Source organism: Dermacentor andersoni, chromosome 1 (genome assembly GCF_023375885.2).
Source record: "Dermacentor andersoni chromosome 1, qqDerAnde1_hic_scaffold, whole genome shotgun sequence".
Classification (NCBI taxonomy): domain Eukaryota; kingdom Metazoa; phylum Arthropoda; class Arachnida; order Ixodida; family Ixodidae; genus Dermacentor; species Dermacentor andersoni.
The window spans coordinates 291,614,275-291,758,453 of NC_092814.1; the positions used below are offsets into that span (position 1 = coordinate 291,614,275).

General features: G+C 47.4%; 3 protein-coding genes, 1 long non-coding RNA gene and 2 pseudogenes across 4 annotated transcripts; 3 read left to right on the forward strand and 3 right to left on the reverse strand.

Moving 5' to 3' along the window:
• Positions 1 to 12,017: 12,017 nt before the first annotated feature.
• Positions 12,018 to 14,250, forward strand: LOC129381099 (uncharacterized). Its single transcript, XR_011892284.1, has 2 exons — positions 12,018 to 13,410; positions 14,069 to 14,250. It is a non-coding gene; the product is annotated as an uncharacterized lncRNA (long non-coding RNA).
• An 8,170-nt stretch (positions 14,251 to 22,420) lies between these two features.
• LOC126548538 (cytochrome P450 4V2-like) lies at positions 22,421 to 80,466 on the forward strand. Its single transcript, XM_050196765.3, has 11 exons — positions 22,421 to 24,104; positions 25,039 to 25,151; positions 28,904 to 28,992; positions 29,745 to 29,935; positions 39,536 to 39,611; positions 60,838 to 60,964; positions 62,260 to 62,514; positions 68,149 to 68,322; positions 70,128 to 70,194; positions 71,972 to 72,151; positions 80,270 to 80,466. The coding sequence occupies exons 1-11, from the start codon at positions 23,858 to 23,860 to the stop codon at positions 80,443 to 80,445; spliced, it is 1,695 nt and encodes a 564-aa protein (XP_050052722.1). The 5' UTR covers positions 22,421 to 23,857; the 3' UTR covers positions 80,446 to 80,466.
• LOC126548652 (U2 spliceosomal RNA) lies at positions 32,318 to 32,497 on the reverse strand (annotated as a pseudogene).
• Positions 80,467 to 91,212: 10,746 nt separating the features above from the next.
• LOC126548345 (uncharacterized) lies at positions 91,213 to 91,866 on the reverse strand. Its single transcript, XM_050196488.1, has one exon. The coding sequence runs from the start codon at positions 91,864 to 91,866 to the stop codon at positions 91,213 to 91,215; it is 654 nt and encodes a 217-aa protein (XP_050052445.1).
• Positions 91,867 to 91,913: 47 nt separating this feature from the next.
• On the reverse strand, positions 91,914 to 92,770 carry LOC126548346 (uncharacterized; annotated as a pseudogene).
• A 7,659-nt stretch (positions 92,771 to 100,429) lies between these two features.
• On the forward strand, positions 100,430 to 118,105 carry LOC126548631 (NPC intracellular cholesterol transporter 2-like). The gene is made up of 4 exons (XM_050196879.3): positions 100,430 to 100,795; positions 106,676 to 106,774; positions 114,642 to 114,820; positions 118,005 to 118,105. The coding sequence occupies exons 1-4, from the start codon at positions 100,699 to 100,701 to the stop codon at positions 118,086 to 118,088; spliced, it is 459 nt and encodes a 152-aa protein (XP_050052836.1). The 5' UTR covers positions 100,430 to 100,698; the 3' UTR covers positions 118,089 to 118,105.
• The last annotated feature ends 26,074 nt before the right edge of the window (positions 118,106 to 144,179 follow it).

A 144,179-nucleotide genomic window follows, 5' to 3' on the forward strand; every position in this document is an offset into this window, starting at 1 on the left:
TTACTTCCAAATTTTCCAGGCAGCAAGGGTTAACCTTGTGTGAGTAGCCAACCTAGGTTATTACATATTTGGTTACAGCGGTAATGTACAGCTGGCGTTTGCAGGACGTGTTTCACAGGTCCTGCAGCGTCCCCTTGTAGGACTCCACGGTGGGTGGGTGGCGTTACTGCCGAAATTACAGTCTTTTATGGCTACTTCCTTCCCCCCACTACCTGGTCGCTCCCTGAAGAGGGGGCGCACCGATGATGTCTTCGAGTTTTTTGCCCGTCAAAAAGAAACTTTCCCCCGTTTTCATGTAATCCACTCTGAACAACCAGAAAAACCCATGCGAACAATCTCACTATTCCTCGTATGTAAGTCTCTCGCCCAAGTTTTTGGTACAGGTTGCAAAGCATCCAGGATGGCAAGCGGTGATCTCCTCTTGGATCTCCGCAACCAGAAACAGTATGAAAAGCTACCCAATCTAGTATCATTTGCGGACGCCAAAGTAACAGTAACTCCGCATAGTACTAAGAATACCACCGGTGGTGTAGTCTGATGATGATCTCTTGGAGCTGACTGAGGCTGAACTCCTGGAGGGCTTCAGTGAGCAGAACGACATCAACGTTAAACGAATTAAGATAAGGCGTGACAATAAGGAAATACAGACCAAGCACTTGATACTTACTTTTGGCACAAGTGTTCTGCCCGAGTCCATCGACGCCGGGTATATAAAGCTTCGTGTTCGGCCATACGTTCCTAATCCGCTGCGATCTTTCAAATGCCAGCGTTTGGGTCACAGTTCGCAGAGCTGCCGAGGCCACTAAACCTACGCGAAATGCAGTGCTCATGAGCACACCTCTGAATCTTGTGAAAACTCTCTCCACTGTGTAGACTGGGAGGGGGAGCACGCTGTATACTCGCGGTTGTGCCCATCCTGGAAGAAAGAAAAGGAAATTATTGCAATTAAAGTAAAAGAAAAATAAGTTTCAAGGAGGCACGCAGGCTGCTATCCTTCCTGCCAAAGAACACCTTTGCCGATGTGACGCATCAGGGGGCAGCGACACAACGGCTTTCGGCGGCTGTCCGACCCACAAGCAGTGAGTCGGCAGTTACGCCGCGCCTTCTGCTGACCCCTTCGGCTGGTGTTGCAGCTATCGCTGCTCCGCCACCCCAGCGGAAGGCGCCATCCACCTCCGGGCAGGTGGCCTCAAAGGTCTCGTATAACGTTTCGAGACCTTCACGTCCAACAAAGCGCTCGGAAGAGCGCATGTCCAGCGCCTCGCAAGAGGGGATGGACACAACAACCAACAAGACGGCGCCACCAGCGCCTACGGAGCGGCGAGGCTCTCTCGATCGCTCCAAGAAAAACAAAACTCGCGTCATGGTGCCTCCAAAGGCCCCGTGAACTAATTTTAATCTCTTAAACACACAGCACCCAACACATTTACCATAATAGAAACACAAATACTACAGTGGAATGTACGAGGACTTCTACATAACCTCGACGACATTAGAGAACTACTATACAATCATAATCCAAGGTTGCTGTGTGTTCAAGAGACACATCTGAAACCCACACAGACAAACTTTCTATGTCACTACATAATCTATCGCAAAGACTGCAACGAGGCTAATGCCTCCGGCGATGTTGCAATAGGTGCGGACAAGTCTGTAGCTTGTCAACAGATCGCCCTCCAGACGCGCCTTGCGGCAGTGTTAGTTCGGGCAATTCTTTTTAATAAACTGGTGAATGTGTGTTCTATATACATACCGCCTAACTATCGTCTGAGAAAAACCGATTTCTACAACCTAATTAATCAGCTTCCTCACCCCTACATAGTCGTGGGAGCTTTTAATGCCCACAACACGATGTGGGGAGATTTGCGATGCGACGCGAGAAGTCGACTGATTGCAAATTTTCTTCTGACCTCTAGTGCCTCCCTGCTTAATAAGAAGGAGCCGACGTATTACAGTGTCCAACACAACACATATTCAGCGATAGATCTAGCAATCGGTTCTTCTCTTCTGCTTCACCTAAAATGGTACGTGATCAATAAATTGTATAGAAGTGACCACTTTGCTGAAACTTTAAACCTGATAACTCTGCATGAGAACTCTCCGCATACTCCTCGATGGACATTAGCATCGCCGGATTGGGAGCATTTTAAAGAATCATCTTATTTACCACGAGATTTTATAAATGATATTACTATAGATGATGCTGTTGCATATTTTACCGCTTTTATTATTATACAGCCGAAAAGTTTATCCCGCAGACGAGTGGTTGTTCACTTACAAGACGTGTTGCCTGGTGGAACGAAGACTGTACACAGGCGCGAAAGAGACAGAACAAGGCATGGGACGTATTGCGCAGATGGCCTAATGCCGAAAATCTAATTTAGTTTAAACAAATTAAATCACAGCGGAGGCGGACACAACGTCAGGCAAACAGAGAAAGTTGGGTGACGTTCCTCTCCGGCATTAATTCATACACGCAGGAGGCAAAAGTGTGGAATGGCTTAAGAAAGCTAAAAGGGCAACAAATCCATCCGTTGCCTCTGGTGAACGACCAAGGAAATACCTTGCAAGACCAGGCAGACTCTCTTGGGGAACAATTTGAGCGTGTGTCGAGCTCAATCCACTATTCTCAATCTTTCCTGAGAGCGAGAGAGAGATAAGAATACAGGAAGGCAGGGATGTTAACCAGTCAATAGTCTGGTTGGCTACCCTACACTGGGAGAAGGGAGAAGGGGAAGAGAAAGAAGGGAGAGAGAAGGTGTAGGTACGTGTACGGATAGCACTTCAGTTAAAGTCGCTCGAGCAAACCAGAAGTTCTGAGAAAGCACAAAAGTGCCTTCACTGCCTTCTGAGCCGATGATCGGTCGGGACGGTGCTCTAATATTGTCTGTTCACTTAGAGGACGATCGTCTAGTTTCCTCAATGTGTCGGACAAATACTGTCTTTGTGCTTGAAATTGAGGACAATGGCACAATATGTGGTCAATGTTCTCCTCGCATGCGCAAACATCACATGCAGGACTATCAGCCATTCCAATTAGTGCTGAGTAGGCATTTGTGAAGGCCACTCCAAGCCATAACCGACACAGAAGAGACGCTTCACGCCGGTGCACACCGGCTGGAGGTCTGAGTTGAAGTGACGGGTTTAGTCTGTGCAGTCTTGTGCGCCTTGTATGTACGGTATTCCACTCTGCTAAGGAGATAGTGCTTGCCAGAATGCCAAGTTGTCTCGCGGCGTCGGTCCTTGAGAGCGGAATGGGGACGCAGCGGTCTTCTTGGTTTGACGTCCGAGCTGCCTTATCGGCGTCATCATTACCAATGATACCGCAATGACCTGGTATCCACTGAAAAGAGATTTCATGGCCTTTTTCTCTTAAGTGATGGACAAGTTCCGCGATTTCGCACGTGAGCTGATCGTGAGTTCCATGTCGGAGAAATTAATGCACACATTGCAAGGCCGGCTTTGAATCGCAGAAGACTGCCCATTTTCTAGGACTTTCAGTATTTATCACTTGAAGCGCGTCGCGGAGAGCCGCGAGCTCTTTCCTGAAATACAAAGAAGTAGAAGGACTTAAGCCATTCGTACGTAAATGCAGACAGCTCTTTCCTGAAATACAAAGAAGTAGAAGGACTTAAGCCATTCGTACGTAAATGCAGACACGACGAAGCGTATAACTGACCATTCAGTTTTGCCGAGTTGAGAGCTGCCTTGATCTCATGCAAAAGCACTGCACCGGGACCTGACCGAGTCATGCATGACATGATCAAAAACTTACAAACTGACACACAGATTACACTACTCGCACTCTTCAACACTATTTGGGCTGTCGGATACCTTCCACACACATGGAAAGAAGCTATTGTGGTCCCTGTTTTGAAGCAGAGGAAAGACCCATCCATGGCGGCAAGTTATCGCCCGTTAGCTCTTACAAGGTGCCTGTGTAGGCTTTTGGAAAAATGATTAATCGCAGACTTACACATTTCTTTGAACTCAACAATATACTTGATCCCTATCAGTGTGGCTTCAGAGAAGGGCGGTCGACAACAGATCATCTTGTGCGCATTGAATGATATATCCGCGATGCATTTGTACATTAACAGTTTTTCTTATCGATATTTCTCGATATGGAGAAGGCGTATGAGGCAACATGGCGTTACGGGATCTTGAGAGACTTGCCGGGAATGGGCATCTGTGGGAATATGCTGAAAATAATTGAAAGCTATTTGTTAAATCGTATCTTCCGCGTGAAAATCGGACACGTATTACCGCGACATTTTACACAAGAAGCTGGTCTACCCCAAGCAGGCGTGCTTAGTTGCACGCTCTTCACGCTTCGTCGTTCATTACCACCTGCCATTTTTTATTCCGTCCACGTGGGCTACATTCAAATCGGCTTAAAATCCTGTAACCTCGCAGTATGCGAGGGACGGGTACAGCAGGGCTTGAACAAGGTTTCCGAATGGGCAGAAAAAAACGGATTTAAAATCAACCCCAACAAAAGTTCTTGTGTTCATTTTACAAGAAAGAGAGGCATGGTTCCCGGTCCTTGTGGTCAACTGTGTGGACATCAAATACCTATCAACAAAGAACATATATTTTTAGGTATTATACTTGACTATACGCTCACTTTCATTCCACACATCAAATATCTTAAAGAAAATGTCTAAGGACAATGAACTTACTTAAAATTCTATCCCATACAACATGGGGTAGTGACAGGAAGTGTCTGATGAATGTTTATAAGAGCCTAATTCGATCACGATTGGACTATGGCGCCATCGTATATAACTATGCCACTCCGAGCGCACTAAAGATTCTAGATCCTGTCCACCATCTAGGTATCTGCGTAGCTACTGGCGCTTTCAGGACAAGCCCTAATGAAAGCTTATATGCAGAGTCAAATGAGTGGTCACTGCATGCTCAGAGAACTTACATCAGCCTCACATATTTTCTGAAAATGCACTCCAATCATCAACATCCATGTTTTAACACCGTTAGCGATATGACGTGTGCTACACTTTTCCATAATCGTCCCTCTATAAGACAGCCTTTCTCGCTGCGTGAGGGAGCTTGGTGATGAAAGGCATGTCCTACTCCTCGAGCTCGCTTAATGCATCCAACCAAGCTGTTACCACCTTGGGAATGGCAGGTGGTACAATGTGACATATCCTTTCTAGAAGTTACAAAGCACGCACCAGAGATCGAAACCCGAATGCATTTCCTAGAACTCCAGCACAAGCACTCCTGCATAGAGTTCTATACAGACGCTTCGAAGTCAAATGCCGGGGTGTCCTATGCAGCCGTCTGCCCATCCTTCTTGGAATCATCTGGAAACAAGTATCTTTACGGCCGAGGCCTACGCACTATTGTTCGCTGTGAAGCATATAAGAAAATCAAAACTTCTCAAAGCAGCTATATATACAGACTCCCTAAGCGTCGTGAAGGCCTTGATGTCACTCTATAAACACGAAAATCCAGTATTTAATGAACTCTATTCCATCTTGTGTAAAGCGTACATATCTAACCAGCATATCATTATATGCTGAGTGCCTGGCCATAGGGGCGTCGAGGTTAATGTTCTGGTGGACGAGATAGCCACGTCCATCGCATCTCAAGCTGTTAATCCTACCGCTGCAGTTCCTGTCACAGATCTAAAACCCTTATTACGAAGGAAACTGCGAAACCACTGGCAACGCGTGTGGGACGCAGAAATAAATAATAAACGGCACTGTATAAAGCCACAGTTAGGTTCTTGGCCCTCCGCAATAAAATCACAGCGAACAGATGTTCTATTCTGTCGTGTCAAAATAGGACACACCTTTGGCACTCATAATTTTCTACTTACTGGAAATGAACCTTCAATCTGTGGTAGATGCGGGGAGAGGCTGACCGTCCTCCACGTCCTCCTGGAGTGTCGGGAGGCCGAAGCTGAGAGAAAGAAATATTTTCCTCTGGCATACCGTTATTACATCCCTCTTCACCCGGCTATGTTTCTTGGCCAAGAACCGCTATTTAGCACCAAGGCAGTCCTCGGTTTCTTAAATGATGTTATCTTACATGTCATAGGTCCATTAAATTCGTAGAGCATCCGCTTTCCAGAGGATGCCTCTGCGATAATTGTTTTGCATAGCACATGCCTCCAGGCCTTTGCGTCTCAAGGACTCTAAGGAGGCAGTAGTGCTCTAGTCAATTTTACAATATTATATATTTTATACATATCGTATCATTCTTTTGAAATGCATCTTAATGTTCATAGTACACGTCATATGTCATCGCCATAATCTTATTATGCAGATTTTACGCACTTTAGACCGACTATTTTTAAGGCCCCTTTACAGCCACGTTACACCAACTTCATAGAACTCATAACTGCGAACTCATTACCACAGGCATGGCGCTCTTTGGCCATACTTGGCCCTTGCGCCATTAAACATCAAACATTCATTCATTCATTCATTCATTCATTCATTCAGGACCCGAAGGAAAAACGCAATTCGATCAAGCAACAACGCATCATGCTGTATTCAACTGTTCCAACTATTCCCATTCGACTGCCCAAAGGACTATCACATGGAGGGCTAGTATTCATTCGTATGACAAAAGCTAGCGCAGCCTTAATACAGAAGATGTACTCGTCAGGTGGCGAAGACGTGCGTGTCGGCGTGGTAAGCAACACGACTCGGCTGCCGTCAGCATCCCATGCCGGTCGTGCAACACGGGCGCCGGCCTTACAATGAAACAAATCGTGTGGAATCGCCCCAGTGTAGAAGCTATTCGGGCACGCTACCGTGCTAATGTGTCGTCGTACGAGGGCTGACTTTCATTCCCGCCGCAAGCCAATGGTACACCGATCCTGCAGTCCTAGCGGGATTCCGAGAGTAAAACAAAAATTCTCGCACGAGCATAACTCCACCACTTTTTCATATCCCCCTTTCTCCTAAAACAGATCAGCAAACCATTAACATGCACAATAAAGTTTTTTTCGAATTACCATTTCTTCGCCGTCTGCGACTATAAGTACGCAGGCGTTGTTCTTTGAATAAAATCGTCTACTCTCCATAATAAGTAACTTATGTCTCATTTACGCGAAGGAATGTGCCGTCTCTAAACGCGAAACAGTTAATGCGTGCGGATACCTATTATTTCACATGGTACGCTTACGCAATGGTAACCGCACTGAAGTTCCAGCGGGATACAGAAAATTGTCGCCATGAGATGCGAACTTCAACGGCACTGAACATGTTTGTTCATGTCGCTGCTTTAGCACCTTTGCGATGAAGTCACTTTTACGAGGAATTCCGCAATGGCCATCAGGTGGCACGCAGCGACATTGCTGCTAAGAACACGAGAACACATTTCAATCAAGTGTGCACGGGGCGATTATGCGCCATTCTTAGATGACACGCAAAACCAAGTTCTGTACCTGAGAGTGTCAATTCAGCCTTCGTGATATTTGTGACATAGTGGTATTTCCGAATCGCATTTCGAGGAAGACACCCTCCAAATATCGAATAGAATGTCGAATTTCCTCTCATTTCTCAGCAAGCTGAACTATGACGTTTACGCGGAATCTTTATGGTTAAAGAATCAGGCTTAGATGTGCTACATTCGACAGATGTGCGCAATTGCATTGGCCCCTAGGCGTCCGGACAACTGAAATGTTTCCAACCGAAACAACGGCTTTTAGTTATCTGGGTCGCCGTGACAACGACAGCAATGAAACATCAGAGCACGTCACACGATGCACGTACGGTGTGTTCATTGCAGGAAAGATGTGTGATACTATACAGCGCGGCAAAGTCTTCAAGGTACGCAAACGTGGTGAGACTTCCAAAATAATAAATGGATACATCAAATTCGAACATAGGATGCTCAACAGTGAGCCATTCTTATTGAATAACTGGGAATTATTGAGGGAAAACACGGGGAAGGCGGGAGGTGGAAATTCAAGACGATGAGCAAAACGAGAACAAGGTAAAAGCGGAAGCGAACGTTTCGACAAGTGGACTTGTCTTTTTCATGGACTTGTCTTGAAAAGTCTTGTCTTGCACAAGTGGACTTGTCTTAAAAAAGACAAGTCCACTTGTCGGAACGTTGGCTACCACTTTTACCTTGTTCTCGTTTTGCTCATCGTGGGAATTATTGAGAAATTTGAAATTATGCACCGGCTCCGTGCGTTCTCTTAGGCTACTGCATGGCTTGCAGCAGCTCCCTTGCAGCGGAATCATTCGGAACACTTCTCTTATTCATCGTTGTCTCTCCATCGAGTCGAAATTCAGTAAGCGTTGGTATCCATGATATTCGAGAGCAACTAACATTCGGCAATTCTCGAATCGGAGAGCGCGGACTTTTGTATTTGTATTAGAAAAGTTGGAATATTCGCTCCCTCCCCCACACCCCCCACACCGAAAGAGCGACGTCGTCCGCACCACGGTTTTCATAATGTGACAAAATTGGTCCGCCACCCCTTGTCCGCACACATGCCACTCGACAGCGCACGTATGCTGGCGCCGTCTAGCCACGCTTTGTTAAAGCCAGGCGTTCGTCGTGGTGCCACCAGGCAGCGCAAACGTATTAGCGCGCTTCTTTTTGAAATCACTTGAAGGCTGGTCGGTAGAGTTTCGTTCAAAAAAGGATAGAACGTGCTTGTCCGTGTGTTCTGTGCGTCTAGGTGTGTCTGAAGCGTGTTTTGAAATGTATTTAACGCACACAATATATAAAAAAATGTATCATAAAGTCAAACAAAGAGAACTAAGGTTGGGAAACATCAAATGATGCTCAGTTTTATGTTATGTAGGTCCATATGAATTATTAATCATTTGCCAAGAATGTTGCTGGAATCACGAAATATTTCAAAGGTCATGAACTAAGGGCGCTTACATGTGCTCGTTGTGGATGGACTTAAATTTATTTAAGCTTAGGAACATGCGTTCAAATACCATAGGTCACTGTTTATGCAGTTGATTTTATCATCTTATTGCGGACAATCCATTAAAATGAACAGTACTCTCATTCAGGAAACCTCGAGTGCATTTCAGAATATCAATATGACGAATGTACAATAAAGTACTTCGTGCAGGCAATACCCAGCCGGAAACGCTAAACTACGGTTTAGAAACATCTATACATAAACCAATGTCGGATAAATTTAGAAAGCAAAATATTAAATTTAGGGGGAGCTTCGAACTGTCATTATAAAAAAAAGATATACAATTTTGATCAAGCTATGTCTACCCGCAACAACGAGCTTAACTACTCATCAAAATAATAATGCAATTCTCCCCGCTATATATAGCAATTATAACTATGTTATCGTTTTTTTATATGTATTTCTTATAGTTAAACGATCTTTTTGCTGGCCCACGAGACATGAGAGAATTCAAAGTGCGAATCACAGAAAACAGCCAATTTTTCTTGCCCTATAGGCAGAAGCTGTTTAACTTAAGATTTGGTAAAATGCCCAGACGCTCGGCTGCAGAACGTGCTATTTCATTGAGGGATGGTAAATACAGACGTATAATAACTTGTCTTCCATGAACGGTATGTCAATATTATTTAACGCAGCCATTGACATTACCATATCAAGTATGTGTGGTGTACTGTCCTTTATCGCGTTATAGAAACATAACTGTTTTACATAGTTGTTATTTCAACTGAAAGCTATATGTCCGTTACAAAAGCCTACTTACTCGTTCCTAATTGGAATGTCCGACACACCGATTTGTGACTCGTGGAACTGTGAAGAGACGATCGAGCACGTGTTGTATTTTTCTAATCTCAATGACATCGAACGCGATGTTCTTCAGAGTGTGTTAAACCGACTAGACAGCAGACTTCATTCAAAGACTAAGATTTTCGGATTATGGCCCCACGCGTCCCAGGCTTACAAAGCGTCGCGGGCATTGTTACGATTCATGAAATCCACTGGCCCCAGTGACCGATTATAGGCGTGATATGACGGACAACATTCTTCTATCACTGTTCTTTCTTTTCATCCGTTAAATCCCTTCCTCCGTGTAGGGTAGGAAACCGGACGTGCGTCTGGTTCACCTCCCTACCTTTCATTCCTTATTTTTTCCTCCTCCTATATGTCCGCTGCGCTGCAAGTCTACATGGAGGGTAAGTAATGTCTGCACTCCAAGATCCGTGTTTTAGTAATAAAACTTAGTGCGTCCGAATTCTCATGCATGCGTGTGCGCACGCACGAGCGCGTTTGTGTGTGTGTGCCCCATCGTTTGTGGGTGTGTGTGCGTGCGAGTGTGCGCATGTGTGTGCGTGTGTATGTAGGTGTGGGTGTGCTTGTGCGTGTGTGTGTGAGTGTGCGTGCGAGTGTGTGCGTCAATGTATGTACGCGCGCGTTGCTCGTGCTTGCGTGTTGCGAGACACCACTGGGTAAATTGTCTTGACTGCGATATACGTTAAGAAGCATCTCAAAATGCTGCATTAATGGCATTGGTTATCATCAGCTGTTAAGGACTCTCACATTCTCAGCATTCTGCTCGCACGTGCAACTAAATAGACGACTTGGTTTTTTATTTCTAAGCATACTTCAGACTCGGGGGTCGCTGGATGTCAGTGTGCCAATGTCTGCCTACTCAGCCGTAGGACGTACATGTTGGTTTGATCTCTTGATAACGAACGCCGGTGCTCCACGGGTTGCGTTAGCCTAACAGTATGGAACAAACTTCAGCGCGCGTGTGTGTGGTTTACCGCCTGAGGCATTGTGAAGCATGAAAGCCGCACGACGCCAAGCAACTGGACTATGGTAATTCGAGAAACGCCTTCGAGAAATCCTTTTTATTGTTCTGTATCTGGCTCTTCAAGAAACACATGTTCCAAGTGGTGGTGTCAATATTGCGCAGCAGAATGGCCACTATAGTTAAAGACACAACGATACATAGTGATCGACATTGACACCTGATAAAGGATGGGGAAAGTTTAATTGTCATGATTAATTCAAATGCAGAAATACTAAAGTAAACGGTAATGAAAGTGGACGAAAAGACAACCTGCCGCCGATGCGAGCTGAAGCCACGTCTTCCGCATATTACGTATGCGGTGTTCTACCGATATTGGCTACCGCGGCGGTCGTCATGCCGTGCACTTTCTTGGTCCAATCTGTGTATGTGTTTAAGATTAGCGCTGGGAGTGTTAGCCAGCGCTGCTCGCAGCCATGGATGCAGACCTGGAATAATCCTTTCAACCGAAGGCGTCACATAGCACGTGGACTTGGGAGCAGGCAACTGGCCAATAAACCCTCGTATACATCATGTCATCCAAGCTACCAAATTCGAGGCCATCGCCACGCAACCAGCGATCAAGATAAGGGGGTTTGAGGGACTCGATATCTGTTAACCCCTTAGATGGTAGTGGTAACAACTTTATTCAGATCTCCCTTTTCTTCTAGCTCAATGTGTAGTCCCTTTTACACACGACGGCAATCGCGTGGAGCAGGAATTGCACTTCCCGCTGACGTTCCCTTAATTACTGAGTACCAGCGAAATATAGGAAGCAAATCAAAGAAGTTGAAGAATGCTACTTGCAGGAGTTTCAGCCTCTGCCCAGCACTACACTTTACTGAAAACATGTTATGTTAATGAGCCTCCGCGACGACTCAGTGTCTGTGGCCTTCTGCAGCTATGTGCGAGGTCGCTGGTACGATTCCCAAGAAGCGCGACCGCATTTCAGTTAGGGCGCAATGCAAAAAAAAAAAGGAAAGAGAAATACTCGTTTACAGTGTTTTTCACGCGCGTTAAGAAGCCCGTGGAGCCGAAATTAATCAGGAGCTGGCCACTACGGCGTATTTTATAGGCCGTGAGTTACTTTAGTAAGCTAGACCACATGATCTAACCTTATGAAATCTAAAACGCTAGCCAGAAGGCGGTCATACGTTCATACCACCTTCAGACACAGTAAGTGTTAAGCAAGCCAAATAAAATTGTCAGTTCAAGGACCGCTCTTCTCGACCGAATACACAAAGCGACGGTATTCACGTATCAGTGGTTTAGACTGGGTGCTGCTGATACTCCTATCCTCTATCTTATTTAAGATAGCCAGCTCATGCTGCAAATATAGGATAATCGTTATCATAAGCGCGTAGTTGTACTGCACACCACAACGCGGTTAAGGCTGCAAGGCGCGAGCCTGTAACACGAAAAGAGATTAGAATGTCATTTGTCGTTCCTTTGCTGCATCTTAACAGTAAGACCAGCCGTTTCAAAAATTGTTAAGTGTGCCCCAGTAAAAGCAGGAATCAAGATGACATACTTCTGGTAGTTCGCTCTTCAAGTTACACGCAAATCCTCGAATGCGTTTTCTTTTTTTTTTTTTAATCTTCAGCTTATTGTGTGGGTCCGAGCTGGTTGGAGGCAATGACGCCCTGCATTGATAGTGTTGTTGCAGCAGTACTTCAAGCAAAATGTGCATCCAGCGTTCTAGTTATGACGTTCGGCTCATCTTGTATCGTGATTTGTAACTAATCAAACTGAACCCACCCCGTTGGAAAGACAACTTCGCCAACGCCCATTAACACCCTGTATAAGCGGCGGGTTGCGGAAAGCATGTTGTTGGCTACTGCGTCTTCGTCGAATTCCGGTATGGCGTGCGTAAGTGGTTCGCTATGGTTTTATTGAAGGCTCCCGAAGACGCCTCCTGGCCACCAATCCCTGGGTAACGCTGTCATCGGGCTTTGTACTATGGAAACGAAGGTCGCGACTGCGGGATTCTTTGGAAGGCTATGGCAAAAACTGTTTCGCCGGGCGGAGGACGCGTACAGTTTCCGTCAGCCGCCAGCGACTCCCAGCGCGACGGCTTCGCCGACTCGGAACAATGGACTCGTCGAAGCGGTTGACATTACCGACACTGCGAGCCTAGCGGTCTTGCACGAACCTCGAGGATCCAACAGCAAGCGGCAGGAAGCCTCGACGGCTGACGCTGCTCCAACCACCTGCCCGACACCGTCCACTGTCGCCGCCGTCGCTGCTGCTGCTGCCCGGGCCACTCCTCTGCGACTGCTGTCGGAAAACAAGGGTGGCCAGCTGAGCAACAACGGCTGCTCGGTGTTGCCGTACTACTCGGTCAACACCGATCCGTTGGACGTGCAGCTCGTAATAGCGAATGGCGCTGCAAGCAACACCAGCGGCTTTGCGGCGTTCCTCGGTGGTATCGACACTGTCGGGGAAAACACTGCGGACGAGGAGCCTGACTTTGTAGGCGTATTTTGGCAGCGGCCATGTTCTGCGGATTACTGCGCGCAAGAACGACCGCGGTGCGTCATGGGCGTGCCCGTGCGATTGGACCCGGCGGTTGTGTGCGACTTGGACAGCGGGCCCTTTGACCGCTCGTGTAACCAAAGTGTGTTCTTCACGGCACCTTCAAAGTAGCCCGAAGACGTCACAGATAGTTCAGTATGTATGTAGTTTTTCTTTGTTGCCTTCGCATGCTGTTTGCAAGCAGGGGCTGATATGCAGATTATATCGGGCTGACGTGGGCCACGTTGCATAAACACAACCGACAAGGCAAAGCGTGAGCCGCTGCCGCGTGTGGTGGAAGGATTCCTTATTTATGACCTGCCTTACTTTCGTTGTTCATCGCTCTTATTCCTTGTGCTTGCCGGTAGACCCATAATCACACATGCGGCCTGACACTGTCGCACGATTTTATTTGCTTCAGTAATCTCCACCTTGATTGAGTGATTGTATACGGATGCCATAGGAGTAAAAATGAAAAGTGCGCCAACTGTGATTGCTTTATTGTATGCCTTGCAGATTTAAAAAGCAGTGTCTGGCGTTACATCCAGACGTAACCATAACGCGCTCTAAAGTTACATCCAGACGTGACTATAGCCATCGCTAGAGTTAAGTGCAGGCGAAGCGCGCAGATTACACCTGTAAGCTGCCATCGTTTGTCGCTGACGGCTATGCAGCCTTAAGTCACGTCCTCTCGCTGGGATATATATGGTGCCAGCTTACTGGTGTGATGTGCGCGCTCTGTCTGGATAATAGCATGTAGGAGAGACATGGTGAATCACCGCGAAGCGCTCGCGTGTTTTTTTTTTTTTTTTTCTCAGGAATCTGCTGCTGATGTTCGCAGTGTGTGCGCAGTACAAGAAACATCGCTGGAGTGGACGTCGTTATTGGACGCGTGCCCTTGCTTGCCCGAGTTTTGAATGTTTTTAGTCGCCTTAAATTTCTGTAATGCTTTGTATTTCGGAAAATATTCCTCCCATTTAATAAAGCAATATAAAAACCACTGAGTGTGGCGTAGTGGTTACGCCGTTACGCTCCCAGTACCGAATTGCGAGAATGGGAAGTTCTATTCCGCGTCAATTTTTTTGTTTGCAGAACTTTTGCTATCAGCCGCGAGTTGGTTCGCAATTGGCAAGGTCATTTGCGAATGCAAGTTGAATGCATGTCGGTTCGCAAAAAAATGTGAGGTTAGGCTAACTCGACAAATGGTTACGAGTTAACTGGTTACGTAACTCAACCGAGGGTCATAGTTCATAGACCGATGGACGTAACTCTAGCGAAGGTAATCGTCACGTGTGGGTGTAACGCCTATTCACATCATTAAAAGTACATAGCCCGGGGCTAGTGCTTCATTTACCTGTGTCATTTGCTAGAAACAAGAACGTGTGGACCATTACAGTATTTTGCATTTTACCTTACAAATTATCAGGGCAGGCATCAAACCAACCTTGCCAGTGCCACCATACCATGCATATGAGTCGGGGGAATTGAAATGATAAATTGGTAATACGAATCGAATTGTCCATATTTTCTTTATTAGTCATCGAATTCGTAAAACTACTTGAATGCGAAATATTTACGATAGGTGCGGCAATTGCAACCTTCAAGAAAACTATATACAAGTGACGACCGCATACTGACTGTTTACGACGTCTGCTGGTAAGCCTACGTGCCCATTTTTGTCTCTTTCGTTCCGAATATTTATGCTGCAGGTGTCATTATTGCTTAGCAAAATCACCGGTTCGTGAGCGAGCATTTGAGACGGCTATATTTTTGCGTGATAGCATGCAGCAACGAAATTAGCGAAGCCTCTTTTCTTTTATTGGCTGTCTCCTGATTTCCTATACTGCTTTTTGTCAATGGTCGTTGCTTCTGCGCACTGTACCACGTTTGTATCACTATATTGATATTAGACGTTCAACTATTGTGCGAGTGACAGTTCTATGCTAATCTACGATGAACCGAACTGTGCTTGTGTCTATGATATGTAGTTGGTTTATTTACTGTCGCTGCCATGCGATAGAACCAAATTTAATAACCTTTCAACATTATTGTTAATATTATTATTAGATATGGAAACATACAAACAAAGGAAACGGGGAGGGAGCAAGCTGACAAATGCCACCGAGAGTGGCACAACGCCTGCCTACTCTGTCGGGAGGAGGGAATGAAAAGAGAAGAAAATAGGAAACAAAGAAATAGGAAAGAAAGTAGGAAATAAATAACAAATACACGGACAAAAGAAAGTATGAACACAGAAGAAATGTCTATAAACGGGAGGCCAAATCAGTTTTCTGCATGAAAGTTAACAAGGCTCTGTGGGCCTGGTCGCCTTAAGCAGCACTCCCTCTCCGAAACAAGCAATCGTCAAGGGTCGTACACTTGAGTCCAGTCAGTCCATATACCATAATTAGCAGTGCACGTTGGGAAGTGTGTCGCAAAGCAGCCACCCACATTTCTTGTTGTGAACGATGTTACAAGTATTTAACGCATATGTTTGGTGTGTTTCTGCACCAAGGTGCGCTTACACTGTAGTCTCCCTCAAATATTTCCTATATCGACTTTTTTTATGGAAAATGAAATATTCGGTGTTGGATTCAAGGAAACTTTCTATGTTCCTTTCGAATATAAAAATATTCAATATTCCGTTATTCGTACATCCCTGCTATACTGCGTGGTGCTCAGAGTTGCACACAAAATATACGTACACAGAGCCAATATTCTCGCACCGCGAAAGCTTCATCAGTTTCAAAAGATGCTGAGAGTAACACGAACAGCTAGCTGTACTCTTCGTACAATGCGAGGAAGTGATTAATAATGAAAACAAACAAGAAAGTTCCCTACGCACTTCAAAAAAATTGTTGTTCTCTATATGCTTTAGGTATGACTTGCGTTTTGCACGCTGCAGTCTCGCACAATGGTAACATTCGCAGAGTGTAGAGCGATGCGTCACACTCTTATGCCCTGTCGGAAAGTTCCCGGTGGTATTACAAAAAGAACGCATGTCAACCACTGTATGTGCAGAAGTTGTTACATGCTGGCAACACGAACGAGCTGCCTCGAATTAGAGACACGGTGCTACGTCGTCGCAGGCGCAATCACAATTTGCAAATCTCGATTCTATAGCCTTGCATGCGCATTCAACTTTGTATGCTACGAAATTGTAGTGAGCCCGTGCTCAAACCTTTTCTTACGTAAGAGCTTTCTGTGAAGTCATCGGCTCGGCGTCCGTCTCGTTATCCCACCGATTGGTATGAGTGGTGAGCACCCGAGTTCCAGAAAATAGAGAAATGCGGTTATGTAAGAGAAGTTAAACACATTTCGGGTCCATTTCTTTTGGGATTCTACTGCGTTGTTCGTAAACCCTCTTCCCGGCTAAAATGGTAGAACGCGAGTGTTGTGGCATAGAATATGTTGACGTTTCAAATTGCACAGTGACGTATCACCTTACTTGAATTCCTAAACAGCATGTAGCTTTCACTTTCTTCCATGCGTTATTACAGGAAAGGCGTTCGTTCTCAGTACAGCATGTCGGCGTGAACAATTTTTCTGCCGCACCAGACAGGAGGGAATAAAAATGGCGACCATGAACATATATCATGGACTCTGGCCTTATATAGGAGATAGATGTCCTGATACATGCCCTGATATATGAGCTTCAAGGCGCACCTGGCTCCTGAGGCCAGTATTTGGAAGTTTAAGTAAAGGCGTTTATAGCTTCGCTAAGCCACGCTGGCTGCAGTTGTATATATCTAACACCACAAAGTGATTTAAGGATAGAACTAAGCCGACAGAGAAGTTGCTTAAATTCTCCACACCAACATTATAATGGCGAACATGGCGGGCAAAAGCAGCACATAGGTTGAACCTTTGCCGCACTTTACCTTGGTGCTACTTTGTTGCTAACGGATATAAGTATACAGTAGCACCGAGCTGGTAGATTTATATTGCAAGCAGATTCATATTGCAAGATACTAGATGGTCGCGCATGATCGACTGAAATTTTTATGCAAGGGGCAAGTCACGTTGAAGCGGTCGTGTTCGCAAGCTTGCAAAAGGTTGCTCACATCCAACCTGGAACATCAAAAGATCACAATTGTCCTTTGCGTAACAAAATACATGGTGCTCCACTACCTCTGGTGTACGTACTTCATCGTTAATAAAGGGAAAATCAGACATCCACCTGTTCGTAGCAATTGGTACAAACGTATGGCTTTGTAGCAATTGCTGTAGCAATGGCTTTGTAGCAATTGCTACGAACGGGTGGATGTCTGATTTTCCCTTTATTAATTACTTCTCTCCACCTTGCGGGTTTCCGCAGAACTATTACGTCATACTTCATCGTATACGTTGCTTAAATGCCTCGTTTACTTTTATTTTGTATAGAACGCTAGCGCATACGGGAGGACGAAACGCTCAGTGGCTGGATGAACATCGTTATTTGTCGTGACATTTGAGTGGCTGAGATTCTCGGATCGCGTCTCTTATCCTTGCGCCTGCAGCGCTGGCACTCTACGTGTTTATAGGAGCGGCTAGTACTTTTCTGAACAGGGGCTTGGTAAGACGTTGAAGTACCTGGGGAGGGCGAAACATGATGTTGTGCCCCTTGTCGACTGTCTGATGGAGGAGTAGTCTGATGTCTGCGACTAATTGCACGTGAGGTGCGTTTTTGCAAGGGGACAGCAGACGCTGCAGAAGTGGCTTCGAGTCACGAAAGATGGACCATGACTGTAATGATTTGTGACCAATAAACTCCAGAGCAGTGCGGATTGCTGCGAGTTCTGCAGCTGTCGATAATGTAATGTGAGACGTCTTGAATTTGATAATGACAGATATTGCGGGAATTACCACTGCTCCAGCTGAACTTTTGGAGGACACAAAACCATCCATGTAAACGTGGATGCCTTCTCTGTCCTTCTCATGTAGGAATGAAAGCACGCTTTGTTTGAGGGCTAACGATGATATCTCCGTTTTGTTTTTGATGCCGGTAATGACAAGAAGGGCCTGGAGTTGCTGCAGGCACCACAGCGGTAGAATTGGTCGTGCTTCAGGCGTGAAGTTTGACGATCAAGTTCCATGGTTGGCGGCAATAACCCTGCTAAACGCTGAACGAGGTCGAGCGGCAGGAAGAGAGGCGAGATAATGTCATGGAAGTCGGGCGAAGTGCCTGATGTGCATCCTTGACACGTCGGCTTGAATATAGGTATTGATGGGGTGGTCATGCGCGGTGGCTATTGTTGCTGCCGTGGATGCACACCTGGGAAGGCCAAGACATGTTCGCAGAGCTTGAGCTTGCACAGACTGGAGGGCACGGAGGTTGGTCTTACCGGTCCCACCCAGTACAGGCAAGCGATAACGTAGGAGACTCAGAAACAGTGCGTTATAGAGTTGGAGCATCGCACTCACAGACGCACCCCATGACTATCCTGCAAGGAACCTGAGCACATGGGTTATCATGACTATTTTCCTTTTTAGGTAGGAGACATGAAGACTCAAGGAGGGATCTGGATGTATTATCACTCCTAGAAAGCCGTGCGTCTTCTTGTAATTATTAAACTGTCCATTGATTCTGACAACGTACTGTCTCATTGCTTCGCGCGTGAAAGCGGCCATAAAGCACTTCTCGCAGGACCCGTCCAGACCTCGTGCTCGAAGATAACCTGATGTTATTATGGCTGCTTTTGGGAGTCTGGCGCGCACCTGGGGACGCGGCACTTCTGATGAACAAATGCATATATCGTCTGCATAGATTGACACACACGGATTGCGGAAGGGTAGGAACCAGTTCGATCAGCCCGAGGTTAAATAGAGTGGGGCTCAAGACTCCGCCTTGTGGTGCGGCACGGTAGGTGTTGTTTTGTCATGACGTGCCATCCTCTGTTTGCACAAAGAATGACCTGTCCTTCAAGTAGTGGAATATCCATCGTAAACCAAGGCCACCTGGCCGACATTGCCCACGGCGTCCAGGATGGCTTGATGGGTTACGTTGTCATAAGCGCCTTTGACGTCCAGTAACAACGCCGTCCACAGCCTCCTTAGGCTTTTTTCAAGCTGAACAGAGGAGACAAGGTCTATAACGTCTATAGAAGAGCTTCCGCGTTGAAAGCCTGTCATAGTGTCAGGGTATATCGTGTAGTGTTCTAGATACCAATCTAGACGTGTTAGCAACCTCCTCTCCGTCACCTTTCCTGGACAACTGGCCAGAACAATGGGACGATAAGACGCCACTTCTACGGGTGATTTGCCTGGTTGGAGCAGATGCACAAGGCACCTGGACTCCCATGCAGCAGGAACAACTCCTTCAAGTCATGAATTGTTGTACACGTCTCAAAGAGCATAGCGGGCTGTTTGACCTAGGTTACCACGAGGTGCGTATGTCAATCCGTCAGGCCCAGGCGCTGAGGACTGTCTGCACGCTGCCAACGCCGCTTGCAACTCCTCGATGGAAAACGGATTGTACATACGAGAATCCCGCGAGATTGGAACGTCATGGGGATCGTGTGCGGGGAACGAGGACGGTTGACCAGAAACCTTCAAACAGAAGTCCTCTGCTACGTCGAACTCTCGGCGACCTTGGTAGACAGCCAGGCATGTGAAGGGGTGGCATTGTTGCGGTGACGTTTGAAGACCGCGCACCATTCTCCATATATGTGACAGGGGTTTGTGTGGTTCAGGGAAATCACAGAAAGTCTTCCATCTTAAAAACTGCATGGAGTTGATCAGATGCTCCATCTTCTTCTGTATGCGTCTCGCCTTCCTTAGGTCGTAGATGGACTTGGTGCCCCTGTACCTCCGTTCCGCGCGACGACGAATTGCTCGAAGCCGCTCCAATTCTGCTTTGGATTCAGAAAATTTAGGACTAGGCCTAAAAACTCATGTGGCTTTTTGAGCACCATCGGTAATTAGCTCCTCATTGTTGCCAGGTAGACAGTGCGGTATCTTTTGGCAATTCTTCTTCATGAGCAACGTATATTTAGGCCAGTCGATGCGTTGAAGAGTTGTGGCAGAATGTGCAGTCTATTTTAACACATGTTTGAACGTGGTCACTACCATACGTTTCGTTGTCCGGAAAGCATTTCACGCTGGCACTGAAGAATCTTGAAAGAAAAGTTGTCCAAGCAGCTGCTGTATATCAATCCCCGCAGAAAAGTGAGACTGCCATCATTTAGGCAGCAGAGTTCATGGTCCGACGCGAAGGATAGTACACGTCTTCCTCGACAATCCATCTTTAAGCTTCCCCATAGCGGACGATACGCATTGAAATCACCGGTAATAATCTATGGTCATGGTGTCGCTGTTAAAATTTCACTTAGTATTGCATTGTCACATCGACTCGAAGGTGAAATGTAGGCATCTGGGAGCGTGAGTGCGACGCTCATGCATGTTATAGTCAAACATGCGTACTGACTGTCGTCATCAGGTTCGACTGTGTGTAAAACATAAGTGAAATCGCATCTGACATAAATGATGACTTTGCTGCGGTCGCTACAGGTGACAGACATGAAAGCTTCGTATCCTGATAGGCGGATGGCACTCTCTGTGTTTGGCTCACAAATGACGACGAGTGGAAATTTTTTCTTAAAAACAAAGGGACGAAAGTCCGAAATGAGGGATTTAAGGCCTATGGCATTCCATTGGAAGATAGGCGTTTCCTTGACTTCCTTAAGGAACGAGTGCAGAGGCGCAGCCATGGTGCTTCTCAAAACTCGACAGTACTGGTTTCAGGGCATCCAGTATTTGAAGCGCATCTCGAGCCCCCGGAGTGTGTATGGCTGTCAGTAGTACTCGTAGCGTGTTCAAAAGGACCCTTGTCATAGTGACAACTTGTTTGTCGTCGTCTTGGCTGCTGTCAGAAGGTGAAGCATGAGTCGGCGAGCGTGCTACGTCTTGCTGCTCCATGGGTTGGTCTAGCCGTGGCAACGGCGGCCACTTCTCGCATGAGGCAATGCTATTGGAGACTTTCTGCTTAGGATCCTCGCTGCTAATATTGCTGGTTGTATGTGGAAGTGTGTGGACTGTCAGTGCACGCAGAGCACCCTCAGCAATAGCAGTGGATTTTCTAGAACTCCGGCTATGTTAACGCCGACGTCGCACCTTAGCGGCAGCCTCCCAGTGCGACGAACTATCCCTGACCATTTACATCAAAACGTCAAACTCATTTTTCACATGTGGGAAATTCTTTGAAGATGCATCGTGAAAGCCTTGACAGTTGGCGCACTTTAGGTTTTCTGCACTACAGGCGTCGAAGCTGTGCGACCCAAAGCATCGTGAGCACACGGCAGCATTTGTGCAAACCGCACTAACGTGCCCTATTCTTTGACACTTCCGGCACTGTCGTGGCTTTGGCACAAAAGGAACAAACGTAAGAAGGGCCGAAGTCCTGTTGTTGACAGCCCTGTCTCCTTTTTTAACTGACTGACCCTGCCCCCCCCCCCCCCCCCCCGTCTCCCTTCTTTGTCGGCACTGCTGTGCTATCAAAATTTCCGTCTACCTCCCGCGAAACCTACCATCCCGCGAAAATGTCTGAACCTGAATTGTGGAGTGGCAACTCCAGAGTTCGGATGATACCGGAACTATTCCACATTTTTAAGAACTCGGAATAACATGTCAATGTAATGGGAATATAACTATGGTACCAAGTTGAGCAGATGGAACGGGTCTGCGATGAGAGCCCTAAATTTCGGAATGGAGTTGAAATGGAAGGAACACACAGTCCCGGACGTGCAAAATGCAGATTTTAAGAGGGACGATGGAACCGATAGATTTGCGAATTAGGCTAAACTAGACTTGGTCAATTTGTTACATTTCTCATTTTTACTCTATACGACTTTTCACTATCTACCTATAGGCGACTGCATTTGCCGCGGTAACTACAAAACGTGATATTATACACATTCTGCACTTCAAATCCCGCAGAGATATTTCCTCGTTACACTCGTGAGATGCATTTAAGGAGGAGGAAAAGAGATAAGAAGAAGGCAGGGAGGTGAACCAGAATAATGTCCGGTTGGCATTTAAAGGTAACAACTGACCCTTTACAGTTACAACGGTTAACTCTTAACTAAGTTAAATTGTTACGTTAGTTAATTCCTTAGTTTCAGTGGCCTCATTAACATTTAGTTAAAGAGTTTAGTTGCGAAGAATTATTAGATTTATTGTTTAATTATTGCCTTAGGCTGGGGGGTGTAACAATCTGTTTTTTTTTTCACTAAAGCGTGCGACAAAGAAAGCATTCCAGCATATGCTACGCTAATGTTCAGAAAATACTACAGCAAGCCAGCAGCCCTTACGAATCCATATTCTTAGGGGCAGTAGTTTACTCTTAAGCCCTATTGAACCGTGCGTTGAGTGTACGATAAATATACCACGCTGTTTCACAGTACATTATACATCTAAATCTAAAGATAACATGCCACTAACAAAAGAATTCTATGTGACGCTATTCTTTTTTTCTTTTTTTATAATATGCTTGCATTATGCCCGATCACACCTCCGGCTTCGTAACATGGTTTTTATTTCTAAATTTTCCTTCTGGCTGGCTTTTATGGTGTTTGTGTGTCCATAACTCCAGAATGCCATTTCTTTTTGGCAAGTCTGAACATTCGCAGGAACACCATGGGCAACTTTGAAAAGAGCATTCCATCGTCTCTGATGGAATCGACACTGATTGTATGTTTTGTTCTGTGTGAATGGCCTGTGAGAAGTGCGCGAAATGCAAAAAAAAAAAAGCCGGCACAGCCCACGATGAGTGTTCAAGAAAAAAAGAGTATGATTGCGTGTACGTTACCAGTACGACTGTGTGCACGAGCGGAAGATTTAGTGTTACGGAAACAGTCTGCTTTACGGAAAATATCCTCCGGCTGCAAGCAAACATTCCTCTTCTCTTTCACGCCAAAGAACAAATACCGCCAGTCATGTTTGCACTCTGTGCGCGCTTGGGGCGCTTCTGTGCACACACAGAGAGCGACCCGACTCGGTTCCTTCGGCGGGGATATGGTGGCTCACGTACCTTCATCTTCTTGCGCAGCACGCGACAACGGGAAACAATAAATCGTGCCGCAGCACCATCGGCTGCAATGTCCAACGTAATGTTCAAGTTTAGTTTGTTTTTCTCGTCTCAAACCATTCCTGACACCTAAACGGCCGCGTGACATTAGGCCGAGATTTAGCGCTGAAAGAGTTAAGGCGAAGAAAAGTAAACTGCGCAAGCCCGGCGAGAGAGCAAGCGTCGTCGTCGTCGTCGTGCCGTCAACGCGTATCGACGCCTCAGATGGGCCTCTATGCCCGTGTGTTGACCGTCACGCCGTCTTGCTCCATTATCCATTCTTCTCGTACCCTGCCGAGCAAGTTATGGCTGCCAAAAGCGGAACCGAGAAAGACAAACGAACCGAGACAGACAGAACCATTCGTCACCGTATGGCCCTGTGTCGTGTGGTATGCGTGAGCCGAAAGCAGTCTGCACGTTTATGTAGTATTGTAGTCCTAGGGCTCATTTCCCTATTCGGCTTCTTGGCGCGGCGCTACGGTGGCGATGAAGGCAGTGTGCTCCGGTGCGCCTCATCTTACCCGTGAGCCCGGGAAGCAGCCTGGGCAGCCGTTCTTTGGGAGCTATGTTGAATACGACAGCGTCGGTTCGAACCTATTCTCTTTGGATCTGGATGTCGTGTAGAGCCGTAGCGGCCCTGCTCGTCGCTTGCGGTGCAGCCAAGTTAATTTTATGGTGCTGGTACCAGTATCGGCTGCTCAGGGCGCTCGAAGAGATTCCTGGGCCAGGAGGCCGTTGGCCTCTGCTCTTCACGCCGCGTTACTTCTTGCACTCCCTGTCTACAAATCCTAGGCGAGCCGGGAGCACAGTGGGTGAGTGCCTTTTTCTTTTCGTTGTGCTTCGCTGCATGCTTTGAATGTCATGCGTATTTTTTGTAGTTGTAGTAGTCAAAACCCGTTTTTCTTTATCTTAGCTTTCGGCTAAATTATTTACGTGGCTTAAAGCGTGTTTCAGGCCTTTGGAATTTGACGTAGGGGACAATAATATTAGTTTTCTTTTATTGATTGGCATGGAAACTTGCCATAAGACTTCATGTGCTATCTGTCTGCTGTAGGGCCTGCAATGTTCTCTGATTTCTTCTGTTTGATTTTTTTTTATTATCCCATTCTGTATTGCGAGCAATGGTTGTCATATGGCTGATAAGTGCAGTGCGTCATGATTCGCTTTATCAAATGTGCAAAATGAAAAACAAAATAAAGGGAGGGTTGGCGTAATATGTAATTCATCTTGTCGATCCGGGCACCTCAATTGTTTATTAAATCACCAATTCACACAAGCGCAGCCTTTAGATCTGGGTTTACAGCGCCGTGCTTATAAAAAGATAGCCGGCTGTACTTTGAGGGGGTTTCTTTGGCTAGTGCAGCCCAGTGCAGCATGACTGGCTTCATTGAATTAGCAAAACTGAAACCAACTAGCGTTAGAGATGTGCAATATTTTCAACTCTAAAAGAAAGTTTGAAGGTGGACGAGAGGGTGACGTTCCAGAAGAACCACAAATTCTGGAACCAGTAGAAGCTTGCCTACGAGGTCAAATAAGTGCAAAAAAAGTAAATATCCGAACGTCCAACCGCCCGATGTGGACCATTTGGCCAGATTTCTACAAGTGAGCTGTTACAGGCGCTCATAGTGCCTCATAATGAAATCGTGGTTTTCGCACGTGAAACCCGAGAATATAATAATAATAAAACACGCATTCATCATGGGTGATCCAAAGACTCAGGTCAGGATTTTTTTTATAATTTTGCAGAGTTTTTCCAATGGATTCGGGGTTTGAGTGAAGTCCACCGGCCGAAAGGATTCTTCAAGATATATGCAGGGCTTAACCCAATAGTGTTCCTTTGCACGGCGGAGACAGCAGAGGTAAGTCGTTGGATGTTGTCCAAATAGAATAATAGTATAGTCTAAATCGAATAACTAAAGAATGACAGGTTGTTGTACAGCCGTGTAAAAGATGCGTTGAAATAATTCTGACTCGTTCTATTACTAAAAGTTCATTCCGTATAGCCCAAGTTCAATTCTACATTAGCTGAGTTTATTAGGTAGCGACAGATCTGTTTCTAATAAGCGCCATACAAGTCATACTTGAGATATAGTGATTGCGAATAAATATTCATTATCAGCATTTTTATCCCCCATCATGACATTGATCATAAGCATTAGTAGACTAAAAAATCCACAGAGCAACACTCACGTAGTCTGGTTAAGGTCCTTGAATTTCGTACGTCAAGGACTGGAGCACATAAAGCACCCGAAAATAGTGGTGGTTTCGGTGGTACAGCAGCGTTTCACCCGAATGAACATAAACGTAACGAACTGCAAATGTATTCGGGAATAAATTCAACGCAGAAACTCTATTCTGGACCTTTTGTTTGTCAGCGAGATCTTCAGTAAAGGAAGGGTCACAGTCGAGCCTGGTATTTCCGACCACAGGCTAGTATCCTTCCCGTGGACGACGACTGCTCGTAAACCTGTTAACACCATGAAGGAAAATTTAATCAGGGATTTCAACCATGCCGATGACGTCGCTATAATTGATTATTTAGACACTCATCTTATTACAGACTCTAACGAGTTTGAAGGATTGGGGGAACAGTTTAGAAAATTTGTTAAATATTGGATTGAGAATTTTATCCCTGCGAGAAAGAAGTTTAGGCGTGAAAAAAAAATTATGGATACACCGTGGCATCACCCAGCTTAAAAGAAAAGTTAAGAGGCTGAAGAAACAACAGAAGAAAGACGAATTACAAGTTGAAAGAGTAAAGCAAGAATTATTAACTACACTCAAGTGCGCTACGGATAAGTATTTTCCCCAAAATCTCAGTGAATTCATTAAAACCGACCCCCAAAAGTTTTGGCGTCATCTCAGGAACACTAAACAAGAGATAAAGAAAATAAACGCAGGCGTTTTAGCTTTATTGGATGCAGAATAAATCGCAAATGAATTCAATCACTATTTTCAAAGCGTCTTTGGAGAATATGAGGAGTTCAGGCCTCAAAGCTTGCACACTGACACAGCAGATCGGTTAGTAGTAACTTGCGAAGGTGTTAAAGCCATGCTGCTTAACCTTAATCCAAAAAACTCCACCGCGCCAGACGGCATTCCTAATGCGTTTTTGAGGTGGTGTGCTGAACAGATATCCGAATTTCTGACCAGTATATTCAAACTGTCCCTAGGTACAAGTAGGATACCAGATGACTGGCGGAACGCACGGGTTATACCTATTTATAAAAAGGGCGATCCATCATAAGTTACTAATTACAGGCCTGTTTCTATTACCAGTGCATCCTGCAAATTGTTAGAACATATGTCATTGTCAGCTACATACAGAGGTTCTTATCGGAACACGATGTCTTATCATTTCATCAGCATGGTTTTAGACAGGGTATGTCTACCGTTACGCAGCTTGTGTCAACAGTGCATGTTTTGTCCCATGAGGTAGACTTGTCAGGCCAGACTGATGTTCTTTTTATGTATTTCTGCAAAGCCTTCGACAAGGTTCCTTATAGAAAACTTCTGCTTAAATTGGAATCAACAGGGCTTCCAGCGTTTATCATTCAATGGACTGGTGCCTACCTCAAACATAGGCGACAGTTTGTTCAAGTCAGCAACTGTTCTTCAAGTGTTCTGAGTGTCACTTCAGGAGTTCCCCAAGGAAGTGTCTTGGGACCCCTGTTATTTTTTATTTATATAAATGATTTGGTTGATGTGGTTGCGGATGACGTGTCTCTTAGATTGTTTGCGGATGACTGTGCAGTGTTTAAGACAATTTCTTGCAATAAGGATCATCACTTGTTGCAGCAAACTATTGATGCGATTGAGGAATTATGTACGCAGTGGGGCATGACACTTAATAAGGAAAAGACTGTGCTTATGCATGTTACAAAGAAAAAAATCCAAGTACTGTTCCCTATATGATGCAAAACACCTTCATTTTTGAAGTTAATAAGTATAAATATATCGGCGTAACTCTTTATAGTAACGTGTCCTGGTCTAACCACATTTGTGACGCTTCCACATCAGCCCTAAAAAGTTATGGTTTTTGAAGAGAAAACTCGCGTCAGCGCCTATAAATGTCAAACTTCTAGCTTAAAGCAGTTACGTTAGGTCCATATTGGAATACGCTTCAATATGGGACCCTTTCACTAAAAAAGATGTCAGCCAACCCGAACGGGTTCAGCGTAAGGCAGTCAGATTCATTTATGGAAAATACCGACGGCAAGATTCTCCCTCTACTATAATGAAACAAAATAATATCCAAACGTTGCAAGCACGCAGAAAAGTTAATCGCATCATGTTTCTTCACAATTGCTTTTCTGGGAAAACCCAATTTACGTTACCATCTTGCATCCAGCGTGTGTCTACGAGGAGAACACGCCACACGCATGATTTTTCTCTAGCGCCGTTGTTTGCTAGAACAAATTTATATAAGCACAGTTTTTTTCCCACAAACAGTATGAGAATCGAATTGTCTTCCCCAAAGTATTTTTCTGTCCGCGGATTTCGCAAAGGAACTAGACCATTTGCCTTTCCATTGGTAGTCCTTGCATTCAAGTGATGACATTGTTGTACTTGTACCTTTTTTTGTGCGTGTAATCACTGTCCTGCTTGGATTTCATTATTTTGTACTGTGGCCCCTCCAGCATGGGCCTGCTTGGCCTGCAGTATTCTCTAAAAAAATATGTGTAGGAGGGGGGGGGGAGGGCAAGCACAGCTCGGCTGAGCGGTACCTCTTCTTGAGGCCGAAGGCCTCTTGCGAAGTTTGTATGAGGTAACAATACACGAGTCTACGGAGATCGTCCAAGTTTGAAAGAATTCTTGAAGAAATTACTACATCAATTGTAATGCTTCAGCAGTCTTATCTAGCTCATCAGCACAGATTTCAGTCCGTGCTATAAGAGCGCTTTTGAGACGACGAGGAAGACGTTGTTTGTCGGAACCATACATATTGCCCGAGGTTAGTTCGTATTCATCACTCTTGGTTTCGCTCGGTTTTGCTCACTTCCCAAGTATTTTCAATACAGCCCTCCTACGCGAATGCTGCAGCGTGATTAGTATACGGCGCCCTGTTTAAAAAATATCATCACGTTGTAGTGACGGCAAATAATCAAACACTGAGAAGAACGTGAATTAAGAATTTGACTCTTCTTTTGGGCGAACTTGTTCCCAGAAATGCAAGCAACACTCAAAGCACCATAATAGCAGTGAACACAGTCGTCGGCCATCGAAAATTTAGTCACAGCTCAAGTAAATCCGTTATCTATACCTGCATCACATACATCGCCGGCAATGTTCACACATGCTCACTTACATTCGAGAATGTACAACAGCATTCGCGTCACGTGGACAATCTGATTACGCAAGAGTTTTTTTGGCTACAGAATCCGCGACAACATTAACGATGTTCCCATACAGCACACGCGTCCTGTGCCGAGCGACGAATCAATAACACCGACAATTTGGCGAAAAACAATCATCGCCATCAAAACACTCCAAAGAATGTACACGTGATAATACGCGGTAGAGCGTTGCATTTTTTTTTAATTCCACATGCGCACATGAATTTGGAATTTTCATCCCTTAGAATTTCATGCGTATGCAAATGTGATTGCAGCCACTGCTTTCAAGTACATCCAACCTCAAGAAGTCCGTTATCTACGACAATATGCACCCGTGGCTAGGTTCGGGAGGCCTGCTGACCAGGTAAGTCTCTGGCGAGATGCAGAAGATCCTTGTTTTTCCTCGTACTTTATCTTATTTTGTATCAATTTTTTAAGAATCAATGTAATTAGTTACTTCGTACTTCATATTTTCGTTGCTTTCTGTTGCCGTATTTGATTGAGTTAGAACTTGGTCTATATTTATTGTATAATTTCTATAGCTTCTATTACCCCTCCTGCTAGAACCCGAAGCACGGCGCATAAAAATATAATTGAAGATGAAGCTACCAGGTACATGAAGTGAAGAGAAAGCCATTTGTTTACATACAAAACTAACCTTCGCGCGCATTCTTCGTTGATATCAGTAACATGCTATTATGCCATATAAGTGCGTCGAAGAAAGATTGTTGTCTTTTTGTTGTTTTTCGGTGAAATTGGCCTATCACAATATCTCTGAATCAAGTTATAATGTTAACTTTCCTTGTTTGTTTTTTCATGAAAGCTTTAGGACACGGCAACGACCCTTCACAAAACCGCGGCGTACAATACAGCAAATGCTGAAGACGAAAACAGTTCCAAGCTAGCAAACAGCGTGTCCTATCATTAAAAAGTTTTATGTTCGGGAGAGACAAGCGGAGTGACCACTCAAGGACCGAAAGCCTTCTTGGATTTATCTGAGACCCAAGCGGGCGCTAGCGTATGCAGGCGCAACGCGAGCCTCTTTCCTTTTGTGCCTCCTAATCTAGAACTGTATGGTACGCAGAAGTAATTGCGTTGCGCGACGTCTCCACGCAGCTATGGAGCCCGCTGGCGGCAGCACCGGAAGCTCCTCACGCCGGCGTTTCACTTTCGGGTGCTGGACAATTTCCTGCCCATTATTAACGACCAAGGCGACCGGCTTGTTCAGGAACTAAGCCAGCTGGCGAACGAGACCTACGTCAACCTGTTCCCTACGCTCTCAAGGTGCGCCCTGGCCACAATCTGCGGTGAGGCTCTTTAAGTGAGTAGACTAAGTGCATACGCGTTGCGAACGCTGCCAGACATATCAGCGCCCTGACGGCGCCACATCCACTCGGACAACGCACTTAAACACTACAAGGATTCTCTCAAAGAAGTTTGCCAAAATCGCACCGAACGATGGAAGACACTGCATGGCTAATCGTGCGCTGGTGCACCATTCGCACGAGGAATAGCATTTTTTTTTTCAAAGAAGGCTAGGCGTCAGTCGCAGCAACGGGGTTTGATATTACTTTTGAAGCTTTCGTATCGTGTATAGGAATGAAGCAGGACGGGGCGTGTATTCTGTAGCCCCACTTTAGTGAGGTAACGCGTGCACATATGGGCTCATACACACCTAGTGAACACACTACATGCGTCCAATCACTGCATTCACCCATAGAAACGAGTGTAAGAGTTGCATTTTTATCGCACTTGTCTAAAGGTTGCTTTCATGCACTGAGCAAATAAATAAGTAATCCGGACATGAAATGGGTAAAATGTCCTCCCCCCGAAGGTACTACAAAGCTACAAAAGGAAGCCCATGCGTGCTTCTCAAAGGAAGCTTCGCAGTTGAGTAAAAGTAAATTCTGACCCGGTTTTCCTCAACTACGAAGACGTCGTTCTGAGAAACACGTGTCGGCTTCCTTTATAGCTTTTTGCTACATTCTAGTGGATGACAGTTTTTCTTTCATGAATCTTTATCCACCTCGCGGGATTCCACAGGACTTATTTGCCACAATCGAGATAAATGTACACTCTGCTTGCTGTGTTACTCAAGGACAAGTCTCGTCAAACTTTTGTTGCTATTTCTCTGCGTCCAACTCTGTGTTGCGACATTGAAATAAACCTAAAACCTAAACACACGTATATTGAGAAAGTTGTATACCAGGCGAGTATACCGGGTTCATATATTGAATACCGGATGCTGTAAATCCTACGGATATTTCCGCTTGAAGACGAGGCCCGGTTCTAATGAAGGTGTTTTGTGAGCTCATCACTGATTTTATTTTTACTTTATCTGCGTGCGCAATTTTGCCATGTTTCTTGTATGAATTAGAGAAGGAATTCTATTCCAGAGAGTATATCTTGCCCGGTCTGCAAACACGCCGAGCGTCGCCACATGTGGCACTTCAAGGGCCCCTCACCAGAGTCCGCGTGCACGCTTTCTTATAGTCATCATCATCATCATCACCATCATCATCATCATCAGCCTGGCTACGCCCACTGCAGGGCAAAGGCCTCTCCCAAACTTCTCCAAATACCCCGGTCATGTGCTAATTGTGGCCATGTTTTCCCTGCAAACTTCTTAATCTCATTCGCCCACCTAACTTTCTGCCACCCCCTGCTACGCTTCTCTTCTCTTGGAATCCAGTGAGTAACCCTTAATGACCATCGGTTATCTTCCCTCCTCATTACATGTCCTGCCCATGCCCATTTCTTTTTCTTGATTGTAAACAGGCCTGGAGTGCGGCCTGATCCCGGTGGCCATAACTCGTAACGCACTCCCTCACCAGAGCAGGATTGGCCACCCTGGTGCAGCACTTGGCGACAACCTCCTTCTTATAGTACTATATGTGAAACTGTAAAGTGATGTCCAACTCGAGAATCCTAAAGCGAAGCTTCTTTTGGGTGCCTACTAACCCGCGATTTGGCATGTCGTCGTCGGCTTCCAAATGAAAACTGTCGTTCACTAAAAAACAAAGCAAATTGCTTGACCGATGTTTCGTTTCGAGGGCGATTACCCCAGTGCCAGCCCTATGGGCTGCCCACCAGCAACTAGCATACGCATAACTTGTTGATACGCATAGTAACAAGTTATTTATAAAGAGAGAGGGCGCTCTTCTGGCCGACAATCAAGGTGGAAGGTTTATGCCTGAAAAAGAAGTCCATGCAGACGCTCTGTCATTCATTCTGAGCCAAATATACTGAATCCCCATTCTACAGTGCGCTTCGGCTATAGTAACCGTTATTTCTGAACTTTCTCGTTGAAGTGGCGCTGGAGGCACCTGTCAGCATGTCGCCTCAACACCTTTTAAAGCTGAAGAAAACTTCCCCTTAATTGCTCTGCAAGCTCCGTCATGGCGGTTCCGGCTACGCGATCATCGCCAAAATCCACTATGCATTCTGACACGCCGTTTTGCCTTGCCATCTCCTCAATGCTTTGCCTACACCGAATAATTGCCCAAACTGCATGAGATAAGCGCTGAACATGAAGAAACTTTGTTCCATGAAAATTCATGTGCCTCTGCGTCTAAAGGGCGCTGCGAGTTTCCACACCATCTTATTTTACAGCGAAGCTGTATATGGCTATGTTCTGGGAAAAAAAAATACGTGCGTTTATCGAGCCGTGTATATCGAGAATTTCTCCCCATACGTGGGCCAATCCCAAAAATAGTGCAATACTGGGCCGACCCGCGGCGGAGGTGACGCAGGCTTTAAGCACTCCGGCAGCTTGCAAAAATTGGTCTAATATCTTATGTCCAAATACAACCCGTATCAGATATTAAGCTGATAAGAACAGATACTACACATTGACGCGCGTCGGCCGTGCCTACGTTCGCACCACCCTCTCTTTGTCGGAGTTCCAATCGCTTGCGTATCTCCTTCCACTCTCCAGTGGTAGCGGTCCTCTAAGCGTGCTGCTGGCCAGGACCACGAGGTGGAAAGAAATGCGAACCGTCCATGTATTCCCGATCCAGCAAACTTGGAACGTTTCACCGGAGCCACGCCAGGTTTCAGAGGAAGTTTGCAGGGAACCAATTTTGTGTGGTGTCTGTCGTGTATGACCGCTTGAGGTTTTTGATGGACCTCACAACCATTACTGCACTGCGGGACGTCGACCAACGCACGATCGCCTTGGCTACGTTTGAGCAGTGTGTGCTGTTGTGGTCGCACCGCTGGCACGAGTTGTTGGGGTCTCGGTGCTGACGCCCGTTATTGCCAATGGGTCGCAAGCCCCAAGGGTAGCGTTGGCCTGGCGGCCTGGGGCACTGGAAGCATCCGAAGGTCCCGGCAAAGCAAGAGAAGACTGGTAACAGAACAACTTGTTTATTCTAACATAGCAAAAGAGCGGCCGGTCAGGTCGACCGAAGTGGAGAGACGGGAGAGCACGTAACTCAACAGTACAAATCGGAGCCTCTCTCCTGGCGTCCGGGGGCAGCTGCTCTTATACTCTCGGCGCCGCGGTCCAAAAGGGAAGGTCACGGGATGAAGGTCACGGGATGAAGGTCACGGGACGGCGGAGCATGAGCCCACGACGGCGCGCACGGTCGAGCCGAGAGACCTGCTGAACCGAGTGTAGTGACGCATCGCCAACCTTCACTTGGGGAGCTCCGCTCCCCGGCTGCCGCGCTTTGACAAGCGTGGGCACACACACACACACGCACACACGAAGACACGTGGCACTGAAACACGCCTGGACACGCTTGGCGGGTAGGCGTTGCGGCGGCGTCGAACGGGCCAAAATGTCCGCCGCTTTGAACAAAGCCCCGGCGTCCGTTGCATCCGCGCCGGCATTACCGCGCGTTGTAGGCGAAACGTAACAGACCGCCCCGCCGGGGGAAGGAGATCCCGATGGTCAGGGGACTGCATCCGCTGTCCGGAGGGATGTCGCTCGATGATGCTCATAACCGAAGTCGGGCGTCCGTTGGCGTTTCTTGAGCGCAGCGCACAGAGAAGGCCTCGTTCTCACGTTCAGGTTCACACAGGACACTGCAAAGTGACTTCGGGAGAGTTGACATTTTTGTTCTCGTTTCCGGCAAGCGTTAGAACTACGCCGAAAGTCAACCGCTCCGTCAGCAAGCACGGCACAACCCTCACTAAGCCCTGCCAGGCTCTTTCCCCTGTTATACTGCTGCCTAGTTCCTTACAGTAGTTTAGCAGCACTCAGAACGCGTCCACAAATCAGAAAATTGCACTAGAAAGCACATCATCACTTTGAAACACTACACAAAAGCAATAGGTTAAAAATCCTGCCTCAGGAAGAAAAACATCAGTAACAAGCAATTTTGAGGCTGATTCCCACGTTAGGGGCTTCGACTTAAGCCATCGGCGTTACCGTTGAGACTCCCCTTTTTGTAACGCACCTCAAAGGAATATTGTTGCAAAGCGAGGCTCCAGCGCAGGAGGCGGCCATTTTTGGGAGAGATGGTCTGCAGCCATTGGAGAGGGCAGTGATCCGTTTCAATGATAAACCTCGAGCCGGCTAGGTAACATGACAATTTCTGAACGGCCCACACGATACACGCACACTCTTTCTCGGTGGCGCTATACGCCTGCTCACGACTGGTCAGCTTACGACTAGCATACAGGACGGGGTGTTCTACTTCTCCATTTTCCCGTTGGCACAGTACAACGCCCATGCCTCGCTCACTAGCATCACACTGAACAACGAACCCTTTTGTGTAGTCGGGCGATCGTAGCACAGGCTGGCTTGTTAGGGCGCTCTTTAGGGCGCTAAGAGCTCTTTCCTTCGTCTCATCCCAGACGACTGTTTGCGGCTCTGTCTTTCTTAGAGCATCCGTCAAGGGAGACGCGATATCAGAGTACCTGGGGATGTACCTCTGATAGTAGCCGGCGACACCTAAGAACGACCGAATATCGGTCTTCGTGCGCGGTTGCGGGAAGTCTCGCACAGCGGCCACCTTTATTTCAGAGGGGCGGCGACGACCCCGACCAATCACGTGTCCGAGGTAGACAACCTCGGCCTGTGCTAACTGGCACTTGGGAGCCTTGACTGTCAAGCCCGCATCGCGCAGGCGGGTTAGCACTGCCCGCAAGTGCGCCATATGCTCAGGCCAGGATGCGGAGAATATCGCTACGTCGTCTAGATACGGTAAAGCGAATTCTTGCTGTCCCCGCAACACTTTATCCATGAGGCTTGAAAAGCAGTATGGCGCGTTCTTCAAACCAAAACTCAAAACTTTAGGACGGAATGTCCCCATTGGTGAAATGAACGCCGCATACCTACTAGCCTCTTCTGTAAGTGGAACCTGCCAATAACCCCTGACAAGATCTAGGGTGGAAATAAACTGAGCGCTACTCACTCTCTCAAGGCGCTCCTCGATGTTAGGGATCGGATAAATTTGATCCTTAGTGATGGAATTAAGCCTGCGGTAGTCGACGCAAGGACGAGGTTCCTTGCCCGGTACCTCAACTAAAATCAAAGGGGAGGTATAATCACTCTCACCCGCTTCAATAACACCGAGCTGTAGCATTTTCTTTACCTCAGCCTCCATAATATCGCTCTGGCGGGGTGACACCCGGTACGCCTTGGATCGTACTGGCTCTGGGGAGGTAAGTTCTATGTCATGAGTAAGGACAGAAGTCCTACCAGGCCTCTCAGAGAACAGACCTTGAAACTCTTGTAAGAGCTGGTGTAGTTCGGTTTTCTGCTCAGGCGACAGCGATGCTTTACTTATTAAGTCACTAATGACTTGATCGGTGTCTTTCCTGTTCGTCACTGAGCCTAGTCCCGGAAGCTCGACTAACTTTCCCGCATCGGGAATTTCCTCTCCAGTATCTGGTGCCTTTCACGCTACAGGCTCAATTTTATCCCGTTCGGGCGTGCTCTGAATACCAGCTTGCTGCGCCTCTGACCCTTTCTCATCGTTCAACAACGTCGGCCCCGCAACTACCGCCTTTGCAGCGAGCTCCCGAACCTTCGATCTGGTTAAGGCCTGAACGCTAGCCTCACCAAACAAAAGCCCCTTCTCGCGCAGGAGGTGATCGGACCTGTTCGAAAATAGGTACGGGTACTGGGGGGGCAGCATAGATGACACTGCGGCCTCCGTCTCAAGTGCTCCGAAAGGTCCTTCAATAAGCACTTTTGCTACCGGCAGACACACGCTATGAGCTTCCACTGCTTGCTTGATCCATGCGCACTCGCCCGTGAACATATCGGGTTCTACGTAAGAGGGATGAACTACATCCATCGTAGCTGCGGTATCGCGAAGCACTCGGCACTCTTTCCCGTTCACGAGGAGGTCTCGCATGTAAGGCTCGAGAAGCTTGATGTTCTCGTCAGTGCTGCCTAATGAAAAAAACACGACTTTTGGTTTTGTTTCTGGGCACTGCGCCGAAAAGTGACCCGGCTTCTGGCACGTATAACACAGGCGCGCTTGCCTCGCCTCGAACCGCTTTCTGCGTTCGGCTTCGGCTGCCGCCGTCTCCTTACGTTCGGTCGGACACTGCGCCGAAAAGTGACCCGGCTTCTGGCACGTATAACAAACGCGCGCTTGCCTCATCTCGAACCGCTTTCTGCGTTCGGTTTCGGTTGCCGCCGTCTCCGTACGTTCGGTCGGACTGCTTTCACTCGCATCCGCACTACGTGTATCCCCCTTTGCTCTCATGGGCGTGAACTTTGGCCTCTCAAACTTGGAGCCAAATTCACCCTTTTGACCGTCCTTAGCTCCACGAGCCCGACGCGTCACAAACTCCTCGGCTAACTCAGCGGCTCTAGCCACCGTACTAACGTCTGGCCTATCCAAGACCCAGTACCGCACGTTCTCAGGTAACCGACTATAAAACTGTTCTAGCCCGAAACACTGCAGAACTTTCTCGTGGTCACCAAACGCTTTCTCTTCTTTGAGCCACTCCTGCATGTTTGACATAAGCCTGTACGCAAACTCTGTATATGACTCACTTCTGCCTTTCTCATTTTCCCGAAACTTCCGACGGAACGCCTCCGCTGACAGCCGGTACTTTTTTAGCAGACTCGATTTCACTTTGTCGAAATCCTCTGCCTCCTCTCTCTCCAAGCGAGCGACTACGTCGGCCGCCTCGCCGGGTAGCAAAGTGAGCAAGCGCTGTGGCCACGTTTCCCGAGAGAACCCCTGCTTCTCGCACGTTCGCTCAAAGTTAACCAGGAACAAACCAATGTCCTCTTCAAGCTTAAACGGCCGCATCAGGTCAGTCATTTTGAACAATACTCGTTCTCCTGCACCGTGTGCCTGACTTCCATTACGAGCGCGTTCCATCTCTAACTCGAGACGCTTCATTTCCAATGCGTGTTGACGGTCGCGCTCTTCTTTTTCTTTCTCTTTTTGTTCTTTTAGTTCGCGGTCCTGTTTCTCTTTTTGCTCTTTAAGTTCGCGCTCCTGTCTTTTTGCCGTCTCCCTCTCCTCAATGGTCTCAAGGCATTCCGACAGCTCGTCATCCTCAGCTTCTAACTCAAGAATAGCCCTTAGCAGTTCTGGTTTTCTGAGTTTGTCTGAGACATCCAGACCCAACTCTCTTGCAAGCTCCAGCAATTTCGGTTTGCGCAACGACTTCAAATCCATGGCTGCTCTGAATGCTGCTTTCTCTACTGCCTACTATTGTCTTGCCGCAAACTAACCCGGTAGCAACGACAACCACAATTACCAGCTCTGTTTCTAACACTAACAAAAGCCTGGCAAAACTCAGAAGAAGAAAGTCCCGCACTCACCAAACCTCGCAGCCAAGAATTCCGCGCAGTCGTTCCGCTGCAGGCAACCAGTCATCACACAGGGCTCGTTGCACTGCTCCCGGATGGTCGTTGTGCTGCTCAGCATACAGTCAACCGCATCTCTTCGCTGCTGGCCTCCGTTGTCGCGATCTCACCGCTGGCACCAGATGTTGTGGTCGCACCGCTGGCACGAGTTGTTGGGGTCTCGGTGCTGACGCCCGTTATTGCCAATGGGTCGCAAGCCCCAAGGGTAGCGTTGGCCTGGCGGCCTGGGGCACTGGAAGCATCCGAAGGTCCCGGCAAAGCAAGAGAAGACTGGTAACAGAACAACTTGTTTATTCTAACATAGCAAAAGAGCGGCCGGTCAGGTCGACCGAAGTGGAGAGATGGGAGAGCACGTAACTCAACAGTACAAATCGGAGCCTCTCTCCTGGCGTCCGGGGGCAGCTGCTCTTATACTCTCGGCGCCGCGGTCCAAAAGGGAAGGTCACGGGATGAAGGTCACGGGACGGCGGAGCATGAGCCCACGACGGCGCGCACGGTCGAGCCGAGAGACCTGCTGAACCGAGTGTAGTGACGCATCGCCAACCTTCACTTGGGGAGCTCCGCTCCCCGGCTGCCGCGCTTTGACAAGCGTGGGCACACACACACACACGCACACACGAAGACACGTGGCACTGAAACACGCCTGGACACGCTTGGCGGGTAGGCGTTGCGGCGGCGTCGAACGGGCCAAAATGTCCGCCGCTTTGAACAAAGCCCCGGCGTCCGTTGCATCCGCGCCGGCATTACCGCGCGTTGTAGGCGAAACGTAACAGTGCCCTTGCAGTGCGGTGAGATGCATGTCTGTTCTACGTGCCGGGATTCGTTAGTAAAAGGCAAAGTGGCGCGTTTTGCAACGTTTTGCAACAATACATGGGTATGTATACTACCCTATGCCACATTATCTTCCGTGGCTCCACATCGTGGTGGAGCGACTAGTCCCGCCTCGCCTTCCATTTATGTGCATACGGCGTTTGACGCACGGCAATGGACAGTTCGCCATTAAGGGGCCCACATACACAACTTCGCTGATCCTCCACCTTCACAGAGTGGAATGGCGCTGAATTTTTTATGTTAATCTTTTTGCCCGGCAGTGCTTTAAGCTTGAGATTCCAAATTCCTCATTATGTAGAAAAAAAAAGAAGTGTCTGCTGCTGGCTATGGGATAATGGGACACGTCGATAGCACTAATCCATCTCCCCTCGGAATGCGTCTACTGTCATGGGCTTCACGACTACCTACCTGCTCCAATTAATGACAAAAACGAGCACTAGGATTCACAAAAACAAACACAGCGCGTCTGTCTTCTTTTATGTACACTCGACTTTCGCACTGGGCTGACTGTTGCCATGAATTACCAACTTTTCCGTGGTTCAACACTTGGCTGCTTCGATTAATATTAACACGGCCCTTGTCATCACCCTGAGAAGCTATAACCCATTTATCTGTGTCCCAATTATCTGTATAACCCAATTATCTGTGTGAAATTATATGTGTCGCAACAACGGTAACGTGCTGATTTACAGTGCTAGCGAATAATGTGTGAGGCGTCATCGCTTTTATAAACCAGCCTCGCTGGAGCCTAAGGACACTACATCTTGTCATGACTCGACATCCGTTAATTGTGGCCGTGTTGAACTCTCTAGCAGAATACCTACAGTAGGCCCCCTATTCTCGCGGTCATAGTAGCTTTTGTGCTGCTGATCCTTATGCAAAGTGAACTTAATGAACAAGTACTTGTGATGACAATTTCATTCAGAATAATGCATTGTTCTACGAAGCGGTGTACCTAGAGGTGTCCACGAGGCTTGCAATGTGCGCTTGTTGGTAATGCATCTTCAAGGGGGTGTACCGTGGCGTATTAAAAGACGGGATAAAACAAGCGCTGTGTGTGTCCCTGTGTGTCTTCTTTTGTACCGTCTTTTAATCGCGCTACTGTACACCCTCTAGAGGTGTTGCCGCAAAATGGCGACCCGATTTATATCGCTTTCATGTACACACAGTGGTGAAAAAAAAGCATTTTTCACTGCACACAAGTGGTTCAGAGGCACAAAATTCGAGGATGAGAATGCTGTACGTGAATATTTTTTGTCAGTATGTTTTCTCTTCCTTGCCACAGAAACAGCCATGGGGCTCAAGGTTCACTCCCAGGAAAGTACTAGTGCAGTCTCCGAGTACGAAAGAGATCTTGAAACGTGAGTAGTGCACAAAGCTGCTTTTATATTTTTCTACTGTAATAAAGAGGGGCGGGGCACCTGCCGTGGTTGTTTAGTGGCTATGGTGTTGGGCTGCTAAGCACGAGGTCGCGGAATCGAATCCCGGCCACGGCGGCCGCATTTCGATGGGGGCGAATTGCGAAAACACCCGTGGTACTTAGATTTAGGTGCACGTTAAAGGACCCCAGCAGGTCCAAATTTCCGGAGTCCTCCACTACGGCGTGCCTCATAATCAGCAAGTTGTTTTGACATGTAAAACCCCATAATTTATTTTTTATGGAGGGGGGGGGGGGGGGAATGTGGCCATGTTGCAGTTAATACAATCATGGTGTCTGTGCCGAAGTGAATCAGCAAACGAGCAGTCATTCGTGCACACCCAATCATGTCTTCTTTTCGAGACCCGTCAAGGTAGCTTAGCGGTCAAGACGAAATGCTGAGCTTGCGGACGCGGGTTCGATCCTAGACATGGCCGTCGCATTTCGATGGTGGCGAAATTTAAAAGCACGCGTGTACTTAAATTTACGTGCACGTTAAAGAACCCCAGGTGGTCCAAATTAATCTGGAGTCTCGCACTATGGCGTGCCTCATAATGAGATTGTGGTTCTGGCACGTAAAGCGCCAGAATTTATTCGCGTGATTTGTTTCTCCCTTTCAGTTCAAGCGCATACATCTTAGTTCTCGCAGTGAATTATATATCGTCATTGAAAGAATAAAATTATATGTGGCTTATTATTAGGTAATGGAGGTCTAATTATTATGTGCTGACGAATAAATTTTAGATCCTGGATTCATGATGTTGCTAAGAAGAGGCGCAAAATTACCTGCAAAATTAACACTGCAGCTCTGCAAGTTTACCAATATATAGATAAACCACAGGAAAGCGACAAGATGATTTCATTTTTCCATGTTTCCAGTTTCCCCGATAGCAACAGATTTGAGGACAGTACGTACATCTCAAACCTTACTTTTTAAATGATCTAAGTAACTTTACATTCTTCCAATCTTTCGCTATCTCAGCGATAACGGTGGTGCGCCGGCGTCCGAGCCAATGACGACGACGAGAAGAATGTAAAACGAAACTGATCGTGAATAAGAATATGATACTTGGTAAACGCACTGCTCAGGTAAAGAGCCTACAAGTGTGCCTATACGTTGCAGTACTCGTACGTACATATTGCGCTCAGTTACACGTTGCGTAAAAGCAACCGAGTAGGTCGAGCCGTAACCGTAGTGCGCGAAGGAGTTCCTTCGGTTCTACCGTAAATAGGGCACCGTACTGCAAAAATGGGACGCAATACTATAACGATTAGGAAAGCCAACTGTTCAAGTGCTTGTTCAGAATAGTTTCATTTCCTTTTCACGTGAGAATCGCGCTTTCGCTAATTAAAGCGCAATTCTGACCAATCGCGCGAAGGCAGGTGAAAAGACGAAAGCGCGATTCTTACCAATCACGCGATAGCAAGCGAATGGTTCGCGTTCTTCGCCAGCCTGCTAGCTCGGGCAGACAGCGCCACTTGATGGATGCCTTACGAATCTGTAAACGCAGTTTACTTCTTTCACTGTCTGATGATACTGCGAATGTTGGCGGCGGCTCAAACTCTGGAAGGTGGGTGTGTCACCTAACAAGGCGACTTGAGGGTTCTGCGGGAGTAAAGGAAGAAGCGTCACACATTCACCGCGCAGCACGATACGCTCCGCGGGACGCGTGCATTTACGAAAGAACATGTCGCAGTTTCGCCCGAAAGGCGATGCATCGATTGCGAGAGCAAATTAGTAGACAGCTGTATGAAGTGAGGATAGTAGTTTTGTAATCTTGTAAACGTTCGCTTACTGACTAAATTAACCATGATGGTATCACGCGTGCAGAAGCAAACATGAACACATGTCGCTCGATGAGCGCGGGCACTCGCTGTCAAAACGCTGGTGTGAGCAAGCGCGGCAGCAGCAGCGAGCGAAGTGACCTGCGAGCGGTCTATCGCTTCAACGCAACAGCGGCTAGAACACAGCGCACACAAAGGTACGTGACCGCGCGCGACTGCTGGCGGAGTCGAAGCCGCCCCCTTCCCCGCTCTCCTTCTTATATGGCGCGCGAGATTGAGCCGCGATCACGGAGGAAGGAAACTAAGGAGAGGCCCTACCCCCTCCGCGCGATAGGAGAAAAGTGTGGCGGAAATGACGTAGTAGGTTCTCATTTTTTGCTGCTTTTTTATTTTTTTTTTTGTATGGCCACGCCTTTTGGGCCACAATGGCGGCGTTGTTATGGTTTTGAGCGCTCACACGTGTTGCTCTGGTAGGTTTCGGGCCGTGGCAAAGGCGCTGAGTGGGCGGGTTTGCGTTAGTCACCGTGTCTTCTTGCGCTGTGTTACCTGCACCGTGCTCTGCCAGATGTTGCGCGAGCGCGCGACACCAAGCGCAGCGCGGCGTGGTTTCGCGAAAGATGTAAACAAGAGAGGAGGGTGGCCCAAAAGGCGGAGCATCGCCATGAGCAACGCCAAATTCCGGCTTCACTTTCGCTTCACAAAGAGTGACGTCAGGGCCTCTCCTTAGTTTCCTTCCTCCGTGGCCGCGATCTTCAGTTCCCCTTGCGCCCGGTCACGCAATGCGCAGTGGCTGCCGGAGCGCTACGCCGCCACCCCCCTCCCGCCCTTCCACTCCCCCACGGCCTTTCGCGCGATGGAAGACGCAGCGTCTCCACTCCGCTTCCTACCTTCGCGCGCGCCAGATTGAGCCGCGATGGTCAGCTACCCTCGCGTGCCTTCATTCGCACACACAGCACACGACTCGCGGCGACGCCCTTGGACTTTATGCGGAACATCCCGGCGACGGCAAAAATGGGCCTGGAGTGTCCATATAATTGCTATCGCAATAAAACAGGTCATCGCTGTTCGTGGACGCGGGACGTACGCGCGAATGCATTGACACTCTTAATGGGTGGCTCCGACAAAACGTGCGAATGGAGATAACACGGAGCTCTTCATAAAAGGCAGTAAACGAGTGAATTTCATACGATTTTGATTGAAATAATCTCAGTCGCGATTTCGCACGCAACCATTCTTCTTTATTATGTATTCTGTCCCTTCCTTTTAGTGCTCGTAGCATAACCCCGTATCCCAGTAGTGTGAAATTAAGCCATATTGAGCATTGTTCGTTTCTTTTAGGAAGCATGCGATGTAAAAAAGCAATAATTTAATAAATTGTGTGAAAATGCGAAAACACCCGTGTATTTAGATTTAGGAGGACGTTAAAGAACTCCAGGTGGCCGACATTTCCGGAGTCCTCCATTACGGCGTGCCTCATAATCTGAAAGTAGTTTTGGCACGTAAAACCCCATACCTTAATAAATTCTGAGATTTTACTTGCCACAACCGCAATCTGATTAAGAAGCACGCCATGGTGGGGGACTCCGGGTTAATTTTGACTGCCTGGGGTTCAGGTGAACCTAATGCACGAGCACGAGCACGCCACAATGTAAAAAAAATTATGTACGTTGCATTATCGAATTGTATAAAAGCACACCAACGGCACTCAAATCGCGTAGGTCAGCGCCTGCAAAGCAGTGAGGCCTTATAAACAGTGCGCGCTAGCTGGAAAACTTTGTGACAGCCGAATACTTTCTGTCACAGAAAAAAAAAAAGCTATGCCGCCGTAACCAATAAACTTACTAGCAATTATAATTGCCTTGTAGGCTCATAAAGTGGCACCAGACCCAGTAGCTCATTGGCTATGGCTTCGCACCGCTGAGTTCGAGGTCGTGGGTTCGATCCCGGCCGCGGTGGCCGCATTCCAATGGCGGTGGAATATAAGAACGCTCGTCTACCTTGCATTCAGTGCACATACAACCAGGTAAACACCCCGTGGTCAAAACTAATTTGAAGTCGCCCACTACGGCGTGCCTCATCATGAGATCATGGTTTTAGCATGTAAAACCTGAGAATTCTATTTTTTATAGAGTTGGCTATAATATTTATCTAGTTCCAAAAGCTTAGAAGTGCAACGAAATATGAAGTTATGATAGCATAGCTTCCTACCTGATAGCTTCATTTTTCAGGCGCAATCCTGGCCCGTCCACACAGTATTTTATACAAACTTGGGTCATAGAGAAAGGATTCAGCAAGCGCGAACACTCCCATAGAGCCCAGCGGCCGAATTGACTGCCGACATTAATACCTGAACCACACTTCCGATTTCTGTTTCTGGCCCGCGCATTTTGAACGCTAGCTGGAACGCGTCACGCCGGCTGCGCTGATCGGCGCGGCATTTTTTTTTCTTTTTTTGCTTCTATACTGCTCAACCACGCGCGGTCTTGGTGCGGAATCGTTTTATTATTAAGTAAAAATTTTTGTGAACAATCTTTACAAGCGTCCATCGAATATACATGTGCCATGCACAATTTCATAAAGAAGACGTAAGACGCCTTGTGAAATGAGGAAGTGTTTATTTTACTCTATATAGATGCTCGTTCCGGGCTTTTTGTGCATTTGTCCAACGTTGTGGCACCAGGTAAGCAGCAGTAGTTCACGTACGAAGCGCCACCGGACGACGTCAGCTGAAAAACGTTAATTACAAGCATGTGTCATTTTGCTTTTAACACCTTATAGGAATAATGCGTGTAGAGGCAAAACGTGCGAAAGTGGCGAGTGGGCGGTATTACAAACAAATGCAATTCGCTTTTACATACATGGCGTAGAATATACATGACTTGTCCCAAGCAATGCCGCACGCACCATATCATGAAATCATCCGATTCCCATGTATTCCCTCATTCCCGTGCCTTATTTCCTGCACTTTAAGAGCACAAATACACAGAGGTGGCCACAACACAAGCCCCCAACCAGACCATGCCGGACGCTCGCAGAATTCCTTCTACTCACGCTCAAGACAAATGTTTGGATGCGAAGCCTATTTTCAGTCGTTCAGAAGACGAATTTTCGAGTTACAAGTTCCTGGTGTTTTATCTCCTTGGCGTTATCTTTTGCGCGTTCTGCCGGCGCAAGCAACACACTCCCGTGCTATCACTCTTCGCAATCGCTCGTTGCGTTTTCGACAAGCGTGAGTACCGAAAGAAGGTATATGTTGTTGCGGGGCCATGAAAACCGTCACAAACTTGTCCCACTAAGATTCAGTACACGCCAAACTAACTTTGTCACCACGGCCGAGCTGCTTTACGCTGCGTCACAACAGGCGCGGCGAGTGTGCCTCAAAATTATCACAATATGAACGAATTACAATAATGCTCAGGGTCGGAGAAAGCGTCACAAACTTGTCCCAGTAAGGTTCTATACACGTGAAACTAACTGCGTCACACGGCCTAACTGTTTCTCGTTAACTGCGGGACAACACCAGGCGCGGCGAGCGCGCCCCAAAACTACCGAAATTAGTTACAATAATGTGGGACTCACAGAAAGCGTCGCAAACGTCTCCCAGTACGAGTCATTAACTCAATTTAACTGTGCCAGGACGGCTGAGCTGTTTATCGCTAACTGCGTCGCAAGTCTAGGTTCCGTTCCGTAAGCCTAATTGCTTGAAATGCGTCGCAGACCTCCAAACAAATTTTCTCACCTTGCCGTCGTCCAATAGTGCAGTGGTGACGCGCGAAGTGCAGAACAAACGCCACAACTTGCCGGGAGCTCAACAAACGAGGCTAAATCCCAAAAAATTGGGGTGAAAAAACAGGCAGACGGCTTGCTGAACAGGCCAACGCTCACATGCCCAGCCGGCCTCGCTCGCTTTGGCGGCGTGTCTGATGCATGACGCATGCATCTGGCGCGTCATTGGCCTGTCGCTAGCTAACGCAAGTAAAGTGGCAAAGTATAACTTTATTTATAAGCAGAGATCTTTAGTTTTTGCCAGAAAATAATAAAAAAATAAGACAATGTCTGTTAACTTCATTTCACATTCTTGTTTTTTTTTTCTTTTTTTAATGCACGCGGCAGCAAACAGCCGACATTAATACAAGCGGGACGTATTTCATGTTGCCAGTTTTCGCGGAGTGTTCCCTCTTGTCGAATTTCTTTCTCTATGCTTAGTTCACCCAATCTTATTGTACAGGCAAAAGAAAAGAAAGTGTGACCAACACTCTAAGAACAGTTTACACCCTTTGGCTTGCCCCTTCTGCCACACAAAGATAATCGTCATCTGCCTTGATGCGTTTCCTTTCTTTATCGCTGCGAGCCCGGAACTTTCCAGTAACGAACGGCACGCGCGTTATCAGCATAGAACAGTTTACACCCTTTGGAGTGCCCCTTCTGATAACGCGCGTGCCGTTCGTCACTGGAAAGTTCCGGGCTTGCAGCGATAAAGAAAGGAAACGCATCAAGGCAGATGACGATTATTTTTGTGTGGCAGAAGGGGCAAGCCAAAGGGTGTAAACTGTTCTTAGAGTGAAGGACAAGCATGCTTGCTCGCCGCTGGCGGTGGGGAACTTTAACTCTGCGAGTGTGATTTTAGCATTGTCAGTGTCAGAAAAGCTCCAGGATTGATTTGTGATTTCTTTTTCTATGATGTTCAAATCGAAGAACCGGGTGTTATGGAGCCGCTTTGTATCTGCTCAAAAATACAGCCTAAGTTATTCTGTGTTAATTCACTAAACGGCTGAACTATGTTTAGCAAACCCCCACGGTTCGGCTTGTTGGCACGTTCAGTTGGACATTACACGTGTGACAGGTGGACCCAAATTCCGAGCAGTGAGTTAACAATACCTTTAGGGGTAGGCTAGCGAAAACCTAGGTGGGGCATGAAACATACTCAGGAAGTATTCAGTGGCTACAGTGGCGCCCAATGAATATCCTGTGGCGATCAGCTCCCATGACGTGGGCATATTTCCCAAGTGCACACGTGGCACCAGTGGCACAATAAACTAACAGAAATTTTCGAACAAAAGTAAATCGCGTCAGAAAACGCGCAAAATACAATGTATACATGAGCTGAAGGCCGGATAGCCTTAGCTTCTAATTTGGCCTTAATTAAGAAAACACAATTCTGTCATAAGCAAACTGTAAGACAAAGTCTCTTGGACGACAGCAATTCACTTTTGCGCCTAGAAATGTCCAGGTAAAGTATTCTTGAGACGTCCTTGATGGAAAATTCGAAGTTGGATGTCCTATTTGTCTCCAAAACGGTGCACGGATATGGGGACACGATTTGTATGTCCCACAGACGAAGTGTTTAACTGGATACATGTCAGGTGACCAACAGTTATCAAGAATCCGCCTTTTTGGATCGCACCAAAGGCTTCGGGAGGGTGGATATTCTGTACAAGGACGACCGTAGAGTTGGCCGCCCGTCAATGTCACATATAGCTGCAAATATGGAACGTGTGATGTAATGCATGCATGAAAATTGCTGTGTTGCTGTGCGCATATATCCGAAGATCTGAAATCGAACAGGAGTGCGTGTCGCCACATCTTTAACAAATATTTATGGAAACGGAAACTGAATATGAGAGCAATACCTCGCACACTAATAGACCAATAGAAAAACGTCAAGCTAAGGTTTAACGTTTGGAAAGCACCAGAAGTGATCCGACGTTTGTGTTAAGCATCACTGCCGGAGATAAAAGTTGGTGCTGCTAGTATGACCAGTATGACCCTCGGTGGTGGTGGTGGTGGTGGTGATGTTGAAGCAGGCGGGGTTAGCCTGGCATACATAGCCGGCAATTGTTCCGCCAGATCCTCCTTCGAGTTGAGATCAGGGGGTGTGTCACCAGGTGTCGATGAGCCCCGTGTCTCGCAGGAAGGCTATCAGCAGTCGTTGCACTCTCTTCCTGAATGCCGCGGGCCCTCCGGGGAAAACAACGTCTTCAAAGGTCCTGTGCGTGAGACCGCTTTTTTGCAGGTTGTCGACCAACGCTTTTCTTTCTGTGTCAAACTGTGGGCATAGCCAAATGAAATGTTCGATGTCACCAATGTCACCACAGAAAACACAGAGTGGGGAAGCGAGAAGCCCAGTCTTGAATAACCAAGCTGGGGTGTATGCGGAGTCGGTCCTGATGCGGTATAAAAGCGTCGCTTGTTCGCGTGTAAATCCATGAGTCACACAGGATTCGTGTGGATTCTTGTGCATCTGTCTAAAGTGAAGGCGGATTGCATCCTTAGGGTTCTGAAAAGCTTTTGGAGCTTTCACTTTTGGGACACATGTCAGCGCTAGGCGTGCAAGGGCGTCAGCTTCCTCGTTTCCATCAATTCCTACGTGTGATGGAATCCACTGAAACGTTATGTTAAATCCTTTGCTCGTTAGGTCGTCAATCAGTGCCAGAGACTGCCTTGTAAATTTCTCTAGAGGTAGGCCCCGATGTAATCTTTGTAATGCTGACTTGCAATCCGTCAGCACCACGACATCTCGTGCAGAAAAGGCACGTAGTTTCCGCAAAGCCGCGGTGATTGCGGCACTTTCTACTGTTGTAGAGGAAACTACGCGATCCAGTCGGCCAGACCATGACACATCAAGGGATGGTATGCAGAATGCCGCTGCACAGCTATCTGTTTGTGCGCACACCGAACCGTCTGTGTACACTTGTAGATGGCTTTGAAACACAGCGCTCAAGTGGTCCAGCACAATAAACTTGGCTTCGGCAGTTGAAATGGTGCGTTTCGTCGGTAGGTGGGGTACATTGAGGCTGCAGGTAACATCCGGAAAAGACCATGGCGGGTCAAGGCGACTTCGTTTAGGCCATTCCAATCCTAAAAATCGGAAGGTGTTCAGCGCCGAATGGAAATGTGAGCGAGTTCTTGATCTTAGCCGCCGGAGAAGCGCCGTGCCTGCGCGTGACTCGCCCAGCCTTAATAGCTGCGTCAGCAAGGCCTGAGATGCCAAGAGGCGGAGTGGAAGAGACTCTGCCTCATTAGTGACTTTCTTGTTTGAAGCCGCCGTTGGAACTCCCATCGCCAAGCGAAGTCCCTTTCTGTGCACTGCCTCCAAGCGCTCGAATTGACTCGATGACGGTGATATCAGAGGGAGCTGATAGAGAATGCGGCTTGTTATCAGTGCAGCGTTCAGTTTAAGCATGGATATAGGATTGTTTCCCCAACGTACACCTGCCAATCGACGAAGTGCGTTGATTTTTTGCACTGATGCAGCCACAACACTTTCGACCGCACCACGCCATAGTAGCTTGTTGTCGATGGTGACGCCCAGGAATCGAACATGAGTTGCACGAAGAATTGAATGCCCTCTAATATTCAGCGTCAGACGTGTTGACTTGCGTCTTACTCCCGAGAAAAGCATGAAGGCTGATTTTTCTGCTGATAAGGATAGGCCAAGCGTCGATAAGTGGCGGTCGATAGTGGAGATTGCGGCCTGGGCTATCCGGGCCAAACGTTTGTGTTGGTACCCCGAGATCCAAATGCAGATGTCATCTGCGTAGATGGACATTCTAACTGCCGTCCGACCTACTTTCAGGGCATCTGGAAGGCTGGCCATGGCAACGTTAAAAAGCAAGGGGGATAGGACACTTCCTTGTGAGACGCCGAGGGAAATGCGTCGCTTGACACTCATTATAATTCCCAGCTTCACTTGTACACATCGATCACTGAGAAATTCATGGACGAATCGAAGAGCATTTCCCGAGACGCCCATGGCTCGGAGTCCGTTGATGATGCCTGTATGAAGCACACAGTCGTATGCCTTGGCAACGTCCATAAAGATGGCGAGTGTGGAAAGGCCGTCTACGCGATGGTGCTCGATATGGCTTAGTAGATCCAAGACACTGTCCTGGGCACTCAACCGTGGACGAAATCCGGTCATACATGATGGCAGTCTATTTCCTTGCTCAAGATACCATGTTAACCTCGTACATATTAGTCTTTCCATCAACTTTGATACGCATGTTGTTAGCGATACTGGCCGATATGAGGTGAGGTTTGCAGGATCCTTTCCGGACTTGAGCACTGGCACCACCCATGCTGTCTTCCACGCTTCTGGGATCTCTCCAGTGCTCCAGACGTGATTAAATATGCCCAGAAGTGCTCGTTTTCGTTCATATGGCAGATTTGTCAGCATCTGATTGCTGATCGAATCGGGACCCACAGCACAGCGTCTTCTTAATTTGCTAAGCGCCAAATCCAACTTACGAAAGGTGAACGGCGTATCCATGGTATGGAATGCTTCAGATAACAGAGTGTTCGATACTCCTGCTGATCTGCCAGATGTGTATACGTCTGTAAAATCTTCTGCAAGGGTTTGCAAATCTTTTCCTTGCTTTAAAGCAAGCGCTTCGAATGGCCTGTGTAGGCGAATCTTTCCGGATAGGCTATTCATTACTCCCCATATCCTTGTCATGGGAGTAAACGCCGATAAACTCTCACAGAAAGCAGCCCATTGAACTCGTCTTAATCTTTTTGTGTGACGACGGATGACAGCGTTTATCCTGTTGTATTCAGTTTTCGCAGATGGATTTCCCGTTTTTCTCATTAGTTTTCGCTCCGCTCTCCTACGCGCTGCGCAGAGGTTCTTTAGTTTCAAATCAGGAGTAGGGAAATGATCTGGCAGTTTCAACATTGAGGTAGCCACTCTTTTGCTCCGCAGCATATCTGCGAACAGCTCACCAGGGGATTCGTCCAACGCTTCTCTGTATGTGTCCCAGCGGGTCACAGCACAGAATTGTCGCCCAGCAGTGTGAAATCCGGTGATGTTGGTGAAGATCGGAAAGTGGTCACTGCCCATCCTGTCTGGGGCCGTTGTTGACGATACGACAAGGTCTGTAGAATGGATCATGAGGTCTATGGCACTCCATGAATCTGGTGGTCTGAAGAAAGTCGGTTTGCCATCGTTCGCGATACACAAGTCAGCAGCTTCCGCGGCTGTGACTAGTTCCTTGCCTCGGGAATCTGCAGTCTTATCTCCCCAAAGCGAATGACGTGCGTTAAAGTCCCCACAGATTATTATAGGAGAGGGGCAACGAATGCAAATGTCCTTTATGAATGCCTCCATGGAGACCTTCCTGCGCGGACTTATATACACCGACACCACACTGAGTTTTCGTTTTCCTAGGCACACTTGCACAGCGGCGACTTCCAAGAAGGTAGAACAAAGGTCTTGCACTGGTAAGGTGACGTGAGGTATTTCTCGCCTGATGTATATCATCGCACTTCCATTTGCAAATGATGGTATACTCGGATTTCCATGTCTGATATACCCTGGGATCGTCCTTCCATTTGGGAGACCGGCCTCCGAGAGGGCTAGAATTGGTATAGGTATGTCTCGAAGGAAAAGGCTGAGTTCAGAAAGACGCTGTAGAATACCGGCGCAGTTCCATTGCATTATTAAGGGCACTTTTAGACGATGAAATTGACCAAGTGGGCGAAACATTGCCATTATGCTACTGAGTGTATGTGGAAGTAGAGCAGAGTATTACTGACTCAAGAGCCAGCACTGCTTCCAGCATATCCTTCGTTGAACTAGCAGGCACCTTCGCGACGTGGGAACGTAGTGCCGTGAACAAAGCGCGTATCACATGCTGGCAGTTTTCCTGCTGACTGTTGCCAAGTGGTACTTGAGGACGGTTTACTGCGGCCGCATAGGTGCGCTTTTCGGACTCTTTTCGAACAGGTTTTTCAGCCGCTGTGACCGTTTGCGTTGACTGAATAACTTCGTTTATCGGTGTGAGACGCGGGAAATGAGATGCGTACTCTGTTTCCAAACCAGTTAGTTGTGGCGCTCTGGACGTCTTCTTCGTGTTCGATGGTGCGCTTGCACTCTTTGGACCCAGAACAAACATCTTATTTCTTCGCTGAGCAGCTGTCCGCGCCGGGCATCGACCGTAGCTAGCAGGATGGTCACCGCCGCAATTTGCACACACAAAGTTGTCTTTACTTGCACACGTCTTAAAGTCATGAGGTCCCCCACAGCGCTTGCACCTCTGTTCCCCACGACAGTACTTAGCGATATGTCCGAAGCGCTGACACTTAAAACAGCGTGGTGGTGTCTCCACGTAGTCGACAAGCTCGTGTCTGGTGAAACCAAGGTTGATCTTCTCCGGGCGTTCAGAATTTGGAGCAAATGTGAGAACCACCGAGTTAGTGCGCCTTGACTCCCATTCAGATGACGAGGTTTGGACCCGACGGATGATTCTTCTTGCATGGAATACTCCCTGAGGTCTCAGGTAGGTGAGCAGCTCCTCATCCGAGTACCATTTAGGGACTCCTCTAACAATGCACGTGTTTTTCATATAACTGTGTGGGACACGGGCAGATATGACTATGCCACCGATATTCTTGGTCTCTAGAAGGACGTTGGCTTGTCCTTCTGTCTCTACATTTAAGAGCAGTGCTCCCTGTGCTGTGAAGTGGCTCTTCACTGGTGCTCCACCGAGAATCGTTTCAAGCTGAGAATACAGGACAATAGGGTTTACTTGCCTTAAATCATCTCTTTCGGGTGTTGCAGTGATTAACACTGGAATGCCCTTCGCCCTGTCTTTACGATGGCGCACAATTCGGAAACCACCCTCGTCCATGTCTAGGTCTGAAGCGTTCGCTACGTTGTCGTCATCGATGATAGTTGACTCGTCTTCAGATTCACCAGTGTCTTGTCGCTTGCAGTCAGGCTGGCTTGTACAAACCAGCTGGCGTTTCTGACCCGGTGTCAGCCCTTGGGAGGTCATGGCGGGGTGCTCGTCGGTGCCAGCTTGGTTCCTTCTAGCACCTTGTGAGGCGGCGGGTGGCGCAGCACCCGTCGGTCTCCGATACGGAAGGTACCTTTTCGAGTCGACAGACGTCTTGAACCGTTCTGATTAGTAATATGACCAGAAAATAACGATAAATGTAGGCAGAGCTACTCAGACAGGCTAGCAGCAGGTTCTTCGTCTTCTTCGTCTTCCAGTATGACCCTCAAACGAAGCGATAAAGAGCTCAACTGCGAGGTCATGGTTCATCTTCCACTAAACAAGCGAAGCGACAACCATTAAAAACGAAGACATTGTTGATCGTATTCTGTGATGCTATGAAGTTTGTGCGCCATGCGTATCTGCTGTACGTCAAACAATAGACGAAAAACGTCTAGGTTGACGTGCCAGAACGCTTGCGCCATGCGATTCAGCGAGCTTGTTCTGGTTTTTCGTCATCTGGACAGTGGTAAACCGCACACTGCTTGGTAAGCCTAGTAATATCTGGCCAAATACCATATGCCTGATCTACCACATCCTCATTTCACCGGACCTGCCTCCGTGTGATTTGTTTTTGTTTTTCGCCCTCTTGTGAAATGGCTGCTGGAAAGGGAGCGCCATTAAGATATGGCAACACTCCAAAGTGCTGTGACAAGTGTTCTAAACAGCACCGCGGATGAAGCGTTCTCTGCTTCCTTTCATTCCCTCGAGACACGTTTGCAATGGTACTTAGAGAGCAGAGAGGACTACTTTCTAAGAGGACTATATTGTACGTTGTATAAACCCTTCTTTTACGATCTCAGTCTGGGAAAATTTCTGACAGAGGTCGTATTAAAGAAATGTTGCAAGACATTTTTAAGTGCTGCTTAGAACTTCGGAAACACTTGTTAGGAACACATAAGTCAGCCGTCTGTAAGTGTGAGAAAATCATAATTCATTCATAAATTTCGGTCCTCACGAAGCAGCGCTGGGACTAAGAGAGAGACCACAAAGAGGAGGGCTCCGAAAAAATTCGGACTATCTGGGATTCCTTAACATGCGCCTCGGTCTAAGTACGCGAGCGTTCTTGCATTTCAGTCCTATCGAAGTGCGCCCGCCGCGGCCGGGAAGTATGGTGAAATCAGAAACGCGCTTAGTTCGTAACTTTCCTAAGGCGTCATACACATGAGTAAGCAGCAAGAACGTACTCGAGGCCTTTCATTTTTTTTTACAGAATCGCACTAAAAACCAAGCAAAAAAAAAGATCAAGCAGAGGCAAGAAAAGCACCGTTTTATCATGTGCCTCTTTCATGTTAAATATGTGGTGACAATTTTCAAACATAGAGACCAGCAAAGGCAGCAAGTCTCGTATACCAGGAAAAAAGAAAGAACAGGAGCGAAGAGCATGAGTCAGCTCAACACTCGGCCCTTGCAAACAGTGACCAAATGCACTTTGCTCTAAATAATTTATAAACACTCATAACTCATTTTTACGCCAGACATAGCTACAGTTTTAATTCGAACTTCCTGCATAGACTTTTAATGTAACTAAACTTCTAATCACAATCCTGAATCATATGGTGCAAATTTTTAAGGTGTTTGGGATGAATTAATGAATGAACCGTGAAATGAGAGTGAACACATGTTTAAGCGACATGTGATGCGCACGGATTTCGAGGAACGAACATTGTTAAGAAAATGAAGTTGTGTGGTAGCAGCGTTTGCGAGAATTGGCAGCTATTAAGTCAGAAGTCTCCCTCTAATTTCCACAGGGGAAAGATTAACTTTATTTACGAAACTGGCCCGGGACAACATGCAAGAGGCGCCAGGCTACTCTTACTTGCTCGAGATTCCGGTAGCATACGCGTATTCTGTTCTGACTGTATACCTTGCATTCTCTGAATGTGGCCAGTGCAGACAAGCCCCGTATGTAATTTGAGTAATTTGCGACGCGACGTGCCGGCAGCAGTAATACCAAAAACGACGCGCTTTATGATTAAAAATAGGCATGCGAAATGAAGCTCCGCGATGAATTTGACCAAAGTTGTTACCTGTACAAGTTGGAGAGGAAAGTGGAGATTGAATTAGTCATTCAGTTTTGAAAAGTGCGAGATATTCCAATCAACAAACAACATATAATGTAACAATGAACTAATACACACTGTTTAAGACGACCGTCGTCCGTGAATACATCTGTGCTCTCTTGTAAAGTAAATTAATGACTCTGTGTTCTAGTGGTAATTGCTGTCTTTTTTTTTCTTTTTGGTTATCAAAACCTACCACCTCTCCATACACTGTGAGTTTCAAAGAAAATTAGGAAAAACTGGTATCTGCACTGCACGTCACTTAGAGTGTTGGCTAAGGGTATATGGACAGCTTGAAAGTAACTACTGACTACGTAACAACCTTGCGATCTTCTTACTGCTTTAAGCACATGGCCGGACGCAGCTGACCTTTAGTCTTCTCCAAGCCTTATCTACTCCATATTGTCACATTCCGCTCACTGGCACCGCTAATTTTCATTGTTATAGTTGCAGCTAACAGCTCTAGGCTGTCGCCAGCTTCGGTGTGAAAAAAAAAAATGCGCTCGCAATGTTCTTATTTCCGGGTGCGTTGGTCACTATGAATTCTTCCTGCGTAAGCTTTTATACAAAAGTAGACGTTTTAATGAAGCTCACCGTTTCAACACCTTCGTAGTGTATAATATGTCGTACGGGAAGTCTAGTGAGCTAAAAGATAAGGTTGGTGTAAGCAGATTTTCTGCTGTTTATCTTCCCCGAGTGTCCTTTGTGAGGATTATAATCAACGCATCACCAGTGCGCACGTCGCATATCAGTGTTCATGAACAGTCGTGCAGTAAATCTCGGCTTCCCCCCGTCCACCCTCGCCCCCCCCCCCCCCCCCCCCCCATATCATACAATTCTCCCTGTTCTTCGCGCTCGCAGTGTTGACGTATAAATGGGAAGTAGAAGGGGACGTTAACATGGCGTTAGCGTGCATCACAACAAATGTAGCGTAGCCTCTGTGGCTGACCTTAACGTCCGCCAACGATGAACGTAAAGTTGCGCTTTCACGGCGCATTGCTGACGCACTACGCGCGTTAAATATGAGGACCCGAATCTCCAGCTTCAGTCATGAGGTTTTGACGGGCGCTTTTGAGTGCGCGTCCGATGTGTCTTTCCGCGTAATTCAAAGCGGCTTCGGTATACAGAGGTTGCGCAACAGGATTCCCCCAACGTGGGTAAAGCTCGCAAACGGAGAGAATGGCAACGCTCCAAATTAACGAAAAAAAAAAAAGAGCATAGCCGGCACGAAACGAGTGAAAAAAGAAAGGAAGACCAAATGGCCGCTCGGCGCATTAAACCTCTTTCTCTTTCTCTTTCTCTCTCTCTCTATGTCAAGCAGTAACGCGTACTCAGCCCGTTTCCAGCAGTTCGTTCTCTGTGCCAACATTCCTAAGGTCGCTCGTTAAACCGGGGTAAGCCACTACGCACGCTCTAATGACGCTGGTTCAGCTGTCCACACTCGTCCATTGTTCACGACGCCGTCCACGCAGACAACAATGGCGAACGGAACCGACGCGTGCCGCGGGTCACGTACCGGCAGAGCCTGCCTGCTGTGGTCACGGCCGATCCTCGCGTTCCGACTCGCCTTGCATGTGCGTTCAACGCCGCCGCGAACATTGTCGCGTCGCTTGAAGCGACAGTCGCAAGTATTCTAGCGATAATATTACTTTACATCTAAGGTGTACGAATAGCGAAACTCTTGATTCGAATCGGTTAGGAATGTTTTATTCTGAAAAGTGAATGGCCGAGCGGTGCTGCTAAATGAAAGGGAGAAGCTCGTTTTCATTTTCCAGCAATATGTTTCATCTTTTCAAAGCTCAGTGAATGTGCTTGCATAGAGATGAAGGTGGAGGGCAAAATATGATAAAAGTCAGCAGCGCGTCGATCAGTGCACTTGCGGGACCGACTTGGAGCAACGCGACATGTAACCACGTTATGCCATGTCGACCACCACAACGTGAAACTCGGAACAAAATACTAAATGAGACGTAAGCAAGCGCTGAACCTACAAATAAATATCATTGAACTGCAACACATTTTTTACATGCTTTATTCACTGACGTAGTACAACGAGACAGTGAATCGAAAAAAGGAAAGCCTGAGGAATAAGCAACCGAAACTAACAAAAAATTATAATGAACAGCCTGACCCAATGAATTAACTACCGCACCCTTAAAAGATGATCGAGCTCATGGTGGACAACGATAAAGGTCGTGCGCTCACACAACGATCATCATGGCTCAAGATTTCCGTAGCCTCAAATATTTCGCATATTGCCTACTTGCTATTTCTTCCAATGATGCTTATCGCTTTTAATTGCGGTTCGCATCGCCGCAGTGAAAGGAAGGCTGGAAACCCCGATGAATGTTTACAAGCGTTTAATTGGTCATGGTATGGAATCCAGGAAACCAAAAGGCGCATCTTATTCTAATTTAGCATTTTTTACAGGCCCAATAATTCTATAAGGATGTGCATAGTTGCATGCATCTTTAGAAAAAAAGAAACGTGAAGGGCAGATTAAAATAACAGTAATTAGTCTCAACAGAAGTAAGGCCTAAGTCTGGGCCTCTTTGGTAGACCCAGGCTTCCTGACCCCGCACATTCTCTTTTTTCCAACAGTTGTGGGAAAGCTCCCAGCTGTCAAAGTATTATGTACTTAGAAGTGGGCGTGGCGAGTCACTCATGCAAAAGTGTGTTTATTCGAGAGATAGGCTCCACAGGTTGGTTGTTCAGGTTGTACAGAATGTACAGGTTGGTTAGTCAACACGGAAAATGGCACGCTGGCAGAACACGCGACAGCTGAGGGTTGCAGGTTTTCTTCTAAGAATGGCGACATACAAAGCGCTAAGAAAGCGCTGCTGATGTTTCTGGAACTTTTCTCCGGCGTATGAAAATACTGTGCTCTGAGAGAACCTCATCACTAGCCCGTCTAGCAAGTATCGCGTCCACTGAGCACTATCGAAAACGTGCGGCTCATCTCCGGTGACAAACATAAGAAGTGATTCAATCACTGAAATCGGTAAACACTAGTATATAGCCCTACATTACGTTCTAAGTCTGAAACCAACTATGCAAAAATTCCTTGTTAAAGTGCACTTCATTTACCAGACTTAGTCACTACATGGAAGAGGCACGATACAAATATTGCGATAAATAACTGCCTAATGATGAAAGACATTGATAGCCCAATAAACAAATCTGCGCCACCTATAATGTGTGCGCTTGTTTCGGGTATTTCTTTATTACTATTACTCTAAATGAACATCGACAATCACTGCTCATTACTATTTTCTATGGATATAAAATCTTATACTGCTCTACAAAAGCAGACAGAACAAGGTATTCTACGTCCACAACAGTTTGTTAAAATTCTAGTTTGTTTCTTATGAATTAACTTGGCAGTGGTAAATCCCAAGTAGCAATTTTCCTTTTAGGGGGTATGACTCAAATTGTAGTTAAGTTGTAGTGTAATTATCCGGCAAGCGCTGCGGAATCCGCCTCTCTAGTAACATTTACGGGAATCACTGAGGAAAACACCCGGACTTACCCTCGAAGTTAAAAAGAAAAACCACTGAACGCCACAAACTGGCCTGCGCCTCCTCGCGTGTTTATGCCCTTCTGCCCCGTCACTGCTGCTAATTAGCAGCTACGTCCCAAGTCAAAAACGAAGAATACCAACACCCGTAGAGGGTATACGTACCTGCGCTAAGAATTTATGCGCGTGCTACACCGAAGGAGCACACAGTCTGTCTAAAATAGAATGAGTGAATGAATGAAAGTTTTATTTTGAAGAAGGGGAGGGCTCTCGGCCGCTGTTGGGTAAGAAAACTAGTTATTGCCCGCCCGCATACATATATCATGGTGCTGGAGCAACCTGGCAGAAGCTGAATTAAGGGGGCTCGTTAAGTTCTTTTCTGCGCGAAGATTTGAGTCCAAGTGGCCAGTACAGATCCTCGAGCGACAAGCTTGGCCTCAAAATTTCCTCGCAAATCTCGGGTACTGAGGAACACGGCAATGTGAAGAAGCTTCACGACTCATTTCATTCCAGAACACGGCTTTTTTCGTATATGGGGAGCTATATAAGTCGAATATATTGATGCTTGTGGGGTACAATTAGCGCTTCAAAACGACAGTTCATGCGTATGAAAGAAGTTCGCCTACGACACTTGATGCGTGGTGGAGGCGTTGTGCGGAAGTCCATGGAAATCACTAAAATAGTCTACCACGCAAAATGCAGGAATGATGCAAAAAGAGATTGGACACATCGTAGTGTCCTAGCATATTACCCATTTTTCTTCCCATACAGATCGCGGTACGTTACTTCGTCAATATGAACCCACGAGTCCACAACAAAGTACGCCCGCGAAATCTCAAAGGACTTCGAGTTGCCAGAGCGGAGACACTCGTCATCAGCGTGTTTTGTACTAACGTTCCATAAAGAACTCGTTCGAAAAAATAGTGCCCCGAAACTATTCACTTTGTAAAACTAATCTCTCGCTCTCTCTTGCTTGTGTCAATGAGGAGCGTCAGCGTCAAGCCTTGATAAAAACACTGCAGCCAGTAGCTTTAATGTTGCCACACGTCACCACGGCATGTGGCAATATGAAATTTTATTTAAATTTAATGTTCCCAGGATGCTGAAATAAAGCTGGCCAGAATAATGCGCGAGTACGACACTACGCAACTAAACATGTTACGCCACCTTACGTTATTTCAGTATGACATTACGAACAGCCTAAAGGAATGAGCATGCGGTTTTAGATGTTTTTAATAATGTTCAAGGCAATTAGCTGTTGGGAGAGAGAGAGAGGATAATCTATTTAAATGATGGCTCTAGGCCTATTTGAAGAAGTGGGTAAAGGGGAAGGGAGCTGAAGATGCCAAATTTTGCAGACTTTGCACTCGAATCTCCACATTACGTGAGCTGAGTGTCTCACTGACGTTAGCTTGTAGTCGGACCCAGTCCTTAAACGATGTCACCTCCTTAGGCCGGTACATATCCCTGAATGTCTTGAGTGCTTCACATGAAGTGTCGTCGCTGGCGACGGTGGTGCTAAAAGCGCTTGTTGTCATATTACTGAAACGTCTTAAGTCTTCGCGGATTTGCCGTGTAGCAGCAGCGCAACTCCTTCGAGTTCTGCAGCGTTTGAGGATTTAGAAGCCCTTAGACGCAATAGCTGTTGTAAAGTGTCGCTGTAAGCGGGATTACATATTTACTATACGCTATTATACGGTTTACACGGCACCAAGCCGATTTACGATTTCTATGTGGCTGACATGCAGAAAACACCGAGTCTTGTCGATTTTAGGGGCACCATACCTTTGCGTAATGCTTCTTTTTCTTTCTCTCTCTCTCTTATTCCCTCCTCTGTTCGCTCGTACTGAGCATACGTGTCTTATCCCTCTGTCTTCTTTCATTGTTCGGACACTGGGCTGCTCTGCTTCTGCGTTGCCTGTTTTCGCAATCTTGCTGCATGCTCTTGTACCATCACAATCAATGCGCATTCCCTCTCTTGTACGAAATAGATAATACACTCATGAGGCATATAGCGTACTACGTTTACCTTCGGATGTGGCTTACAATTGCGTGCCGTTTGCTCAACGTAGCAATGCCGGTGCTGTGACGGGGCGATAGAGGCGCCGCATAGCAAACCCAGACAAAAATAACCTATTAATGGTAAAAATATTTATCTTTTTGGAGAATTCCGCTTCCCGCAATTAGCCAGAGTAGCACTTTTTTTTCGCAATAAAACAAATATTTTATCATTTGTTCCCCTCGGATACATTAAGCGCAGTTGGGTAGCCAACCGGGCTCAGTCCTGGTTAATCTTTTTCCTCCTCTATCACGCTGATGCAGGCGTGCACAGCACACAAATATATATATAGTGACACAAGTGGGCGCTTGTCCGGATTCGAGGGTACGCGTGTAAAATGCACGGATGCTGCTTGGCAGCCTATGTAACACCTGCGCAAAAATATACAACTTAACGGGCTGTAAAGTAGCCTGCTACTGCTCCCACTTCTCGTAAGCATAGAAATTTTCAGACCACGCCACAGACGCACTCTTTGTCAGCTTTATACAAACTAGAGTCATCACTTTCAAAATCGCTGTTTATCACCGTTCCGGTTCACGATGTATACGAGCAACGGTCTCTCTCGGGAGACGTCAAAATAACGCCATTTAAGGCGATGTGGCTAAGCCACTTCATGGAGGACAATTTGATTACAATCGACACGCCTTCATCAAAACGAGAATTTGCCGACGTGGAGAGAAGCGCATGTGGCGTCTTAGTTGTGGCTCGCCACGTGGCCAAAGAGCACCGGCCTGGCGCTCTTTGGCCACACTTGGCCCTTGCGCCAAACACCACATTCATCAAAGAGCTGATAAGATTGCGCGCTCGACGCTGTTCATCAGCAGAAATGTTTACTGACTCCTGAACTTTGGAGCCACGTTATTGAACGAGTCGACGTCTACCAAAGGAAGCGGGTAGCGTGATGAGCAAGCAGTGCGGGGCGGCCTGCATCTTTTTCTTATTTTTTTTTTTGATGTCATGATCCATTGCAGCGCCATCAAGCTTTTCATGAAGAGAGTATTGCAGCCGTGGACTTGGATCGACGCGGTGTACTGGGCAACAGCGAGAGGCGTCCTGTTCGGCAAAGTTGTCAAGAGGCTACACTGCTTCACAACCAAGGTGAAGTAAGGCCAGGTGTAGAACATACAGGACACTTGTGCTGTGGCGTGCGTGTGCTTTTTCGAGCGAAACATTTTTGGTTGTAGATGCAGACAACTGAAACACCTGTGGGGCGGCGCCGTCTCACCACCGCGAGCGCGTTTGCGTTGACGCGTCTGCATTGTCGTTTGCTTTTCGCAAGCCCTTTCCTGGAGAAGCAGTAGACTTTAACGGCTGCTAGCTGCTCATTAATGTTTGCATTGCTGTCACGACATTTAACGACACGTCAGTAATCCATAGTCTTCCTTTGCAGTGCCAGCAAAGCTGCAGTCATGGCTAACAAGATTTTCTACGACTATCGAGAGCGCAGTCCCGCAGCAGAACGATGGAAACACAACTCGCTTGAGGTGGAATCCCTCCGCTAAGATAGAAACGAGCGCTGGCATCGAGGATGAAACACGTCCTTGGGACGTTTATAGCCAGCGAAAGACATAGAGATCACTCTTAGAATACTGCACCAATACATTTCGAAATACCGACTAGCCAGATCATGGTCGTTTTGCAAATTGTGTTCTTTCGGATACTATCTAAACAGAAAGGGAGATAAACGAACCGTGCTCGAATGCTTTTCTTTCTGTTTTTATTGTAAATGAGAAAGATTATCATAAGTACCTCAGCTATCTGCTTCTTTCGGAGTAAAAAGCTAACTATAGTTAGCTTTTTACACGAAATTTTCCTTTGGCTGTTCAAAGCAGCATGAATTTTAAATAAGTAGTCATCTTGCGTGAAGTCAAGCAATGAAAGCAGTAGGACTCTCGAGTGCATTCGTCACCCTTTTTATAAGATCAAAAGGTGAAGATAAGAAAAAAAACGTTCATGGCTCATTATAGAACGTCGCCTTGATAGAAGGTGGCTTGCATTGTAAGGCACCAACACCATAAGAGAAAATATTTCGCAGTTGAGATAATTGGGACATGCCTGAGCACCGATGTGATAGAAGTGTAAAAAAAAAAGAAAAATAGAACACGCAGGAAATCACATTAAGGAAGGACACACACTTTCATTGTTCGACATCACAAGAGTCGGAACTCTGTCTCAGTTCGTCACAGAAAGAGCGAATCAAAACCTCCACAGAAAAGCTGCAGCAAAAGAAGCGCCGGAATATGTGGCGATTGTCAGCCATGATGTTACGAAAGGCCCCAGGCAGAGATTGAGCAACAGTTTTCTGACAAGCACGTGTGGCCAAGAAATAAAAAAAAAGAGTCGTTGGTCTGACTCTACCCACGGCATGGCCTTCTTCTTCCTGCACAAAACAGGTGATCGTTGAGCGTCAGAAAGCCGAGGCAACCAGGCGCTCAGCGGCGAGGGCCGAGGCGGAGGAGGATTTCCTTGATACCGGTGGTTCTCGTGGCAAGGCGCCGACGGTGCCGCCAGCTCCTGGTACCGAGGGTACAGTCATCGGAACTGGTGCCGAGCGACCAGCATTCCTGGACCTGCTGTCGCACTACTACCGCAAGGGCATCTTTAGCGTCGAAGATATGAGGCAGGAGGTGGACACCTTCATGTTCGCGGTGAGCGCCTGGAATGAGAGAGAGACGGAGCAAGGTTCGGCAATCTTGAACAATTGTTTTCACATGCGGCGAAAACTGAAGCATGGCAATCAATGAATTTCAGTGAAAACTGATTTCTTATTTAGTACTGAGAAACGCACTCACGTACGCAGGCACGCACACACACACACGCACACACGCACGCACGCACAGGCACACGCAAATCACGCACCGGCTTTGTAAAAGCAGTCGTTGGTATAGTAGGATATAACTTTAAAAAAAAACAGCAGTTGGCAACCAACGCACATGGACCGCGCGGGGTTGTTTCTTCACCCGTGAATCACAGAAGCAAAGAAAATTGTCGTCAAGCGACCATTTCAAAATGGCGTCGTGCTTAATACCTCCGGAGCGTGTGCTGTTCTTGAAGTTATTTCATCGGCGGAAGCAATGAGGTGTGCAACAGACATGGACAAAATGCATCGGGTCTGAGCATTGCACTCTTGAAAAGTCCGTGGAGCAGTTAATTTCACTGCTGACTCAGTTTTACTCGTGAAATTTCACTGCCAACTGAAGTGAAACTCGACAATAAGTAGTTGCATTGAAGCAGGCATTTTATTTCAGTTCAATAAATGATTAGGCTTTCGCCGTTCCACTATAATAGACAAGTGAAAACATGTAAAATTAGGCGCTTATAATTTTATTTTTATGGCTACTGTCTTATTTAGGTAACATGGAAAGTTTGAAGTACGAACTATTTGGAACCTCGCGGAGGACAGTGGCTGGCGGTTATTATAGGGTGCGTGCGGGGCTTCACTGCAGACTTAAGTTGTATCCGACTATAGTTCACATCCTTATTTAGTTGGGTAGTGTTCAACTGACGAAAATTCTGAAAACGTACGCTTAGCAAGTGGACCCAAAAATGTATTCTTGGAGCAGTTCATTTTTCATGGCTTGTAACCGGCACCAGAGAACATCTCTACGCAAGGACATATCAGGGTCATCACAAGGCTAACAGCTGAAAGCTTAGTTATCAGTCACGCATAATAAATGCTGGCCGACAAACACTGAACCGAACATACACATCAGCGCAAGGGTACACAAAAAAAGAGGATACGCAAAAACAATTGTGGGACCCGCCGTGGTCCCGTAGTGGCATTGGCGTTGATTGCGCTGCTAAGCCAGAGGGCGCGGGATTGAATCCTGGGGGGCTATAACGTAAATCTATTCCAAACTGTTTCCATCCCATTTATGCAATCGGCACTCCACGAGTGGCCAAAAATATTTCAAGCTACCCGCACTTCGCCTCTCTGCCACACGACTTCACGAAAACCGCAAGAAACTCGCCATCTGATATGACGCGTACGCACTGATTATGCATTAGTAAACCGAACAAAATAAGAATAGTTATTTCATTCCACACCTGTTTGGCCATCAGCCCACCGCTATTAGTTCAAAAGCTTTCGGGTTGCGCCCACTTCACCTTTCTGTCACGCGACGTCCCAAAACTACGACAACTCATCTCGTCAAAGTGACGTGCACGCATTAAACATGCGTTAATATGACGAACAAAACTAGGCTTTTTTTTTTTTCGAAATAGGCGGGAAGTACTCCGTTCCGAGCGTAATAGATGTGTGGCCACCGATCGCTCTTTCACTGGTTACTCGGAACTGCCAGGAAGAACGAATTTATTTGCGTGTAAGAAAACTTTTCACGTAGAAGTATAACGTTTCCAAAGCCTTTCGACACGTGTACGACATCGCTCTTCGAATTCTTCACTGAGGATCCATTATAGCAACATTTTTAACCTTCCGTAGCATGCCGCCGCGATTATCCACAAGCCACCGCAAGCTCAGCAAGCGGAAGCGGGTTATTCACAGACGCCGGCACCTGCCTCCTCATCCGGTTATCTATATTCACTGCGATAGTTTGGCCCTAGCGGAACCCTCTCTAGTTCTGTACGCTCCCCGCCTCTTGGTAGCTAATCCAATAAGAAATACCTGTCAAGGTAGGCAATATTGGCTTTAAGATAAAATAGCTCCTCTAAACGGGGAGAACGTCTGATTGGGCGTTTCAAAGAGCGCTGCGTGTCACCACCCAATCCTTGCATCGATGGGTACGTAAATTTGACGTAAGGAAATTGCAATAAAAGCAGATTGCAATAGTTTTTCGTTATAGAACCCCTGGCCACGGCGGCCGCATTTCGGTTCGGGCCAGATGCAAGAACGCCTGCGTACAGTGCAGGATGCACGTGAACGAACCCCAGGTGGTCAAATTTAATCCGGAGTCCCCCACATAGACATGCTTCATAATTATACCATGATTCTGGGACGTAAACACCCTTGAGTGCGTAAATTTTGTTGCGTTTCCTTAAGCAATATTCCTCAGTGTGTAAGGTGTTTTGTTCGCCGAAGGGGACAAGTGTGATGCTGCAGCACCGCACATTGCTATAAAGAGATGTAGACATTGAGTCTGCCTAAAGAATAAATTGATACAGAAAATTCGTTTATGTACCTAACAGCGAGCCGTTCTTTTCGAATGCGTGCAAATTTTTAGCTATCTATCCCTTGTGTTCATTAAGGAACTGGTGCCCCTGAGCGGCAATCGTGCCTCACCTGTGGCAGACCATTCGGAACAGTGCCCACTTCCCTCGGTCTCTCTGTCTCTCTCTCCCTCGATAACCCGAATAAGTGTTATCTCTTATATTCGAAAGAAACGAATATCGACAATTTCAAATAGTGAATTCATGAATAGAATAAGAACAAAACAGCAGAGAGGATTGGATTATATTCGAAATTCGAATAATTCACAAGTAGAAATAAATAAACGATAACAAAGTAACGTCTAAACATGGAGGAAAGAAACAAAATGGGAGAGGGCCTGATGTCATGTTTTTTAAAGCCAGAAATGAAGCCATGTAGGTGTGCCATCTCTGTTTTCGCCTCCAATCAGCTCGCCGGAATAGATAGGCGCGAGCTTTGAACTTGCATTGCTACGAGCCGCCGGAAGTGTGTGCTGCTGACGCGCATCAGAACAAAGCCTACGAAACTTTTGTAACAGTTTTAGTGAAGCACACGTGCTCCTGGGCTTTTCCGTGGCACGTTGAATAAGACGACGAAGACCCGCGCCCTATATAATTACTTGAGTGTTGCTGGCTAACACACTCATAGACCCTAAACTCAACTTTCGAGCTTACACGCCACGCTTGTCAGTTGTCAGCTAAGCCAAGTCAGCTTGTCTCGCGAACAGGATGTGCTGCGAGAAAGACACAAGCCGAAAAAAAATCTTATCTCACTTTTCAGAAGCCGAGAGCAGCAGCGAGAGCTTCAGGAACGCGGTTGCTACGACAACGTTGACGTTTGGGGCACGAGCCCCAGTGCCCCTTTGCGAAAAACAGCACGTGACTTCCGCCACACTTTCTCCAACGCGTCCGTGCTGGCCTTGGCAGCCCCGTCGCTTTCCTTCCTCCGTGCTTCTGAACATCTACGCTGGCAATGTATAGTCGGCAGGTGCGCATACTTGTTGCAAGAAACTAGCGTTCTGCACGGATACGAGTATGATCGGCTGACCAGATAAAGTATTGAACTTAAAATTAAAAGTAACAAAACTCTGAGGTTTTGCGAGCCAAAATTACGATCTGATTATCCGGCTCGCTGTAGGTGGCCACGACGGGTTATGTTTCACCACCTGGGCCTCCCTTTCATCCAGTATACTTCGCGACTCATGTGACTGGCCCTCGCGTGCGGCGTCTCTTCGGTCAGGTTTGGCGGAAATTATCAAAGAAACGAAACAAGATGGAAGACGCAAAACTGACGTGAGTCTCCCTGGAAGACAAAGTGCATACTACGGGGTAAATTTTCAAAATGTATTTTCTCGAGATAATGCTCAAAGCCTTAAAAAGCTGCAAGGAACGCAGCGCCCGCCGTATTTAACAACACTTTGCATCTTCACACCGCTTTGTTTATGTATATGCAGATTGCCTATATCTGGCTGGTTGAAAACTCACTGCCTGTTCTGGCGTCAGAGTGTGGGACCCTGTGCCTATAATTAAAAAATATCACGCGTCATTGTCGCGTCTCCACTAAGGCACCCAAGTTTCCAAAATGAATGCGATAAGGTGCCACATTTGCTGACGGATACATTGAGGCAACATTTCATTTGAAGTCTTCTCATCCTTAAAGGATGAGAAGATTCATTTAAAGGCATGCTTAGATTTCTTAATCTAGCAGTTGATTGGTGTAAGCTATCAAGCTTGTAACTGATGAAACTGCAAATTCAGAATTGATTTATCTGCCAAAAGTATCGGGAAGAAAGCTTGTTCTACTTTAGAAAAAAGAAAACGCGAAAGACGAACTGACTACGTTAGCATTATTGCTGGTGGGCCTTGCATGGCGCTACACAAGGCCCGCGCTCTTCGCCGTTCAGCACGCTTTCAGTGAATCGTCCAGTATGTAAATTAAAGCCGATAGGAAAGTTAATATTATACTGCTGCAATCGGCAGTGCACGCTTCACGCAGACGACAAATTACTCTGCTGGAATGCAACTTACACGTGTCAGTCGTCACTCTTTGCATGGAAAGCGGATTACATGCCTGTATGAAATCAACCCATGAAATCCCTGTAGCTTAGCTTGGTTGCACCGCGGTAACTCGGTTACTATGGCGATGCGCTGCTTTGGCATTGCGCAGTTTCGATCCCGCCTATATATACGACGGCCTCATTCCCCTGCGGAGCCAAATGCAAAAACGCTTGTGCATTTAGATTTACGTACACCGTTAAAGAATTCCATGCGCACATTCCGAATAGGCGTTCTATTGTTTAAAGACTGCACGACTGTCAGATATTACGGGAAGCTGTTTTTTAACTGCGGTGCCCTTGAGCCGCCGTTCGAAAGGCACGTGTCGACTCGTCTGGCGAGGCTTGGCTAAGGATGCCCTCCTGGCCGATATTTTCCTGCAAGTGGCTGGAACAGAAATACGAAGTTAAGTCGTGTGTCAAGTTGTCTCTGCGCGCCGCAGCCACTTAGCGAGAGAAAAAGAAAAGCAAGAAAAACTAGGACAACAAGCTACTGCTAATTGTCATTGCTATTCAGAATCGGCCGAACCATACTGAATACGTCAAAATTACTGCCATCGGAAACATCGCAATTATGACGCAATTTCAAATTAATACGGGGTGTTTTTAGGGTGTACCGTATGCACAAGTTTTACATATCGCCTGTGGCTAATAGCGCAGTGTGATGCCTTGAGGTAATTGGACATTGGAGATGGACATTACTTACTCGAGAAATTGAAAGGCATAATATATGAATTCAAAAAAAAATTTCTAACTAGCTATACTTATGGCACATATTGCGCTTTACGAATTGCAGCCGGTGAGTTCGCAAGGCGCATCTACATGCAACGTATTTTCAGGATGACGCCAGTTTCGACAGATTATTTTCCATTGTGTGCGGCGAAATAAATTAGCGTTCCAGTTCCTTTTGTGCTCCAATGTATTAAATGGTCCTCCCTTGAGAAATTATGTTTAGAAACAGTGAATTTTGAGCACAAGTTGGACAGTGCATTTATCGAAACCGGTGCATACCATACACGCTACACAAGAAGAAAAAAAAAACAAGGAAGAGAAGCTTCACACTCTCAATAACGTTCATTTCAGGGTCACGACACATCGGCTCAGACGCTTACGTGGACTCTCTTCGCGCTTGCCATCAACCCTGGAGTTCAGCGAAGGGTGCACGACGAATTAGACCGAGTCTTCGGAAAGCGGGCAGCGAGCAACATCACGAAAAGCCACGTTGCCAAACTGACTTATCTCGACCGTGTCTTGAAGGTGCGTTGAATCACGGCAACTCGCTCGCATCGCTGGAAAAACGTGTGTGAAAGGTGTCACTGTACAGTAGCTCTGATTTTATCGCGCTTCATGTATACTTTCGTCACAAAAAATATGTTTATTGTATTGGACGGAGACCTAACTGCACAAATAAAGAGACTGAACATCACGGGCACTTAAACTGTTCGTTGGCTTTGTTTTCGAAGTTTGCGCCCTATAAGTTAGAAAGGAAGAATGGTAGTAAGTAATAAGCAATCGTGATGAAAGAGGAGGAACGGCGGCCGCATTCCGATGGGAGCGAAATGCAAAAAAACAAAAACACCCGTGTTTAGTGCATTGGGTGCGCGTTAAAGAATCCTAGGTGGTCCAAATAGATCTGGAGTCCCCCACTATGGCGTGCTTCTTAATCATATGATGGTTTTCCCACCTATAATCCCAAAATACAAAAATAAAATAAAGGAAGATGACGGGAGGCGACGTATCTGCCTTTCACGCTAAGGAGTGTGTGGCTCAGAATAGGGCTGAGGAAAAGGGGACACCACTATTGTTCCTGAACAGCTCCGCAGTGAACCATGCCAAGTTTAGCCTGCTGAATAAAAAAAAAGCCTGTCATCCCCTACGTATGTTGGGATGAACACAGACAGAAAATCGTTGGCGTCGTGTCTCAGAGCTGATGACACAGAGCTACGTGGTGACCGTCAATTAATAATAAAAAATATGAGACAACATACACGGTAAGGTGTTGTAGGCGACGTAAATCGCCTTCAATATTTGTAAGGTAAATAAGGCAGGAGGTCCTCGTGCAGTGAACAACTATTGAATAAAAGGTTGCACGAATACGACAATCTTATACTTCTCATAACATCCACGAGAAAGATATTGGTAATACATTAACAGCCCTAAAATTGGCGGGCAATGCAAATGAACGTCCTACTGTGATGAAAAGAAAGTTCTTTCTTCTGCACATGTTACCACGACATCTTGACTTATAAGAACACGAAACGTCTTTGTGCAAGTTGTCAAGTTACGTTCTCCTAAAGCGCGAAGAACTTGCATCACAATGTGTCCAACATATCGGAAAGAGTCACCCGAAGATGGAAACACTAAAACAAGAGGCCCTCTCCAAAACAACGTCTTTATTATTATTTTTGCTATGCCAAAAGATAACTTCAGGGTGGTAGAGATGCTCGATCGCGAAACAAGAGCACGAGAGAAACTCACGCCAAACGTCATCAGTAAATGGCGGAACGCCAGAGCCAGTTGCCCTCGTGTTAAGCTCGCCAAGATGACAGATTTGGAATGCTGCATATAAACATGCCGAGACATGGTTCAGCTCAGCAGGCAGTGCACCGTCCCGTCCACCAATTTAATTCTTCTATAGCAGCTGTCGGTGTTCAGTGCCAAGACCAAAGTGAACATTATCGGGTATCTCTGGTAGCTCGCCAGCGAGGCACGTATCCCTCTCTTTACGCAACACAATTTCCATCCATGTAGACGCAGACTGCTTTCTACCACATATTGAGTGAACGACGGGCGCTCACTGCATATGCTTTCGTGAACAACTGCACCGCACTGATCCTATGAGGCTGTCGTCGGCGCTTTTCTGCTCAAAGTGTGCGAGTTTGATATCTCGGTATTCAAATGGAGAAAGTTATTTTCTGGAATTTTCCGTGTTGGGTGTGCGAACTGATTTTGTGGCTTGTAGTAAAACCAGTAAAACAGCGCATTATATATTTTTTTTCTTTTGTTCTGCAGTACATGTGTGTTGCTGCTTGTTTTTTACACTCTTTGTTTCTCTTTTTCAGGAAACGATGCGTATTTTCACTATTGTCCCTTGGGTCGGAAGATCGTTGACTGAGCCGCTAAAGATTGGTACCTCAAGTGTTCGCTTTCTTCTTCTGTTCTGCGCTCTCATCCTATGTTTGCATGGAGTAATTGCTTTTGCACCATAGAAACCTCGGAGTGCTGATTCAAGAGCAAGGAACGAGTTTCAAATTGCACCAGGAATTGTTTGCTGGACGCCGCTGTGCCTCTTGCACGAAGCAAGCGAAATCCATTCTTTCTCTGTGCTGATACTAATTCATCCGTCGAATGTCCTGCATTCCTCACCACACAAAATGATAAGGATGTCATTTCTCTTGCTGTGATACGTACGTGCTAGTTAGTTTTTCTCTCTGTCAATACCTGTAATTACTGTATTAAGTAGTACTCGTGTTTGTTTTTCCATGTTTACCTCTGTGAAGGAACCGATGCATTTCTCATTTATATACCGGCTGTTTCTACGAAGAATTTAGGTATTTTAAAAAAAAAATAGCCGTGTGGAAATAAAGCCCCGGTTCCTTCGGCACCACTGACGGTATGTCGGTGGTGCCCAGCGCGGAGTGACAGGTGATAGGCGATAATGTGCTGCTAATTAAGAAACTTAATAAGTTGCCTTTAGAACTTTAAGTTTAAGCGGGATCATTGCAATTGGGAAATGGAAGCGAGCTTCTGCATAATCCATGTCAACTGTTGGACCTGGCAAAAATGCGATTACCCGCGGAACTGTGGCACGATGAATTTAGGTTGTCAGAACGCGTGAAACCGAAACTGGGAGGCTGCGGTGAGCGCAAAGCCGCGCCCCTCGAGGCGACGTTCTGCTTACGTCACCCAGCAGCGGGCACCCAGCCAACAACCAGCGAGTTGCGCAGCGAGGAACCTGCAGCCGCAGCTTGCTGGCTGCCCGTTGCTGGGTGGCGTAAGCAGAACGTCGCCTCGAGGGGCGCGGCTTTGCGCTCACCGCAGCCTCCCAGTTTCGGTTTCACGCGTTCTGACAACCTAAATTCGTCGTGCCACAGTTCCGCGGGTAATCGCATTTTTGCCAGGTCCAACAGTTGACATGGATTATGCGGAAGCTCGCTTCCATTTCCCAGTTGCAATGATCCCGCTGGAACTAAAGGTCCAATATTTAATTACTGAATTGCTAATTAGTGACTAAATACCACGTATCACCCGTCACCTCGTGATCGGCATTGCTGACGGCATATCTCCGAAGGAACCGTCCTTTTATTTCAAAATGGATGATTTTAAATTGTACCGAACGCCTTCGAAGAAAAGCCATGTATAACAGCCATGCTAGCTTTCACGTCTTGGTTATTTTCCTCATGTCGAAAGGGAGGTATCGGTCCGTGCGAGATTTAAAGCAGTAATTTATACATAACTTCAGCACCAGGTGCCTATAAACCCTGGCGCCTATAAAGTGCTCACGTATATGTTAAATCGAATGCTCATAGATCTAAATAAAAATCATCAAAGCGTTAAAACTAGCGCGGCCGTTACCTCCTTTTAAATTAAGCACATGGCTGTTGCCTTCACACATGAAAATGTGCGCCTTTGCATAAGTTAGCGCGGAAAAAGTGTAGGCAGAGGAATATGAGCGTTAAGCGTCGTTTCGTTGTCCTTTGAGGAACTTTTTTTACTTAATATTTTGTCTTTAGAATTTAAGCTGTGAAACTTGCAAGCACACACGGACAAGAGATTTGGGAAGTTTCACAGTGCATCCCGAGGATGCCTTTCTACACCGGCTAGGTCCTTGCTAAGCCTTTCCCCTTGATGCGCTCTTCTCTCGTTTTCCCGCCTTTCTTGCTCATGCATAATTTCCTGCCCGTAGGGAACTGCACCATTCCCGAGGGGTGCACATGTTACGTGTTCACTTACGGCATCCATCGTGACCCTACTCACTACACTGACCCTGAGGTGTTCGACCCGGACCGCTTCCTGCCTGAAAAGTGCAGCCGCAACCATCCTTTCGCCTTCGTGCCCTTCTCGGCAGGTCCTCGAAACTGCATAGGTCAGTCCAAAGTCGTGGCCTATAGGTTAAGTACGCCAGTTGTCTACGGTGGTCACAGAAATTGCAACGTGTGCGTTGTGCCTGCATAACTAGTTTGGACACTAGTATACCTTCTTGCTTCGCGGCATAACGTTAGCGAGCGCACCCGCATTGGAGGCGCAGTGGCTTTGGCGTTGAGCTGCTAAGCCCGACGGAGCGGGATGGAATCCCGCCCGCGGTGACCGCATTCGGATGGGAGCGAAATGCGAAGACGCCCCTGTACCGTGCATCGGGAGTATGTTAAAGAACCCCAGGTGAACAAAATTAACTCGGAGTCCCCCACTACGGCATGCCTCGTACTCACTTCGGGGTTTGGGCACGTAAAACCCCAGGATAATTTGTAAAAAAAAAAAAAAAAATTACGTCCCTGCTCAGTGAGCCGCCGCTTCTTGGCTTCCACTTCATCGGAAGTTAGAATGTGCCTCGGTCCCCATGGCCACGCACCCACTACTAAACCCTCACTAACACTACACGCGTAGGCGTGGTTCTTGGTGATTCCGTGACCTACTAGGCAAAGAAACGGCGACGAACGCCAAACTCCGAGTAGGAGGCACAAAAAGGATTCGCTCTAAAACATTTCGGTCTTCATACCCCTTTTGTCGCAGTGACATATCCTTTCTGCGCGAGTGGAAAAGAATTGGGCCGCACCCAGATGCACATAGTAAGTTGCTCATGCCCAGCGGCGAAGTTCTATGTTCGGGCACACACCCAGGGCTCAAGTTTGCTACTCGGCAAGACAGCAGCCCGCACACACCGAGTAGCCCGATTCGGTCATACTTATCCAGAAATATATCGGGCGAGGAAATTACTACGAACGTCAAACCCAAGGGAAGAGCCAAAGAAAGCTTCACAATAAAAACACGCCTTCTAAAAAATGTTTCGATGAATAAAATATAGCGCTCGGTTCTCATCGCGGTCTAACAAGTCGCGGACACATTTAATGCTTGGTTGAGTCGAGGAATAAACGAAACAAGCACTGAGACTGTGTTTTTATATGAAACAGCATGAATTCGAACTACGAAACAGCTCACGATGTGGTGTTCATGCCAGTTCACAGCGTTTCCTAAAACGACCGTAACGGCTATCGGGTTCCCACTGCCACATTTCTCATGATGACCTGCACATAAAGCGGGCCTGGTGGCACAGTTCTGTTCCACAGATCGTAAAACCAATACACAAAACAATGCCAACGGTACTTAGTGTTTCAAGCAGGTGCCCCCGAAAAAATTAATTAAACATACTTTATTTGTATGCACTCAATGATATATTGTAATCACTGTTACGCCGGGGGTGTACGTCGATACTAAGTTTCCAAGTAAGTTTCTTGAAACTACAGTCATAAGCGACGCAGCATTTGCCAAGAAAAACACATGTTCTGTTTAGTACACGTACTTGCAGCATCAGTAGGCATGCTGGTGCAGCTTTCATCAAATGCATCATCCAGCTGCACTCATACTTGTGCATAAGCGGACACATGCGTGTTTTATCACATCCTTTCAGTGGGTAGGTAATTTTCTATGTAAAGCACCTCTCATTTTTAAACTTAATAACCGAAATTCTTAGTTTCGGTGCACGTCTGTTAGACAGCTCAATTTACTACTATATCGTACGTTTTCGTGTATACGCGCACTCAAGGCACTGCGCTCCAAGCTGAATTACTACTGCACTACTCATTATCGTATGTATTAGGCCCTCTTGCAGCTTCGTTTTACATTTCAAGGTTGTAGATATTCTGCGATAAGGCTCTATCAACCGCCTCCTTCGACCTTGCTTATGCTCAACGAAAGAGAACAAAAACGAAAGCAGTGCGTCGAATCCACTGCCAGCCGCTCTTATGGCAAACTTCCAAGAATAACCTCCGTGAACGTTATGCGCGTACCAGCTTTATCCCGAATGTTTCCAGAGAAGTTGTCATACCGTAGTCTTTCCTGTTTAAAAAAAAAAGCCTGCGTCCTTTTATTTATCGCGTGGTCGTGGGTTTCGCAAAGGGGGTTCCCGCGTCCTGCTTCGCCCATTTGTGACCTTGATGTTTTGCCGACGTTGTGAACGGCGTTGTTGTGTTTGTTGTTTAGCATCGTCATACAAATGGGAAGGTAGTCTTCTATCAATACAGCCTGCTATACCCAAGGCAGAATTAAGAAATGGAGGCTACCACTTTCCCCATATAACACGCACGTACACACATATACCACCGGATGCACGAAGATACCATGTTTAAAAACGAACGCTCACAATGTAAACAAGATAAAAATATAAAACTGAACAGATGAAGCGTTCCACATGCACTCGCGTTAAGTAACATAAGTTAATGCCACCTCTGCTAGAAAACACTATTATACGTGCGCACACGAATGTCAGATTGTGCATGGAACGTACAGTAGAACTGTTTTTTTGCCGCAATTGAACACTCACAAAAGGAAGACACATAAGGACAACACAGGCGGCACTTCTGATTTATTTTGGGCTGTGACCCAAGAATATATATATACATACACGCATGCGCTGGCTGTTCACAGATCTACGTTACCCAGCGGTCAAACAATCTAGTTTCTGATTTATAGAGCACGATAGATGTATCACTAATGCAATTTGTTCCTTTCTTTTTTATATAGTAGGCTTCCATCAGCTCACGTGCTGTTTGAAATCTACTTCTGCCAAGAATCCTAATCTTAGAAAACCGTGGTTTGCGCATGCAGGCCATGAAGTGCGCAGGCAAATGTGACACGCCATCTTTCATTAGATTTAGTTCGTGTTCCCTGGCTCGTTCATTTATGCAGCGTCCAGTCTGTCCTATATAGGATTTGCCGCACTCAAGGGGAATTTCGTACACCACGCCTGTAGCACATCTCCCGTAGGACGTGCTATGCTTCTTGCCACAGCCTTGCGAACCGGTCTCCTCGCATGTGGTTTTCGAACAGAGTCGACCCAGTTTGACGGGGGCAGAAAAGGCAATGGGTATACCATACCGGCCTGCCACCTTCTTGAAGTTATGGGAAACCTTATGAACATAAGGAATCTCTGCAGGTCTTACGGTTCTGGCTCTTTCTTCCTCCCTTGTAGCGCTGGTACCTTTAACTTTCCGTAAAGGCTTTCGGTGACTGAGGTCACGAACGAGTCAGGGAACCGTGCATCTTTCAGTCGCTTAATCTGATTATTGAACGAGGCCTGCATCGTGTGTACACGATTTTTCGAGGGCAGACTCCAGGGAGAGCATAGCAATTCCACGCTTCACAATTTTGGAATGGCATGAATTATACGGTAGCAACCCTTTCCTTGGCACGTGGGAAATATTGCCAACAAGCTTGTCCATCATGAAAGGTTAATCTTAAATCTGAAAATTGCAGGGTGTTACGCTGTGGCACTTCATGCGTAAACGAAGGCCCTTTGCCATTGTCCCTAAAAATGTTTAAAATATCATCGCAGCGCTTCAATGAGCCTTGTCTGTTAAAAAGGATTAAAAAGTCGTCCATGTATCTGAAAACATTTAAAATGTTAAAAGTGCTGTCCCTTTTAAAACATTTTAAAAGTTTTCGCATACATGGACGACTTTTAATCCTTTTTAACAGACAAGGCTCATTGAAGCGCTGCGATGATATTTTAAACATTTTTAGGGACAATGGCAAAGGGCTTTCGTTTACGCATGAAGTGCCACAGCGTAACACCCTGCAATTTTTAGATTTAAGATTAACCTTTCATGATGGACAAGCTTGTTGGCAATATTTCCCACGTGCCAAGGAAAGGGTTGCTACCGTATAATTCATGCCATTCCAAAATTGTGAACCGTGGAATTGCTATGCTCTGCCTGGAGTCTGCCTTCGAAAAATCGTGTACACACACGATGCAGGCCTCGTTCAATAATCAGATTAAGCGACTGAAAGATGCACGGTTCCCTGACTCGTTGGTGACCTCAGTCACCGAAAGCCTTTTACGGAAAGTTAAAGGTACCAGCGCTACAAGGGAGGAAGAAAGAGCCAGAACCGTAAGACCTGCAGAGATTCCTTATGTTCATAAGGTTTCCCATAACCTCAAGAAGGTGGCAGGCCGGTATGGTGTACACATTGCCTTTTCTGCCCCCGTCAAACTGGGTCGACTCTGTTCGAAAACCACACGCGAGGAGACCGGTTCACAAGGCTGTGACAAGAAGCATAGCACGTCCTACGGGAGATGTGCTACAGGCGTGGTGTACGAAATTCCCCTTGAGTGCGGCAAGTCCTATATAGGACAGACTGGACGCTGCATAAATGAACGAGCCAGGGAACACGAACTAAATCTAATGAAAGATGGCGTGTCACATTTGCCTGCGCACTTCATGGCCTGCATGCGCAAACCACGGTTTTCTAAGATTAGGATTCTTGGCAGAAGTAGATTTCAAACAGCACGTGAGCTGATGGAAGCCTACTATATAAAAAAAAAAGGAACAAATTGCATTAGCGATACATCTATCGTGCTCTATAAATCAGAAACTAGATTGTTTGACCGCTGGGTAACGTAGATCTGTGAACAGCCAGCGCATGCGTGTATGTATATATATATATTCTTGGGTCACAGCCCAAAATAAATCAGTTGAAAGTGCCGCCTGTGTTGTCTTTATGAGTCTTCCTTTTGTGAGTGTTCAATTTCGGCAAAAAACATGTCTTTTAGCAAGCACCAACTAGGCCAACAAGCAGTTCTGTTGTACTAATATGAGTCATACGACCTCCTCATACGTACGGCCACCTGTTGTATGAATTGCAATAATTGTGATTTTTCGACGCCCACATAACTGACCACACTTACTCCCATTCCCTACTGCGCGAATATGTTGTCTTCTGCTGAAGATGCATGGCCATCAAGTAACATTTGCCACTGTCGAGGCAGATTTTCTTCCGTAGTTTTCTTAAATAAAGCTCAATTTCCTACCTAAGGGCTGTTAGCACCTACTATATAAATCAATAATTTTTTGTGAACTACGAACAGTTTGCACAGCAAGTATCATTATTCAGGATTGGAAACTACTGAGGCCACACGCGTCTTCGAGTTGGTAGCTTCATATTTACAGATTCCGTATCACCTATCGCTATCTAGAAATGGCGCTTATTTTTGTACTAGCTTCAAACGTTCCATGTTTAAGCTATTCATAATTACATAGACACCTTTTCCAGAGACGATGGAACAAGTGCGAAAGTGTCCGGTTTATTCCTATCTTGGCATCAGGTGCAATCTGTTGGCACAAACAGAATGCACGGGTAGTAAAGTAGTCAACTAATAACATCACCGAAAGGAAAGCGTCTCATTCAGCTCAGCGTTCAGCAGCCTCATCTTCACGCTCGCTACATGACTCCCAAGCTTGTTTCTGCACTACTTTGTGTTGAAACTGCCCTTAGTGGCAGTGGTGTTCATTGCATTCTGAACACACGGCACAGCGATGGCTCCGTGGCTATGCAGTTTAGCCACGAAGTCGACGATTCGATCACCGGTCACAGCGGCAGTTTTCCGATCAGGGCAGAATGCAAAAAAGCTCATGTATCATGCCTTTAGTAAACGGTAAATAACCGCATGTCGTCAAAATTAGCCCGGGCCCTCCACGGGCGCATCTCTCATACCCTCCGTGCTCCTTTGTGTCATTAAACTCCATCATTCCTTCATTCATAAATAAATAAATAAATTAGTCTTTTGAAGATTATGCGAACTTCCATGACTTCACGTGGGAGGGCACTGTATGTTTCTGAGGCTGATTGATGTCTGCTGCGATGAACAGGTACCAGCAGTGTGTCCTACACAACGATGTTTTCAAAAGCACGTTCCTTTACATTTCCAGCCCATATACATACAGGTACCTTGTATTGGTAGTCAACGCGTTCTTTCAGCCGTATTGAGTAACAGCGTCAGATATGTAGGTCGGCTGTTCCACGGCGCCTATTAACCATCCCGAACGCCTAAACGACCCCCCCCCCCCCCCCCCTTTCGTCTCAACTCAGCTGCAGTTTTAACGCATAGCGCATTACGTGCTGCTCTTCATATTTACTTTTTTATTGTTTTGAAAGCTCGGTACCATGTTTTAGACACTTAGGGTCCTCACTTGACAATTCGCACTAAGTGACTTAAAGGGCCTCTCAGCAGGTCTGCCCATTTTTGAGCTGACAAGCGCAGTGCATACAATGTGCGCTAATGCTCGTGTCTGCTAAGTATACATCGCTACGCGCTACGAAAATAGCTGTAATTTCAAACCCAATGCCACTTGTGCATCTCCTCGCGGGCGCCGCGCTCGCAACCGGAAAGTGACGTCAATCGAGCGAGTGCGCTACACAAATCTCCGTGCTGTGACGTCACTCTCAGTGGCACATGGCTTCCAGAATTATATATGGCAACAACTGTGATTTGTGTAATCTGTTGATTCATTAGACTAATTACAGTTTATAGAAATAATGAAACACACGAACCTAATGTCTACGTGTTTTTGTTTTACTTCTCACAGTAACTTCCGTTTCGTCTGCTTGCTCCCACTTCGTTCAGTCACACGCGCAGACACCGAAACTGTGTCATTTTTCTACCGTGTTCCAGCGCGCGATTATGCTCTGTGCTCCGCTTGCGTCTGCCTCTGTGTTCCCCTAGCACTGACTTTACCGTTAGTCAGGTGTTCTCGTCCACAGCGCGCAAAGTCGTGCGCTACGCGAAACGAGACAAATGCAACAACTCGCGCGCGACACCGTTGCGGAAGTGCGCCACGAAGGAAAAAACAAAAAAACAAAGCGAGGAAACGTATGCATCACGCGATCTTCCAGCTCCGGTATGGGAGAACACAGGGAAGGAATTTCGCTTGCGGAGGCTAGACGGGGCAAGTTGAGAAAGCGTTTATGTTGGCGGTGACGCTCGCCTCCTGAAATCATGGGTTCTCGGCACTGAAATATTTCTATCTCACCTATTAATGAACTAATTTGAAAAATTGTTGTTGTAGAACGTTTGCTATGCGGCACGTAACAGCTTCCAACGTATAACCAAAATTTGCCATGTGGCGTGGGGAGGGGTCCTTTAAACAACGCGTTGTTTGTGCATTCTCGTTCTGTTTTTCCGAGCGTGAAAGTTGCCCACGAATACACGCAAAGTGTCTCGAGCGGCCAGTCGCGCTGCAATTTTGCGCGCATTTGCGGGCTTCTTTCACGCTCGGAAAACCATCTACGTAGCACGTATTTCGCGACAGAAAGCTGTATCGGGAGTTTCTAACGTCGCTCTACAATTTTCTCATTGACATTTTTCATCTAACTATAATATTTGGGAAGTTCATTAATTAGGATTAATTTTCTAATTAGGCAGAATTAGAAAATAGTTTGAGTATCTCTAAGCGACGGCAAACTATATTACCTCTGTTCTGTCCAGCTACGTGGAATTTGCATATTTTTAGCTCCGGCTAAAGTTACCTAATACCCCTTATATAATATTGGAAATGCTGCCCACTCAGTTACACTAGTGCACTGTGGTGAAGTTTGACAGATAGCCGAAGGGGCAATGTCCAATATACCTGGACATGTATGTGCCGAAATCATGATATGATTATAAGTGCACCGTAGTGGGAGACTACCAATTAATTTTTCCCACCTGGAGTTCTTTAACATGCACCTAAATCTAAATATATGAGCGCTTTTGCATTTAGTCGGCATTGAAATGCGGCCTACGCGGCCGGGATCGAACCCCCGACCTAGAACTCAGTAGCGCCGCCTTATAAGCACTGGACTAACCCGACGGGTACGAATCGCGATAAACAGTTACTTAATAAATCAAGCAGAAAATGTGAGACACAAGCACGAGCAATAAATGAAGAATAAAAACTGCGTTTCTCATAACTGCGTTGTAAAAATTTAAATGTCCAACTCATATTGGAACCAGATTAATACGAAGCAGTTTGTGATGCTGAAGTCGCGGCACACTACAGTCGTATAACATTACTACACAATTATCGTTGCTATAATCAATCGCTAGATTACATTGTTAAAAAGACCAAAGCAAACCATCATTACACTTGCTTAACATATTTATGGTTCAGGAACCACAATATATGAAGTGTCAGTGTGTTACTCAGTGTCTTATTCTTGAATGAATTCGTAGGCCAGAAGTTCGCCATGTTGGAGCTGAAAGTGCTGTTGGCGAAGGTGCTCACCAACTTCAGCGTGTCCAGCTGCAACCACCGAGACGACCTGCTGTTCGATGCCGACATCCTGCTGCGAACCAAAAGGCCAATCAGGATACGGCTGCAGCCACGGCATGACACTGGCTGTAAATAAAAACTCCTGTTTCAAAAATAACATGCACGGATAGCGTTACTTACCCACCGTGGTTGCTTAGTGGCTTTGGCACTACTCTGCTAAGCACGAGGCCGCGGATCGAATCCCGGCCGCGGCGGCTGCATCTAAATGTGGGTGAAATGCGAAAATTTCCGTGTACCGTGCATTGGATGCACGTTAAAGAACCCCAGCTGGCCAGAATTATTTCTGAGGCCCCCCATTATGGCGTGCCTCATAATCTGATTGTGGATTTGGCATCTAAAACCGCATAATTAAATTTTTATTAGCGTTACTTACGGAGAAGACAAACTTCGCGGGGTTCCTTCTGGGTGGAAGCTGGTACGTTAGCACCATGCGATAGATTAAGTGGCGCCGCAGAACATTTACTACGACAGAAACAAGCTGTTCATTCAACGCTCTTCGTATACATGTGTGTCTGCCTACTTTCCTAGCTGGGTAATGCTACGTCGCCGCTATAATGGTTCCTCAGTGTAGTGTAGCCGATCGGGCTAAGCCTGAATAACAGGTTTCAAGTTCATTGTTTCCCGTGGCAATACAGGAAAAGGGACTTCAGAATGAAAAAAGTGACAGAGATGGCGCGAAGGTGCTTCGATACACAGCAATAAAAACGGAAAATGGCAGCGCAGCACATGTGTACATGTGTACCAGCACCCATATTAGTGATAAAAAAAAAGTGCCCTGCCACTCTGTGATGAAGGATGACCAGCGAAGCTGTGTACGTCGGCCCCTTAACGGCGAACGGCACCTCCGCCGCGGGTCGGCCCGGCATTGCACTATCTTCGGGATTGGTGCACGTATGGGGAGTTTTGTGCCTACACACGAACACGATCCTGGGGGATCTAGCCCTCAACAGCTTCGCTGTAAAAAATAAAGCAATTGGAGATTGGTATTTCTGTGCACATTCTACGATTAAGGCCACAAATCCACAACTTATTTAGAGAGAAAAATAACACAGACAGTTTGTAGAGTCAAAAAAGATACTTATTTCAGCATGAAATCTGCGTGATTTGATTTGACGAGAAAGAGATAAAAGGAAACCCACACCATGGCATTGCTACCACTAAAGAAACGTGACAGCTTTTCTCTTATCACTTCTCTTTCTTTCTCCCAACTATCTCCGACAATCTTAACTTTTAAACCTTCTCTAGAAGGCACCACCGCCGCTTGGTGGAAGTATGAGGCACAATGAACAAGCGTGCGCATCAAATAATCTGATTTTTACAGATACCATCGTTTAGGCCATCTGGTCCGCGGCTGACGTCGTGGACACTGAAGACCCTCATTCCCCTTCTATAGCTTCCGCAGTCTGTCGAGAAGAAGAGTGTCTCAAGTTTAAACTTCTCATGTGCGCAAGTTTGGAGTAACAGTAGACCAATGTATAGGGCAAATAGATTGCCCTTAAAGCAACCTGAAAACAGTACAGTGCTGTCGCATTCAGTCTTGTATGCGTTCAAGTAATACCAAAACTGCTGATATATTCGGGACTTTTCTTTTTCGGCACAGTAAGTGAAGCATCCTTTTCGCTAAACAATGTTTATATTGTTACGAGCCACCAACTTCGACTAACGAAGAAAACGACGATCACCGGGACTATATTATTCGTCTATTTGATGCCCGGTCACGATATCAATACCTGAGCCAAATATTATACACCTGCACGCAGAAATGAACCTGTAATTAGCAAAAATAGAAAACAAAAACCAACCACCATCTGCCCTTTCATTCAAGTTCTCGAAATAAGCCCCAGTTTTCTTTACTCTGACGCACCTATGCACACTACGGATGTTGACTGGATTTCTTTAGAGGTCACGACTAAGGAGTGCCTCCGACAGTATCGAAGACAGAGAAATTTAATGGCTGTAAGGCGGTGGCAACAATTTGAAGCGGAGATCATTAACATCGTGCTCATACGATGGCCTCAGAGATTGGATGGCGTGAAGGACCGATATCAGAGGCCACGCATATATTAAAGATCAACGGGATGATGGATGGAGCAACACGGCCATCGCTATTCGAGCTAACTAAGCGGCCCGCTTCGTGTGCAATTAGAATGGCGAAAAGGAGGGGAAAGCCACGATGTGGCACAGCAGCCGTTTGATTGCCGGGTAACTTCGCTCGCGCTAGGTGCATTCAAAAACTTCCTGTTGCAAAAGATTCGCGAGGAGATGCCCTTCAGTCACAGATGCATTTCACAGCCTCCTTAAAACGCGTTACATGGCTCTCTTCACAATCGGAGAGTTCGCCACCTATGCAAATTTCATTGTAAGCGACGGTGGGAGAGAACAAAACCTAGTTGAGGCTTGTTGCTATTCTACTTCGTTCTGATCCACAGTAAACTTACAACAGTACGAAATGACGAGGACGAAAAGGCTAAAGTGAGCACATGTGTGTGTCACCTTCTCGTCCTCGTCATTTTGGCATTTATGTGCTGTGAAACAAAACCTAGCGTGAGATTCCATAATGGGATGGCTATCAGGACCTCCGCAACCTCTTTATCTTGGTTCATCCAGAATCTGCAAAAAAAAAAAAAAAGAAACTCAAGCATAATGCTGTTTCTTTATTTTAGCGTGACAAACACTACTGAGTGCAAAAAACTTTTGTTTCTGTGAATGCCTATTTAATCTGCCCCTTTTTTATTGACGTCATGCACTCTCTGTTCTTTATTCCTTCGTGAGTCCTTCCAATATTAGAGTACTGAATGTTCCTTGCTCTTCGCTTATTGATGAACTTCAAAAGTTCAGCCAATCTGAACTGATCTCTAAGTCTTTTCTACTCTGACGAAGTTTTCGTCATAGGTTCGTAGTTGTACATGTGAGCTTGCCCGTTTACTTTCCGAGCACCTATCCTCAACCTGTAGTTTTTGTGCTTAGCACCTTCACTCATTTTCTATTTCACATCTTCGTCCTGTGACTGCCCGGAATGCTCCACGTTTTTTTTAGTCGCCCAGTATACTTGGGAAGTTATTTTTTTTATGTTCATCACTGCTTCACACCGTCCTATCTCTGAGGCCATCGTTTCGGCACGATGCTATTGATCTTCGCTTCGAAACGCAGAAAGCGCCTTACCAGTCATGCGAGTTCTCAACTTTCGATTCTGCCGGGGGTACTTCTTAGTCGTAACCTCTGAAGAAAGCAACCTACTCAATTCCTCCACAGTTTCCCTTTGATACGTTTTTAGTTAGAAGATTAGTAGCATACCAGTGAGTGCTATTAGATTTGCTAATTGCCTCTGAACTAACCAATTAACCTAGAAAGTAAAAAAAAAGACCGAGCTAACTAGAAAGGGGTCCGGGCTGCGACTCTGCGTGAGAGCAAGGAGGAACAGACATCCAAGAAGAAGGGAAGGAAAGAACTATGGAAGGTACATAAACCAGAGCATATCCAAAACGCAATGCTGCAATGTAAATGACGCGATGCTTGTTCTAGTTAGCCAGGTGGGAGCAGCAGCAGTAGCGTATGACACGCGCACGGCCTCGTCGCCTGCAGCGTTTAGCTTTTTGTGTTAGGAAGACGAAGGTAATGTGTGATGCTTGTCGAGGGTAGAATTGTGATCCACAGAGAAGTATGACAAATATTTAAATGTATTTAATGTTTCAATACCCATTGTTTCACTGTAGAACATTTTCATTCTGACGTATTTGCCAAAACTGCAGGAACAGACCCAGTCGCCCAAGAATGGGTACAGACTAAATGTAAAAAAACATTGTGTATCATGCGTTAATACATCTAACGCCCTGAATATCACGCGCTATTCCATTAAGACGTCTGTGTGCTTTAAAGATACCTATTATCCGACATTATATGCGCAGGTTTTATATGATGGCGCACTGTACTGTGGCCACTCTGCTAACATCTTTTGTGTTTACAGTGGTCATCTGTCCAGTATCCCTAGCCCGGTATACAGCACTTGCTTCTATACTTCCATCTGTCCCCCACCCGACCTGTATAGTGTAACAAGCCGGATTTTATGTTCTCGCTGACCTCCCTGCCTTTCTTTTTTTTTTCTCTCTCTCCACATTGTAACGTTGGCAAATACAGAACGTGTGCACAATTTTCTCACCACAGCCGTATAGTTGTCACAGATTGGGCTGTCTTCATTTCCATAAGAAATGGATATGACCTTGTGATATTTTTAGCTATACATAGCCGCTGACGAGATGCCATATAGAGGTGTTTTCTGATAAATTTTTTTTTACACAATGGCAGTCCAGAGGGAAGACAGAGCTGTAAGTTAGGGGTTTCTAAGTGTGGGCGTGTGCTCATAAAAGGGAATGAATTTCACCAGGCTAATCTATGACCGCGAGCCGTTCGGCGAAGTCGGGCCTTTGTATCCGTTCTTGAGAGAGAAGTCCAAACCGATGTCGATAATTTCGCCTTCAGGTCAATACATTATTGTTGATGTGAAGATGTCAGCGTCATCTCAATGTCAGTACAGAACTCTCGAACATTCTCCGTATTCCTGCAAAGTCACATGCGGGTCAGACATCTATTCCTCCAGCCCTGAACTTTGGAACCTTGTCGGTCATGTGGGCGCTTACCGTGGCGCACATTTTAGATGAACGCCTTTCGTTGCATCTTTTTCTAGTGACAGCTTCGCTATAAAATATTCCCCTAAATATGCGTAACCTTTAGCAGACGACGCACCTTACGCAGGACATATAACCTGATCAACCATCTCTATCATAGCACTTTGACGTCTGCCCGATCCTTTATTTTCTGCAAACGATAACTAAAACCGCGGCGACGTTAAGTTGCGGCTTGGGCATCTTTGTTATGGGCTGCCTCATGTGCGTGTCATCGCTTTGACATAAACAGGGGCGCGAATCCCACACCCAGATAATAGACAATCAACAAAAACTCATGCCCAAGCCCGAATGGACATCTGTGTGGCATCGCCGGGAGACGTCGTGAGCGTTGCGCGACGCATAAACAAGCAGCCATGGAGGCAATGACGCACCTTTGGGCACCGGTTTTTACGCCGTTCATTCAAGCGTGTTCGCTAGGTTTTCCGCTGTGCAGCAAGTGGGTTGTTGTTGATGATAATGATGATGATTTATTGAGATCCCCTTCGAAACTGGGCGGTGACAGATAGTCCCATAGCCTGCTTGATTTAATCAGACTTGCTATGCATTTATTTGATTCTACCATTTTTGTGAACAACAGGTTGCTAGCGTACATACCCGGCACCTATCGGTACATGTTAAAGCAGATGTCGCCGGTACAGCTGCATGAATTTATGCAGTGCTTTAGTAGCTGCGGGAATGGCTTCAAAGTAGTGCTGGGCGAATATGCGAAGTTTCGACTACGATTCAAATGCTAGAAACTAAGTAATCGTACTCGAATCGAAACTAACCGGTACTTACGAATATTCCAAACTAACCAAATATATTTCGGAACAACCGAACTGTAAAGTCTGATTACTCCCAGTAATGTGGAAAGTAGAGCGAGTTGCTGAATACTCATTGTAGCATGTGGGTCAAAACAACGCACGTTTGCTGGCCATACAGTCAGTGATCGGGAAAGCCCTTGCTCTATAGCTACACTTTGGGACACTCACAAGTCCTAAAAAGTGGCACAGCTTTTTCACGTCTGCGGGCGGCCTTAGCTAAGTCTTATGCGGAAAAAAATAAGTTTCAGCCAACAAGTTATCAGCCTAAAGAATCCAGGATACGAAAAACATGTGCTGCGTACATCAGCCTATAAGTTGGTTTGATATGTGTGCAATGGCTTTCAGAGAGAGTATAATAAAAAAAAAAGAGAATGACATCAGGACAAAAATTGTGTCAGCACCATATGCGCGCGAAATTGCGCGCATATATTATTGATCGGAGTATGTGCAGAATATTTCGCTTATGTATCTTTTTTTGTTCGCTTATGTTCGCCTATTCATGCACTGCGTTATTCATGTACTGTAATAATTGCCGAAATGCTGCTATTGACTTGTTTTTTTGTGCTATATGCATTATTGCAATATTCATATATTGTACTAATTGTTGAACAGCTGCTTTTGACCCACCCTGTAACGGCCGACAGGCCAACAATATGAGTAAATAAAAAAAGACCTAAAAAAACATGGGTAGCAGGTACGTACTAGAAGTTTCTTTTTCAGCACCTAACAAGTTCGGTGAAAAATGTGCCGGCCTGGATCGTAGAGCTTCGTAAACAATAAAAGTAAATAGATTTAAGTACACGCTAAAGCATACGCTAGAGTATCTCAAGCGTATAACGTCCGTTGTATGCTGTTTGCCCCAACTTGTGGAAAAGTATACATCAGCCAAACGGGTTGGCGTGTAAACACAAGACTTTTGGAACACAAAACATCACTAGGGGGAAACATTCATTCCCATATTAAGGGGCATTGTTCGCAATGTGACTGCTAGTCGCTTTTCAGTGACACTACAGCTCTTTCTCACCATAAAGATCAGCTGACCAGGGAAGTAGCAGAAGCTACCCACATTAACAAAAGAAAACAGTGTTGTATCAGTCAGCCATCTATTCTACTAAGCCATCGTGAGGTCACCTTTTTGGAAGAGTACAAGAAAGAACTTGTCAAAGATAAAAATAAATGTATTTGGTTTGCAACGCTAGAGAGAGAGAAACAGGTTTAATGATAAGCTAGAGATGTTGGCCTGGCGTTTCGCCTGACATGCTACACCAGGTGCTGGGTGATGATTATGATATAGGTGGTGGTGGTGTTGCAGCAGGCGGGGTTAGCCTGCTGGCATACATAGCGGGCAATTGTTCCGCGTGAGCCTCCTGATACTGTCACTATGTGGTCACCAGGTGTCGAAGAGCCCAGTTTCTCGCGTGAAGGCAATCAGCAGTCCTTGCACTCTCTTCCTGAAAGCCGCGGGCCCTCCGGGGAAAACGACGTCTTCAAAGGTCCTTTGTGAAAGGCTATTCTTGTGCACGATGTCGACCATCGCTTTTCTTTCTGTGTCGAACTACGGGCATAGCCAAATGAAATGTTCGACGTCGCCGATATCACCAAAGAAGGCACAAAGCGGAGAAATGCATCGTGCAGTGTTGAATGACCAAGCCGGGGTGGGGTGTACGCGAAGTCGGTTCGGATGCGGTACAACAGCGTTACTTCTTCCCGAGTAATTCCATGGTTCACGCAGACTAGGTACGGAGTCTGGTGGCTCATCCTAAACTGAATGCGAATTACCTCCTTTGAGTTCTGAAAAATCTTTGGTGCTCTTACTTTTGGGACACATATCAGTGCTAGGCGTGCAAGAGCGTCATTTTTTAATTTCCTTCAATTCCTACGTGGGACGGGATTCATTGAAGTTGCCCGTTAAATCCCTTGCTCATTAGAAGTTTGATCAGTGCCCGAGATTGCCTTGTAAACTCTCCAGGTAGGCCGCGGTGTAATCGTTGTAACGCTGACTTTGTGTCCTTCAGCACCTCAACGCCACGTGCGGAATAGGCGCGGTTTTCGCAATGCCACGGTAATTGCGGCACTTTCTACTGTTGTAGACCAAACTACGTGATCCAGGCGGCCAGACCATGACGCATCAAGGGAGGGTATGCAGAATGCCGCTGCGCAGCTATCTGTTCGTGCACACACTGACCCGTCTGCGTCACTTGTAGGTGGCTTTGAAAGGCTATGCTCAAGTGCTCTACCACAAGAAACTTTGCTTTGGCAGTTGAAATGGTGCGTTTCGGCGGTAGGTGGGGTACACTGAGGCTGCAGGTAACGTCCGAAGAAAGACCACGGCGGGTCTAGGCGACTCCAGAAGAGCTTGAGTTTGGCCTAGTTGGTGTTTACTGCATATCATATTGACCGCAACTAAACAGGGCGACCGCGGAAGAGAACACAATATACTACCGTCCGTGTCGAATACCACCCTTGTCGTTTTTGTGTTCTCTTCCGCTGTCCCCGTCATGCGTATTTGCGGTCAATATGATATGCTAGGCGAATCCGTTTAGGTTGTAGAGCCGTGGTAAACGAGACGGACACACGTCTTTTCGGTAAAAAGGTCTAGTTTATTCTGTCAAAAGAGAGAATTGAGGGGGCGCGCGCAGCGCGCCGGAAGTGGCGAGGGCTTTAGAGAGAGAGAGAGGAGAAAAGAGGGAAAATGAGCATAGAGAAGTGCGGTGCGCTGACCTAGTGCGAAAGGAAAGCAGTAAACAAAGTAATCAGAAAAGGGTGCTCGCGCACGACGTGGGGGCACAGTGAGTCGGATCATGTGTCCGTGTGCCTGGTGTCTAACACTCGCGAAGGTCCGCTTACGGGAGGCCCGCGGGACGCCCCGCGGAGTTGTTTATGGCTGCGGGGGTGGTGCGCAGCTCCATCGCCGCGCCGCTACAGATTGCTCCCCCCTTTTAGAGAGGAAGCTGAAGCGACGAACGATGCTCACAATGCACAAGTGGCAGCCCAGTGAACGCGACGAAGAGGTGACGAACCGCGCACTTGCAAGGCGAAGTCCGCATGTCCCGGGAAGGCGAGATAATTAAGCGCGGGTGCCTCGCTGAATGCTGGCTTGAGTCGCTCAAGCGCGATCATATCTCGTGTCGCATTTACGTCGACGACGAAGTTAGAAGGAAAACGTTCTAAAACGGGGAATGGCCCGAGGTAGTGGGGCTGAAGCGAGCCGCGCACAGGGCCGTAACGCACAAAAACATGTGTGGCTGTCTGCAAGTCCGATGTGATGTACACTGCACGGGGTTTGTTAAAACGCGTAGGCTGCGGACGGAGGTTTCGGAACACATCGCGAAGCTGGTCGACGTACTCGCTTGCTGTTAGAGAGGAAGTGAGGGTGCTTTCTTCGAAGAAGTCGGCTGGCAGGCGAAGCGAGGTGCCGTAAACAAGCTCCGCAGTAGCGCAGGAGAGATCCTCTTAGAAGGCAGATCGAATTCCGAGAAGCGTGAGCGGAAGTCTGTCAACCCACTTGTTTGGGCAGCCGTGCGCTGTGAGTGCTGCCTTGAGATGGCGATAAAATCTCTCGACGAGGCCATTTGTTTGAGGGTGGTAGGAGGCAGTTCGCAAGCGTGCTGTTCCGAGAAGTTGAAGTAGCTCCGTGAAAAGGGACGATTCGAATTGCCGGCCTCGATCAGTGACAATTTTCGTTGGACAGCCAAATCGGGATACCCAAATGGAAACAAAAGCTGCGGTGACAGTAGCTGCGGACATGTCGGGGATAGGTGTCGCTTCGGGCCAGCGGGTAAAGCGGTCGACACATGTCAGAAGATAGCGAAAGCCTTGGCATGGGGTAGCGGGCCGACAATGTCGACGTACACAACGGAGAAACGTTCGTCGGGTTGCAAGAAAGGCTTCGTGGGGGGGACAGGGTACCGCTGAACTTTCGCGCGCTGACAGGTGCGCACGAGCGGACCCAGTCCCTGATATTTGCGTTCATGCCTGGCCAGACCAAGCGTGATGAGACAAGCTTTTGAGATGCGCGAATGCCTGGGTGTGCAAGAGTGTGATAGGAGTCAAATATTTGCTTGCGGAAAGAGGTGGTTAGGTAAGGCCGAGGTGTGCCCGTGGAGGTGTCGCAAACAATTGGCACATCTTCAAAGGTAACTGATTCAAGCTGAAGAGATGTTGACGTGTCACGTAGGTGACGGAGCTCAGAATCACAAGCTTGTTCTGTAGCCAATTCTTGGAGGCTGAAAGGAAATGATGTTGAGATAGAGCTCTTGGAGCGACTGCGTGTGATAGCATCCACGCGACTGAGAGCGTCAGCTGGTGAGTTGTCAACGCCGCTGACGTGGCGTATGTCAGTTGAAAACACTGAGATGAAGGCGAGCTGGCGCACCTCACATGGAGTGTATAATGATTCAGAACGGCCGATTGAGTAGGTGAGAGGCTTGTGGTCAGTGAAGATTGTTAACGAGCGGCCTTCAAGTAGGTGTCGGAAATGCCTCACGGCGAGAAATATGGCGAGCAACTCACGGCCGAAAACACTGTAGCGTGTTTGTGCGGGAGTCATGCGTTTTGAGAAAAAGGCAAGGGGCTGCCACCCACCGTTTACTTTTTGTTGCAGTACCGCTCCGACCGCAGAGCTGGAGGCATCCGTCATGAGCGACAACGGATAGCTGGGGTTGGGATGAGCTAGCAGTGTGGCATCGGCCAAAGCGTGCTTGACAGAATTGAAAGCTTCATCTGTTGTGCTGTCCCAGGGCAGTGCAGTTGACGATTGTTTGCCGCAGAGCAAACGCTCGAGGGGTTCCAGCAGCGTAGCACATTTTCTAATGAATCGGCGGTAAAAGCTTACCAGGCCTAGAAACTGGCGCAGCTTAGTGATTGAAGCTGGCTTGGGGAACTCCATGATGGCTGGCACTTTGTGAGGAAGAGGGCGGATGCCGTTGTTATCCAAGCGATGGCCGAGAAAATCAAGTTATGGTACTCCGAACTCGCTCTTTACAGTGTTGACGACGATACCATTTGCTGATAGGCGCTCAAAAAGCTGATGGAGATGTTGGAGGCGCTCTACGTGGGATGACGTTGCCACAAGCAAGTCGTCAACGCAGGCGAAAACGAACGGCAGACCACGTGTGACTGTGTCGATGAACCGCTGTGATGTCTGTGCAGCATTTCGGAGACCGAATGGCATTCTCAAAAATTCAAAGAGCCCAAATGGGGTGGTAATTGCTGTTTTTGGAATGTCTTCTTGTGCTACAGGAATTTGGTGAAAGACTCGCACCAGGTCAGTTTTGGAAAATACTGTAGTGCCACCCAGTGCCGACGTAAAATCTTGGATGTTAGGTAGTGGGTACCGATCCGGAATGGTTTTTGCATTCAGGGATCGGTAGTCCCGACACGGCCTCCAGTCACCTGATTTTTCTTGGGGACCAGATGGAGCGGAGACGCCCTGCTGCTGGACGATGGTTGTATGATTCCAAGTTCCAACATGTGTTCGAACTCTGCTCGGGCAATCTTGAGTTTGTCCGGGGCGAGTCGTCGTGGGCGAGCAAATACAGGTGGACCAGTTGTTAGGATGTGATGACGTACATCATGTTGTACGTGCTTTGTCCAGTCGGGTGGTCGCGTGAGGTTGGGGAACTTTTGAAGGAGGCAAGCAAAAGGATCACCAGCAATTGTGGCTGGGGCGACTATAGGCGAGTCACAGGAAACGACGCCATGAACAGAGAGCAACGTAGCAGTGTCCAGCAGGCGTTGGCGTTTCACATCGACCAGCAGTCCATGGTGGTCCAGGAAATCAGCGCCAATAAGAGCACGGCGAACGTCAGCGACGAGGAAAACCCAACGGAACACGCGGCGCAGGCCAAGGTTCAGGGTGAGGGACCGCGACTTGTAAACAGGTATCCTGCTACCGTTGACAGCTTGAAGATAGGAGGTCGGCGGTGTAGTTCGGCCGGAACGTTGCGCGGGAATAATGCTGGCCTCCGCCCCGGTGTCCACCAGGTATTGCTGGCCTGTGGTTCTGTCCATAACATGCAATAGGCGACTTTTGCTTTGGCCCTGACCGGTTGTCGCCATTAAAGGTCGGCAAGTTGGTTTCCCTGCCATGTACAAGGACGGAGGCAGCGGCGCGCCTCCTGCCCGAAGCGGCGGTGATAAAAGCATACCCGTGGTGGTGTTTGAGACCGGGAGCGTTCTTCTCTTGTACGCCGTGATCTACTCGAGCTGCGGTACCTTCCTTGACGGGGTGAAGTGCGATGACGCTCCGCAGCACAAACTAATTGTTCAAGGCGATTGCAGAGCACGTCGATGGGAGAAGAGCGGAGGATGATGTTTGCGGCACTGAACTCGCAGTGGTGCTTGATGGTGTTATGTTGCATACCGCTGGCGTCACCACCTTCATGACTTTGTCCGCCATGCTGGCCAGGCTGTTGAGGTCCATTACCGTGGCTGTAGCGAGTACCATCTGAACGTTTACTGGAAGGCGCTGCATGAACAGTTCCCGAAGGAGGCAGTCATCGTTTACTGTTGTGTTGCCGCTCATGAGCTGTCGCATACGGCGAAGGAGCTGGCTTGGCCGACGGTCTCCCAAGTCCTCTGCGGAAAGCAACTGCTGCATGCGGGCTCGCTGCGATGTTGTTGTGCGCTCGAGGAGTGCAGCCTTAAGATCACTGTATGGAGTGGCGGGAGCCGGTCGAGAAAGCAGGTCGGCAACTTCTTCTGCAGCAGTAGGCGACAGTGCCGAAACAACTAGGTGGTACTTGCGTTGTTCCGTGCGAACGCCAGAGAGAATAAATTGCGATTCCGCTTGAAGAAACCAAACTGCAGGGTTGCGGTCCTAGTATGGTGGGAGTCGGATGGAAACCGCAGAGACGTCGTGTTGCTCGGTCGTGCCCGTAGGTTCAGTGTCTGGTTGCATCTCGTTGCTGTGCATGGCTCCACAATAACTTCCGCAGTTCCGCGAAGAAAACTACGGGTCACCACTTTGTAGAGCCGTGGTAAACGAGACGGACACACGTCTTTTCGGTAACAAGGTCTAGTTTATTCTGTCAAAAGAGAGAATTGAGCGGGCGCGCCCAGCGCGCCGGAAGTGGCGAGGGCTTTAGAGAGAGAGAGGAGAAAAGATGGAAAAGGAGCATAGAGAAGTGCGGTGCGCGGACCTCCGTCCGCGCACCGCAGCAAGCAAGCAGTAAACAAAGTAATCAGAAAAGGGAGCTCGCGCACGACGTGCGGCACAGCGAGTTGGATCATGTGTCCGCGTGCCTGGTGTCCAACACTCGCGAAGGTCCGCTTACGGGAGGCCCGCGGGACGCCCCGCGGAGTTGTTTATGGCTGCGGGGGTGGTGCGCAGCTCCATCGCCGCGTAGAGCCGTGGTAAAAGGTCATTCCAATCCTAAAGATTGAAAGGCGTTCAGCGCCGCATGGTAATGGGAGCGAGTTAATTCTTGCTCTTACCCGCCGGGGTAGCGCCACACCTGCGGGGGACTCGTTCCACCTCAATAGCTGCGACAGCAAGGCCTGAGATGCCAAAAGGCGGAGTGGGAGAGACTGCGTTTCATTACTAACCTTCTTATTTGAAGCCACCTGAGGAACTCCCATTGCCAAGCGCATTCCTTTTCTGTGCACTGCCTCCAAGCGCTCGAATTGGTTCGGTGATGATGATATCAGCGGCAGCTGATAGAGAATGCAACTTGTTAGCATTGCAGCATTCAGCTTAAGCATAGACATAGGATTGTTTCCCCAAAGTACACCTGCCATGCGACGAAGTGCGTTGACTCTTTACACTAATGCAGCCACAACACTTTCAACTGCGCGTCGCCATAGTAGCTTGCTGTCGATGGTGATGCCCAGGAATCAAACACTAGTTGCACGACGAATTCGATGGCCTGAAATATTCAGCGACAAGCATGTTGACTTCCGCCGCACTCCCGGGAAAAGCATTTTTACGCTGATAAAGATAATCCAAGCATCGATAAGTGGTGATCGATGATGGAGATTGCGCCCTGGGCTATCCGTGCCAAACGTTTGTGTTGGTACCCTGACATCTAAATGCAGGTGTCATCTGAGTAGATGGGCAATTTAACTGCCGTCCAGTCTACCTTCAGTGCGTCTGGAAGGGTGGCCATGGTAACGTTAAAAAGCAAGGGAGATAGGACACTTCCTTGTGGGATGCCGAGGGAAATGCGTCGCTTTTCGCTCATTATATATCTGAACTTAACCTGGACATGTCGCTCACTAAGAAATTTCTGGACGAATCGAAGGGCATTCCCAAAGACACCCATGGCTTGGAGTCCGTTGATGATGCCTGTATGAAGCACGCAGTAGTAAGCTTTCTCGACGTCCATAAAGATGGCGAGTGTCGAAAGGCCGTCGACTTGATGGTGCTCGATGTGAATTAGTAAGTCCAAGACACTGTCTTGGGCACTCAACCGTGGGCGAAATTTGATCATACACGATGGCAGTCTACTTCCTTGATCAAGATACCAAGTTAACCTCGTACATATTAGTCTTTCCATCAACTTTGATACGCATGATGTTAGCGATGCTGGCGGATATGAGGCACGGTTCGCAGGATCCTTTCCAGACTTGAGACTCCATGTTTCGGGGATCTCTGCTCTGCTCCAGACGCGATTAAATATGTCCAGAAGGGCTCGTCTTCGCTTGTATGTCAGATGTGTCAGCATTTGATCGCTGATCAAATCGGGGCCCACAGCACAGCATCTACTTAATATGCTAAGCGCCAAATCCAACTCACAAAAGGTGAATGGCGTATCCACCGCATGGAATGATTGAGATGACAAAGGGTTCGCCATTCCTGCTGATCTGCCAGATGGCTATACATCTCCAAAATCTTCTGCAAGTGTTTGTAGATCTTTTCATTGCTTTAAAGCAAGTGTTTCGAATGGCTTGTGTGGACGAATCTTTCCGGATAGGCTGTTCATTACTCCCCATATCCTTGTCATTGGAGTAAACGCCGATAAGCTATCACAGAAAGCAGCCCATTGAACTCGTCTTAACCATTTGTGTGACGACGTATGACAGCATTTATACTGCTAGATTCAGTTTTCTTAGAGGGATTTCCCTTTTTTCTCATTAGTTTCCACTCCGCTTTCCGACGCGCTGCGCAGAGATTCTCCAGTTTCTAGTCAGGGGTACAAAAATTACCTGGCAGTTTTAACACTGCAATAGCCACTCCCTTGCTCCACAACGTATCTGCGAATAGCTCACCGTGAATCCCCTGATTATGATATATACAGTGGTAAACACTTAACAACACACACACACACACATGTATGTATAACAGCAGTGATGGAGGCATTACCTAATCGAGGAGTACAGGCCGCTTACTTAAATATCTTGGAAAATATCCACAGAGATTCCACAGCTATCTCAATTCTACGCAAGTAGGAAGATACCAATAAAGAAAGGGGTTAGATAAGGAGACACAGTCTCTCCAATGCTATTCACTGCGTGCTTGGAAGAAGTATTCAAGCTATTAAACTGCGAAGGCTTAGGAGTAAAGGTCAACGGCGAATATCTCAGCAACCTTCGGTTTGCAGATGACATTGTCCTGTTCAGCAACACTGAAGCCGAGTTACAACAAATGATTGAGGACCTTAACAGAGAGAATGTAAGAGTGGGGTTGAATATTAATATGCAGAAGACAAAAGTAATCATGAATAGCCGGGCAAGGGAACAAGAGTTCAGGATTGCCAGTCAGCCTCTAGAGTCTGCGAAGAAGTACGTTTACCTATGCCATTTACTCACGGAGAACCCTGATCATGAGAAGGAAATTCACAGAAGAATAAAAATGGGTTCGAGCGCATGCGGGGACATTGTCAGCTCCTGTCTGGAAGCTTACCATTACCATTGAAAATGAAGGTGTACAATCACTGCATTTTACTGCTGCTGACATATGGGGAAGAAACTTAGAGACTGACAAAGAATCGTGAGAATAAGTTAAAGACCGTGCAAAGAGCGATTGAATGAAGAATGCTAGGCATAACGTTAAGAGACAGAAAGAGAGCGGTTTGGATCAGAGAGCGAATGGGTATAGCCGATATTCTAACTGATATTAAGAGAAAAAATGGGCAGGTCATGTAATGCGCAGGTTAGGTAACCCGCATACCATTAGGGTGACAGAATGGGTACCAAGAGAAGGGAAGCTCAGTCGGGGACGGCAGAAGACTAGGTGGGGTGATGAAATTAGGAAATTCGCGGGCGCTAGTTGGAATCGGTTGGCGCAGGACAGGGGTAATTGGAGATCGCAGAGAAGAGGCCTGCGTCCTGCAGTGGACATAATAAAGGATGATGATGACAATGATGATGATGATGATGATGATGATATATTATAGAGATATCTACAAATTGTCATTAAAGCTCGTGGCCCACAAGAACGTCAGCCGCGCACTTTCGTGGCGCACAACGCACAGATGGTGCTTTGCCATTGCCCAAAAATGTGCCGTAGTACCACGCTCGAGACCCGTGGAAGGTGTAGTGCCGCCTTCAAACACTGTCTGTCAGACCCATAGCGGCATCAATTGTACAGAACGAGTTGGAGGTCATCAGGAGCGTTGCATTCAAAGCACACTCTGGAGTACGTGAGCGGCATCTTGCACGTGAAGGAGTTTGCGTAAGCGACGTTTCTGATGCAGTGGTGAATGCATGATTGGTCTCGTCTATTCAGGCCTTGCGGCATGTAAAAGTCACACGATGGGTCTGTTTTTTATAGGGCTCGGTACTGGTGGCTTGCATCTGTCCAAAAGGATCGATGGAGACGCCAAGCGTGTGCTGATACCAGTGTCTTCATGCTTTTTCTTTTTTTTTTCTCGAGAAAGGTATCTCGACCATTTCACTCAAAGTGTCGTGCCCAGGTTTGGCAGCACGGACAGCCTGGACGTTGCCTTGTAATCCGCAGTGGGCTGGTAACCACTGCATCACAACGCTGTGATGCAGTACGCAGGTTTTATTGCATAAGCGTCTGATATCTATTAGGAGTTCCTGCATAAGTAACGACTTCAGGGACTGCAAGACCGCTCTTGAGTAGATGAAGATGGCCCAAGACTCAGCTGTCTGGTCGATGATCTAATTAAAAGCTCCCCGCAGTGCAGCTAGTTCAATGGCTGTAGCTGAAGTGTGGTGGCTGAGAGTAGCAGAGATGGTAGCACTCGCAGACGCAATCTACACGCCAATGGCAGATGATGTAGGCGTAGTAACGGTGCCATCAGTGTAAATATGACGGTGAGCCCTGTAGCTGGTGTTGACATGCTCTTGAGCAAAATATGTCGGTGCTAGACCGGGTGTATTTCTCTTTCTGTTGAATCCAGGCACGAAAGTGACAATTGACCACAAAGGAATTTCTATGGTGGCTCCGTCGGCATAGAGGCGCTTTGATAATGCTGCGGGGCCACAATGTCTAGATATGTTGTCATCTTTCACGCCCCATTGTGCGTGGGTATATAAATTTAAATGTGCTTTTAATCTTGTTTTTTATATCTTTGACGCCCGAGAATGCGTGGGGCTAAAAAATGAAGCGTTTGTTCTGAAATTAGTTGCGAGTGGTGCGAGTGTAGTGCTTCCTTGTGTTCTCGCCGCATTGTCCTCTTCAGTGCGCTGCATCGCTCGCGTGATATGATTAGTCTGTTTACTGTTCTCCGTCTCTCAAGCATCAGATGTGAGACAATGACAAACGTTTTTGAAATAATGCCGATACAAAATGGGTATTGCAAGCTTTATTTTCGCTTTTGCGGCGGGAGCCTGACCGAGAATTTGATGTTATGTTGCTTCGCGAAACTTTTCCTTCCTGAGCAGGTGGAAAAATTGGGTTTTCTGAACGAACATATAAGTCTTCCTAGTATATAGTCTGCCCTTTAAACGCATTTTGGCAGTCTAGTCATGCAGAAGATTTACCTTTTACGCTACGACTTGAGATGGTTTCCTTGCAGCGGGCGCTCTCTACAAGTGTCTGCTGCCCACAAATCCTCTAGCAGCCTTTTATGTTATTTTTTTTCCGAACTTCTTAACTGTCTTCGCACCAGACAGCTAATCACTGTAAAACAAACTAACAAACAAACTTCCGCGTTAATTACCACAACTCCGAAATTTATTCTCAGAGGTAATAGCGGCGCTTGTTTTCCAATCCTCTGTACTTTTCCATTGCCGCCGTTCCTCGGCCCCGGACAAATCATTACATCTCTTCGTATCGTACACACAGGCGCTACTGCGCAGTGTTGCGCACGGTCGGGGCCCCACGACGATGCGGGATGCTGATGTCATCGCCTCTTATCGATGCGTCACATAGAAGCGCTTGATTCTGCGATGGAAAAATTTTGGTCGATTGCCACCGTGGCCTTCTACCGCGTAAAACTATACCTCTTAACAGGCTACGCGCTATCAAAGAATTGCGGCAAATAATGAACACTCCACACACGCGAGAGGCTCCGCAGTGTAGTTTACAAGCGGTCATTTAGAGGCCTGCGCCTGTTAGAAATTGCAGCTACGATCAACGGATGCATCCATGACTCTAGAATCTTGGCATCAGAAAATATTGCAGAGTCCAGGCGTTCCCGAAGGAAGGGACGTCGCAGCGAACACAAAGGGGGAGGAGGAGCTCAGTTGCTGCCTACACATATGTTAAAGCAGCGCGCCGCTGTGGCGGAGCCGTTGGCGTTATTTACGAGTGATCAGTTGTAGAGGCCCGCCCAGCGAGTGTTTTGAACTTACGTGCGTTGCATCCCTGCGGGAGCAGCATCGTTGCGGTTGAAGATACCCGGGCAAGATCGAAATTCCCACTCGTTTGGCCTATGCGCCCGTGGAGGGCACAAACACGTCCCAAGGCCACTTGCCGAACGTGTCAAAGTGTTGTTTATTCCGCTTAGGTTTGACTTAGTCATCTCGTCCATGCAGCGTGCCAAATTTGCCGAGTCTGCTCACGGCGTGGCATTCCGGCATTTGCATTGCGCCGTTGTCGGTGACGACGACGCCATTGTGTAAGAGCGCTCTTACATTCCAAATGAGGCTACCAGAGAGTCAGCTTTCACGACAGCGACATAGAAGCAGACTCTCTTTATGGAAAGTAAAAAAAAAAATGTCTTTTCCAACAAAGACTGTTCTCAAGAAAGCTCCCAATCTGAGTTCAAAATATTTAATTCCTGCTGAACACCCAACTGCGCAAGTACGACTCACTCGCTTTGTCAAACTTTATGCGGATAAAACTACGCATTCGCAGACTGTAAGAAAACTGCTGCCTAGCAGTCGGCTAGTGGTCAAAATAAAATACGTTAGTATCATTTTTTTTTTTTTGAGTCAATACTGCTTGTGCGCTCGTATGCCTAACTGCACTTGCTTTTGTTTATATTATTTAGGTAAAATAAAAATATTAAACCCTGGCGGAATCTAACGGCGATTGCTGGTTCCTTTAACTTAGTAATATGAACAAATATAAAAAGGAAAAATTGTGCCATTGCATTAAGAATAACGAACTTGTTCTTAACAGCCTCGACAAATGCTACACCTTTTCGCTTCGCATTAGGAACAAAGTTGAAAGAGGAACAATGCCTCCTTTGAACAGTTGGTGACATTGGGTAATACATTCCGTTTATGCACCCCAAATAGAGGAAGGTGACCAGAATGCCAGAAAGTAAAACACTAGTAACTAATTGATTCATTCGCACCACATTCACATGGCATTCATACTGAATAAAACGACATCGCAAATATTATGGCTATTTTTTGCTATATGCCCTGCCCTCGCCAATTTTTCATATAGAATTTGTCACAGAAATTTCCTGTGGCTAAATGTTAATGAGATAGCTGGGCCGGTACTGCCTCGTTCTTTAATACCGCACTACCCGCCTCGGCAGTTCAGCGGCCATAGCATTCCGATGGGCGCAGAATGCAAAATCGCTCATGAACCATACATTGGGTGCACGTCAAAGATTCTCAGGTGGTAAAAATGTGAGGTAAGGTGGCCTCACCTTGGCCATTTCTTTTTTTTTAGGTGGTGATGACGTAGTTTGTGTGCCGTCTTTTCTGCCATGGCTTTCTTGAGCGGCTTTCGGATGACGACGGGGTCGAACGACGATCCAAGTAATGCTCTCGCATTAAGACAGTGGCCATTGAGAAGCCATCCAGAGGGTGAAGACTAGCAAAGGCTGGCGCCCCTCTGACGGCCTACCACTTAAGGGCCATTCCATACCCGCCGCTTATTACAGCAGCACCCGCAAATGTATATGTCGCAAGAGCTGTCTTGGTAAGGACACCGACACTTAAGCGGCACACGATGCGCTCTCAGCAAGCACTGTCATATTCGCCCCATCTGAGATATCAAGCGGTCGACCGCATTCCGGCTCGGGCTGGCATCTCAGGTTAACGCATTCATTCGCCGACTGCAATACGAATGCGGCGACTCACACTCGAGGCGGGCGAACAAAAAACCGAGAAGTTGAAACAGTAGAACAAACGCACGGACGAATAAAGAGAACGTGAAAGAAGGGGAGAAAGGGGGCCTGATTCAGCTCCGAAACGCGAGACGCTTGGAGAAGCGGCGCGAAGCTTCGGGCCAAGCGATAGGCATCGTATGGGAAACTGGTTCCACCACGCTAGCGTACGGCGCACGCGCAGTGGACCGTCACCTGAGCGAACACTAGTAGCGGGTCTTTTTTTTTTTCAATATTTTTCTTCGTTGTTGTGTCTGTATTTTCCTGTGCGCGCGTTGCTTCTTTTCTCGTATTTCTTGCCTGCCCGTCGTTCAAAGGCCGATAATCGACTGCCGTTGCGGCAACGGCGTTGACTCCGCGTATTAGACCGCTTGCCGTGGCCGTCACCGAAGGACGACGCGAGCTCAGAAGCGAGTGAGTCGCGATGGCTGACGCACACTGGATTTTCGCCGCCCTGCTGCTCGCCCTCTCGGCTAGCCTCGCGATGGCGGTGTACGACGTCGTTGAACACCAGAAATGCGGTGCGTATATAAATACATAGGGGCCTTTAATATATGTAAATACCACGGTACGAGGACGGACACCATGGCTTCCCGCTGTTGTAGGGCGTCCGTTGTAAATTTTCACCCCCATCTTGGCGGGACTGTGTTCGCGATGAGAAAACTTCCAGTGCCACAACGCAGCCGGGCGTTCTTCGGCCCAGAGCGAAGGCCACAAACGGGAAGGAAAGGCGACGGCATTAGGCGTTTGATGCTGTCGCGTTTCATTGTGCGTCTCCGCACCTCGAGCTGTATCACTTGTTTCAACTTAGGCGAGCAACAAGTTGCCGAACTGATGAGCGTGACTATTTCGCAGCACTGATGTGGACATGTTTTCGTTGGGATCAAAGTTTTGCAGATTCTGCATAATTACTAGCTTGTGCTTTCACCTCAGTCATTGGCAGTCTAAGCATGCATATAAGAACTGCTCGTTATGGTCCACTAGAGGCTGCGGTAAAATATTCTGACGCTGGCCGAATTCGATGAAATCCGGGAGTAGCAAGTGCGTATACTTGCCAGGACGGCCAAAATGTTACTTGTCGCCAAAGATGGTGCGCGCACTGTGCGCACGAACATTTTATATGGAGCAGTTGTATCACATTCGCTAGCGCTGTCTTCTGTGAAACGTCGCTAACCTACCAAGATTCTTGTAGTTAATGACGCCACTTAAAGCTATGCTTATCTTTCAGATATTCGAGAGTTAACGCGTCGTTACGCCATCCACGAAACGTTTCCACCGTAGTAGAATGGCTCGTTGCAGAAATTCGTCAACTATTGTGGAATACTCCACCGTGAAAGCGATAAACACTGCCGGCCTGCGACCAAGTCCGCACCGCGAAACTGGTTGAAGCCTTACCTATTCATTCTAATATATATTTGGCTTCACGATACAACAACGTGGGTTCCCGCGCGTGTGACCCTTATGCAGCTAAACGCCGGGCTTGCTGTTTTTCAATTATAGCACTGGCTTTATCATACGCATGGTGGCAGTAACTCAGATAAACCACATACCCTTAGCAACGCTCATGAAATAAAATGATATGAGAAATTGTGCGTTCTACTTTGTGTTATAACTGCACCGCAGTCACATGGATGTTATAAAATTATTTAAGCTTCTGCAAGCCAAAGTGCAATGGTGATGGTATTCGAGTCTTAATACTTCACATATATATATATATATATATATATATATATATATATGACATTGTGGTAATTGCGCTGTTTTGGTCAGGTCAACCATGTGTAAAACTAAGTTTTACAACCTATGCATTCTAGAGTTTCACATATTACTTTCATCCGTGTCATGGTTTTCATTGCTAGGTATCTACCTAACAAAAAATAAGGCTGCTAGCTTTACAGGGTACCATCGTAATAGCCACCCAACGTAGTAGCTCCACAAGGGCACAATTTCCGAATGTATACAGCGGGGGTATGATCGGCTCAAGTGGCCACATATGAAGACTATTGCCATGTCAGAGCCACTGTTTCTAACAGACTTGCCTATAACTGTTGAACCGTGCATGTTTTAAAGGACGACGTGAGAGACAAAAAAGGAAAGAAATGCTTGGAAGTCAAGCAGACGCACTTTCAGTTTGCTACCCTACGCAGAAGAAAGGGGGCTAGGGGATTAAAAAAAAAGAATTCCCTATAGCTGTCACTTGACCCGGAGATGCACATCAAAATTATGGTCGCTCCCTGAGCTCTGTTGACTTAAGGAACTGCACTGGTGCACAAATCGCTTTTTGGGCTTGTGAGGCACGAGGCAACCGTGCAACTTGAGTCACCGAGAATTATCTTGAATCCAGCAGGTGTAATCTAACGTGGTGGGGAGTAGAAGGCGCTGGTCATCATAGCGGGGAGTGATGTAAAGTAGATGTTAGTCTCCTCAGCACCCGAAACTGTCCCACGAAGGTTTGTAGCTTATCCCAATGAGAACGAATAGGTGCTTGTGAACGCCAGCCACGAGTGACACAATAATGTTGCATTGCAGCGGGAGAAGCCTTTTGGTAGTTGGATCTTGAGAGGATGGCAGATAATTCGCAGACAATTCGAGAGGCGCCAGGAGTCCCAGTTAGCTATAGAGTGGCGTTACGAGTCATTTATCCGAGTTTTATTGCAGCGTTCGTTCTATGGACAGGTAGCCGAACGATAAAAGTAACAGTAAGCTATATTAGTGGATTGCACTTTGGGAAATACAATTCTTTGTTTTGCCTGGAGCGGGGGTTCGGCATGACAGAAAGAACCTGGAAACTAAATACTTCAGTGGTGACCCCCTTTCGAAATTTTTGTGCCAGCTCCCCTGTGAAGCCAGATTTTGATTACCCAGTGCCGTAGCTAAGTGGCTCCAGCACATTGCTGGTTAGCGCAGATTCGATCACTAACCGCTACAATCGCTTTCTCATTTGGGTGAATTGCATGTCCAGACTGTAAGAGCGCTACAATACGATAGCGCACGAGCGCAGTCACGTGGTTTTATTTCATATTTCGCGGGCTTTCTTTAAACGCCGAAAAAAATGCCCAGACGGCATGTACATGTACGTTGCCACAAGAAATTGGATCGGTCGTTTCTCAATCCCCTCCACAACGAAACGCGATTGGCACTAAAGTGAATATTAAAAATTTTGCATCATTCGTCTTAGTAAAAAAACTAATTAAGCGGAATATAAAGAATACTCTTAAGGAGCGCCACATGACGGCACACCATATGCCGTTGGTTTCATTCAGCTGTGGCTAATCACTTTTTTAAGATCCTTGACTCAAGTTACGTTAAGCACCCTGTGCGGTATATCTGCAGCATGTATAGAAGCTGCCTTGTGTTGAGGGGGAGCTACCTAACATTCGTGTTACAACGTTTCGAAAAATGTAATTCAAAAAGTTTTCTGTTCGCATACGAACTGAACGCCATTTGCCGGTAGTCTTAGTTAATGCGGTCGCTATAACAACCTGCCCGTGCGTGTTCTCACGAAACCTTTATCCTATGATGACTTAGCGGCACCACACCCTCTTCCAGAGACAGAAGTGGAAATTCCCCATAGACGCCGGGAAAACTTGCGACCATGTCGTACTGAGTGAAGGAAAGCCTAACACACGTCTCTTTGGTGTTTCGCCCGCAAAACAGTTGCGTTCTGACTATTTCGCTCTTACGAGTCATGTGGTTTGTAGTCTCGACGTATCGTCCGACTCAAAACAAAGGATCGGTCCCCGAGTAAGTAAAGGTGCTATTTCTTGCCTGCCTAGTACCGGTGACGTAGAGGTCAGTCACTACTGTCGCCCGCTTTTATGATGCCCTGGTCCACCCCACATAGTGGGGGAGAGGAAGGAGGAGGAATTAGGCAACTGCCCCCCTCCCTCATCTCTTAATCCGCCCGTGCATGTGCAGCTAGACTGGTGGAATCTATATCATTAGGGCATTTCCGGACCGTTCACTGTGTGTTTCTTTAATTTGCCCAGACACTCTCCCATAGTAACTGTGTCTGTTTTCACTTACGTGCGCTAGGGGCAGTGCTTATCGGCAATTCGAGGACTTCTCTTGGAATATGAATGTGTTTGTGGTAATGCTGAGGCAATTTTGTTTAAGAAAAAAATGTGTTTCCACTGAGGTGTATATATTTTTATTGCCAGCAAGACAGCTGAACTGCACTTTGATTTGCATCAAGGACAGTTCATAGACAAAGATAAGCATAGACGCACACACACACTGCGCTTTGTGTGTGCGTCTGTGTGACTGTTCACGCCCTGTATTCTCCGCGCAGTTTAATATTTTGCTGTATCTGTGAACCGACCACCCCAACAACATGCCTTACTTGATTTGCATGAGACTAGTACGTGCATTTGTCTGCTACAAAGTAAGTTAGGTACCCAGGAAAGGTAAAACCTACAGGATATCTCGTGTGCAGCACCTCGCATGTCGTATGTGTTCATGCACTTTGATTGTATGCAGGGTTGCTTGATGCTCTGTGCGATTTTTTTTTCGCCATGCTACGAGGAACAGCCGGTGCCACCTAAAAGTTTAACTTTTCTTTTAGAATCATAGGATTACGAAAAGAGCTATACAATGGAAGGTAAATCAAATGGGAATAAGTACAGAAACACACAGATGCATGACAGCAAAACATGGTAATGCAGTTATCAAGATTCTGTGCTGCGGATCAAATTCCACAGCAGTCAGAGGTGGAAGTATGGTGAAAATTACCCATGCAACTAGTTGATGAGAAGTAGTAAACTGACCTATTGATAACGTGCTTGTGGAAAAAAGTTATTCATATTTCCAGAACGCGCGCATCACTAATCAGAAATGTTTTAATAAAATTATAATACCAAATTCCCGGCTGGGAAAGAACTAGAGGTAGAAATAAGTTGGCCAGGACTTTAACATATAAATACAGTTTCATTTGTAGTAGTACGTACAATTCTTAAGCAGGCATGTTAGCATTCCATCATAGATTGATAGTTTGCCGGGAGCTGCAAAGACTCGGAGAAAACGTGAAGAAAAAGTAGATAGTAATAAAAAAAGGAACATAATATTACAAACTTGAGCACTTAAAAGAAACAACCGAACTCAGAACAGCATACTTTCAAAAATATCCAAGGCCCTTGAAGTATCAGGTTATAATACCTCACATACAGGCAGTGGCGTAGCTAGGTCGTCTGGCACCCGGGGCCCATAGGTCTTCTGTCACCCCCCCCCCCCCCCTCCCCTGATGTAGTCGAGGAAGGCGAGAATATCGACAATTTCCGGGTTTCAGCACCAGTACAGCCGCCTTGAATACTGCGCACGTACCCCGGTTCCTCGTCTCCTTCGCTTTCTTTCCCAGAGATCGCGAATGCAGCAAATATACACGCTGTTTTTCCTGCGCCAAAAACCACAGGGTGCTGTACTGATAACGTGTGATAAGCCCATGTGCACATCTTCTGCCAGACTGTAAGGCTTGGCAGCCAATACAAATGCGGCATCGTGGAAAACATGACTCACGTCACAAGTAACAAAAAATATCTTTATAATAAAGCTTTAATTACCAATTTTAGCGGCAATATTGCATTTGCAAATTTGAAGCCCGACATTCATATCTTGCCCAACAACAACTTCGCAAAAATCGTCGTAGGTACTATGGTACGCAGTATTTTGTCTGTGGGCAGCCTTGAACGAAAACGAAAATTAAATTGTTTGTCAGTGACGCTGATCTCCTTACCCTATTAGAAAACGCTACCTGCCTCCCCGCTGCGCGGGCGCCAATGCTATGACAATTACGAGTTCTCTTCATTCTGATCAATAAAGCCTTGTTTTCATTTGCTGCTATACGTACAAACGTGATTATCCGAGCTGCGGTACCACCGCAAGATTGGAAACAGAATAGAGCACGCTTCGCGTCGATTCTTGGCGTCACCATAGAAAAAGAAAGAAAAGGCCGCGATGAAGCCCGTGCCAGCGAAAGCTTGCACTACTGTTGGTCTGCACTCGCAATGAAGAGGATTAAGGGATCAACGTCACTGGTTCACCATTTCATATTTTTTTCGCTGCTGCCATATACTGGGCGCCGCCCGCAGTGCCAAAGTACTGTAGGGTGTAGCACCCAAAGCGATTTTGTTTAAGAAGTTTTTGTTCAGTTAATAATATGACTATATGACTATATAATATGAATAAAGCCGGGATTAGTCAAGGAAACCTGTATGATACAGGTTTCCTTGACTAATCCCGGCTTTTTGTTTCTGGCTCAGAGTTGTTCTTAATACCAAAATCAATAAACAGTCCAAGAAGCTGCTTCATGCGGCGGTGAGATACGTGGTCAAGGCTCATGTGTTGGAACTCCTTTAACGTGTGTGCGTTTGTCGAGAACTTTTGCACGTTCTTTTGTCTACCTGCAGGAGGCGAGTTTTCGCAGATCCGAATTGATCCTTGCCCACAACTACCGTGCCATTTCAAGAAGGGCAAGCCGCTCAAGCTTGAAGTTGACTTTGTCGCTGGTTTGTATACCTCTTGACTAAAAGCTCCAGTTTTATTTGTTTGGAAGCGATACAGTTGTAATTGCTACAGTAGCTGCCGACCTTGCATGCTTTCTGTCAGAGCGTGTAGTCTGTTCACCTCGCCAGATCGTGAAGGCGCCTTGCTTTCTTTACTAAAGCAAGTGAAGTATAGCCCTCCTCCTCCTCACCCCACACATCTCCGTCTGAACGAAGACACAGTGCATTAGTGAGCAGTGAACGAACATAAAAAAGCGATATCGGCAGATTTTTGCTAAGATTTCTCGTAATTCTTTTTTTAGATATGCCAGGGAGTCGCTGGCTGTAACTTAAAGGTGCAGGATACTTTGCTTGTCTAGTATTTTCGACTAGCAAAACCAACTGGAGTGAGTGTTTTTGGTGAAATGGCGGAACAAGAAATGCAGCTAGGAAGTAAAATTTTGGGGATGTTGCACGCTGAGCTACCATCTTCGCTTATTTCAGAAGTTTTTCTTATGCTAACATTAAATCGAGACACGGTGCCACAACAAAAAAGTCGTAGTTTTGTCCAACAGACTCAGTATTCGTAGCGAAAGCAAAGTAGTATTAGGCAATTAGACGATGTAAGATTCTTAGTTTTATTGGCCATATATATAGAAAACATTCGCTTGCTAATTAAACTAACAAGCGCAGTCTCACACACCTACGTTAATGAACATACCTCTCTAGATGACGGGCGATGACCGCAAGCACTCGCTGTGAAAAACGCTGGCGGGATGAAGAGTGCCAGCAGCGGGAAGGGAACGCTTTTTGCTGCCACTCGTCTCACCCCATCTTCACAACTTAGATTATACTACCTCTAACAGTAGGCGCGTGGGAATACAAAGTGCATAAAGTCACCGGCCAACTCGGCTCGCCCGAGACTTTGCACCCGCCACAGATGATCGCCGAAATGCGGCTTGTTCGCCACGTATGCACTAAGCCGCGCGTACAGCCATGCGCAGCCATGACAGGGTTAGAGGAGGAGACGAGCGCTCTTCTCCTCTAACAAGTGCACTTGATCACGTGACCTTCAAAATTGGCCGCGCAGGAAGACCGCCCGTACCAAGCCGCCATCCTTCTCCGCTCACTCTCGCATATTTATCCTGACGCCCACAGCCTACGGAGCGCGTAGTGTTAATGCTTATCGCACTTGGACTAAATGCGCAACATCACGGTGACTTCGAAAATATGCCTGGAATTTACATAGAATTGCTATTGCAATAGAAGACAGCACTACACAATAAACAGTCCGCTAGGCGTATTGACGGCTCAGCAGCGTCACTGTATTATCTCATCTCTCCAGACACTTTTCATGAAACAAATCGCTAAATATGTCATTGCAAACAAACCTCTGCAAACCTAGATTAGCTATGATTTTTTGTGATTCGCAAATAACGAGCACATATGCGTTTGAACGTTATAATATCGAGCATGAACTAACCCACCTATTATTTCGAGGCTGAGGGTTGATTAAAAGATAAGCCTAGGAATGCATTGCAGCATGGTTCTGGATTATTTCTCTTGGGCATTCTTTGTTTCCAGATGTGTTATTTTCGCGACACTCGCTTCAGAGTCGTGTTACCAAGGTGACAAGCTGCAACGTGTAGCGCTTATCAAAAGTTAAGTGGTGATCGAGCACGCTTGTTTGATCTTACGAAAGCAACCTGCGCTCCTTCCTCTTAAGAAATAAAAAAATAACACGGCACTTGCTAATATGCGAAAGAGTTGTGGCATACATTCGCGCAATGAATAAAGGAACTCGAGCAATTTAGATTTTCTGTCGCGTTTAGCTTTTTCGTTTTCTCCGTTTCTTGCATAATATGTACGCACATAAGGGCCCGAAGATACGTGCTATGGTGAGTCACTCCTTGCCCGTGCTTGATCGCTTTCCAGCATTCACTTAAAGAAGGCTCCACTTGCTCATGGCAAAGAGACCACAGATATGCTTAAGCGGCACCGTGTTATACTTAGAGTGACTTGGTGTACACGGAAGCTCTACAATCACTTTTGCAGTACTGCGAGCAAGAGAAAGTTGAAGACTTATGTTGATAATTTTTACGCTGTACGATAGTCATTACTCATCCTATATCTGGCGAGCTACTGCGGCGGACTAGCACTCGTCTTCAGGATAGTGTATCGGCATTCCGAGTGGTCGTACCGGTCGGCAAACTATGGTCACCATCAAAGCCCTGCTGGACGTTTCCGTACCTGATTTTAATTATGGAAATAGACGGAATGCGCAAGAAAGTTGACATGGCGGCTCTCGTGGCTGTACAGCAGGTGTTTTTGGTATTCGTATGCGAGACACAGTGGAAAAAAATACCCATATATAGAGATGGATCCTGCACTGAAGAATTCTCAGCTCCTGGGTTTTCATCTTCGGCTTGTGAAAAGCGAATGCGAGAACTGTCACATCGATCTTCCTCAACGACATCGGAACTACATGCTCTTTTTGAAGTACTCAGTGAAGCTGATCTGAGAAAGTACAGAGGGGGGAGGGGGCAGGACACTGGGTCATTTGTACCGACAGCAAATCGGTGCTTCAAATCATCATGAATGCACGAGCAGCTTTCAAACATGTATAAAATGTTCCCTGCATCGCAGAAACCATGGAAGATGTATCATAATATTGTATTTCAGTGGGTGCCCCGCCACATTGGATTAGAGAGTAATGAGGCAGCCGATAGACTCGCCAAAGAGGCCGTGAACGAAGGAAATGATTGCGTGATTCCTCTGTCTTAGTCGGATATCCAGAATTTTATAAGACAAAGGTCTAACCACTGTTCTCCGGATAAGTGGATCGACGGTGAGAAAGCCAGCGACCATTGTTATACCAAATTCACCCACAAAGAAAATTCAACATAGCAGTGACTCTCCCGTTACACATAGACACTTAGACAAGTAGATTCACAAAAGTCGACCAGTAAGTCGCATGTACAAATGTTCTCCACAGTATACAATGCTTGACTTCTTCTGAGTCCTGCTGTGTTCATAGAATTGATAATGTTTACCACGCTTTTCTTGAAAGTGTTGCGAGCTTGGTTTAGCAGAGGCAAGTAATACACGTTTTGACAGGTTGAGAACGAAGAGTAGACTGACTTTGTTCCACAGTAAAACAGGTTTGCCGTGTGGCAGTGATGGCGCTCCGGTCGGGCAGCCGCCTCAGGTCCCAAAAAAGAGCAGGGGCAATGACCCGCACCTGGAGGCCAGGCGAGATAACTGAATTAAACAGAAGCGGGGTACAAATCACAGTGACATATACGGTCACTACAAGGGCTCGCCCCGCCCCGTAGAATGCCGGAGGCTTGGGTGTGAATGTCGGAAGGAATGAAGCGGTAATGTTCAAGATAGGTGGGTTTCACGCATTGGCACTACGCTGTATCTTCTTTGCCTTGTACGTCAACCTTCAAGGTTTTATCTGAACGCGAAACAACACGAAAGAGGTATTCATAGGAAGGAGTTAACGGTGGCATGATAAAGTCGCGCCGCAGAAAGACGTGCTTGGTTGTTTCCATTGTCAGAAAATTAACCACAGGCTGACCGCGAGCGATACGTGAAGGTGTAGGTTGAGGCTGGTCGAGCCAGGAATGTAGCTTGAGTGCGGCGCCGCCAACGGCGGAGTGCCTTTGCTGGGTGCCGAAAAACTGGCCTGTAACGTGGATTGCTGATCCGTAGAGCATCTCGGCAGCGCTGACTCCGAGATCATCCTTGATTGTTGTTCGCAGCCCCAGTAGTACTAGGAGTAGCCTTTCCACCCAGTGCTGTCTGTCGAGCGTGGCGGTCAATGACGCCTTCAGTTGTCGGTGGAGGCGCTCGACCATGCCATCGCTCTGTGGGTGGTAAGCCGTGGTGTTATGCAGGCACGTACCGAGCAGTCTCGCCTGGGCAGAAAAACGCGAGCTTTGGAATTGTCGGCCTCGGTCCGTAATTATTCGCAAAGGGCCACCGTACCGCGATACCCACGTAGCAACAAATGCTTCCGCCACTGTTTCGGCTTCGCATGAACATATACTGAAGGCGGCCTGAGGCGTCGCCTCAGGCCACCTCACGACACACGTGAGACGGTACCTGAAACCTTGACACGGTGGAAGAGGCCTCACCAAGTCTAAATGCGCGCGATCGAAGCGGCTCTCTGGGGGTCGAAATGGCAGTACCGCTGAACGCGTGTGCCGGGTCACTTTCACGGCTTGACAGGCTTGGCAGCTTGTTGCACAGCTTCGAACATCTTTGTGGATCCCTGGTCACCCGAAGCGGTCTGTGATAAGCCTCTGTGTTGCTCTGATGTCGGGATGGCTTAGCCCGCGCAGTGAATCGAATGTTGGCCGCGAAACTGATGGGGAACGAACGGGCGAGGAGCTGCCTGCGATGTGTCACACGTGACCAACGTTGTCGTATAGGGAAGCGCCACCTGCTCAAGCTGGAGCGACGAGCCATTTTCCCGCAATTGGCGCAGCTCGGTATTGCTTTGCTGGGCGGAGGCTAGAGCTAGGAAATTCAGAGCCAGCAGGCACAGCACCGATCCGCGACAATGCGTCAGCTGCCTGATTTTCGGTCCCAGAGATATGGCGGATGTCCATAGAAAATTCAGAGATAAAGGAAAGTTGCCGAAGCTCACGTTCTGAGTATAAGGAACTGTTGTTCTTGAAAACGAAGGCTAACGGCTTGTGGTCGGTCAGAATGTAAAGGCTATGGCCTTCAAGAAAAAAACTGAAATGCTTGACAGCGCAATAGATGGCCAACATCTCTCTCCCGAAGGTGCTGTAGCAAGCTTCTGTGGGTTTGCAGCGGTTTGAGAAGAAACCAAGCGATCTCCAGTCTGCGCCATCGTGCTGCTGTAGTACTGCCCCCACTGCCGTGGTCGACGAGTCTAGCATAAGGCGAGTTGGGGAGTCGGGCAACAGATGAATCAGCAACACTGCAGTATCCAACCACGTTTTGGCTTCCTGGAAGGAGTGTTCGTGCTCTGAAGACCAGTGGAAAGTAGGCGGTGTTTGGGAGTCATGACGCAGCAGGTCGGTAAGCGGCTGAAGAACTTGCGCACAGGATGGTATGAAGCGCCTGTGAAAATTTGAGCTCCAGGAAGTCGCGCAACTTTCGGAAGGAGATTGGAGACGGGAAGCCCTCTATTTCCCGCACCCGTGATTCCAGTGGCTAGATGCCTTGGGGTGAAATGCTATGGCAGAGAAAATCCAGGGCTTCAACTCCAAAAATGCATTTCTGGGGCTTTAGGACCAGGCCGTGTTCATCCAGTCACTCAAATAGAAGGCGAAGGTGCCCTTTGGGCTCTTCGTCTGTGTGACTTAAACGAAAATATCGTGTCAAGGTAGATGAAAATGTACGGGAGTCCTCGCGTAACCTCGTCCATGAACCTTTGAAAAGTCTGCACCACATTCTTCAAACCGTAAGGCATACGGAGAAACTCAAACAGGCCAAATGAAGTAGTGATTGCTGTCTTCGAATTATCGCTGGGTTCGACAGGAATTTGGTGGTATATGCTCATCAGATCGATCTTGCTGTATATTTTGGTTCCTGCGAAAAGAACGCGGAAATCATGTATGTGGGGCAGGGGATATTGATCCGGAGTAGTGACGGCATTCAAAGCTCGGTAATCGCCGCAAGGCCGCCAGTCGCCACTGCCCTGTTTTCGAACCCGTGGATAGACGAAGACCAATTGCTGGAGGAAGGATGCATAACGCCTAGCTGAAGCATGTGTTTTAACTTAGAGCGAACGAGTTCAAACCTCCATCCAGCGAGCCTCCATGGCCGCGCGGCGACAGGTGGGGCGGTGGTGGTGATATGATGCGTCATCTCGTGTTTCACGGGCATCGCATCGTTTCGGGCCTTCGTGAGTTGTGGATACTCAGCAAGTACCTTGTCGTACCTTGAGACGGCCGAAACGTACGGATGCCAGATGAGGTGAGGTTAGACTGCTGGCCAAGTTCAGCGAGGGATGCGACGCTATACTTTAAGCGCCGATCGCGAACACTCACGTCTACGTTGAAATGGCTGAGGAAGTCCGCTCGCAGTATGGCAAAGCTGATGACGTCAGCGATGACAACCTCCCATCTGTGCAAGCGCCGGAGTCCGATGCCTGTCGTTATTGACCGGAGCCCATACGACGCGATGGCAGTGTGGGTGGGAACTTGCTGTGTTGGCGATCTGTGACAGTGGCGGGAACTCGGCTCGTGTGTCGACGAGGAGGCGGGTGCCGGTGATGTGGTCAACTACGAAGAATCGGCGGCTTGCGCGAGTGCCAGTTCCAGTGCGTTTCCCGTCCACGAACAAAGCTGGGTGCAGCAACGGTGGTACCAGCACAACTGACGCGGTGAGTTCCTAGGGTCGCTACGAGACTGTGAAGCCGAATGTTTTCTCCAAGCGCGAGAGTCGGTTTCCTGGCTTTGAGACTCTCGCAGCGGCGATAAGTAGCTGTGCCGCAGACGAGGTCACATATGCGATCAGCGAGTGTAGCTAGCCGATCGAGACTCATCTCGTCGGAACCCGCGAGCACCATGCGTGCAGACTGTGGGAGGCGTTGCAAGAACAGCTCGCGCAAATTCGGAAGCTGGCTCTCGTTTGCAGAGTGGCCACCGAGCAACTGACGCAACTGGTGCAGGAGCTGTGACAATCGTTGGTTGCCAATTTCCTCAGAGAGGAGCTGTTGGAGCCTACTCTGTTGCGATGGCTCGAGGCGCTGCAGGACCGTGCGTTTCAGGCCGTCGTATGCTGTGGCCGAAGGCGTACACGCTAGCAAGTCGTCTATGGTATTCGCGATGTCGGAGGGTAGCGCGGAGACGACGTGCTGTCTGTGAGGTGATGCACCGAAGTTGAAAGCGGGCCTCTACTTGTATAAACCAAACTCGTGGATTCTTGGGCCCAAAGCTGGGAAGCTGAAACTCTGCGGCGTTGACAGGAGACGCAATCGTGGCGTCTTTTGTCAGCAGCAGTAGGAGCATCGTCGTCCATGGCAGTGTCCGAATAAAAAACGTAAGTGTCCTGGGTCACCACTTGTTGGGAGCTCGGTTTAGCGGAGGCAATACACGTTTTGACAGGTTGAGAACGAAGGGCAGACTGGCTTTATTCCACGGTAAAACAGGTTTGCCGAGTTGCAGTGGTGGCGCTCCTGTCGGGCAGCCACCTCACGTCCCAAGAAAGAGCAGGCGGCAGTGACCCCCACGTAGAGGCTAGGCGAGGTAATTAAATTTCACAGAAGCGGCGGACAAATCATAGTGACAGACGGTTGGTACATGTGCTCAAAATATGCCGAGGAGAGAACGTTATCGGGAAAACTAGGAAGTTTGGACAAGCGCCCCTTTACACTGCAAAAAGTTACTGGGACCGTCGGCTGCAAGTCGCCACCCTCAAAATGCAATCACCTCCACAACTGTCGCAACGAGAAAAACAGGGGTCGTAGTGCACTATTCAGGAGACACAGCGGCAGGTCACCTTTTCAATAAAAGAGCGTGACTGTGACTTCTTCTTCACTGCGCCTTGATAAAAACGCTCATGCATACTCGCATTGTCCTCTTCTTCATTGGAATACATGCGCGGTAATATTCATCAAAGGCTTTTTAGTGGACACAAGGTTCGAAAAGCGTTTATCATAAGTAGCGTTCAGTGACGTGCGTATGCTAAATACTGGGACAGCCAAAGAAATCACCTAAGTGGACTATAATACAATCGAGACAGTCAGTAAAATTTTTGTTGTGCCCTATTTATTTCTGCGTATGCACGACAGCTTTCTCATTAACATCTAAACAAGAGCATAAGGGACCAGGGCTTTAGCCGAGCGAGACCCATGCGATGAAGTGGGTCTCTGATGATCTCTTATAACTTTTCTTGACATGCGCAGCCGAGAGTTTCCAAAAGCTGGAGATGAAGCTCCGAGGTGAGCTCAGCAACCAGGTGTGGCTACCATTCCCCGGCTTCCGCAAGAATGCCTGCAAGAACAACGGTCTCACATGCCCATTGGAAGCTGGAAAACCCTACACGCTGAAATCCATACTCAATGTCCTCTCCAGTTTTCCATCGGTATGATCACTTTTTCTTTTCACTGTCCTCGCGTAACGAAACTGGCTCACGTCTTCATTCGCCCCCTGGTTAACTCTTCATAATGCATATCGTCTTCTATTGACGTATGTGCTTGCAAGAAGAGAGCACCCCGAATATCCGCTTTATCTCCCGATTTACCAGTTCTCAATTTCACATAGTCTAAAAGAACTGAAATTGTTTTCTTTGCCCAGTAAGCAACTACTGGCGAGAAATAATCCATTTGACGAAAACATCCTTACGTAATAATAATAATAATAATAATAATAATAATATAATGATGATGATGATGCGGAAAAAGTCAATTGCCTGTTAAAGGGACCCTGAAACGATTTTGACGATTTTCTACAAGTGTACGGAGTCGTTAGAGTACGTCCTTCTGATAATTAATTGATGCATCTAAGTCCTCCGCGTAGAACGTGTATTTTATTATAAGGTTTTAAAAATGTACATCGCTGCCCACCGCAGCACACTGCTTGGCGCAATTTTCAGTCGCCTCTACCCATATGGCGTAAATCACCCAATTGACGTCATGTGGGTGAGCCATCCGATTGGCTACCCAGGGTGCGTCATCGATAAGTTTTCCACCTTTATGGTGAACAAATGATGTTTGTAATAGTTGGAATGTTAATTGTTTTCTATAAAAAGAAAGCAACAGAAAGAGAATGCACAAGAACAATTTCTCACTACACTTAAGCACTTCCGGCCCACAGCAAGCGTCGTCTGCTTGTGTTACAACATGCTCCATTTTGACTAGAGCTCCGCGATCACAGTCGGTCTGTCTTTTCGCGAGCACTATGATTCGACTTTGGTGCGTTGTGGACTGAAAACGTAGCGACTGGCTATATGTCAAGCTGCGACATCATGTCCCTCTGCAAGGCAGCAGACGAGTGGACTGGCTCCAGCGCATCGGACTGCTGCTATCCGATCGGCGCCAGGATTTGCGCGTTTGCGGCCGCCACTTTACACCGGACGACTACTAACGCAACAGCGTTTCGCGAGTCCGCTGTTAGGGTAAACGCAAGCGCAAGGGGACAGGGCCTGCCCGTGTCCCCTTGCTTGTCGTTTCACGGGATGAACAGAAGGGAAATGTGAATGGTCTGCACGGTGCAGCTACCTGGTGGCACAGAGCTCAACCACACACAGTAGCAGTAACGAAATGTACTCTTCTTTGCTGCTGGTGTAAATTTTTGGCAGGAGTGTAATCGTTTACACGTTGTTTTTGTAAATGTCTTACACTTGGTTAGAGGAATATTAGCTCTTTGTTTGGCTGGTTAAGCTCTGCGCCAACGGGTGGCTGGACCGTGGAGACCGATCAGGCAGCTCACGTACGTCTACGTTAAAGTTCCTTCATCAGCTTGAGTTTACGCCTCCCCCGTTCCGTCGAAACGCCCAGCTAGCCTGTGGTTACCGGAATACCAAGCACGTTCGGCGCTGCGACAGAATGCTTGCAATGCACGCTGCTTCGATAGCTCTCGCTTGGGGTTGACTGCCAAGCAGCTGGCGGAGAGTTTGGAGAGGCTTCGCGCGCTCGCTCCTAGAGAAGCGGAAGTCGACGACACGACGTGCCATCATGACCAGTGGCGTAGCTAGGTCGTCTGGCACCCGGGGCCCATAGGTCTTCTGTCACCCCCCCCCCCCCCGGGTGTAGCCGGCGGAAAGAGGGGTGTCTTCATACGTATATGACACCCCCCCCCTACCCATTGGCCCCTTGCACCCGGGGCCCACGGCCCCCCGGCCCCCCCTGTTGCTACGCCAGTGATCATGACGTAGAGCCAGTGAAGGTGGAGCTTAGCCCCGATCACTCGGCCAACGAGTTGAGAAGAAAATGCATGAGTATGGAGGAGGGTAATTTGTAATCGTTCGTAGCTCTCTTAATATGAGACGTTTCACACAAATTGCGGTGCGAATGATTAACTTTAGCTGTACCCACGCGTCTACAAAATTTGTCCGAACCGTTTCAGGGGCCCTTTAACATACCCAAGATAATACAAAATTGCTTGTGGTAAACAAGCTCCATGACATTCCAAACATGTGCCGATTAATCAGTCAACTAGGATATTAAGAATAAAACGAATATGAATAACTATAAATAAATGCAAACATTAACAGAAATGCCCATATTTTTAAGCAAGTATGGTATAAGGTTGCAGATATAAGAGGCCTTTTTAAAATGCCAGCAGTCAACGTTATTTAGGCTGTTTTAATCATAAATACCCTCTGAATATGCATGATTTCTTGTGTAACTATTTATTTTCTTTTGCGTCGAAGTATGTTCAAACGTTGGTAATTCATGTTCCAGTGTCAAACAGCATTGACACGACGCGTCATGCAGCTGTGTAGCTGACTGGTGCTGGATGACTTTAAATATCATGCTTTGTTTTAATTATGACAATAATAAATATCAGGTTCCTCACTGATGTTCGTAAAGTAATATCAAGCAAGCTAAAGAAATTCCAATGAGAGAAAAGAGAAAAATTGACTGACAAAAGGCCCATTAAATTTGTTTACACCTACTTCTCCACCCATTCTGCTTTAATCAACATTTTCACCAAAAAAAACTGATCCCAGCAAAAGCTTGTTGGCAGGGGAACAGGAGGTGCTGTGACATCGGTTCACGGTGATGACGTCGGTGTCACTGTTTTGTAAAACGATTGTTATCGAGCAACACTCAAATTTTAAATGTTTGGCTTTAGGGCTGCTTTTTAACATGTGATTTATTCTGGCTTGTTTATACACACGCATTTGAAAACCACAAAACTACACATCTTAGGTTAAGGAGTTGCTTTGGTGTGAAATCGGCATTGCGAAAAAGACATAGTTGCAGACATTTTCGGATGATCAGTCCATTTACGGATTCAACTTAGTTTACTCACTTCATCTGCTTCGCAAAACTTATATATTTACTAGTAATCAGTCTAGCCAGCACGGATCAGAGGTGAACCTCATGCCATGACAAAATCCCAGCTGTAATAAGACAGATCGCATTCGCCCATTCTTGTGCCTCTGTGCAAATTGTTCCCTTCTACTGCGCAAATATTTACAGTTTGATTGCTGGCTGCGGCTTTCGCATCCCGCTGAGGGAAGAGCATGAATACGCTTGTGTATTTATACCTAGGTCCCTTTATGGATACTAGCCCCCAGTGCTGTGTATGTTACTTCGCAGGTGGACGCCAAGGTGGAATGGAGCATGAAGGGGGACAACAAGACCATTTTCTGTTTTCTTGTGCCGGTCAAAGTTGTCGAATAAAGTTTACACACCTTTCAGGTCTATAGAGAATATTTCAGCTTCGCACCTCTGAGGTGACGGGCTTTCGAAACGCTTAACAAATGCAGCGCTGCCGGTTTAGGCAGCGACGCACATTCATGCTAACTTCAAGGCAGTCGCTCTCTGTGCACGTGATCACATCTCGTGCATCATCTCTACGCGTTTGCGCAGCTTCAATCTGCCTTCAGCATTGCTAACCTAGCTTGAATGTACGCCTAAACCCCAGACGCACTTTTATTTGAAGCGCTGTCAATGTTTACACGAAGTACTATCGTAGAAGTTTTCGACGGCGTTGGTCACGCTCTTTGTCATGTAATGCCGGAATTCATGCCAAGTGCCTTTAGTTCTCATCAATGTTCTTCTCCAGTGTGCAATCCATCGGAGTTTCGCCCACGTCCTTACGGCGACTGCCAAACGGCCGACCAAAATTATCGATCTCAAGCACACTTGGTGTTGCATTCCATTCTCGTGTTTATTGAATCGCCGTATTTGCCTGCATTGTGACTATTTTGTTATTCCCTATTCAACCCACCCCTATGTAGTGCCCTTGCAGGCCTTTAGGGTATCCAAATAAATAGATAAATATTACCCGTCACGCTTGGCGACCGAGGGAACACCGGCCGCGAGTAACGATGCTTTGAACGCCGTCCACATTCAAGGCATTTTCTTCTCTGGCCACTGCAAAAATCCACGGCGCCATGATATTGACGAAACTACGTAGATTATGTTTATAAGTGAACGGGACGGCCTGACTTCACTGATCGTGTGGGAGGTGTACGTACTTCTGCAGACGCTCCTCGTGCACATACTATTAAGCCGTAATGAAGGCGGACTCAAGAAAAACTACTGAGCAATTCCCTTTTTCAGGCGCTTCAGCATGTGTATCACCGGTTCGATCAGTCTGCAGACGCTCAGTGCACGTATAGCGCCCGCTTACCCTGCAGCTAAGCGTCGATGTTTCAGAAATTCAGCGATTAAGTGCACTGTAATTTGCACCCTTAAAAGTAAATAAGGGCGTACATTTTTTACAGTGTCGTCGGCTTTGTTACTCCCCATTCGCATTTATTTCAGGCGTGATACAGCGCATGTAAGTTTCGTGCAGAGTTAATCCGTAATTGTCAGGGAGCATATGTGAAAGTCTGCTACGTGTAGGAGCAGTCAACTGTCCTACCTACGGCACACGTAAAATGTACAATAGCGCCGAAAATATAGGTAGAAATTTAGCCAGATTATTCAAGTACGCTCATTGTTCAATTGCTAAACAAGTGCCTCATAGATGTTGCGCGCCGAATACACTTTTCGCGCACACGAAAAAGTCGCACACTGTATCGCGCGTACGAGTACCAAGATATCACTGGAAATATTACGCTTTAAACTAATTCTAATAGTGAGCATAAAGATTGCATTAAAGTGCAAGACGTTCCAACTTCACTACCCGACATGCTTCACGACTTTAATATCTGAACCGCCTGTTGATAGCTGTATTACATAAAGGTTATGCGAACACACAGTTCGCATAATGCATAGTTGAATGCATGAATAAGAAGACACATGAGGCAAGTGCTAAATAATAAAACACACACATGGACCCAAATTGGGCGAACTAGAAGTATACGAAAGTATAAGTACGTTAAGCAAGAGCCAACATTGTTTCATAGGGAAAATTCTCAGTAGCACTCTCCATATACATAACAGGGCAGGCTGTTCATGGCTGTAGCAGCATGGCAAAAGGCTCAGGTGGAAACGGCAACAGTGCGCATTCAGCTAGCTGGTCCCTTCAGCTAACATCAAAAACTTTGAATGAATAACAAGTTGTCAAAATATTTATAGTTCATTATTCAAGAAAGCATAACAATGCATATTATGCAAGGTTGCAATTTTTCTCACGGCCATGCACCTAAATTCTTTTATTTTTTCATTAACAGCAACTTCCGATCCTATATTTTCATTGTTACATGTTAAACTGAAAATCTGCGGTTTTACATGACAAAGCCATGATGGGACCATGTGGCGCGCCGTAGTTGGGGACTCCGGATTAATTTCGACCACATGTGGTTCTTTAACGCGCCATTAATTTAAATTCCCGCGTGCTTTTGATTTCGCCTCCAAATAAATGCGGCCGCTGCAGCCGCCAATTGCCGCCGCGGCCTATGAAAGCGCATGGCCATATGCCACTAAACCAGGGGTGGGTCATTGCTTATTGTGCAATTTCTGTTGCGAGAACATTCGTAGATTGTTCAGACATTTGTACTTACTTGCGTTCTTTTGCTGTGTTTGTCTGGTTATTTTGTTTGTATCGTGAATTAAGATATTCCAGATGCTCTGCCATATAAGAACGGATCGGCGCTTTCCTCTCCCGACGGCTTCCCCGTGCCCCGAGACTCTCCTCAAATTTACGACTCTGGTTGGGCTTGCCGTGGGGGGATGTCTCGGCGGGGAAGGTGGGTCTGTGGGAAGCTGTGAGAGCGGACAGAGGCAGAACGACTCGAGAGAGATGGTGCGCAAGTACCTTATAACGGTCGATCTGACGAGATCTTAATATGTTAAAGGAAGTTTCCTTACTTGTATAAATGTAAATTGAAGAATAAGCGACAGTATATGCATCAAACGGCAGTGCCTTCCTGAACGATCATCAACGCAACAACGATTAGGTATTTTAACAAAAAATATTGGTCCCAAAACTCGGGAACGGATTAACCAAGGCCGTAGTGAACCACCTGCCGGACCCGACAACGATTCACTGAACAACGAGGATAGATAAACAGAAGAAAAAAACGTAAAGTCATCCAAGCTCAAGTGGCGCGTTTCCCGAAAGAAGCGGACGAACTTCTGCATGGGCACCACTTCTCCTATCAGTCTGGAAGAGGTGAGTGCTCTTATAAAACGTCTACGGCTTGCCGAGCAGCAACTAAAGGGTGTAGAAGTTGCGATAGAGTCTCATCTCAGAGAAGAGGACGCAGAAAGTGAATTCGAAACGATTTTCTAATACAGTGATAAGATCACAACTTATATTGGCAAACTAGAATATAGAATGCAGTTGTGCTCTCAACAGACGGAAACGAAAAGTGCCAGCCAAAACAAACCAACGATTCAAGAGACTCCAGCCTCGCGAATTCAAAGAACGAAGCTCCCGAAGTTGGAGCTACTTAAGTTTGACGAAAGTAGAAACAACTCGCAACCTTTCTTGGTGCAGTTTGCGGTCGCTATTCACAAGAATCCCGAGTTCAGTAATATCGACCGATTCAACTATTTAAAAGCTCTGCTCATTGGAGAAGCTGCCGCAGTTATTGCCGGACTACAGGCGACTTCAGAGTGCTACGCTCATGCCATCGACCTCCTGCAGAAACACTTCGGGGACCCTTCGGGCTTTGATACAGGACCACATGTAACGCCTGACTTTAGTAAAGCCAGTAACTTCTGCAACAAATGTGCGTGATTTATGCCATATATTAGATTGCATTCGAGTGCACGTGAGAGGTCTGCAAGCCCTGGGCGTTGGAGAGGAATTCTACGAAGCGATAGTCTACCCTGGGCTACTCCGCGCACTCCCACGGGAGTTCGTTTTGAACTACCACCGATCACGGGCAGAGAAAAAACAGGAACAGCGCGAGACCTCAGCTGAGGATGACAACGCTTCGTGAACGACTTCACCTTCGTCAGAATCATGCCACCGAGTGCCACTTCGTCATCTACTCTGTTTCTTCGAGCTGGAACTGGAGAGCCGAGAACGAACCCTAGAGGACCGGCCGGACGACACCAGCCTTAAATCACCTCCAAAATATCACACAAAAACGCCGCATCGAGGAAATGCCCGCACCTCGTCCGCAGCAGCATTGCGTGGCCCCGCATCAGGCACGGAGTGCAAACTCTCTGACTCAAAGGCCCACACAAGCCAAGAGTGCGATGCCAAATTAGATATAAAGAGAAGAAAGCAATTCTTACAGAAAAGGAAAGTTGGTTTCGCTGTATGAAGCATGGACGTTTTTCAAAGACTTGAAGAATCAAGGTTTCCTGCAAGAGATTTTAACGGAGACATGCAATTACGATGTGCAATCCTGCTTTCAACAGTGCCGCACAGGCACATGTAACTATCGAAAAGAATGCAGAACAGGTCACTCTGCATGTCTCAGAAACTGGCGAAAACCCCCTGACTAGAACAGTACTGACGCCAACCTTCACAGCAGTGGCCAAGGGGACGAATAAAAGGAAAGTTTGAAGGGTACTGTTTGACAGTGGTAGCCAACGGACATTCGTAACCGAAGCATGCTCCAGAACGTTCGGATGCAAATTACTCTGCACTGAAGCACTATCAGTCGGAGTTCTTGGATGAACGTACAGCCAACGCACGTTCCGCAGGGTTGTAGTGTGCCGTGTTAGTGCAGAAAGCGACAGAGCATACAAGGTCGAGACGTTAGAAACTACTTCGATATGCGAGCAAGTCATTTCTTGTCTTAATGAAGAAATCAAAGCAACCCGTGTCGAGCTTTTACTGCCAGTAGGCGACGATTCCCCGCAGGGTACGAATCCCATAATCGAGGTGTTAGTTTGATCGGACCATTTTTGGGATTTCCTCACGGGGAAAGTAAACAGGCTAAACGGTGCTTTGACAGCACTGGAGACAGTGTTTGGGTGGGCACTTCAAGGGAAAGCCCTTAGCAGGTGCCCTAAAATTAACTGCAGCCATACATTTGCTTTAAAGACGACTATTGCAGATCGAGAAACAGTGACTATATTGAAGTCTTCTGGGAGCTTGAAAGTATCGGAGTGTCCCATTCGTTGTAAACCAATTCAGATGAGTGCACAGTCAAGGAATTTTTCGACGGCATCAAAAGTGTGAACGGGCGCTATGAGATCAGACTGCCGTGGAAAAAAGAACTGGAACTTGCAGACAATCGCGTTGTTACGCAGAAGCGGGTCCGCCAACTGACCAAGCAGCTATTGAGAGCACTAAACCTGCTGCATGAGTACGACAACGAAATGAGGCGATTATTTTCTGAAGGCGTAGCCGAAAGTGCACCGGACCCTAATGACTGTCAGCGCAGTTATTACATGCCTCATCAGCCAGTACTCCGTGAGAGAAGTACAACGACCAAGCGGCGCATCGTTTCTGAGGCGTCATCGCATGGCGCAATGCCAAGTCTGTTAACCGAAATCTGGACAATGGACCTGACCTAAATCCTGACCTCGTCCATGTGTTGCTTAATTTTTGATGTTACAAAGTGGCACTCGTTCGCGACGTGGAAAAGCCCTTTCTTCAGATTGGCGTTCAGCACGATGAGCGAGATGCGGTGAGGTTTCTGTGGTTCGCGGAAAAACCCAAAAATAGCAGGCCACTTCCTGAGCTCGCAGTCTTCAGGATGGCAAGAGTGCCATTTGGAACCACATCAAGCCCCCTTCTTCTGGCAGCGACGCTTCAACATCATTTTGCACCGTCGAAGCAAAGCTATACGGAAACAGTGGCCAGTTTGCAACAGTGCGTCTACGTGGACGACTTACAGGTCTTACTTGCGGCTCTGCTACCGACGCAGAGAGGCGACGAAAATCCACGAAGGGCCAATAGCAACTTTGAGGCAGACTAGAGCGCACTAGCTCATGTCGACCTCTCTGTCTTTCCTATCAATAAATTCTATTCATTCTATTGAGGCAGCGTCTATGCGCCTCCACAAATCGGGGTCTAATAGTGATAAGATGACGGAGCTGTTCGCTCGTGAAAACCCCGATGGGGGTTCGTTGGGCGAAGCACCAAACCTGCCGAAGGTGCTTGGCCTTACGTGGGATCTAAGAGTGGATTCTTTAACTCTTTTCTGACACTCTAATCGACTTCGCTAAGGCGCATGTCAACACGAAATGTTTCGTGCTACGGACGCCTGCACGTCTGTATGACCCTCTGGGGCTCCTTTCCTCATATACGATGAGTGCCAAGGCTATTTTCCAAGAAATATGGAAAGAAAATCTGTCGTGGGACAAGCCCCTGCGACACCACATCGCCAGACCAAAACGACTGGATCATACGGTGCGACGGGGTTACTTGTCTTCGTGAAATCAAGGTCTAGCGCTGAAGGGAAATCGACGCGTCGAACGCTACATATTATGTTTAGGCCAGCTCCAAAGCTCACGTGGCGTTTAGCTCTGCACAGAGACCGAAACTGACACACACCGCTGGATGCTGCTGGCTAAATGTCGTGTAGCGCCGCAGAAAACGATCACACTTGCTTGTGTAGAGCTGATGGCAGCGTTGCTAGCGTCCCGACTCTGCCAATTTGTGCAGTCGCATCTCAAATTGCAAAGAGATAATTTCTACCTGTGGACTGATTCTATGATTGCCCTAAGCTGGATCCGAGTGGATGCATCGAGAAGGAGGGAACTTGTGCGAAAGCGCGTCACAGAAATTCAACACCAGCGCCGTGGCATGGCGACAATACGACGACGTTTCTGTCCATCGAATATGACACACGACGAGTGGCACGCTGTTCTGCTGCCCAAGCGACATTGGGACACCGTGCTACATGTGCAGCGGGCCCACCGACTTCTCCGCGCCGGCGCCAGATACATAAAAATAATGTAAATAAAAGTACTGAATTGTGCATGGACGCCAGTTGGTGAAAAGTGTTGTGCGGTCATGTGTGGTGCGTAAGAGTTTCAGTTCCACGAGTATTAACACTGCGACAGAACTGCTCCCACCTGACTGGACCACTAAGGCGGACTCTTTTGAGGTGGTCAGTATTGACTTCGCCGGCCACCTTTTTGTGAAGGAAAGAAAAATGTGCAAGTGAAATCGTACGTTGTATTTTTTACGTGCGCAGTGACTAGGGCCGCGCATCTCTAACTCGTAAACAACATGACTACTGAGAGCTTTTTGCAGGTCTTCCGTCGTTTTGTGTCGCGTAGTGGGCTCTGCCAAATCATTTACTCAGACAACGCAGTCACGATTTAAGCACGCTTCAAGGGAGCTCGCACTTTGGAAAGTTCGGCGGCACTCGGAGGCACTGAGTTATTTTGCTAATGCTAGAATAAAGTGGAAATTTATCGTACAGCATGCACCATGGTGGGGAGGTTTGTACGAACGGCTAGTCCGCAGCGTAAAAACTACTGTGAAAAAGCTCATCGGTCGCCAGTGTCTTGACTTTATTGAGCTGTTGACAGTACTAGCCAAGGTGGAAGCAGACAAATTCCATACCCCTGACCCACGTACCAGACGACCCAAACGACGGCGCCCCGCTAACACCGGTCAGTTTCCTTACTGGCAGACGTCTCACGGCCCTGCCAGGAACTGAAACCCGAGCGCTGGGTTCGAACGCATCTTCCCTTCCAGTGTTTTAGAAGAAGCGAAAGCAGAGGCGTAAAGCGTTCTAGCAAGCCTGGCAACATGAGTATCTACGACAGCTGCGCTCAGCCTATGCGTCTCAACAAACTAGATCCGAGAGACCCAAAATCGGAGACGTAGTCTTGGTACTGAAAAAATATTGCGCGCCTTCTACGAAAACACGAGGTCATTTGCTTTCTTTTCCCCGAGCGAGGCGGGAATGTCCGCTCATGTGGCCAGGATACCACACGGCAAACTTGTGAGGCGCCCATTTCAGCACTTACAGCCGCTGGAGATTCCTGAACCATTGAATGAACGAGCTCATTCGGAAGGGCAGTGTTGAGACATTTCTACTCACTTAGTGTTCTTTTGTTGGATTTGTCTGGTTATTTTGTCTGTATCGTGAAATGAGATACTCCAGGTGCTCTGCCGTAAGAATAGATCGGCGCTTGCCTTCGCGGACGGCTTCCCCGTGCCCCGAGACTCTCCTCAAATTTATGACTCTGGTTGGGCTTGCCGTGGGGGACGTCTCGGCGGGGTAGGCGGGACTGTGCGAAGCTGGGAGAGCGGGTGGAGGCAGAACGACTCGACCACCGCAGGGGCGTCAGCAGGCGTTTGGTGTGTTGCCACACCACGTACCCGAGTAAACGAGGGTTGGACTCTCCCGCGTGTAGTCGTGCGCGGCTTAGCCATGTTTGGGAAAAGGGGGATCGGGGGGTTGAGCCAATGCTGGGCGCTTGGACCTTGAAGGCCCCCCGGCGGAGGCAACACACCTCTTTAGCCTCTGTTTCTCATAGACGGCACCTCCAGACTGACCCTTCTGGAGGAAATCGGCAGTCACCTTTTCCCGTCCCTCTCTTCGATTTTTTCTTTCTCTCTCACTCTCCCATCTTTCCTGGCTTCTAGTCACTTCTTCTCCCATCCAAATTTCCGGGCGGCAAGGGTTAACCTTGTGTGGGTAATCAGCCTAGATTACAGCACGTTTGGTTATAGCAGTGATGTACTTCTGACGCGTACACAACCTACACTTACGTCGTCACGTACCCTAGTTGGGCTCGTTGGTGGGTGGCAGGCATCACTGCTGAACATAATACTACATACTATGGAATCAAGTTATCCTTCAATTCCTGATCGCCCCGGAGGAAGAAGAAGAAGTCGACCTGTGCGGATGTGGAATTTTCGGCTCCCGCTTCTGTACACGTTTTCGGACTGATTTATGTGATTCCTAGCAACGAAATGTGCACTATTCGACGCACTTTCTTCTAAGGAACACGCCGATGTCCGATTTTTCTTCCGGTCAGTGAACTCTTTTCAATTTCCGAGACGTTTTAGTTCAAACCACGCTGCGGCTCAGCTAGCCCTACCCGACTAGGCCCATCGCCGGGGTCGAGGAGCGAGCAGGCCCAGGCCTCGCTCGTACGTGTGCGCGGCAGGATGCCCGCTATGGAGACCGTCGTAGAGGGAGAGGACATCTCCCAAGAAGAAGCGAATCGCCCAGGCTGGGCGACGGCCATGGGTAGAAACAAGAAGGCCAAACCGGGACCGACCGTTCCGGACCGAGGCAACGAGGGACGAGCAGAGACGAAGGGCGGCCGCCGCACGGCTGGCCCGCAGAGCGCGATCAAGCGCCTCGTCGCCGCATCGAGGCTCCCCCGGCTACCGAGGGACCACATTCGCATCATAGTGAGGCCGAGAGACGGCCTCGACGTGAAAAAAGTGAGTCAGATTCGCCTGGCGCAAGCACTAGCAATGGCGGCCTCGCTCCCGCCGAACGAGACCGAGGAAGACATCGTTTGTCCGAACGCAACCCAGAACATTCTCGTCGTGTCCACGCCGACTGAGAAGAACGCCAACGCATACGCCGGAATTCACAAGCTTCACCTAAGAGAAGGCGCATACAATGTGGCCGCATACATTGCGGCGCCGGACAACACGTGCAAGGGGGTCATCAGAGGAGTGGACCCCGAAATCAACGAGGCCCAGCTTCAGGCCATGATCGTCAACCAAAGAAATCCCAAGGCCTTGGAAGCCAAGCGGATCAAAAACACCTCGACGGTGGTAGTGCTCTTCGACGGCATGAAAGTGCCGAACTATATCATGTGTGGCGTAAGCCTAATACGCTGCACGCTATACAAGCGGCAAAACGACGTGTGCTACGGGTGCGGTGACTTGGGCCACAGAGTCGACGTGTGTCCAAATCCTCACAAGAAAAGGTGCCGCGGCTGCGGAGTCAACGACCCGGCTGAAGACCACCAGTGCTCGCCCAAGTGCGCCCTTTGCGGGGGCCAACACCCGACGGCGGACAACAAGTGCAAGCAACGATACCAAATCCCTTACGTCGTGCGGCGCAGGAGGCGCCGACGCAGAAATGCCAAGAAATCGCGGCTGCAAAGCCAGCCGCAACAGGTGGAAGGTAGATCACGCGATTCCAGCGTGACAAGCGCCCCCAGACGGGGACGTTCGACAACGCCGACACTACGACAGCGCAGCCGATCGAGAGGCCGTTCCCTCTCCAGGGGGCGCTCCCGCTCCCAAGTGCGCATTCAAGAGGGGCCGACCTGGGCGGACCGGGCCAGGCCAAAGCCGCAACCGAAATCACAATCAAAGGTAACGCAGGTAGCATTGCCAAAGCATAACAAGGAAGACCCTAGAATAGCTCAGCTAGCGGAAGAAAACGCGCGCCTCAAAGAGGAGATCAAGAAAATGAGGGCGGATTTCGAATCGTTTCGGAAACAAGGTTCCACTTCTCAGCCAGCCGAACAGCAGCAGCAGGTGGCGCAAAGTACACCGACCCCGCAAGGGGAGCAGTCTGTTCGCTCGGTCAAACGCAGGGCCCCTCCCCTGACGGAGGAGGGAAACCTGGCGGAACACGAGTCCAGCAGCATCCTATTGGGAATTAAGCAGTCGATTAGCTCTTTGCAGCTAATGGTCCAGCAACTAGCGGAAAGCATAGTAGCGCTCGCGGCAAGAGTGACGCGCATCGAAGCACACATGGCGCCTGCAGGTGCTAAACAAATCCAATTTTTCAATCATGGCGAACAATCCAACTAGAGAGCTGGTCGTGTGGCAGTGGAATTGCGCTAGCATCAAAAAGCGCAAGGCTCCGCTGCTACAGTTCGTTGCCTCACAGGCGGACAAACCGCACGTCATAATCTTACAAGAAACTTTGGGTAGCGAGGTGACCTTGCCCGGCTACCGGGTCGCCTCGTCGAAATTCGAACAGGGTAGGCGCGGAGTGGCAACGCTTGTCGCGAACAAATGCTCTTTCCAGGAACGAGATTTCAAATTAGGCAACGCGAAAGCGGAGGTAACCGCGATCGAAATCATACCGAACAGTTGGCTGAAAAACAGCGTATTCGTAGTGAACGTGTACAGCCCGCCGTCTGACCGCAAACAATCGTTCACGTCGATAATAACGAAGGCGGCCTCAATGGCCAGGGGGGCCCCGCTAATAGTGGCAGGAGATTTTAACGCGCCCCACGGAGCCTGGGGTTATGCAAGGCCAATGCCTAAGGGAGAACGGCTATTGGAGGCAGTCACTATGTGCTCGCTAGAGCTGGTGACCGACCCCCGCTATCCAACTCGACTAGGCACGTCGGTGGCGCGGGACACGACGCCCGACCTGACCTTCGTCAAGAACGTGCGAGGGGCCGAGTGGCGCAACCTGCACGAGAACCTCGGCAGCGACCACTGCATACTGGCAGTGACGATCCCCGTCAAGGCGGCACCACCGAGAGAATTTAAGGTCACCGACTGGGACGCCTTCCGCAAAATAAGGAAGGAAGACAAAAGCGAATATGCGGACCTAGACAGCCTTTTTAGAAGGCTCAAAGAGGACGTTGGCACCGCGACGAGGGTTGTCCAAACTGAACTGAACGTGGAAAGGATGGACGCGAGATTGGCACACCTATTAGAGGCAAAGAATTCCATCACGGCCAGGTGGAAAACGCAAAGACTAAATCGCAGACTGCGAAAGAAAGTAGCGGCACTAAACCGGGAAATCGAAGCGCACTCGATCGAGCTTTCCAAGCAACAGTGGAACGAGGTGTGCGCGTCGGTAGACGGACAAATGAGAACCGGGCGCAAATGGAACCTCCTAAAGAAACTGTTAGACGACAAGCAATCCAAAGGCAATCAGAGATTGGCAATTGATAGGATTTTACACAAACAAAAGGAGCAGGGCAAAACGGAGAGCGAGTTCCTAAAGGAGCTGGCCGAGACGTATCTACCACTGGGCCCGTCAGGCGATGGCGACTATCCACAATACGCCGGCACAGAGGTCGAAGAACTCGACGCGCCCTTCACGGAATCGGAAATTTGGGATGCCTTACAAGGCCTCAACGGACGCTCCGCGACGGGCCCTGATGGGGTCTCGAATAAACTGTTAAGAAACCTAGACGGAAAGTCGGTCGACAAGCTCACCGAAGAAATAAACAGAGCGTGGGAAACGGGACAAGTACCAGAGGCCTGGAAAGAGGCTTCGGTCATACTAATACCGAAACCCGGTAAACCACTTGCGGCGGAGAACATGCGGCCAATATCGCTGACCTCGTGCGTAGGCAAGACGGCGGAACATGCCATACATAACCGAGTATCGCGGTACATAGAGAGAGAGGGCCTCTTCCCACATAACATGGTGGGCTTCAGACCGGGCCTCTCCACACAGGACGTAATGTTACAACTCAAAAAGCACATAATCGACGGCATAACCAGAGACACCAGGGGCATACTGGCCCTGGACCTAACGAAAGCGTTCGACACGGTGAAACACAGATTTCTAATGGAAACGATCTCGGTGATGGGGCTCGGCCGGAAATTCCACTCTTACATAGGCTCCTTCCTCAGAGACAGGAAAGCCACGATCAAAATAGGACAGGCCACGTCCGATTGTTACACGCTGGGCGCGAAGGGCACCCCACAAGAGGCGGTGCTCTCCCCGCTATTATTCAATCTAGCATTGAAAGGGCTCTCGGACCGGCTGACGAGAGTGACCAACGTCAATCACGCCCTATACGCAGACGATATTACGGTGTGGTGCCCGGGAGGGTCCGACGCAGAAGTCGAGCGGGCTCTTCAAGAGGCGCTGGACACAACGGAAGAGTACCTGAAGGAAACGGGACTCCGTCTGTCACCCAGCAAATCGGAACTGTTGCTCTACAGGCCCTCGAAACAAGGCATGAGGAATTTGACGCCGATCGATCAAATACCAATCAAATTACGCACGAGTGACGGCCAGCCGATCCCCAGAGTGGACACTATAAGAATCTTGGGGCTGCTAATTGAGGCTAAAGGCGGTAACACGCAAACGGTCATGAGACTCACGTCCAAAACGGAGAACATGCTCCGGCTGATCCTCAGGGTGACCAACCGCAGGGGAGGGCTCAGCGAGAGCAATCTCATCAGACTTTACCACGCCTTCCTCATGAGTCACGTAAATTACGTAGCCTCGGCGCTAAAATGGACCAAGAGAGACGCGGCCAAGATAGACACACTGATGCGCAAGAGCATCAAGAGGGTTCTAGGTCTTCCGATCAGTACAAGCACGGAGCGGCTCGATCGGCTAGGGGTCCACAATACGCTAGCAGAAATCATCGAAGCACAGACCAAGGCACAGGTCGTGCGGCTGTCCACCACCAGGGCCGGCAGACGCATCCTAGAAGAAGCAGGTATAAATGCCGAGGCAGAGTGCAACGCACGCAGCGTCGCGCTCAGCGCGGCGGCCAGGGGCACTTTCAAGGTAGAACCGCTTCCGAGAAACGTCCACCCGCAATTCAACGAGGGGCGCCGAAAGGCGAGGGCCCGAGCACTGCTGAAATCGACCGCCAGCTGTCCGGGACTGGCGGCATTTGTAGACGCGGCCCAGTACGGGCGCAGCGACCGGTACGCGGCCGTCTCGATACGCTGGGATGGTACGATCATCAACGCAGCATCGGTCAAGGGGGTTACGTCCGAGGTGGCCGAACAGGTGGCAATAGCCATGGCAATGAGGGACCCCGAACGTCCATACGTATACACAGATTCGCGATCGGCGGCCAGAGCATTCGCCTCGGGCTCGATATCGCGGAAAGCAGCGGCCGTCCTCGGCAGTGAGGGAGCCGCGGGTCATCACATCCTCAAATGGTTTCCAGCCCACATGGGGGCCGACGTGCACCCCGACTTTCCCAACGCCAACGAGCTGGCACACGGACGCGCGCGAGGACTCACGCACCGCGGCGATCGTGGCGAGCGAAGTGGCGGGGAGGGAGGGGAGCACCGAGACCCGCTGCTCACCTTCAACGAACTAACAACACATTATCAGCTGTCGAGGAGGACCTTCCCGCTCCCCCACGCTAAACTTACTAGACCACAGTCATCTATATTCAGAATGCTGCAAACAAGGTCGTTCCCCTCGAGAGGCAGAATGAGCCTTTATTCACCGGACGTAGAGCCGCAATGTCCGGATTGCGGCGAATCGTACTGCTCGCTATCGCACATGCTTTGGCAATGCTCCGCGTTAAGCGGCACCGTGTTCAGCAAAGAAGAAGACTGGATGGACGCCCTGCGAAGCGACGACCACCAGACCCAGCTTCGGGCCGTCCAGAGGGCTCACGAAAGGGCGGAGGCTCACGGGCTTCCCGTCCCAACGTGGGTGCGGCCCGCGACCCCTGCCGACCACTAAACCAAGAGTGGGTGGGAAGGGGTTCCTCAGGACCCAATAAAGTTCTTTCCTCCTCCTCCTGATCGCCCCCCTCAGCAAAGGGGGCGCATCGATGCAACACTTTACTTTTTCGCCCAACCTAAAGTAACATTCCCTAAGTTCTACGTTGTGCATTGTGAAAATCCAGACAAGACTGTTAAAAATTAAATTATGGGGTTTTACGTGCCAAAACCACTTTCTGATTATGAGGCACGCCGTAGTGGAGGACTCCGGAAATTTCGACCACCTGGGGTTCTTTATCGTGCACCTAAATCTAAGTACACGGGTGTTTTTGCATTTCGCCCCCATCGAAATGCGGCCGCCGAGGCCGGGATTCGATCCCGCGACCTCGTGCTCAGCAGCCCAACACCATAGCCACTGAGCAACCACGGCGGGTGACAAGACTGTTCGAACAATCTCACGGTTTCTCTAGTCGAAATCTCTCACTGAAACAAAGGGCCAGGCTGCGAAGCAACGAAGATGGCTAGTGGTGGCTTGCTGCTTGAGCTGAGTGATAAAACACAGTACAGCAAGCTGATTTCGGGGCGATTATGGACAACCCTGTCTCCATTTCTCCTCACCGCTCACTTAACGCAGTCCATGGAGTAATATCTGAACAAGACCTTTTGGACCTAACTGAAACAGAACTGCTTGAAGGATGGAAGGAGCACGATGTAATCACTGTGCAGAGAATTAAATTCAGACGCGATAAGAAAGACATACCAACAAACCCCCAATTCTGACCTTCACCATGAGTAACCTGCCATAGTCCATTGAGACCGGCTATACTGAGATCCGTGTGAGACCGTATATACCGAATCCCCGCCGTTGTTTTAAATGTCAAAGGTTTGGCCACGGCTCACAGAGCTGCCGTGGTTGGCTGACGTGTGCTAAATGTGGAGCGAATGACCACCCTGCAGATGGCTGTCAAGGCGAACTTCACTGTGCTAACAGCGATGGAGGGCACGCCGCATACTCGCGGTCATGTCCCAAATGGAAACAAGAAAAATAAATTCTAGCGCTTAAGGTAAAACACATCTCTTCCAAAGAAGCGCGTAAGTGTTCTTCCTTTGTTGAGCACACAACTTATGCCGATGTGATGTGTCAGGGGGCGGCACCACTATACGGCCAAAGGCGGCTGCTAAGATCACTAGCTGTGAGCTTGCAGTGCCGCCACCCGCACCCTAATTCACCGAACCCTAAAAGAGGGAAGCTGACCGCTGAGTCAGTGACTCCCGAAACCCCGCGAGAGTAGGCCCGTGGCGTGTGACACACTGCCGCTCGGGCGGGCGTCTAGTGCCTCACAGGAGGCGATGGAGGCGGTGCCTCACAGGAGGCTCTTCGGCGTCAACAGCACCGAAGGATCGGCGTGCCTCGTTAAAGCACGCCAAGACAGGAAAACTCACAAGTTACTGCGCCTATGAAAGGCCCAGTAACATAGCTGTGCAATGTTGAACACAGAACCATTTGTTCCAGCTACAGTGGCTGCACAAATGTTATAATGGAATGTCAGAAGACTTTGTCATAATCTAAACGTCGTAAAATAACTCTTATATGAATGCCAACCAAAAGTGTTCTGTGTTCAAGAAACACACTTAAGAACCTGCCACACAAATGTTCTTAAACAGTTCATAGTATTTCGAAAAGACTGCGATAACTGTCTTGCCCCCTCCGGTGGAGTGGCTGTAATTATAGGTAAATTAGTTGCTGGTCAACATCTAAATATTCATGCATCTCTTGAAGCCGTAGCAGTCCGTGCCATACTGTTTAACAAGTTGGTAATGGTTTGCTCTTTACACATCCCTCCTAATAATAATTTAACTATGGTTGAGCTTGAGAACCTGATAGACCAGATTAAGGAACCCTACATAATACTCGGAGACCTAAACGCACACAACGCGCTTTCGGCCGACCTGCGCTGCGACTCGAGAGGACGTCTCATAGAAAATGTTGCCATTTAAACTGGGGCATGTCTTTTGAACAAAAAGTACCTACATTTCATAGCTCAGCACACCATACATTTTCTTCAGTTGATCTTGCCATAGGTTCCTCATCCCTACTGCCATATCTAGAATGCAATGTCATAAAAAATCCTTACGGAAGTGACCATTTCCCGCTGTTTCTCACCCCTGGAGATACGCTTGATCCCCTGGCCTACCCGAAGAAATGGAAATTTAATACAGCCAACTGGTGGAAATTTAGAGAACTCTCCCTTCTCTCATATGACACAATCAGACACCTAGCAATTGAGGAGGTGGATGCATTTCTAACTGAATATATAATAAATGCGGCCCTAGAGTCCATACCGAAAACAGGACGCACTCGAGCTAATACCAAGCCATGGTGGAACCGTGAGTGTCAATTAGCCAGAAAGAGGCAACATAAGGCCTGGGGTAAGCGTTCGCGTTACCCCAATACAGAAAACATAACCGCTTTCAAGCGAGCACAGGATAGTGGAAGGCACATCCTGCGTGAGGAAGCTGGAGAAGCTATATATCACGCATAGCTTCATATATATGAAGATAAAAAGGTCTATGTGAGGCCGCCAAAGTTTGAGGGCCAAGATCCTAGCCCACTCCCATTGGTAAATAATCTAGGCAACACACTGGAACAAGCTGACACACTAGACAACTGACACGCAATGTCTGCTATCACTCTTCAATACCCTTCTGAGGTCCCAAATAGACTATGGCAGCACAGTATTTCAGTCAGCGACTAAAACAACGTTAAAGATGCTTGACCCCATACACCATTTAGGCATTCGGTAACCACTGGTGCTTTTCGGACCAGCCCTGTTCGATGCCTCTATGCAGAGTCCTATCAATGGCCCTTAGAGTATCAAAGAACGTACTAAGGAATCACATATGCTTTGAACATAATAAGCTCAGAGGGAACACCCGTGCAGAACCCTAATGGATGATCGAACATCGGAACAGCTGTACGCGAATAGGCCATCATTAGCTCAGCCGTTTGCTTTGGCTGTCAGAACTGTTGCCGACAAATTGGGGCTTAGTTTCTCAGAGCTCCACAAAACTGGACCTAGTGATCTCATTGATCCTTGGTGCCTCCGCGCAATTCGGTGCGACATGTCTTTTAAAGCGCTTGACAAGAAAAAAGTGCCACGCAAGGCTATTATGCAACACTTCTTATCACTGGTAGACAAGTACAACGCAACATCCTTTTTTACGGACGCCTCAAAGACGGCTAAGGTAGTCTGATGCGCTGCACATAGTCATTGCTATAATATTAGAAAAACTCTCAATAGAAACTGCAGCATATTCACTGCCGAAGCATATATTATTCGACTGGCTGTGGATCATATAGCATACAAAAACCTATTATCTACACAGATGCACTAAGTGTCGTAACTGCATTATCTGGGGGAAAGCTAGGGAATAACACTGTTTTTAATCACCTGCTGAAGCCCATTTATGATGCTTACAATGAAGAACATTGCCTTGTGGTATGCTGGGTACCGGGGTATTGCGGCATAACAGAAAACTAGGTGGCAGATCAGAATGCTAGAGAAGCTGGTCTACATGGTGGCATTGAAGTTACTAAGGTCCCTTACGTCCGTAAGCGGCTACGCCAGCACTGACAGAATCAGTGGGATAAAGAAACAGAAAACAAATTCCATGCAATAAAACTACGACTAGGCAAATTTTTCCAGCAAAAGCCACAAGACTAACAGAAACCACACTGTGCAAGCTACGTATCGGACACACATACCCAACACACATTTACCTATTAACAGGCACACAACCACCCATATGCGCAAAATATGGTGAAAAACTCACAGTCCGGTGCATCTCAATTGAATGTCCACGACGTCCCCATGCAAGAGTACAGCATTTTCAAGAATTTTGCACGCATAATATGCCATCTCACCTTGCATTATTTTTATCTCATGACACCATGTTTAGCGTCAGCAGAGTTTTTAAATGCCTTGTCAATATCCATTTTTTAACAATGTATACTACAACCCAAACCGCCATGCTCCATCACAGACGTGAGGAGCCTGAGGTGTTGAATGCCTCGAGGTCTCGCACCTTTTTGCAAGGTAAAAGTACTTTGCTGACGGCTTCGAGGCAAAATTTAGCGCTTATAATCACTAAAACTACAAATAATCTGTATACCACATACATAGCTGATAACATCTTACAAGTGATCGCTCACAGTCACCGAAATCTCTAACCCACGCACAGTTGAAATATCTGATATAATATTAACAGCAGTTTAGCTAGGCCTTTTATACCTTTATTACAGGAAACATTTGCCCCTTTATATAGCGCACTTCAACATGCTTACCATTCCGGTCTGATTATTGTTTTTATACTATGACTCGTTCAATATATCCCTATACTTACCCGCCGTGGTTGCTCAGTGGCTATGGTGTTAGGCTGCTGAGCACGAGGTCGCGGGATCGAATCCCGGCCGCGGCGGCCGCATTTCGGTGGGGGCGAAATGCGAAAACACCCGTGTACTTAGATTTAGGTGCACGTTAAAGAACCCCAGGTGGTCAAAATTTCCGGAGTCCTCCACTACGGCGTGCCTCATAATCAGAAAGTGGTTTTGGCACGTAAAAACCGATAATTCTTTTTCTTCCCTATACTTGGCGCTCTTTGGTCAAAGATGCCCTTGCGCAATTAAAACCCATCAATTAATTAGCACGACGCGCGGGAGCTGGTGTGCAAGTACCTTATAACAGCCGCTCTGACGAGATCTTAAGATGTTACAGGAAGTGCTCTTATTTGTATAACTGTAACTTCAAGAATAAACGACAGTATATACATCAAACGGAAGTGCTTTCCTGAACGATCGTCAACGACAACAACGATTAAGTATTACAACATAGATAGCTATTTAAGACGAACTGCGTCCCTCCAGCACTCTTCCCATGCGTGGTCAGTGCATTAAATCAAAGGCAGCAAGATATAGCTGCGGCGTGTATGTCATACTTCTGCTGCGCTTTGTGCCTCTCTTTGTGCGTTTCTGCTATCACAGCTTTATGATCATTGTCCTTTAACGAACACCGAATGATCTGGGTTATTAATCCTGCGTACCATGTTCTACAGTAATAAATGTACGTGAGTAATGTATGTACTCGGGCACCTGTATACGATGGACCGCATCAACGTTTTCATTTGTAATTGTGTCGCTGATTGTAGAGTGAGCCGCCGCAAGTGTACATTTACGAGGCACCCAGGAAGTAGGTAATGACACATCTTCGCCAGCGCGAGCGAAATTACAAGGCAATGTCTGCTCGGTAGGACGTCCACGCTGACTAAGTATGCCGCATAAACAAGACAATAAACAAGGACGCAGTTTCGCCCGAAAGGCGAAACATCGATTGCGATAGCAAATTGTTAGACAGCTATACGAAGTAAGGATAGTAGTTTTATCGGCGGTATGAACTTGGAAATATTCGCTTACTAACTAAATTAACAAGCATGGTGTCAGCGCGCTCAGGCCACCACGAACACATCACACTTGATGACCGCAGATACTCATTGTCGAAACGCTGGAGTGAGGAAGTGCGGCAGAAGCAGTGAGCGAAGTGACCTTAGTGCTGTCTATCGCTTCAATGCAAACTGAGTGACGAGAACACCGCACGCACATAGGTATGAGCCGTCTATAGACCGCTTTCAAGAGAAGGCGCGCGCGACTACGCGTGGCCGCGCAAAGTACGCAACTGATGCCGGAGTAGAACGCCGCCCCCCTCCCTTACGCGCTGCCTCCCCGCTTCCCTCGCTCCTCGTGTGAGATTGCGGTCGCGAAATATGCAGTTGCTGTCGGAGAACAACGCTGCCCCCCCCCCCCACCACTCCCTCCCATCCCCCCACGGCCTTCCGCGCGACGGAAGACGGCGATTTTCCTGTCAGACTCCCTCTTGCGCGCACCAGGTTGAGCAGCGATTACCGGCTCCCCTCGCGCGCTTTCACTCGCACATACAATATACGGCGCTCGGCGACAATGTTACCACCCTTGAACTTTATACGGAACATTACGGCGAACGGCGTCCCCCACGGCAAAAATGATCCTGGAGTGTCCATATTTATTTATTTTTATTTTTTATTTCAAGAAACCCCTAAAGGCCCTCACAACGAGGGTATTACATAGGGGGGTGACAAAAATTCAACAAACATATAGTAAAGCGTATTCAAGGACTAGCTATATCAATAAAATATGCAGACCCAAAGCATACACTGGAATCTGTGTAAACCTTTATCGAAGCGGGTAGTTACAGCTAAATGTGATGCTTACCTTAGGCGTGTGTAATTGCACGCTCCTTGTCCGCGCAAGCTCTCGCCTGCGTTCTAAATGCGCCTCGGTGAGTCCGAATCAAAACGCGCCAAGCGTCTCAACGCGCTTGTTTGCCCGTGAGGAGTTCGTAACTCGAAGGACCGCGCAGCGCCGTTCAATTGGACATTAATAATAATAACAATAATAATAATAATGATAATAATAATAATAATAACTTCTTTATTTCCATCAGTGATGAAGGAGACTGCGGGTCAAAGACTAGAGCCCGCAGCCTCCTTTACAAGGCAAACAGTCATTGAACAGGAGATATATATACATAGCAATGGACTACATGTCAAATATGCACAAAAAATAAAGGAACATACACAAATTTGTGAATGCGAAAGCATTCACAACTCATCAGTTCTTAGATGTTTTCAGATTTTCTTTTATTCTTTACAGTTCATTACTTAGATATTATCGAAAGTGAAAGAATCTGGCAAGTGAAAGAAGTTGATATGCTAAGATCCAGGCGTCGATGCGGACTGTCCGAGCATCGTAACCGGCGTTTTCTGGTTCTCCAGTTTTACTTTGTGCTACAGAAAGGCAAAAAAAGAAAGTAAGGATTAAGGAACCAGCCACACGAATGCGGAACCTTTAATGACGATGGGCTAGTGGGTACCTTCTAAATAAAGTATTCCAAAGCACGAAAGAATAACCGCCTTCTTTTCTGCAACTGGATAGATAAACTACGAAAAGTAAGTATCCGCGTTATTGTGTGTATTCCTCATACTTTACCATAGGTGACGCAAAATAGGCCATAATTTCGTGGCTTTCGTAGAACAGTTCGAGTTTACCACATAAAACGCAAGTTGCATTCGCATGTCACATAAATATTGAATTCCGTTGTAGGTTAAATACTTGCGCTCTTACACGCGTTTTTACTTTCATAGTTTTCTTGAATGGAAACATGGTCGACCGATCGCCATAATCACTTCCCCTTACGTGTTTGTCTCGTATATTTCCGCGTCAAGCAACGTGGTTAGCAGCAAGCCCGCAAGGCCAGGAAGACTAAGCTGCGTTCGTGGCAGAATTTTGCACGCACTTCCTCCTGCACCAACAGGTTCTCCTTTTCTGACAATTTTGCAAGGCATCCAGCCCCAACACATCGATTGCTGAGACGTCGATAAACGCAAATAAACACCCTCCGACTTCTGCCTAAACCAAGCACTCCGAAGATCTGCGAGCCAAAGTATGGTTTTACTGTGCGGGCAATTAATCTATGCACACACATTCACTCGCTTCTCGAAATATACCTTCGGTTTCCCAATCTGGAAAGATTGGACCGATGCATTCGTCCACTCTTTGACAGATTCAGCTCATATATTGTTCGTCGCGGTTGCGCTAATTGGATCCACAGAATTGTCCATGCATGTCACGCCATGGAAACATCTGTTTTTGCTGACAATTAAGAGCACAGACTCCGGCGGGCTGGTAATTCATGGGAAAAGCGAGCGCTGCGGGGAAGACGGGAATGCCGAAAGACACACACCGCGCAGACTACCAACAATGTTTATTGGTGATGCAAATCCATATATATCAAGGCGTGCGAAGAAAGAAAACAAAAACAGTGTCTTATCGAACAGTAGGATGGAAATATGCCACTTCGAAGCCCACCTGTTAACAATTCACAAGGTACGCGTAAAATCTTCCAAACTTATTTAGATATTTAATGTCACTTGGTGGCAACCTAACTGACGGTCAACTAACGAACTTCCAACTAACAACTATCAAGCTTCCTATGAAGTCATCTTCCATAATTTCGTGCATCACCTGCAAGCTGTGCTTTGCCAAGACTTCATAACGTTCAACGGAGGCACGCAGTCGCAGTCACGGCAGTGGATTGACAGGTGCCCTTCAACCGTGTTGTGCGTGTTATTCTTGTGCTCCCGTCAACGCTCATTTGAGCGCTGGGACCTTTAACATGTATATATGTTCTCGCAAGTTAGACCAATAAAATATTCTTTGGCTATGACGCATGGCACGAAACGAGTGCTGTGTTTCAGAGACCCGCCGTGGTGGCTTAGTGGCTGTGGCAATGCGCTGCGAAGCGCGAGATCGCGGGATGAAATCCCGGCCACTGTAGCTGTATTTCTATAGGGGATAAATGCAAGAAGGCCCGTGTGTCTTGCATTGGGTGCGCGTTAACGATTCTGAGGAAGTCAAAATTAATCCGGAGTCCCCCACTACGGCATACCTGATAGCCAGATCATGTTTGTGCACGTGATACCCCCTAATTTCATTTCTTACATCCACAGAGCACCTGCTCCGAGAGGCTTCCAAAGTTTTTTTTTCTTTTTTTTCTTCTCCTGAGCGGAGAAAGCAACTGTGATGCGAGCAAGTTGCCGAGTTATTTTGAGCCTGTGCGATACATCGCGTAAATACGGGAGCACTTGAAGCCGATCCATTTCAACTGGCGCACAACTTGGCTAAGTGGTTTTACCACGTTTGAACTGCTTAGGGAGCCGTTCCGCTACAGCGGATATTCACGCCTTCAAGTAATCAATATTCGATAGGCGCCCGACCTGCGCTTTAACCACTAAGTGAGTGCATGGCTTTTCGGAAGTTTTAACAAGACAAATATTTATAATGCCTCTTTCCACAAGTTTAGAGTACGCACAGACAGAAGCGTTATTTCCGCGGCTCGATTGAAAGAACCACCACAAATTTGCAGCTCTGGCTGCGTGCTCCTGCTGCTTTGAACGTTTTGAGTCTTGTCCAAGTACAGCCTGCAACTAACACGTGAACCCGCCGTGGTTGCTCAGTGGCTATGGTGTTGGGCTGCTGAGCACGAGGTCGCGGGATCAAATCCCGGCCATGGCGGCCTCATTTCGATGGAGGCGAAATGCGAAAACACCCGTGTACATAGATTTAGGGGCACGTTAAGGAACCCCAGGCGATCGAAATTTCCGGAGTCCTCCACTACGGCGTGCCTCATAATCATAAAGTGGTCTTGGCACGTAACACCCCACAATTTAATTTTTAACTAACACGCGAAGATACAGAGGCAGACTGCATTAGAAAGCTTGATAAGTTGTGCGTTAGTTTGCCGTCTATTGCGCTGACACCAAGTCAGGTTACGTTCCATAATTCGTTCTTGTAAGTTTTTATGCGCACCTTATGACAGGTTAACATGTGCCCTTCGAACTGATATTCCCACGCTGTTGTTTGACAAGACGCTTCTCTCTATCTTTTCATTCTGTTCTGTCCACGACTCAATATATGAGGAGTTTTTTTTCGAAATGAGCCAAATCCACAAACCGAAACTGGGTCAGATAAAACGGTAATGACAAGAAAAACTAGGCAACTTTCTCATAGAAAAACCGTTGCAACGAAATGGGTCAAATAACGCCAGGCGAACGTGTTCGCAGATCGTATTTCGTATCGAAATTGAGCCAGATCCAGCTGTTGCACGGATCAAAATGAGCCAAATCCATTTGCCCAATAGGAGAGCGCTTTTGGCATGACGTCATTTAGCCATCGCTGCCTCCTTGTCAGTTCCCGCCAAGGAGTTGGTTCCCGCCTGACAGCTCAGAGTGTTTCGTTCGTGTTTTCGCGAGTTCTTCGCTTTTCTGATATCGTTGTTCATGGATTCGGATGGCAATGAAGAGATCGGCGAAAGATCTATCCCTAGACGTCGATGGCGAAGTGAAAAAAAGCCGCATCACCACCGTAAAAGCAAGAATGAGCCGTTGCCAAAATGTAAACACGCGAAAAAGACTCTCAGGTGTGCGCTTGTGACAGAAGCATCCACTAAACGTTTCAAGGAGAAGTTTTACGAACTGTGTAGCGTGGAACAAAAGGCGTTCGTTTTGATGTACTGCACGCCAACAGCCGTAAAACGTAGGAGAGGAAAAGAAGCGGAACCTCGTCGGAGCCTTGCTGTTGTTTACAAGGTACGGATAGAAAATGGCCAAGAGATTCGTGTTTGTCGCGATATGTTTTGCGCAGTGCTTGATATTAGTCACAGCACAGTTACTCGCTATATAAAGCACAAGCATGAAAAAGGTGAAGTGAAAGCCGACAGTCGTGGAGGTGACCAGAAGATCAAGCGCTACGGTCGAAAGCGATCAGCTGTTGTGGGTTTCATTAAGCGACTTCGGGCAAGAGAGTCGCACTACAGCCGGAAGAAGACAAAAAAGTTATACCTTCCAAGTGAGCTGAAGAGCATCCGAAACCTGTGGCAGATTTATAACCAACAAGCACCCGAAGATGTGAGGGTGAAGTATGGCTTCTTTCACCACATTTTTCGAGCGACGTTCAATCTTTCGTTCAGAACACCGAGGACAGACGTTTGCTCTGTGTGCCTGAAAAATGCGTATGAGATGAAAACTTGTGGAGATGTTTCACAGAAGCAGCGTGTCATAACAGAGCAACGTGTACACAAGTTGAAGTATAAGGCTTTTTATTCCCTGCTGCGTGAGAAGAGGGAAGACTTGAAAACATTCTCATTTGATTGCCAACAAAATCAAGTGCTCCCCAAAGTTCCGGACCAGGAAGCCTACTACAGCCGCCAGCTCTATCAGTACCACCTCTGCGTGGTGGAAAACCAGGCAGATGGATCAATGCCCAAAGAGGCCATCCATTCCTACACATGGAGCGAAGATGAAAGCTCCAAAGGAAGCAACCAAGTAGCCAGTGCGGTACATAATACACTTCGAAGCGCTAACTTCGAAGGAATTAGAGAGGTGCAGGTGCGGTTAGTAGCCGATGGCTGTGCTGGACAAAACAAGAACAGTACTGTGCTTTGCATGCTTCTTTGGTGGCTCCAGAATGAGGCTCCAGCAGGTGTCTCAATAGTTTCCCTTGTGTTTCCTGTCACAGGACACAGTTTTTTACCCCCAGACAGGGTATTTGGCAGAATTGAAAAAGATGTTAGACGACACGAAGAAATCCTGAATCCACAAAGCTACCAAAGGATTTTTTCAAATCACGGCACTGTGTTAGAGCTTGGAAAACATTGGCATGCGTACGACTGGAAGGCCTACTGCACGGCGGTGATGAAGTCGACATCCAGCTTGCCGTTCAAGATAACCGAAACGAAGGTCTTCTACATTCAAAGAAATGCAGCTGGTAGGAGTCCTCAAATTAGAGCAGAGCCTCACTATAAAGTTTCTGTGTCAAATTTCGTGTCAGTGCTAAAAAGGGGAAGGTCCCTTGCACAAGCACCCATAAGATGTGCACTGTACGCACACCACGTCAACGAAATGAAAGTCAGAGATGTGACCAGCCTTCTTGTGAAGCATTTCGGAAATTCCTGGCAAGACAATGAAGAGCTTGCGTACTTCGTTAGTGTCTTCAGGCGCGCCCAAGGAAATGATCCTGCGGAAGAATTAGAAGAGAGCTGCTTATGCTGCCAAGAAGACGCACCTGCTCTTCAAGTATAGTTCTATTGTTCTTGAAGCACAGCAAAGCCCTGCTGCCAATGTTATTATAGCTTTTCTGTCATTATTACATGATGCCATTCTGGAAAGCCAATTTTAATAAAGTTTTCATAACAATACCGCCTAAAATCCAGTGTTTCAATTCAATACGAGCCAAATCCAGAGTTCTCACCCTAATATTGGGCATATCTGCCGCATAATTTTTCATTACTTGTGGTCGTAAACTTGCCCTAGCCGACATGTAAAGCATATCATATAATAGCTTTGCTAGCGTTGCATTTAGGTCCGGTAACAAATTTTTGCTTCTTTCTCAACTTTTGTTTACGTGGATTTGACCCATTTCGAAAAGAAAACTCCTCATATATGGTATTGACATCACCAATAAACATTGCTAAATGTCCGCGCCA

What these genes read in the sequence shown, in the direction of transcription:
- LOC126548538 (XM_050196765.3), top strand. Translation starts at nt 23,858, where the DNA reads ATGTTGAATACGACAGCGTCGGTTCGAACCTATTCTCTTTGGATCTGG. An exon ending in TACGAAAGAGATCTTGAAAC is followed by an intron (nt 39,612 to 60,837) that starts GTGAGTAGTGCA and finishes GATCCATTGCAG; the next exon opens with CGCCATCAAGCTTTTCATGA. An exon ending in GACTGAGCCGCTAAAGATTG is followed by an intron (nt 70,195 to 71,971) that starts GTACCTCAAGTG and finishes TCCTGCCCGTAG; the next exon opens with GGAACTGCACCATTCCCGAG.
- LOC126548345 (XM_050196488.1), bottom strand. Translation starts at nt 91,866, where the DNA reads ATGGACAGAACCACAGGCCAGCAATACCTGGTGGACACCGGGGCGGAG.
- LOC126548631 (XM_050196879.3), top strand. Translation starts at nt 100,699, where the DNA reads ATGGCTGACGCACACTGGATTTTCGCCGCCCTGCTGCTCGCCCTCTCG. An exon ending in TGAAGTTGACTTTGTCGCTG is followed by an intron (nt 106,775 to 114,641) that starts GTTTGTATACCT and finishes TGACATGCGCAG; the next exon opens with CCGAGAGTTTCCAAAAGCTG. An exon ending in TCCTCTCCAGTTTTCCATCG is followed by an intron (nt 114,821 to 118,004) that starts GTATGATCACTT and finishes GTTACTTCGCAG; the next exon opens with GTGGACGCCAAGGTGGAATG.